Source organism: Micrasema longulum, unplaced genomic scaffold (genome assembly GCF_059751315.1).
Source record: "Micrasema longulum isolate JH-2025_06_02 unplaced genomic scaffold, ASM5975131v1 h1tg002263l, whole genome shotgun sequence".
Lineage (NCBI taxonomy): Eukaryota > Metazoa > Arthropoda > Insecta > Trichoptera > Brachycentridae > Micrasema > Micrasema longulum.
This window is the reverse complement of record NW_028279421.1, coordinates 254,778-398,956: the sequence shown is the minus strand read 5'-3', so window position 1 is coordinate 398,956 and position 144,179 is coordinate 254,778. Positions and strand designations below refer to the sequence as shown.

General features: G+C 31.8%; 3 protein-coding genes across 4 annotated transcripts in view; 1 reads left to right on the top strand and 2 right to left on the bottom strand.

The window, feature by feature from the left end:
- Positions 1 to 50,646, bottom strand: part of LOC148272641 (putative cytochrome P450 301a1, mitochondrial) — a 55,442-nt gene extending 4,796 nt beyond the window's left edge. The window contains exons 1-9 of one of the 2 annotated variants that reach the window (XM_088239784.1): positions 50,308 to 50,646; positions 29,087 to 29,364; positions 20,974 to 21,139; positions 11,230 to 11,310; positions 8,438 to 8,554; positions 7,120 to 7,196; positions 5,410 to 5,605; positions 730 to 892; positions 1 to 115 (exon numbers count right to left, since the gene is read on the bottom strand). The exon at positions 1 to 115 is cut by the window's left edge and continues 55 nt beyond it. In XM_088239784.1, the coding sequence (XP_088095910.1) occupies positions 1 to 115; positions 730 to 892; positions 5,410 to 5,605; positions 7,120 to 7,196; positions 8,438 to 8,554; positions 11,230 to 11,310; positions 20,974 to 21,139; positions 29,087 to 29,333 (1,162 nt within the window). In that variant the 5' untranslated portion in view covers positions 29,334 to 29,364; positions 50,308 to 50,646. The remainder of the gene's footprint in view (positions 116 to 729; positions 893 to 5,409; positions 5,606 to 7,119; positions 7,197 to 8,437; positions 8,555 to 11,229; positions 11,311 to 20,973; positions 21,140 to 29,086; positions 29,365 to 50,307) is intronic. The other variant, XM_088239785.1, reaches the window with a different exon arrangement.
- A 4,042-nt stretch (positions 50,647 to 54,688) lies between these two features.
- On the top strand, positions 54,689 to 64,992 carry LOC148272640 (cathepsin O-like). The gene is made up of 5 exons (XM_088239783.1): positions 54,689 to 55,032; positions 56,770 to 57,044; positions 57,122 to 57,254; positions 60,772 to 60,968; positions 63,767 to 64,992. Exons 1-5 carry the CDS (start codon positions 54,844 to 54,846, stop codon positions 64,071 to 64,073), a joined length of 1,101 nt encoding a protein of 366 aa, XP_088095909.1. The 5' UTR covers positions 54,689 to 54,843; the 3' UTR covers positions 64,074 to 64,992.
- Positions 64,993 to 72,765: 7,773 nt separating this feature from the next.
- v (Tryptophan 2,3-dioxygenase vermilion) lies at positions 72,766 to 133,036 on the bottom strand. The gene is made up of 9 exons (XM_088239782.1): positions 132,815 to 133,036; positions 111,496 to 111,656; positions 108,685 to 108,818; positions 86,268 to 86,390; positions 82,032 to 82,268; positions 78,221 to 78,339; positions 76,486 to 76,613; positions 75,189 to 75,282; positions 72,766 to 73,707 (listed from the first exon to the last, which is right to left on the bottom strand). Exons 1-9 carry the CDS (start codon positions 132,829 to 132,831, stop codon positions 73,497 to 73,499), a joined length of 1,224 nt encoding a protein of 407 aa, XP_088095908.1. The 5' UTR covers positions 132,832 to 133,036; the 3' UTR covers positions 72,766 to 73,496.
- Between the last annotated feature and the right edge of the window lie 11,143 nt (positions 133,037 to 144,179).

Here is a 144,179-nt window from a genome sequence, read left to right as displayed (position 1 = left end):
CAGTGATTGGCGAATCACTTGTTGGTAGGATTGATTTGATTTCATTGTGCAGCTTTTCCTGTACGTCCTGATGTTGGGCCAGTTGAAAGAGATTTGAAGAAACAGCTGTTGAGACCTGAAAATAAAGAAATATACTTAATTATTTTATATTAAAATCACTAACTTTGTGGTCATTCATTATAATAAATAAAATAAACACTACTTTGTTTTAGCCACTTATTTTTTTTCCCCGACCGGTTTCAAAGCTATACTCGTACAAGCTTCTTTATCACTTCTTTATCAAAGTATACTTAAGTAATGAATCCTTTTATTTTTTGTTTTATCCTATTTTACTAAATACTACATGTGGAACTAATAAATAAGTATTTTGTCTTGTAAGGATGGAAAGCGTAATTTGAGATGGATACGATCTTTAATACTAGGCAGGAGTGGAGTCGGTACTTTGATATGTTTTGCTGAAATGTGAAATTAATTGCAGATTAACTATGTTATACAGTATACAGTTTACAATACGCTTCCTAGTGACATTGATGTGAAATATTTAACTAATTAATTTTCATGCCGTCTCTGACTTTTCTCTCAGCTTTAATTCCAGTAATATAATTAGGACATATTTTTATCATATAATGTATATCCTCTCTACAAATGCCCACTGGGCGTACATATAAATCAAGTAAAAAATATGTAATCTCTATAGATGATCGTTTGAAAGAATAAAAAAAAACTTACAGTGTCGATCCCGACTATGAACATTTCTAGAGCCATGACGACAGCAATGTGAGGATCATTTGTGTTGGTAGCCAACAGTCTCTGTAGTAATGAAAGGTCCCTTTTGGTGTCAGGGTTCTCTTTATTTCGCTTGATTGCGGCTTCTATGTGATGTAGAGATATGCTGTAATAAACCGATTTAAATGCGTTACTATAAATAGAAATAGGTACTAACATATTTGTTAGCCTTTTGAAACGATCGATATATTTCAACTAAGGTGGAGAAGGGAATATGAGACTTATGGTATTTAAAGAGTTTGTTTTTTTTATAGTATTCTATGTAAACATTCTGTTAAGTACTTAATTTATATTTTTTATACTTGCAACTTATATAAGACTTATTTTTATTTTTTTTACATTTATTTATTTGTTCAAAATTACAAAATTTAATATTTATGAACTTATTAAGGCTTTTTAGGCTATGCCCGGGTCAAGCCACAATAAATAACAATAAAAGTACAGAGTAAAATTAATTAGATCAAATTATAATGACATAGAATCACAATCTAGAAAAAAAGGTAAATGAAATAAATAATCAAATTTCAAAGAATACAATGCAAAAAAGATAGTCAGAAATAATTTTTAAAATATAAATTATGCAAATTAAGAATCACACATAATCAAATATACAAAATAGTGGTATCATTAAAATCAACAAAATAATAGTAAAATATAGTAGTATTAAAAATATTAAAAAAATACAAAGAGCATCATTTAAATCAACAGAAAAATAATATATATATATAAAAGCATAATTGAAATGATAATTGAGTTATGTTTTTTAGAAATTCACTCAATTTTAGTAAGAAATATAAGGAATAGGAGCAACAGATCATATGCCAAATAATAGTACGTACTTAATTAAATTATACAAAAATACATAATAAGAAAAACATAAAAATTATCAATATGTATACATTCCGATCCTACCTATATTATTCCTAATTCAAAATTCAAATTTAACTTAGTTATGCAGAAAGCAGCCAGCCATAGAAAAGTGAAGCTGCGATAATAGCTCTTTTGTGAAAAGGGTGAATAACTTAAATCTACACAACAGTTGGAATGTTTTTTACTTTGACAAATATTAAATTATGCATACGTTATTTTTTTTTATAAAATTCAAAAGTCATTTAAATATGTACTTCTACCACTTTTAATGATTTTTTTAATCTGGTTGACCGCAGAACCTAAAATATGTATTTTGCAGAAAACAGCAACATCCAACAATAAATACATCTTTCTAACTTTGAATGTAAAAGGTGACCTCTGTACTAAAACATACTTTTGTATTACATGTATTTTTAAATTAATGAATTTACAAAATTCAAATACTTACTCCACGGCCTCGTATCATTCAGTTAAAACTGCCTTACCATTTTTTCATTCATCATCACAATTCGTAATAAACTTTAATTAAAACAAAAAAAAAAAAAGTTTCTGAAGCCTTATCAACCGTTAAAATCTTTGAAAAAATATTTTCGTTTTGCTGAAACGAGTGTTAACAATTTTTTTTTCTGGAAGCTCTCAAGGGGTCTTCTTCTTCTTCTTCTTCTGCAGCCTTATTCTCTCCACTGCTGGATAAAGGCCTCTTCCAAACGTCTCCATTCCTTCCTATTACCCGCTTTCATAATCCACGTTTTACCGGCAATAGAGGCAATGTCGTCAACCCATCTTTTCTGTGGCCTTCCAACACTTCTTGTGTTTGCCCATGGTCTCCACTTTATTATTCTGGGTGTCCACCTGCCATCATTTTGTCTGCCGAATGCCCTGCCCACTGCCATTTCGATTTCGCTGCACGATCCATGATATCCTATTTCTTCATTTCTTATTCTGTCTCTTAGACATACACCGAGAATCTGTCTTTCCATGGATCGTTACGTGCATTTTAATTTCTGGCTTCTATTTTGTGTTATAGACATGTTTCTAGTCCATATGTTTTCACCGGCAATATGCACGATTTATATACTTGTCTTTTCAAGCATATGGGGACTTGTTTATTTTCAAAAATATATTTCAGTTTGCCGAAAGCAGCCCAACTTAGCCCTTTTCTTCTTGGTAACTCCGCTATCTGGTTATCTTTACCAAGTTTGACTTTGTGTCCTAGATAAATCTCAAGGGGTGGGGAAACAAATTTTTTGAATTTTGAAAAAAAAGTTTAATTTTGTTACTTCAATAACAACCATTCTGTAAAAAAAGTCTTTGTCATTATGGTCAACCCTGCTGACGTACGAAAATAAAAATATATTATTATCACGTCATAATTAATGCCAATATATTTCAAAATTCAATAAAAAAAATTAACTTTAGATATTGCAAACTGTTTACAAATTTAACTGGAGATGCAGGAATACCGATCCCAATTATAATGTCTCCTGCAAAAAGCACCACTTGCTTACTTTAGAAGATCACCGTCTACTATTAGACATGGGGGTGCTTCATGACATACTTAGTGGACGCCTTGATAGTCCGGCTCTTTTGTCGGAGATCATTAAATGACCCCGGCTACCGCACCCGTCACACGTCGAGCTCTCTATTTCATGTGCCAGCAGTTCGCACGAACTATGCCCAGAACTCTCCACTTATACGTTTTGCTCGTGAATACAATTTGAACTTTCCCCTTATTGATCCATTTGATTGTAAAAAAATAATATTTAAAATGCGCGTCTTAAAACATACTTTTTTGTCTTGTACTTAGTTTTAATAATAAAGTCTTATTTTATCTTATTTTATTTTATTTTATCTCTAATTTGTAATATTTAATACATATTTATATTTTCAAAACTTGACACTTGTGCAATATTTACACACATGCCCACCCTTATTCCAATATAACACCCACTCACCCACCCTCTCACTCACTTACACTCACACAAACACACTAGTATGTATTGTACGTGTATTTAATGTATTTCTGTGGATATCTGTCATTGGTTTTATTCTCTGTATATTTTATTTGTTATATTTTTGTTACATGTATTACTGTTAATATCCCCAAAAAAAAATTATATATATATATATTATTATTATTTAAACTATTTGTGTACGAAAAAGCGCCATCTCATAATAAAACTATGAACGTTTTTATTTTTTCAAATACTGTGAAAATGATCGTAGGATTTTCTAAGTCATCACACAAGATTAGTTCTCGTATTTCTCAACAGGTGTCGCTTATAATTCAGTATTTTTCGTTGCATCAAATATTTATGCCCGTAAAATAAAGAACCATTGACCTAAAAAAAGCTTCCTTTGCGCATTGCTAGCCTAAAAATCTGACCTTAATCGTTATGATGTAGGTACCTCCTGTACCCATTTCACAAGTCATTACTGGGACATTAACATACAATAAGATAATATAAAAAGATTTGAGGTTATAACCATTATTAAGGTTATAATATTAAAAAACCAACACATTAAACGTTGAAACCCTTTTATAAATTTCGCCAAAAACAAAATTGAATCCAATATATCGCTAATGTTTTGAGTATGTCTAAATGTTTGTGACAGGCTGGATTTTCTCCCTAGGGAGTTATTTATTTATTTATTTATTTTATCATAAATACAATTTTTCGTTCACTTTGCCCAGCTAACAAGGGTACATACCCCGTTCCAAGCTAGGCAATTGTATTTTAATCCATGATGATGGTTTACAAGTTAATAGAAAGCACAGACTAACAAAATATAAACTTACTCGTAAAAACATTTTGATACATATACATATACATTCACACATACACATGCACACATATGCATACATACACATATATACATAAACACACATACATATACACACATTTATACATACACACACACATGTACATGCACCCATGCGCATACACATACATACATTCATAAAACATTGACAATTTATTTCATATAATGCGAAACTTCATGATTGCCATTTGTATGTATATTTTTAAAAATTATTATTTATTCAGAACTAAATTAGTTGTAACAGTTGTTGTTGAAGAGTGAAGGAAATCGGGATGTTTAAATATAGCAGAATGGTGAATGTTACGCAGTGTGTAAAGTGGCCACTCAAACCAACCAACGACAGCCCTGGAAATGGGTAGTCTTCATTATTCCCTTCTCATATTTTTTCCTCTCTTCTTCTTCTTCTTGCGGTATCTTATCGGGTCCCCCCAATGTTGGCGATCACTACAGCGAAAGCATCTCGGTCCTGCGCTACTCCGGAACCAGGACAACAGCTTGTTGGATGTACTCGTCATGAAAAAGGAAAAGATAACCAGAGTAGTTTTTCGTTGCCTTCTGTGGTGATTTTTTCTGTCGGGATTACTTTTCCTTACCTGGTTGGTTCTGATTCGGAGGCGCCGGAAACTTGCCTTTCATCCTCTCGTTATCTACTGTGATCACATGATCCCATTGCCCAGGGTTCGCGACTTGGACGCTAACGAGTTGGACTGGTCAGAAGTGTTGCCGGTGAAATGCAACTGGGCATTCGCAGCATTAAATATAATCACACCCTCCAGCAAGATGTGACTCACTACGACCCTACTGACTGTTCGAACCTCTCCTCTGTTGCAATAAATTTGAATAAAAAATGGCAGTTCTACAGGGTTTTAAATAACTTCATTAAAAAATCCCTTCTCTTTTTATATTGAAATATCTGGAATTTTTTCAAACCTCCAAATGGAATCCAGCGCACTGATGTACTCCCTCCACGTGGGGGTGCTGAAGAACTTCCAGAAGGGAAACTTGACCTCCAGGATCCTCACGTTTGTGAAGAACTTTGTGACTGCGTGGATCAGCTCCTGCGTGTCCTCGGGACACTTTTTGTCCAAGCAGCCTAACCTGGTGTCCAGGGCTATGTTCGCAATAGCTAGAAAAAATATAAAAATGATTTATTTCCGTTTTCAGTTCAGTACCGTATGTTTCAGTTCAGTTGCATCAAGTTTATTTCAGTTCGGTTTAATTCAGTTTATTTCAATTCGGTTCGATTCAGTTTGAACAAAATTATATAGATAGAATAGGAAACTTCTTGAGAGCGGAACACTTCTCTATGAGTTGAGTTAAGTTTTGTTAAGTTCGGCACGATTAAGTAATGTTCGGTTCAGATCAATCCAATCAAGTTAACTTCGAAATAATTTGTGTAAAATCGCTACATTTATTTTGGATTTAAAAAAATTTAAAACGTATTTTAGTGATTTAACTCAAATTAAATACGTAATTACCAAGTATTAAAAATAAGTTGTGTTGCTTTTTTAAAAAAATTATGTGAACTGGAGGACACAACACAAAAAAATTACAACAATTTAATTAGTCAATAATGTATTCTCCTTCATTCTCTTACAACAAATTTGTCAATAATTCATAGCATCTTCACCGAACACTGCGTAAATATCGCGAGCAGCTTCGTCTCCTTGATTGAACGTGAACAGAAAGAGGAGTCAAAAATGCTCACTTTCGTCTACTTGAAATTCCATTTTGAAGGCTTGTAATCGAATAAAATAATATTTGTAATGTAAAAGTAAACACAATATCTTGTAGAACAGATTTTTTTAGCATGACGTATAACCATAATGGTACTTTTGGCATAAGACCATAATTACTTTCATGCGTCATATTGCAGGACATATAGCGCTCCACGCGGCCGTTTTTAGCACTATTATTTACCAGAACAATTCGGCCAGTTGACATTTCAATTGAACACCTAATATTGACTGAATTAAAAGTGGTACTTTTTATTTATTTTTTAATGAATTTTATATTAAAGTAATGGATAATTTATCTTTATAATATAATATAATGTATCACGAAGTTACATCGTTTGAGTTGATTTCGTGGATGAGAGTTGTTGTATCACACAGAACCACAGAAAAATATCAATTTATAGTATATATCACTTACATTATATTATGTACCTCCTGGTGTTTTTATTAATTTTTATTGAAAAATGCCATTTTTACGTTTATTTTCAATTAAAATTTTACAAAACTTGGTTTGCGGAAACTTTACATTATATTGATTGTAACAAATAATGTTGTATAAAACAAAAAATAAGGTAAGTTTTCTTTTTGTACACCATTTTGTGAAAATAACCTTAATTATATTTTTATGGTATTTGTCACAATTAATATAGTGTAAATTTTTCGCAAACCAAGTTTTGTAAAATTTCCGTTGAAAATAAACCTAAAAATAGCATTTTCGATGAAAAATTATTAAAGCGCCCTCTATGAATAATTAGTTTCGTATTTCCGCCTCAAGTACAATATTTATCAACGCTTAAAATTTGTTTATTGCAAATGTATTTTTCTGGATCAGTTTTGTCTGCCAATAAGGTTTAACATCTAAAAAAATTGTAGGCTTATTAAATAAATAAATAAAATCACATACATTCTAGAGACCATTTGTTGAGTTCATTCATAAAGTCCGCTGGCATTTCTTGATTTTTATCCTTAATAGATCGTGCTCTGGAAAATAAAATATTACTTTTAATATGAAAAAAAAATCTACAATACATTATGGGAATTCATGGTATTTATTTTATCGGGGGGAACAAAAAAGAATAGAGAGGTAGGTAATTATTATTATGTGGGAAAAATAGAACCATAAACTGTGACCATGTGTATAAAAATTTAAAGAATCTTCGTCGGTAACCTGTGATTGAACATGTTTTGACACTAATTTTTGTACGGAAAATTCGGTATAACTTTATATTTAATTGAAGAAAACTCTGTTAAGGCTGTAGTCTTGTAAAACGAACGCAAAATTAGGAAATCTTACAATTTTGCCATTTTAAAACGAATGTTTTTTAAAATTGCGCAATAATAAAAAAATAAAAAAACATAAATTAGATAAAAACAATATTTTTCAAAGGTTGTTAAAAAAATACTTATAAGTTTTATGTAACTAAAATATAATTACTTTCAGACCGGCAGATTACGCCATTTTAAATTTAGACTAAACTTAGGTATCTGAGATCTTAATAAAGACTAAACATTGAACTAATTTTTTTTAAATAATTTGAAAATGATAAATTAAACATGAAATTGGCGGCGGCCAAATGTATTTTTTTTGCTTTTGAAAAGAAATACAAGCATTTTAAATCACATACATTTTTGTGACATTTTCCTTTATTTCTATTTAAAATTATGCCTTCGGTAATACTTCAAAAAAAAAAAAATTTATTGAAAACTTTAGTTGAAACTTTTTTTTATAGAATCGTATTCTCTTTTTTTGGAAAAAAAGATAATTCTGGTTGTAATATTTAATTTATAACAATATCTTGTTAATTTTTTTATGATCTTAATACCTGCCTTTATCGGTATCGGTACTATAGAATATAGAATATTCTATTGACTTTTTTATGACCTTCATTCTTTCGTCATTTTTACCGTCATTTTTTTATAGTTTACATGTAATTAAAATCACCGTTCGCCACTGGTTTGGTTGTATGAATGAATAAATAAATGTTCCCATTAAAATTAGATGAGTTAATAATGAATACAAATTATGAAATTACAACAGGGATGGAGAATATCTTAGAAAGGGAATATGGTAGGCATTTTCAGGGCTCCATCCCTGTTGTAATTTGTTAATCTTAATGACTCCCGAGGGGGTGAAATCCAGTCGTTTGTCTACAAACATTAGGACAAACTCAAATATTGTAATAAATTCAAAATAGATAATTTAATGAGAATTATAGACTCACCTTTCAACCAAAGCTATGGCAGCTTCTTCTATGGCTCCAACATATAGTTTAGCGGTTCGCGGTTGTAACATTGCTTGTTGAACTTTAGTACGAAACGAACTCCAAGTTTCACCTTGGCTGCAAAAAAATACTACAAATTTTACCAATAAAATATTACCTTTTTAATTTGATTTCTTACCATCATAAATTTGATAAAATTACTGCAAATACCTATTTAAATAAATACCCCTGCTGCTAAAACCAACCAATGACGGGTCGTCAGTTCTATTAATGCCTAGACTTATATATTTTCTTTCAGCCTTGACTACATACATAATATTTGGACATACAAAAAAATGATTTTAGCACTTGTACAATTAAGTTAACTTTAACATGATGTCTTAGCACTAGCCAGATGATTCAGGGTTACTACTCCATAAATAAGTGTAGTTTTTATAATAAGTAAAAGAAAAATTTAATTGTAAAAAAAATTTTTTGAGCCCTTAAAAGTTTATTAAAAATATTTTGCAGTTTTTTTTAAATATTATTTTTTATATGGAATGAAATCCAATAACGACTCAAAACTGTATTGTAGGATAAAAGATCTACTATTGAGCTACTTGAAAAAATAACGATAGTAGACTTAATAGTTTGGCTACATTTGGAACATCCAGCCTAAAATCGAATTTTTACTAAAATTTCTTAAAAATACGAATAATTTTTAAACGACGGGATATCGCGAAACATATATGGGCGTTAAATCGAAAGACATTGAAGTGCCCCATCGCTCTGATAGCAATGATCCACCTTCCCAGTTACAGACTGTATATTTTTATTTTCTTAAAGAAACATAAAATACAAAATAAATAACCTTAATTTATTATAGATATTTAATTATCACATATTGTTTAACACGTTACATACGGCCTCTCTCTAAGAAACGAGAAGACTGCTCTTGGTTGTGAAAAGAGTTCGTTTCACATTTTTATTATTTTTAAATCTATGATATTTAAAGTAAAACATCTATCAACTTCGTTGTATGTTATTTAAAAGAAAAATCAATTTAACTTTAAATTAATCTGCTTTTTCAGTTTTCTTTAAAATAACTGCAGGGTAAATCAAGCAAAGAGTGCGCATTAAACTAACTTATTATTTTGGTAAATTTTGTAATAAAAAACTAACCAACAATTATAATCATAACACAAAAATACAACCCTTTCGAAAACGAATGAATGTATGGTTAATAAGTGAACAATAAAAGTATGAAAAAATTGTTTTTTTTGGGTACCCTTTCCTTTTATTCTAGGTCAGAGCACGCAATGATACAACATTAGTTCTTTGCACATAAATCTCTATTAAATGCTCCAAAACTAATGAAGTCAGTGCATTCATCGTCTCACCTTGCTTCACATCTTAAATTGTATGCAACCTACTACCGGTGGCACAACGTAAACGTCTTTGCAAAGAGGGCAAGGGAGAATTTATTTGCTCGTTTGATCAGTTTTCGGTTTCTTCCCTGCTTTCCTTTATTTTGCTAGTAATTTTTCTGTTTTTCCTTTCTTTTTCTTTTTTCAAATTTTTAATTTGAAAATTTATTCGTTAAAAATAAATTTTCAACCCTTACGGATTATTACATTCATTTTACAAAAATAATATATACATTTTTTACTCATACTCTGTTGTTCAAAATAATATTTTTTACATCTTTTGAAAAGTTTGTCTGAGTCTTTTGTTTAGTTTTGTCTGGTAGATTACTTTATTGTATTATTTCAGTCCCTGGTTTATTAGTCTTGACTGTCCTTGTCTTGTTTTAGAAAGTTGCATATGATATTTTTCTGATATTCTCATATTATGTCCATGTTTACTACTTCCTTTTTTGTGTCGTTTTATATACACTTTCTCTAGAGTATGCAAGCGTTTTCTTTGGATGCGTACTCTTAGTTTTGATACCCATTTACAAATAACCATAACCAAAATTATTTATAAAATTACATCCAGTTCCAAAAACAAATTCACTTAGAAAAATCAAATGAAACTAAATAAAATAATCCAGTTGCCATAGTCATGCAGCAGGTTATTTGTTTTAAATGATTTTTAGATCAAAACCACGAATAAATATAAAATTCTTCTTATAAAAAACCAATCCAAGGGGCGATGTAAATGAAATGACGATTGATAGTTTAGGCTATATATAATCTATTAAAATTAAAGCGGTATTAACTTTGGAAACGTGTTTCGAATAAATCGCGATGCATACTCTTTGGCAGTGCGCACTCTTAGCTTGAACGAATTTTAATTTTATGGAAGAGCATTAGTATTGGAAATGAAAATTATCGCATATCTCGATATAGGGAAATATCAAATACTACAAATACCGATAAAAATGTATAAAATGGATTTAGAATAATTAATTGTTTTTTCAAAATAAATATGGATTTTGAGAAGAAATGTTTTCATACATAAATGTAAAAAAGAAATTTTATAAAAATATATTGCTAGAAAAACGCGACATGTTTGGCCTTGGTTGTTGTGACATTAAGATTCGTGCTAATGTTCTGAACAAATTTCAATGGCCAGGAACAAATAAACATGAATCGTGACGTATCAGGGGCGTGGCCAATGGAATGTCAATTTTTGCGGGAATTTAGAATTACAAATTAAAAAATATTTTTAAGCTACTAATAATTAGCAAAAATTATTTTTTTACTGGACAGTATTTCATAGACCGTTATTACTATAACAATGTTTAAAAGAGTTATATTTCCCTATTCTTAAAATTAATTATCATTTGATATAAAAATAAACAAACTTACACGCTAAGAACTCCACCGTATTTTCCGAAGAAGTCTTTTCTCAGCACGTTTTTGTAGTACATCAAAGATGGCATTGAAGGTCTGAAAAGATTTCAAATGAAAAGTTATTGTCTTAGGCGGAACTAATATATTTATATTTAAACAGTATCTACTTTAGAAACTACGCATTATTTTACAGTCCAATACATTTGTCTTATTTAGTACAAAAAGATAAAGAATGTTGTTTTAAAAAGGTGTGTATGTGATACAGTGTGCTTAAAAAAATATTTAAGTTAAATGTTAATAAATATTTGTATATAACCACTTGCTGACTTTTCTATGTACATCGATTTCTAGACGTACACGTCTCTTCGTCATGACACTAATTACACTAACATGCACTCAAAATTATGAGAAATATTATGAGTCAATTGGGATTGGGAAGGGGAACACTATATTATTTTTTTCAAAATTATTTATCGGGGAGAAAAATGAGCGTCAAAATTAAAAACATTTTAAATTCAGACAAGGAATATTTATCCGGACTACCTCAGGGTTCAAATTTTGGGCCCAAAATTATACATAATTTGTGTGTCATTAATAAAAAAAAAATTCAAAATGTTAAAAAAAATAATTTTGCAGACGATACGGCACTTGTGATTTCGGGGGAAAATCCAATAGAAATGCAAGAAAAATTATTGCAAAATTGCAAAATGATTTTAATAAACTTTGAAATCGGGCACATGATTTTGGATTCATTATTAATACAAAAAAAAACAAAATGCTTGTATATTAAATCACCTCACGCTGAAAAATACATACTTCAAAATTTCATTGCCCATAATGTTAACTGTCTATATAATAAAATTCCTTACACTGTAACTGCGATGTTATTCAATTTGAAAGTCAGTATAAATATTTAGGAATATATATAGATGTAAATTTTAAATGGAATTGTCAAATATCTAACCTTTGTGATCGATTGCGGACTCTAGTTATTACTTTTTATACGTTATCTTTTATTCTGCCTAAAAGTACACAGAATGAATTTTTTTTCCTTGGTGGAGGCTATACTAAGATATGGTATCAAAGCATGGGGTCATTCAACAATCAAAAACATAAAAATGATACAGAGTTTACAGTGTTCCATCGTTGAAAAAATAGTCTCTAATGACATATACAAAATAAGGTGTATCAAATGTGTACTATATAAATCTTTAAAGGCGCTGCCGGTTCGAGGAATTCTGTGGCTCTGTATCATTTTGGAACGAAGAAAAAGTGATACATTCAAAAAAAAATCAAAAAAGAACATGGTTATTACACAAGATTCACACAAAATGAAGGTTTAGTGATTCCAAAGACAAGCAACAAATATGGGAAAAGAACTCTAAAATATGTGGTTCCAGTTATGTTCAATTTGTGACCAAACAATCTTAGAAATGGCACTACCAAAAGTGACAAGGGCAAAATAATAGACTGGCTATTCGATCAGGAGTTTATATATTAATAAAATGGAATATTTGCAAATATAGATATATATAAAACAGAAATATAAATATGTAATATTCACATGGATATTTATATGTGTGTATATGTATGTTCATATGTATGTATGTATGTGCATGTGTATATATGTGTATATATGTATGTATGGATATGTATGTGTGCATGTATGGGTATATATTTATATATATAGATATACATATGGATAAAGATGTGGATAAAGATTATAGACTTAGATATAGATATAGATATAGATAAAGATATAGATATGAAATAGGTATAGATATGGATATGAAAATGGAAATAGATATAGATATATAAAGAAATAATGTTTTTAATAAAATTTTTGTGTATATTTTTATCTTATAATTGCGATATCATTTACTTTTTTGTTTTTTTTTTTACATTTTTCCAAATATTATTTGAAACATAAATTATACGTACTTTTCTTTTTCGCTCCTTATATTTAAGCTAGAACTTATTATTATTATACAACTATGTAGTGTTATAATATGTTTTATTGTAAAGGATCTTTACCGACAAGCCATATTTATTGGCTTGGTGAGTCCTGTGACAAAAATAATTTTAAAAAATAATAAAAATTTTAATATTGTATGTAAATAATAAATAAAAATATTAAAAAATGCGAATCCCACTATAAGTGTGTTAGTGTAGTCTTCCTGACGAAGAGACGGACACGTCTAGAAACCGTTAGCGATGGAAAATTTTAAGTTGTTACATACAATTATTTACTAACATTTAGGTAATAAAATGTTTGAATTCAGCAAGGTATCCAAAATTAAATACTTTTATTAAATATAATTCTAATTTCATTTTTTAAATATACAATAGTGTATAATGTGACGCGTTTCATCGTGTTAGGGCAATATCAAACCCTTGTATATTTAAAAAATACTAGTAGAATTAAATCCAATAAAAGTTTTTGATTTTGGATATCTTACCAAATTTTAATATGGAACTTTACCAATACAATATATCAAAATGTTTGACGACAAAATTAATCATTTAAATATTATCCAGTAAAAAAATATTTTTGTTTTTGTGATTTATTATAGAATTAAAAGACGAATGATAGATACTTAAATTCACAAATTTGGAATAACCAGTAACTATGTCAGGGTGTTTGGTAGAAAGTGGAAAAAAAATAGTGGATAGAGTGGGCCATTTGGAAATATTTCGGTATAGTGGCTTATCAATTATCTAAAATTTAAATTTTGTATACTAAGGCCTACCTACCCTAGTTTGGAGAAACATTTTTGTCGAAAATAAAAATACTTTGCTTACATATATGTAAAACATTTAAGTTTGTAAGTGAAAATTCTTGAAGGAAGTTCATTGTAATTTATTATAGAAATAAAAGACGAGTGATACTTTAATCCACAAATTTGGAAAATCCGGTGACCGGTTTTATCGCTTTCGCGACATTTTCGAGACCGGTATCTTTATTAAGGAGTTCAGTGCATTTATACAAAACAGAGGTAAGGATAGAAAATTCAAAAATGTATGAAAGCAAATTAAATTAAAATATCCTTACCTCTGTCTTGTATAATACACTGAACTTCTTAATAAAGATACCAGTCTCGAAGATGTCGCGAAAACGATGAAACCGGTCACTGGATATTCTAAATTTGTGGATTAAAGTATCACTCGTCTTTTATTTCTATAATAAATTACTTATGTGTGTTTTTTCATTTGATTTATGCACCAAATTTTTGCTTTAGTACAAAGGTAACACATTACTAAGCCAAACAACATTTATTTTGAGGTGATAGAAGCATTATAATATAAATATTTTTTAAATATTTATTTAGTTGTAAGTAGTTTATTTCACATTTTTTGAGACAGAAGTCCCAAATAATCCAATTCGGCGGCCTCCGTGGTGTAGTGGTCAAGACGCTTGACTCACGCTCGGAAGGTTCCGGGTTCGATTCCCGGTGAGAACACAAAAATCAAAATGAATTTTTCTCAAGCCTGGGTGTTCTGTGATGTAATTCACCACTGTAATTGGGCCTTCTGGCCTGTAGTGGTGCAAAAATAAATGAAAATGAAATGAAATAATGGGACTTAAAGTGATGTGTTGAGTTGGAATGAGTAATTAGTTGACACAGAAATACGAGTATATCACCAAAAATATTTTATTGGATCAGAAACATAATAATAATATAAATATGTTAAACAGCAAACTCAAACATTCGGAAAATAATCAAGGAGTTTCCCACTCAAATCCCTCCCACTAAGGAAAATCCAGTCTGTAACTTATCTTAAAAATAGATTTTTTCCTTGAGAGCTCAATACGCTCTTTCAATATATTAATCACTCTCGGTGCGATAAAAGAGAGATGTCTCAGCAAAAGACGTACTAGTTTTGGGTATGACATAATTCGTGCTCTAGGAAAACCTCGTACGAACATTTTGATGAAACCTTTCCTTATTGTTTGACCAGAAGTGTGTAAGTGCTTCTTTTAGGTACAGCTGTCTCATATCCAGCACCTTCATGTATTGGAACAACTGTTCTGACGTCTGTTGGAGGGTGCCGGAATATTTTTCACAATAATATTTTCTGTATTAAAGGCAGATAACCAAAATCTGGGAACACGACAGCAAAATCATGAAAAAAAACTTTAAAATAAATTAGCGACATTTGGGGACGATCCACTACAGCAAATTTGTTCCAAATGGACCCCTCTATTTACCATTTTTTTATTCCACTCTCTACCTAACATCTGTGTAATATTACACACTAAAACAACATCATATAAACTCATCCTTCAGGCAAAAATAATTCATTACAATATTTGAGTTTGTCCAAATGTTTGTAGAAAAAAGACGGGATTTCACCCCCTCGGGAGTCATTAAGATTAACAAATTACAACAGGGATGGAGAATACCTTAAATAAGGGAATATGGAAGATTAGGCATTTACAGGGCTTATGACCTGTCATTGGATGGTTTAAGTGGCCACTTTACACAATAAAGGTTTCAGCTCTTTAACTTCTCTAAAATCAACAAATGGAAGAATTGAAGAAATATGGGCGTTCAAACATTGGTAAAATGGTGAATGTTACACAGTGAGTAAAGTGGCCACTTAAACCAGTCAATGACAGGTCATTAGCCCTGTAAATGCCTAGACTTCCGTATTCCCTTATTTAAGGTATTCTCCATCCCTGTTGTAATTTGTTAAAAATAATTTAATTTAATTAAACGTCATCATAGAGATCGTCTCACGTCATTTTTACTAACTTTTTGAAAAATTAAAACGTTTTATATCTCACAACATTATTTTTTGGTATGTGTATTTTTGTACATATACGTTTTATATCTTGTCACATGGTCTGTCATAATAATTGAGTCACATATTACGTATGGCAACATAGGCCATTATATTAGTGCTGATGCTCAATGTGACCTCTTTATTTTATTTCAGCTGCAAATACAAGGTCTAGCGACCGGTTTCAATTTAAATATATAATGACGGACCTAGACGTTGGAGACATAAAAATTTTATTTCGTTATTTAACAATTTTACATCATCCGAAAATTAAATTAGACACATATAAGTCAGGCGCGTTCCGCCCATACATACTGCGGATGCGGCGTATCCCTTGAATATTTGAAAATAATATGTTTTTATTTAAATTAAAAATTACAAAAAAATCCAAAATTACCACAGAAAATCTTGGAGTGCACGCGATTTATGAATTCCAGCAATATTTTTAGTAAACATACCGACATACGTATGAGTGTTTCTTACATTTATTTATTTATTTTATTTGGGAAATCAAAATAGAATCATAAAAATTTATCCATAAATTAGCCACTAATATAATTGTAGACGAAGAACTAAAACGAGTAAAAAATTGTAGTCAACATGGACATAATACGAGAATATCAGACAAATACCATATACAACTTTCTAAAACAAGACAAGGACAATCAAGACCAATGAACCAGGGACTGAAATTATACAATAAACTACCAGACAAAACTAAACAAAAGACTCAGACAAACTTTTCAAAAGATGTAAAAAATATTATCTTGAACAACAGAGTATTAACGAAAAATGTATATATTATTTTATGTAATATGAATGTAATAATCCGTAAAGGTTTATAAATAAATTTTCAAATAAAAAAAAAAACAGTTCTATATACATATTTATAGTTAACAAACAAATATAGTGTCTAAACTCAGAACTAATAACAAATTTCCACAAAGTATACAAAGTTAGTAAAGAAAATATAATATATATCAAATAAATACATATAAGTTTATACATATAAAAATGACATTTTCATGTACTAGTAAATATTTTTCAATAATCAAAGAATTTTTTATTATTTATTTTAAGAACATTAAGTGACTGTGGCGGGATTAGGACAAGAATGCTTGAAGAGAGGATAAGGGGGGAAGGGAGATGTACATATTTATTATTAAAATGTCTACTAAGTTACATAATGCATTTTAAGTGTAAATTTTAAATCTGACAGAGTAATGTTTGTGTAATCTATATCAACGTACTAAATATTAAGGTACTTTAGCCTTGATAGTATTATTTAGATTCGCTGGAATCTGGATACTACCTTTCATTTAGAGTCCAATTACAAATGTTCGAATTTCCGCGCACGCGTATTGAGGTATATTAACGTAAGAGCATCCAACTTGTGTAATGCAAAGAAAAAACGACTCTAATAACAAAATTAAAGAGCATCTTGAGTTTAAGTATTGCCCTGATGTTTACAGCTTCAATTTATAGACGATCAACTATTGATTATTATCATTATGGAAAACTTATGTAGCACCATTTTCGTAATATAATACCTCAAGCGCGCTTTAAAAAAGGGATTCTATGAAACTTTGATTTTAATTTGACTTTAAATCAACGTAAAACTCTTAAAAACTAATTATTTTGTCGTCACATGCTCAAGATTGATTCAAATGATAATTTTATAGCAGCATAAATTTACAAATACTGGTTAAAAGTATCCATTTTATGAAATAAGTATATATCTACTATCTTACCTACTAAAAGTAAGGACGTGATTCTTTTTTGACAGAATCCCTACTGATAATATTCACCGCACGCGCCTGATATATGTCTAGAAGTATACAAATAGAAGAATTCGTGTATCTGGGAAGCATGTTTTCAAAAGTTGGAAAAGTAGAAAAAGATGTTGAAAGGAGAGTGAATGCGGGCAACAAAATGAACGGCGTACTAAGCACAGTAATTGCTAATAAATATATGCCAATCGAAGCTAAACTGGCAGTGCACAACGGAGGTTTAGTCCCAACGCTTGTATAAAGGTGAAACATGGAACTGGCAGAGGAAAGATGAAAGCTGAGTGAACGCGGTTGAAATTCAATCTCTTAGATGAATCCGTGGAAAATCAATGACAGGGTTGCGAATGATGAAATCAGGCGAAAGCATAAATCTGAGTCAGGTATAATTGATAAGATTAAGAAAGGGTCTCTGAGATGGTTTGATCATGTAGAACGAATAGATGACGAAAAACCGGTAAAATAAATATATATAGTGAAAGTGAACGGTAACGGAAGACGAGGACGACCAAGGAAGACGTGGCACGATCAAATAAACCAAAATCTTAAGTCTGGTCATGTCAAAAGCAGGCAAAACCGAAGAGCATGTACGACAAGATGTATGAATATGGAAGAACCTAAAAATGTGTGGCGGTCCATTCTCTCTGCCTATCCTCACGGGGAAAAGGCGTGATGGTAGTAGTAGCATATTTAAACAGAAATGGAAAACCTTAAGAAGGGAATATCGAAAAGACCTATGTATTTTTAAAAATATTTAATATCTACAAAAAACTCTCAATCAGCAAAAGTGCTGGTATGAGGGGATATAATATATAATGGCACTATTTTATCATCATCATCATTCTCTTTCCGCACCTTATGGTGCATAGGGCACTGCATTGGCACACAAATTTTTGTTACACTAAGGTAAGATGATCAGTCCTACGGTTCAGGTGCCAGTCCAGGGACTATGAAATATTGGAGGATAAAACAACCTTTTTGAACCAATATTTCATCTCAACCATGTCGCGAAGCAAACCCGAGGCCGCTTGTATGGTAGGCAAACGCACTGACCACTACACCACGGGGCCGACAAACACTAACACATGGCAGTCTATAAAATAACATCACATTTCACTCTCATATGGATTGTAATGTGCCAGTCCAGGGACTATGAAATATTGGAGGGTAAAAAAACCTTTTTGAATTAATATTTCATCTCAACCATGTCGCGAAGCAAACCCGAGGCCTCTTGTATGGTAGGCAAACGCGCTGACCACTACACCACGGGTCCGACAAACACTAACACATGGCAGTCGATAAAATAACATCACATATCACTTGTCATATGGATTGTAAGAACAGTTTTTTTAAAGTATGTAAATGCTTTACATATCTTTTAAGTCATTAGAAAGTGAACTGTAGAACTTTTTTGCTGTATACACAAAACTGTTTTTAATAGTTAGTTCTAGGTTGATCGTCAGTTAAATTATCTGACGCTCTTGTATTTCATGGATGTATACTGTAGTTCAAATTAAATTTAAAATTAATCTTTATTTTTTTGTTTTTCATCTTAAATATCATCTTTACCTTTTCTGTGTAAATTGATTAATCTAAATTGAGCATTTTTGTTATTTTATATAAATCTACTAGCGGACCCAACAGACGTTGTTCTGCTCGAACGTAGGCTTGCCTGCTATTTCCTTGTAAAATGACTTTTCATTGATAAGTAGGTAGCTAGGTACTTGTTTGTGATTAAATTGCAAAACTAAAAATTGTTGATATTCAAATATCGAATTAATGTAGGTACCTAGGTAGGTACTTGTTTATGGTTGGCCAAAACATATTTTTATTTATTTTTTTAATATGGCATTCTTTTTGCAAACGTCAAACTCCGGTCTTCTCACCAACAAAGGGGTGTACCTTTGTAGGAGTACGATTTTTAAGAATGTATGGAATTTAATATTATTTTAGTATTACCAAAAATCCAGTAAAAAGGAATAAATGGGTGGCAATTATGGGGAATTTAAGGAAAGAATCTGTTTGAGATCCACAAAAAACAAATGCTGTTTGTAAACATTCAAAAACAAGATATTTTATCCACAAAAAGCAACATCTTTCCAATTTTTGTAAATGCATTCTCCTTTTTATCTAAAGCTGTTTTTACTCGGGCTCAAAAAATTTCTCTAAAATTGTTAAATTAGTTTTAAAAATTCTCACTCCGACACAAAGATCAACAGATGGAAGGATTGAAGGAATGTAGATATTAAAACATAGGCAGAATGGTGAATGTTTCACAGTGCGTATTGAGGTCTCCTCAACCAGCCAATGACAGGTCATACGACCTTTAAATGCCTAGACTTCCATATTCCCTTCTCAAAAATATTTTATTTCTCTGTTGCAACAAATTTAGATCTAAATAACTCTCTAGGGAGGAAACCCAGCCTGTTTACGAACATTTGGACCTATCCAAAATATTGTTGATTACACGTTTAGAATTGTCAAGTGCTCCCGGGTGATTTTTCACAAAAATTGCACTATCTTAATCAGCCAAATGTTATTATTTTCAAAAATTATTTTCAAGAAAGGAGTTAAGGACTCGATTTTCCTTAGAGGGAGCGATTTGAGTGGGAAACTCATTGATGAGGTTCCGAATGCTAGAGTTTACTGTTTATCATATTAATGTGCTATATATATGTTTTTTTTAACTATTTTTTAAAATTATTTTTAATGTTTCTAATCCTATATTTGTGGTGATAGACTCATGCGTCTGTGTCATATAATTGCTCGTCCCATCTCAACACAGGACTTTTAGTCCCATGGAGTTGGGATTTATTGTCTCAAATAATGTACAATAAACTTATTTATGTAAATAAATAAATTCTATTTGTTATTAAAAATTGATCGGAACCAGCCTGAACACGATCACAATACTAGAGAAAAGAACAAAATTAGACTTCCATTTAGGAAAAAGGCAAAGTCACAAAATTCAATTTTATTTAAAGCAATTAAAAAGTATTACGAAATGGAAAAAAATATATATGAAGAAAAAAACATATCAAAATTTAAAATAATGGTCAAGACATATGTGATAAACAATTTATAAATTAAATATATTTTCAATGTTATTATTAGAACACACATAACAATATGTATGATATGTGTGCCCTACTTTAAGATTTAAATAAATTAAATTAAATTAAATTACCTATTTGGGTGCTGATCCTCATTTCTGAACACCTTCTGTATATCGTCAGGGTCTGCGATGAACAGGATATCCGGTCTTCCGAGGATTCCTGCTAGCTTCACACAGGGGCCATAGGTATCGTATAAGAATTGGCCTAATTGGTCGAGTCGATCCAAATGAAACTGACCTGTAAAAAGAAACGTTTATTGACGCCGCAAAAAAGTGTCAAAAAGGTGTAACATCGTACAATGCGCATTTGGTAGTGACCGGCCGAAGTTTCGGTTTCAGCCAGTTGCGACCGATAAAACGAGTTTCGGCCGCGGTTGCGGTTACGGCCGAAAACTGGCCAAAACTTGAATCCAGGATGTGTTAGATTACGTTCGGCTGTACTCGGGTGCATATTTTTATTTTATTTATTTATTTATTTAATTTTACAATACGCCCAAGGGGCATTTACAAAAAATATACAGTTAAGTACAAACATAGTGCGTAAAAATTTAAAAGATAAACAATGCTTTTTTGTATACATTTAGAAACAATAAGAAGCATACTGCCATGCAAAATAAAAAGTGAAACTTTACATAGTAAAAAAGAAAAAAATTATTTTAGATGGATATAATAAAAGTAATTGAAATAAAAATCAAATTGTAAATAACTTCTAAAGAATTCAAACAAAAAAATATATACATTTTCATATACTTATAAGTATAAAAAAAAAAATGGTATCAACAAATTTTTGTTTAAAACAAATAATGAAAATTAGTTAACAGTAAGTATATATGTGAAAATAATATAATATACGGTACACAAAAATATTTGATAAATGAATATCAGAAAGAGATAAGATAATAATAATACACATCAAATACAGAGAAAGAATTGTATGAAAAAGAAAGTTTTATTACGACATTAATAATTTGTTTCAAACAGTGCATTTAAGAACGTTTTAAAATTGATAATTGTCGTATTAAAAATGTCTATTGTGACTACTTTAGTTTTTTTGGCTTATGATTTATTGGCCATAGCTTGTAGTTCTAAGATCTTCCGTGTTTATTTTTGTTAAATTCCTTGATAGTTAATAAGTTGAAAATCTTACGGCGTACATTGAAAAATTGTTACATATAAGTTAAATGTATAACAAAACTGTTACCGTTACTGCTTACTGTTTTTTCTTGTTTACCTTCATTATTATTATTTTTGTCGGCCTCGAGGTGTAATGGTCAGTGCATTATCCCACCATGCGGGAGGTCTCGGGTTCGATTCCCGACATGGTTGACGTGAAATATTTATTTAAAGGGGTGTTTTCACACCAGAATATTTCATAGTCCTTGGACTGGTACCTGAAGCTTAAGACTGATCATCTTACAATCGTGTTACAAAAAATGATCAAGATACGTTGCGATTGGTGTACCAATGCAGTGCCCTATGCACCATTAGGTGCGGAAAGGGAATGATGATGATGTTTATTGTTTTTTTTTTTACTTTGAATAACCTTTTCATTGTATTTATATTTTCTAATTTTTTCTAGATTTCTAACTTTTCTAACTAATTTCACATTATTTTTTGCATTTTTGGTGTTTTATTTTTAAGTATGTTGCATGTTTTTTATTGTTTTTGAAAATGCACTTCGGATACGTGGAACAAATCAATATCCAGAGTGATGTTGTTCAGCATAGCGGTAGCCCTTCAAACAGGCAAGGTGGTCCTGTATATCGGAATATGAAACAATCTATGCTGACGCTCTCTTAGGTCTTTATCAGGAACATACAAACCAATGCTCATCATAATCTCAGGATTATCGACCATACCGCGCAACAATCGATAAAAATGTGTACTCAAATACACATTCCTTCTAGTTTCTAAACTTTTGTAGCCAAGCACACCCTGGAGAATTCGGCCGGGTAAAGTCAAGGATAATACCCGCACTCATGTAGAGATATCTCGGAATTTTCTTTGGATTTTCTCTATCACAAGAGAGTATTTCAGTTCATGTGGCCCCCAAATCATCGAGCCACTCTCGAGTCTACTTCGCACCAAGGAGTTGTAAAGAGTTCTCAGTACGCGGGTATTTTCGAAAACTAACATCTTCAATGCAGTACCACTGATTGTCTCTATGTGTTCATAAAATGTCAGGGCGCTCACAAATCTAACGCCCAGATCCTTAACATTTTATGTTCGTGTCAGATTCTGGTCATTCTTTTTGTAGCGAAAACGTTGAGTTTTTTGGGACCTTGTGAAAGACGTGACCAAAGTAATTCTATTGCTATTTACTCATGAAATGTGATCTCACCCTGTTTCTTAAAGATCCCAGCAGTATGCCTATACTTTAAAACGACACACCACGGCATGGTTGAATTCAAATCGAGCGTTGCGTACTGAGCGACGTCTACAAAGAAACTAATGGGTCAAAACGTAAAACCACTATTTTAAGAGTAGTTTAGTCGCGTTCTATTTGATGCGGTTTCTGGACTATTCTTAATTCTATGGAGAACACATAAGAATATGTTTATTTGTGCCCTGTTCCAAGATTAAAACTAAAAACAATATCCGTTCCAATTTTTAAGGTCATCGGTAAAGCTTGCGGCTTTTTCCGATTACCCATGTATTTGGTCTTGGAAATATTTATCATTTTAAATTTAAGCGACTTAAGACCGAAAACGTTTTTGCAAATGTCTCCGGTGTCGCATATTTGAGCCAGGCAATCAAATTCACAAACGAATTGCGTGTAAGATAATAGAAAGAGTGGGATAAACCACTTTTTCTTTTCGTCAACAAAACTCGTTCACTGACCCAAATTTCTCGTAAAAACCACACATTAAATTTTACATTGACGAAGAATGTGTACGCGGAAACATTTTTATGCAGATCAAAATTTACGAAATTAAGAAGTTTAAGATGGTTGAGGATAGGCGGTGACTGGGAATGAGGAAGTTAGTTGTTAATTGAATATTAAACTAAGCCATTTTTTTTAAATATATCTTATTATCAGCGCTTTGTTTTTTTTAATGTTTTGGATTTCTGAAATAACTCCGCGTGTGACGTCAGAGGTTCTTCTGAGAAAAAGTGGTTTATCCCATTCCATTATCTTGCACGCAATTCGTTTGTGGATTTGATTGCCTGACTCAAATGTGCGACACTGGAGACATTTGCAAAAATGTTTTCGTTCTATTAGTTCCCCCGATGGTAAGCAAACCGGATATCCTTCACAGCTCTCATATCATTAGTTGGTTCATGTAAACCAGTGAAGTCGCTCAAAACAATGCGTTTTTATTTTATTTTTAAATATTTTTTTTCATACAATTTCAAGAAACTGCCGCACAATTTAATGCTCTAATTTTTACCGCAATGAGATTTTTTTACCGCAATTTTTAAGAATGTGTACGCGGAAACATTTTTTGCATCCAATTTCCCGAAGGGGTAAAGTTCCTCATTTTGATGAATAGATATTTAAAAACTGTTTTTCTGGTACTTGCAAATGCCTCCTCGATACTGTGCGAAAAAGGCAACCGCGCGTCGGACTGATTTTGCCCAACTAATCGACGTGTCGCTGTTCCGCTTTCCGTATCCTAAAACTGAAAAGATTTTTTTCGTTTTTTTTTTAAAAAGAGTTTCAGAATTAAATTTTCCGTGTTTGTTCTTTTTTAGTTTTTCAAAATTATTTATCATATTTGTACACACCGTACGTACGCACAAAGATAGCAGATGAAACTGAACATTTTTTTGGGTATTTGGATGGTCCTAGATCCTAAAAGAAATAATTTACCAAAAAAGCTGTGTAGTAAATATCCATAGTGTGTAGAAAAGTAACTGCTTTTGTGCCAAAATCCAGGAAGAAAACATGGAAATACGTTTTTGAGAATGGAATATAGAAGTCTTGACATTTACAGGGCTTGAAACTTGTCGTGGCCACATTAGACACTGTGTGACATTCGCCATTCTGCTTTTGTTTAAATATCTACATTCCTTCAATCCTTTCATTTGCTGATCTTTGTGTCGGAGTGAGAATTTTTTTAATAATTTTTAAAAAAAAATTTGAACTCCAGTAAAAACATCTTTCTATTTTAATTAGTATTCATATTTTCTGTTTTTCATTTTATTTCGAATATTTTTTTTATTTTTATCATTTATATTCGAAATTACAAACATCCACATTTCTTCAACTCTTCCATCTGTTGACTTTTGCTACGTAGAAGAGCTGAAACCTTAATTGGTTGGGATAAGATTCATATGGCTGAATTTTAATCCTAATAAGCAGCTAAAACTAGATTTAAAAGAAAATTGCAGGTTTAAAAAATGGAAAAAATGTTTCGAAATTTAATCGTCACTTACGCGTATAACTCAATTTCCATTTTCTGATGTGGTTATTTATGCTAGAGTTTTTTTGTTCTATTGGCACATTTTGCCGACGATTCTGATTGCATTGCAGCTTCCATCATCAGGGTTAAATATGTCATAATTACGGCAAACGCCAATACAATACTGATCCAGAATAACTCATTGCACTTGCGCACCTGAATTGCGCGCCGTGAAAATTTAAGAGATTTATCGCAAATTGTATTCATAAATATTTTTATAATTTACTTACAAAAGCAACATGACTTATTTTTGTACGTATTTGTTTTTCAATTTAACAACTCGTCGGCAAAACTGAAAACATTTATGCCAAATATTGATAGACTTAAATGGAAATGCAAATATCACGACTCAAGTTCATCCCATGTACTTCTAACCATATAATGAAATTAGTATTGAATTAAATAAACAAACAAGTAAGGAAAAAAAGCTTTACCTTAAATTTAAAATATGCTACCATTAAAAATTTTGATCCGATTCCCAATATGATCCGGAGATCCAAACATTATGTGAGACTGAAATAAGCATTATCGACAAAATTAAGAAAGGAGTTCTGCGTTGGTTTGGACATGTAGAGCGAATGGACAGCAAAAGAACGGCTAAAAATATTTACGATGTGAACGTTGAAGGATGCAATAAACGAGGTAGACCGAGAGAGATATGGCTTAACCGAATCCAACACTTGATGGTGGATCGAGGAAGCGAGATATGTATGCAAAGACAGAGTTATGTGACGTTATATCATCTCTGTCTACCCTTACGGGGAAACGGCTCATTGGTTTGTTCGTTCAAAATATTTATTTATTCAACATTTTAAATACATAAACAATGTATATACATATAAGGGCGGGCATATTGCCTTAAGGCAATTTCTTCCTACCTTCCCTTCAGTTTGATAAAATTACAAGTACATGGACATATTTAATCTTACGATACAAAATTCAAAACAAAGATTAACTAAAAAAATAACACTATACTATGAAGAGAGGAGAGGGGATGGGAAGGAAAGAAGGATAATGGAAAAACTTAAATATTTACATACTGACATTTCAATATTGATTTAAATGTAAATAAAGAAGGGTCTCTAACATTAGTGGGTAGATTATTCCACAATAGAGCAGCTACTACTGTGAAAGAGGAGGTAAGACAATTAGAGCGATGAAAGGGTATTAAAAGGGTTCTCTCATTACAAGAACGAAGAGATAGTCCCGTGTTGTGATAGAGGTTGGAAGAACTCCCTCAGATAAACAGGCGAAGTTGGATTATTTAAAATATTGTGAAGAAGTGATAAAATGCGAATGTTTCTTTTATGCCTGATACTTAGCCAGTGTAGTTGCGTGCGATATCCAGTTATGTGGTCGTATTTGCGATATGTATTTAAAAATAAATCTTCGTTGCCACGATGTTACAGCACCGTTTGCAGAGAGATTTTTTAGCACAGTCTTTTAAGATATAACCAAGAGTAAATAATAAACAAAAATAAAATACTCGTACATTACTCTTTGGAGTCTATTGCATGTTTATGACTAGACACGCTTCTTTGATTTACCTAATTATATCATATCTAATACCTAATAAAAGTTTTCTAAAACATTTCCATAATAGCCTTCAGTTTACCTACTTACGCATCGTTGAGCAGCAAACGAACAAAGAAAAGTAAACAAAGAAAAGTAAATAATTTATTCCTTTGAATACAAAATACTTATTTTTATATATTTTTTTATTTGTTTGTTTTTTTCTACAGTACTAGCGAACCCGACAAACGTTGTCCTGCCCGAACGTTGGCTTGCCTGCTATTTATTACATTTGAAAAAGACTTTTCAATGATAAGTAGGTACCTAGGTACTTGTTTGTGATTAAATTCCAAAACTAAAAATTGTTCATATTTAAATATTTAATTTAAGTAGGTACCTAGATACTTTTTTTATGGTTGAATTCCAAAATGACGTTTGCAAAAAAAAATGCTACATTTGAAAATGAATTATTTTTAATTTCTGAAATTCATTTATAAACAAATACCTAGGCACCTACTAACCGATGAAAAGTAATACCATCTTTTTATTTTTTTAATTATTTTTTCTTGTATATATTGTATTATGTATATATCATTTTGAATTCATTTCCATACATTGTATTATGATTATTTTGTAATTTTTCACGCCCTTTTAATTTGCAGTGTATCATAATTTCTATTCTGCTTTTGTAAATAATGTTACAGTTTAAAATATTTTTTAAAAATATATGGTTATTTGCATGTCCCTAAAAGAACTCCTTAAGAATATTATATAAAATTATGTAAAATGCGTTTTCTAATTAAATTTTTAAAATATTTTTTTTTTATACGCTTGGCTTGAAAAACATATTTAAAAGGGTGTCTTTATACCAAAATATTTCATATTCCCCTGGACTGGCACCTGAAGCTTAAGACTGCTCATCTTACCCTCATGTAACAAAAATTATCAAAATACGCTGCGATTCGCGTACCAATGCGGTGCCCTATTATCCGGTGCTGAAAGGGAATGATGGGGATGATGCCTAATTGATTACTATTTGTATTCCAATATAATGGGTTAATTAAAAAAACCTGATTTGAAAAAGATTAAAGTTGTAAAATATGACTTGTTTTGTTCGTTTGTAATTTACGATTTCGATTTTAAAACGCACTTGCCTATCAAAAAACAATGCAACCGTTTATAACAGCAATGGATGCAATAAATGCACGCAAGAATCAGTGCACGTCGAGAGAAAATTTGTGATTATTTACCCACGGTACACGGTGCATTGCACTTATTAATTATTAGAAAATTACACCTGATTATGCATTGCATTTTTTTGCACGTGAATGTAAAGCAATTTAACCGTTTTACTTTCTCCTTAGTACCAATGAGGAAGTTCTGTGGTTTTAAAAAAAAAACATTTGTTAATACACCATAAAAATAAGTTTTTTTTTTTAATACAGTATTAACCGGATTTTGTTTTATGAAATATTTCCGTGTGATACGTCAGAGGTTCTCTTCCGCTTATTTTCGATCAGTTTTGCCCATTGGTCCGTTTTCGACAAGCAAACCAGAAATCTTCCGTACCTCTCTTATCATTGGTGCATGCATATAAACCAGTGACGTCGTTCAAAGTAGTCCGATTTTATTCATAAATTATAAAAATTTTTACTTTTTTAAGAAATTTTGGCCTACAATTTAATGCTCTAATTTTTACCGCTCTCATGAAAACATTTTTTGTATCCTATTTTCCGTAGTTTACAAACAAAACAAACAAACCATCACGCCGTTTCCCCGTAGGGATAGACAGAAAGGACAGAACGCCATATCACTCTGTCTTTGCATACAGACCTCGCTTCCTCTACATTCATACATCTTTCATGCACGCAAGCCGATTATTCCTACTCTTGACATGTCCATCTTCAAGTATTAAAGGAACGTTACATGTATTTTTTTAAAAATATATTAAGCCAAATATGTTAATATTATATTTTTTTGTAAAAAACAGATTTACCTTTTATGTTCATAAAATAAAATAAAACTTTACCGTATAATTTAATGCTATAATTTTTACCGCACGTAAGCAAATATTGTTTGTATCCAATTTCCCGTAGGGATGATGTTCCTCATGGTCTATCGGTAACTTTATAAAAATAAAATTAAATGAAAATAAAACAGCATAGAATAAATTATATTAAAGTAATGTGCCTCGAAAAATATACAATCATATTTGTAATGAATTTGATTGTTGAATTTTGTTAAAATTAGTTTATGATATCACATACCCAAAAACGGAAGAAATCTCCAATTATTTCCTATGAGTGGAAGAGGTCTTGGTCCAGGCACTTTGTCATAAGTTTTTGCACACTTCCACTCCTTATCCTCGGCAATTCTGATATCCTGGTAGTCAGGATCTAGCAGGAAGGTGGCTTGAGGAGCAGCGCTAGACTTCTGCCTGATGAAGGAGATGGCCTTCGGATGCTGTTCATCCAGAAGCCGGCAGAATCGTGATGTCAACTTTGCTACCGCCATTTTGTTGTCATTCGTACTTCAAAACGGAGATCTGGAAAAATATATCAATAATTTGTATATTTCGGTAGTACTTACTATCAGTTAATATTAATTATTATTTTAAACATAACAACCAAATTCATTAAGGAAAATCGGGAACAAATATTTACATTCAAACCCTTCTCTATCTCCTTTACACTAAAGATATAGAGAACATTATCAAAGAATGTGGATTGTGGTCTCACTGTATAGATGATACCCAGATTTATTTTTATTGCAAACCAGGCGAGAGAAGTGGGTGGCTTCAGCCAGACGACAGAATTAGATCCAGGATACGGCTCTACCCAATGTAGGGAGTACCGCTTTACCCACCGTTAAACTACTGGGAGTTTTACTCAATTCTGACCTATCTCTTGACGCTCAAATTAGTAGAACAATAAGTTCATGCTTCTACCAGCTGAGACAAATTAAATGCATACGCAAAAATTTGCCGGTTGATGCCGCCCGTCAATTAATAAATGCGTTTGTAGTGTCTAGAGTTGATTATTGTAATGGTATCTATGCAGGTCTACCAATGAACAAAATGACTCGCCTACAATCTGTATTGAATGCCGCAGCGAGACTTATTTTCGGAATCTCTAAGTTCAGTCATATCATTCCACTACTTCGGGAACTACACTGGCTACGTTTTCCACAGAGGGTCGAATACAAACTCTGTTGGCTTGCGTATAAGTCACTGCACAACTCTGCTCCGGAATATCTAAGGGAACTATGCATTCCAGATGAACTAGCTGACAGGCGTCTCACGCTTAGATCAGCTACGTCTACGGCGAGAGGAAAAGTTATTATACCTCTACGCAAACAGCGCACTAAATTTAGTGAACGCGCATTTGCGATCGCAGGCCCTATGGCATGGAATGCTCTCCCAGCAAAGGTGCGAGGCTGTGAAAGTGAAGTGATGTTTCGGAGAAAACTTAAAACCCACTTGTTCTCTAAATCATTTGAATAAATCCGTAGCATGTGACAACAAAATAAATTGTTTTAATTAAATTACAAATTTAAAAGCTTCAATAAAATTAATTTAACAATAGAATCACTATGTAAAGCGCCCTCGAGGTATTTTATTACGAAAATGGCGCTGTATAAGTTATCCATAATAATAATAATTTAAATATCCCTTTAACTGTCGCTCTAAACCCCTTCATCAACTCTTTTTTATTTATTTATTCATACAAATACATACATATTACAAATAATAAAAAAAGGATCCTATAAGGCCAAGGGCCCTGTGTTGAGTTGGGATACAACATAATGGAAAATGGAAGCATGTACATAATTAAATAATAGCAAATATATTTTTATTAACATTAACATATATTTCAATAAACATCTGGACAACAGGCTTAGTAGTATATAAATCTATGCAATATCTCGCAGCAGTCTCCTGCAATGGTCTCTTCTCTTAGACAAAATCAAGACTTGTGCACTCTTTCTGAAAATGGCTTTCGTTTTGGAGAACTTAATATGTTCATTCAGGACATTGAACACGCTTGGGGCCACAAAAGAGAAATTCTTCTGAGCAAACTTCGTACGTGTTCTTAGAATTTAATTATTAAAATTACAGGAAACTCGCAGGAGCATTCTGCTGGGATCTACTCTTGTAGCCGCATGACCAGAAATGTGTCAATGACTTTAAAAAACTGTCTAATGTCCAGTACCTTCATTAATTGGAGCAATGTCTCAGATGGAAAACTGGGGGGGGCATCGCAGCATCACTCTTAGTTGATATTTTTGTTCGTTTATTAGGGGGTTCATGATAGACGCAGTGCACCCCCCCAGTGCACATGGTAGGGACAAAGGGAAGTATAAATAAAATAAATAAATCCATCACCCAGTTCAAGCCCCATCATGTTAACAGTGATAGGAAATATTTGTATTTACTCTCTGGAGCACCAGAACGCTCCGTGGTGACCCTCAAGACCGGTCACATGCGGCACACCCAAAAGCAGCAGACTTACCCAAAGACTACTGGGCTCAAATCAACTTCTACCACCACTCATACCTACTCAAATGGTGATTGTGAAAGAATTTTACCTCATCAAGCGAAAGCGATAAATAAGACTTTTATTCAACGCTCGGGGAAGTCTATAGCAAAAGATGTCCACTGACAACAAATGGACAACATCGGCAGAACGGTGAGTGTTACACAGTTAATAAAGTGGCCACTTAAGCCCGTCAATGAGAGTTCATAAGCTCTATAAATGTCTAGACTTCTATTATTCCATAACCAATTTTTTTTTCTTAAAATTTATCATGGTTAAGCGTTTTGTAAAAGAACAAATTGATTACAAAACATTAAACTAATTTTATAAGACATCGACGTAATATCCTACATTATATCAGGTGTTTGCGTTATCTAAAACATTTAAGTTTGTAAGTGAAAATTCTTGATGGAAGTTCATTGTAATTTATTATATAAATAAAACACGAGTGATACTTTAATCCTCATTTTCCTACTTTAAACCTCACATTCCAGGTCACTGGATATTCCAAATTTGTGGATTAAAGTATCACTCGTGTTTTATTTATATAATAAATTATATCAGGTGTATCACAAAAATCCTTTCTAAATTTCAATAATGTTGGCACCAAATTTCGAGGTGAGCAGACCTGATTTTTTTACTTTACGAAATGTTTAATACAAGTTAATCTCCTATACACAATTTTCATATTTATTATCTCAAGAATATCTCTAAATATACCCACAGAAAATAGACAAAAAAACATTATCCTTATCAAAATCTTCATGTGTTTTAGAGTGTAATTCAATAAATTATCTTTTTTTTGCAATCCATTGTTAACACTTTTTATCCCGAAACGATACAAAGTGTTAACTTATTATTACATTATATAACCACGCGCTGCGTACCGGTCCCGTGTTTTCGCGTTTCCAGCTGTCTAAAAAAGTGCATTTTATTGACATCTAGTGACTTTTATTAGTATTTTTTGCTGCTAGTAAACCACGTGAAAACACGGGACCAGGACAGAATGCGTGGTTATTATAATCACGTGTTAACACGGCTCCGGGATACAAAACACAAAATAGGAGTGAGACGCTGTATATGTGCGAACATAGCAATGTGGCTCTCCATAAAGGCCAATGTTGGCAAACTATCATACAAAAATTACTTATTGAATTGTTTCAAATAAATATGAGAAGTTTAAATTGATTTAACATAGTATTTTCATAATTATGACACTTTAAGAAACCCTTCACAAAGCATGAAATTTCACAAAAATGGGACGGGCTCAGGGTAAATTCTATGTGTATTTGGCCGGCGCTCAATGTGTTTAAAATTTATTTATCTATCGTAGCTGCTTCAAATTTAACTTACTCTGTCCCTTTTTAGATATTTTTAAAACAAAATATTGCGAATTAAAAAAAAACTTTTTGAAACACCTATGTTCTGGCCAGTGTTCTGTTAGCCTAAGCCAATTAAAACAATTATACGAGGAAACATATGTTCAAGAAACTGAACAAAAAGAATATAAAACTATGTAGCAAAGACAAACACGGATAATAAAAAAATGGTATACAATATATTCATAAACACGATCGATCAAGAGCATCCCACACTGTTTTAGTGGCGAAGAGATCTATCAACAAAAAGCCGGAAGATCTATCCCAAAAAATTCCGAATTGTATGACAAATTGACTAATCTAAACATTCTGGACATTGGGGTATGAAAATATAAATTGCTCTTGGAAGGTTTGATATATGTCAGATTTTGACTTCTCGTGACAGGGTTAGGAACATGAAAAGAAATTGATTGCAACAGAGATATATATATATATATTTTGAAAATGTTCTGTTCTCAGTTCTACGTTTCTTCAATGAAGACAGATTAAGAGATTGCTCTATTTCAAAATAGAAACAATAACCCCTTAGCAATCCGAGCAACCATGCCACTTTTCTTATAAAACGGTGTTGGACAGACTCGGTATGGTCAATATGATTTTTTTTTTTAATTAATAAATTTCATAAAAGGTACATGTTTTTTTTAAATTCTAGACATATCTACTTTTACACATCTAGTAAATATTATCTCTGTAACTCTGCAAAAAAAGAGACTAACTCTTGTGCTTGGAGAGTGACTTACACTGTTGTAGTTGTTTATTTATAAGAGTTTATATAATTTTAAATATGAGTACATGAGAAAAAAAAGCATAGGATATATAAAGAAAAAACATAAAACAATAATATATTCATACTAATTTAAATTTAATGTAGTTTTTACACGTGCTCTAAAAATTTCTTTAGATTTACTTTAAATTTATTTAATGATATATTATTTTTAATATTTTTTGGTTCACTGGGAAGATTATTGTAATTTTTTACACCTTTGAAGACAAATATATTTTGACCATGACTTGTGAGGGAATTTAGGGAATTTAGGAATTTTAATATTATGTTGGTATCTGAGTGACTTATTCATCTTAAATTCTTTTATTTTTTCTTCTTTATAAATTTGTATAATAGAATTTATTTTATAAAGAGTGTCTCATTATATTGTTAATACCAAGAAGTTTGCGAGTTTTGTTTACAATATTATGAATGTGTTCGGAGTTAATTAGAAAATAATATTTATTTATGAGCAACAGACAGAAAAACATTTTTCATGAATGTGGAAGTCTGTGCATTTGAGGGCCTATGACATGTTACTGGCTGGTTTAAGTGGCCACTTTAAGTACTCTTTAACATTCACCATTCTATTCAGCCTATGTTTACACATCTACTTTCCTCAACTCTTTTATCTGTTGACTTTTGTGAAGTAAAAGAACTAAAACATATTGATAGAGATTTGTCTAGCCAAACTATTTTACCTATTAGACAATGCTTGAAAAAACTTTTCAATTTTAAAATTTCTTATTTAAACCGTTAATTTAATCAATAATATATTTATCACTCTGGTAACCACGAAAAAAAATTTAATTTATAATAAATATTATTAATAATCAAATAAATCTTAGTAACAGTCGCATTTTAAATATGTTCCCTCTCCCTAAGTCCACACACAAACCCCCTCTCTTCTCTACCCCCGTAGCCACGCCCACTCTACCTTCACTGTGAAAAATGTATATATGTTATTTTAGTTTGTAATTAGCCCTGAAAACGGCATAGTATTGCCGAAACTAGTTGGTTTTCAAATTATAAAAAATATAAGTGGTACATAAAAGCAAAAATAATACTTCAAAAAAGATTTGTTTTGCGTTCATAACCTCTTTACTCCCCAATTGACTGTCTATGGATTCACCGGGATTGGATCATTAATAACTTAACCTGCAACAATACATGCATTTAAGCTTATTAAAATATCATTACATAAACTCTTGTTTTTACCCCAGAATACTTATAAAGTCCTTAAAAGGTCTTTCAGACAAAAAAATATTTATAATATCTTTCGTCCTTTCGTTTGACTGAGGATGACGGCTGAACACAATCATTATTTTTGTGGTCTGCCTCGAGGAAGTCCTGTTCTGGGCAGAGCGAAGATCATCAGTTACTGAAGACCCCAGACAACAAGCTTTTCGAGGCTGTCTGGTTCCCTCCTGGCAATGTGTCCAAAATATTATAATATTTCGTTAATTTTAAATTAGGTATTCCAGTTGAACATATTGATTATACATACTTAAATAAATATTTAAATTTACACATATTAGAAACTAGAAGAAAATCAAATGATTTGTTATTTTTATTTAAAATATTAAATTAAATATTATACTGTTCCGAACTGTTGAAACTAATTAACTTTCAAGTGCCCGGCCGGATTACTCGATTTAATAAACTCCTCTATATAAAAGCACCTACCACAAACTACAGTGCACACTCGCTTATAAGGAGAATTCCTGTGTTTGCTAATGAATATGCAAATAATATAGATACATTTAATACAACGTTTTTGAATTTTTAAAAGACAGTATATTAATTTACTATCTCCAAATTTAAATACTTAAATAATACTATGTTGTTTTATATTGTATACCTTTTATTAACTTATATCTGTATTCTTAATTATAATTTTTCTACATTCTTTTAATTTTAAGATTCTTTTAATACAACCGATGAGAAAAATAGAACTTCTGTTCTCTCTACTGGAATAAATGTATGTATGTACTATATGTAAGATAATTTATTATATTTTTTTATTCTTATTACTTCATTTTCAATTTTTTGCTACTTTTGTGTAAAATATATGTCTGTTATTTATATATAAATATATTTAAAACATGTAAAAGCCTGCAAGGCGTATAAATAAATAAATATTCAAAATATTCGTTGTTATAAAAGCAAACAAAAGAATATGTTTAAGGGTGCCCTTTTTTTAGATTCAAAATAAACTAATAAATACTTTTAAAAAATCTTAAGAAATTATTATCTATCACCATCGTATATTATACGCCAAGTAAGTAAAATAGCAATATAGGGCAGGGCATTCCAATAATGAAAAGTGTAATTATATTACTATTACGAATGGTCAAATTACTGTGAAAAAGTTTTTTAAACTTAATTTGTCCAGTGTTCTCTTCAAATAGTTTATAAAAACCCTTGTTTATAGTAAAAATACTCTCTCTCTCAAAGAGCAAACGGGATCAAACCGGTCATAGGTTATTCCAAATGCGTAGATTTAATTAATAATTTAATTAGATTTAGTATTTTTTTATTTCTATGATAAATAGAGAAAATCTTTTTATTTGTTATGCAGAAAACGCAATGGAACGACAAAAAATGTTTTTCCTATTTTTGGTATTTTTTCCTCAACAACTGGGATAAACAAATATTATGTATATCATTATCCAAAAACTGCAAATCATTCAAGTCATTCATAATTAAAATATTTATAATTATTGTCGGGATTTTTTCTCAATAATTATAATATATTTTTCCATCATTGAACTAGTTGGTTTCCTAGACGAAATAATTCAGTCGGATAAATCTCATCCACATTAATAAAGATTTCAGCTGTTTTATTTTCAAAAAGTCAACACATTATAAATTCATATTCTATTGTTAATGATGATATTTTTAACATATTTTATAAAGGTCGTCTGAATGTTTTGTTTAGTTTTGTCTTTTAGTTTATTGTGTAATCTCAATCCCAGGTTTATAAGTGTCGTCTGTCCTTGTCTCGTTTTAGAATGTAGTATATAATATTGTTCTGATATTATCGTATTGTGTCCATGTTTAATACATTTTTTTTCAAGTTTAAGTTCTTCGTCTTCAATAACATCAGTGGTTTATTTATAATTACATTTCAAGGATTTTAGCTGAAAGAGTTTTGTTACATTTAATTGATTAGTTTGTTTGAAGAGTTCTTTAGTTGCTGTTAGATAAGAGAGGTCATATAGGTACTAATCACAGATATATTGTACTTTAGTCCTTAAAATGTAACATAGTTAGAATGACAGTTGTCAGAAAAAGTGACGACATAACTTTGTAGTAACGTCAAAGGAGTTATTTATATTGACACACGAAAAATCATTTGTATCTGGCGTGTTAATTTATTTTTTTAATACAATGCTTGAAACATAAATCAACGTTGATATATAAAATCAGCTTTAAAACTAAAAGAAAATTAAAATAAACTTAATTATTAACGACGTTCTTACAAGGTTACATCATTTTGCAAAAACGTTAGAGACGCGACAAATTGATCAATATAAATTGAACGAATAAAAAAATAATTCATTTGATGTTGTTCATGAAAAAAGTATAAATGTCTAATTTTTTGGTGAATAATTGTGTTAAACACACTATAATAGGCTTGTTTTTGCGTTTTTTATATCAATTTTTGGAAACAGAGGTTCATGATTGCATGAAATAACTGATAAAATCGATTTGATCAGTGATCAGTAATTTCCCATCACTAATGAAATTAGTTTGACAGCTGTCATTCTAATCAAGCAATATTTTAAGGACTAAAGCTGTAAAATTTCATTTTGCTGTCTTTGTAGTCTGTTTATGTCATTTTGATTTCATTTTCCCCATAGTAGTTGCATATAACATATTTTTGTTTTTACATAGGCTTCATACATTATATTTTATTCCGTTTTGGAACAAAATTTATAATTTTAAAAAAACACTCAATAATGTCGCCACTTTGCTGTCCATATCAATTGTATGTGTATTGTTAGAGTCCTAAGTATTAACGGGTATTTCAATTAGTCGTTCATACTTTTGTAGTAGTGCCGCGAACTCCGGATCAGGAGGTTTGAGGTTTGTATACTTGTCTCCCATTTTCTAACAAGTTATGGTTACAAAAATGGAATACTCGTATGTCAAGAATTTACCTTTAAAAAATATATAAAAAGGTTTAAATAAAAATGAATGCTCAAACAAAGACACATACATGATAAATGTTTTGCATTGTGTAAAGTAGCCACTTAAGCCGGTCAATTATTATTTTTCTTATTCAGCCTTTATCTGTCCACTGCTGGATAAAGGCCTCTTCCAAACGTCTCCATTCCTTCCTATTACCCGCTTTCATCTTCCATTTTTTACCGGCCATAGAGGCAATGTCATCGACCCATCTTTTATGTGGCCTACCAACACTTCATGATGGCAAGTGGACACCCATAATTATAAAGTGGAGACCATGAGCAAACAACAGCAAGTCACAAAGCCCTCTGAACCTTCTATATGCTGCTGTAATGTGTGTCAATAATATTTGAGGTTAAATTAGGAATTTTACTGTATTTCAGTTAGCTTTATAATTATTTATTATTTATTTTAATTTATTATGGCTTTTACCATTCTCGGTAATGTTAGCCAGAAACATATAATATATACAAATACTAAATGGGAGCAAAACAATATTACAGAAAACAAGGCAGAAAAATCAGATAAACCTCAAACAACTTTAAAATGCAAAGATCTTAAAATTAAAAAAAACAAGAATTGGAAATAAAACAATAAAACAATAATTGCTTATTTCTTATGATCACTTGCGCATGACAATACCGTTTCAACCCTTTTACATCTGAATAAATTTTCATGTTTTATAATATGTACTGAAGGAATTATTTAGAATTTTTGGTAAAAAATATTACTTAATATTATGATATAATATCAAGTAATATTTGAATGTTTGAGATTACTGTTTACCATATTGATGTGCCATATAAAGATATGTTTTTAAAAATATTTTTTTGCGTTTCTTATCCTAGATTTGTGGTGATATACTCATATGTCATATAATTGCTTGTCCCATCTCAACACGGGATTTTAAGTCTCATGGAGTTGAGACTTATGTCTCAAATAATGTGTAATAAACTACATGTATGTAAATAAATCATTAATAAAATATTTTTCACTACCGAAATTATTTTTCGCAGATTATAGTAAATTAAATCGAAAATTATTTGTTTCCAATATAGTTGACTCCCCTTCGTGCTGCTGCGGATACCCTAACCAATCTTTTGAATACATGCTGTGGTCTTGTTCCTTTCCTCGTCTCTATGATTACCGAATGGAGCTTCTCGCTTTTATCCGTGGCCCTGTTATAGGTCTGCCGGATATACAAATCTGGTGGCTTACAAAAATAATTTCAAGGCTTTTAAAATTTTTTGAAATTATTTCGTCGAATTGATCATGTCCAATCAATTTCATCCTAATCAGTGAAGATTCACTTCACTCTTTTCTTAATCCAATGAAGCACATATTATGTGCTTCTGGATTACATACTTTCTTTCAGCAGAAAAATGCTAAGACTACCAGATTACAGAGAGCTCCTTCGGGCAGCTTTTCTCGTTTGACAACGAGCAAATTTTCCGTGTATGCGGGCACTGCCAAGGAGACTTATGTCCTCCATCAATCCATCTCTAAAACTAAAAAACTTTTTTTTGCAATACCGATAACTAACATGAGCAGAAAAAAATAGAGTAACACCAGTAATTAAAAAATAAACTTGCCGCTCTTTAATTTCGATAGATACGGAAGTTAATACATTTTCAACTTTGTGTGTAACACCTGGGTTGAAAGGGTCAAGGTTCTAACCTGTGTTTAACCAGTAGAAAATTACCGTCTTATTTTAGTGTGGCACCATTAAAAAAATACTCAGTCATGACGCTTTTATTTGTCATGATGATGGGCAGGTATGCTAGGTATGCAGTTAAATACCCACTTCCGATAGGATAAAATTTGCTCTATGGGGTGTTTCCATAAAAACGCGACATGAATTTTTTTTTAAAATTAAAGGTGCGAAAAAATGTTCGGTCGTTTAGTGGTTAAGACGCTCGAATAACGCACGGAAGGTTCCGGGTCCGATTCCCGGTTAGAACACAGAAATTTAAATGTGATTTTACTGTAATAGGGAAATATCACATACTACGAATACCGATAAAAGTATATGAAATGGATTTAGAATAAATTATTGTATTTTCAAAATCAATATAGATATTGTGGAGAAATGTTTTCATACAAAAATGTAAAAAAGAAATTTAATAAAAATACGTTGCAAGAAAAACGCGACGTGTTTTTTTTTTTCATAGTTCATATTCCAAGTTTCATTCATTTTACCAAAATAACATTACACAAGTAACAAAATATTGGTACATCATATCAAACCAGGAACCCTTGAGCAATAGTTCGACATTATTAAGGTATAATCACAATACTAGAGAAAAGAACAAAATTAGACTTCTATTTAGGAAAAAGGCAAAGTCACAAAATTCAATTTTATTTAAAGCAATTAAAAAGTATTACGAAATGGAAGAAAATATTTATGAAGAAAAAAACATATCGAAATTTAAAATAATGGTCAAGACATATGTGATAAACAATTTATAAATTAAATATATTTGCAATGTTATTATTAGAACACACATAACAATATGTATGATATGTGTGCCCTACTTTAAGATTTAAATAAAAAAATATATATAAAAAAAAAAATTTAAACAAAAATTTAAAAAAATATTCTCCAATAGCAAGAGTATCTGCCTCTCACAGTTTCACTCATGTGAAAGATGTCAATCTCCAAAGTGATAATGTCCAGCTGCCTGACAGCTCTTCCAATCGGCATAACCAGAGGCAGGTTGGTTCTGGAAGCCGGGAGGTAAAACAGTCTGTGCTGACGCTGTAGGAGATAACCATCAGAAACATAAAAATTGATTCTCTCCAAAATGGCTGAGTTCAAAATAGAACCTCTTATCAGTCTGGAAAAATTGGTCAGTGTGAACCCATCCCTTCTAAGATACAAGCATGCCCATGAGGAATGCAATAAGATAGAGCCACGGATAACCACTGAATCACTGAATCCGGGCGGATGAAGACTACAGTTCTGTGTGTAAAATAGAACCAGAACCCTGGAACTATGTTTGAATGCCTTATGCGCCATATGCGGACTGCGGTTAAAAATTATGTGTCAAGAATTAATCAATTGACCTTCGATTTCCACGTGAGATTAAATATTTTAGAAAATGTAAATTTCGTCATTTCAAAACAGGTTTTTTGTTTAAATAATGTACTAATAGAAGATTTTGAATGTATTATTTACTTTTTATTATTTAAGTACTCATAAAACAAACTAACTTGACAAATACTTATCATTTTAAAATTGTCTCTGGAACTGATTAAATTAAAGAAATACATTGTCACTCCAAAACATTTTTTTTTCTTATGTTATTTTACCTTGTATTCATAACATATTACAACAGAGATGAAGAACATTAAAGAGGAGGTAATATAGAAGTCTAGGCATTTACGGGGCTTATGACCAGTCATTGGCTGGTTCACGTGGAAACTTTACACACTGTGCAACATTCATTATTCTGCCTTTATTTTAACATCTGTGTACGGGGATTAAATTACTGAGATAGCAGTTCGCCCCGTAGCAGATACAGTTTGTACTGAAAGAAATCATACAAAAAAACGGACCTTTCGCAAATATTTGCGTGGGACAGATAAGCTTGCACAACCTCTTACTAAAAGAATAATAATATTGACATCCTGCAAACGTCAATCAATTATTCTTATGGAAGTTAATACCTAAAAACATAAATTTAATACCAAACTTTTTTGTTTTCGGAAGATTTAATAATTTTATAATAGCCTTTTTTAAACTTCTTTTAAATTTGCTTATTGACAAAGCTCAAATATTAATAGGTGTTTTGTTGTAAAGGCTTATACAGATGCCTTGAAAATAATTTATTTATCTTTTTAAAATTACACTCGTTTATAGATTCATAAACTCATGAAGGCTTTTTTAGGCTGTGCCCGGGTTAAGCCAAAATAATTAGCAGGAATAAAAAATACATAAATAAGTTACATTAAAACAACACGTGATGCCTTAGAATAATACCAATCCAGAAAAATAAAGTATAACTAATAAAGAATAAAACAATGAAAAATAACATTCCAAAGAAGATAACATTAAAAAAATAATCAGATATAAATATTAAAATGTAAATTTTGCAACTTTAGATAATGCATAATTACAAATATTTTGTAGCGTAGTAGTGGAAAACCTAGTTTATCTTCATTTCTAGTGCCAATTCTATGAAAATCTTAATGTTTTTAAAGTCGTAAATAAATTTGTTATTTTCGTATTATTCATTTTAATCTTTTAGTACAAAGAATAAATTACTCTGTGGACTTATTGCTAAAAGCAATATCTTCCAGCCAACCAAAAAACAAACTTGTTAAAAGAAGATTTGGAAAAATATATTTACTAAAAATCGAAAATATATAATAATATATAAAATCGGGTTGTGGTCCTGTGGCTAGTGTCTCGGACTCACGGACCAAAGGTCCGTAGTTCGAATCCTACTCTACCCCAATTTGATTCCCATTTTCTAATAGTGAGCTATTTACAACTCGTTGAAAATGGCCCTCAAAATTAAATATTTGGGTAAATCATAAGAAAGCAAATATTATTTTTCTTTAAAAAGATTTATACATGAAAAAAACAAATTAATTAAAAATAACGGCTTTTTTAATGGCGAGATAAGGCTCGCTCATAGAAGCCTTAATAAAAGTACATTATGTCATACATATGAAAGGATGAGAAATGTGGAATCAGATAATGAGTTTGAAAGGATAGAGAAGAGGAACTAAGGAAAGAACAGGAATAATATATATATTTTTCAAAAAAGTAAAATAAAGGGAGGTCAAGATTCTTAAATTACGTTTACCTTGACCGTCATATTTTTTTACAGTTTTCCAATTTATTTATTTTTTAATATAAATTAGCTGGATGTCAATATTTTTTAAATCTTTAAAATTCACGTAAGTGTTAATAAATAAATCAACAAGTGAACACTAAAATAAATAAAAATCTCGCAAGTAAAACTCGGAAAATGATGCTATTTTTCTTAAGACGATTATACAAGTCTTATCTTATTTGTTGTGCAATATAATGTTTGCCTTTAGTGCTATTTACGTGAAATTCAAACACTTGTTTTTATTGTAAAAATACCTGCAAAGGTGAAATCGGAGTGAGCAAATTTGGGCGCAAACCGGTTTACATAAAAGCCTTTGGCAAATCAGGTTCTTCGAAAAAATAAGCTTGAAAACACATTATGAACCTGCTTATAGACGTGTGACAAAATTATAAATATGTATTGTGTATATCTGGACTTCGAGCACGTGTGGCATCGCCAAATCAAAATGGCCAATCTTTTCCTTATTTCATATTTATACGTACTTAATTACGTTGTATAGTTTTTTTATTATATACATTAAATTATACATTTATACTAATTTGTTTCGACTATCTAACTAGGGTTATTTACCCCATTTTAAGCCATTCAAATTTTAAAAATAAAAAACAGTAATCAATACATAAAAAAATAAATGAAGGTAGTAGACATTATTTTTATTCTTATTTTTAGTGGTGAGGTTCAGTACTATGCAAGCTCCTGACGTCACTGCGACCTGTTAAGATCTATTGTGACGGGTCCCCGTGAATAGTTCTCGCCATCCAAGCCCAGGGCTGGTATTCCGAACGCGTTTACAGCGCGCTATAATCCGTATTTAGTACGTAAAAACGCGCTATACCGCGCTATAATTTTGTTTGGAATACCAGCCCAGGTCTATAAAGACCCTGGCTACTGTGTGGAAGGCGAGAGTTTACATTTCGCTAAATCTCCCCCTCCAAGCCCAGATCTGTAAAGTGTCGAGCTATTAGGTAGGGGCCGAGCTCTAACATCATCAGGTTTAACCTGTGGTCCCCGAGAATGAGACTCATTTTATGATATAAAGCATCACATTCACATAGAATGTATTTAGGTGTTTCCTCATCTGCCGTAGCCATAGTGAAAAACATATTGAAATAAATTGAAAAAACATTGTCAAAAAAGCAGTCAAAATATAGTAAAAAATAAAGTCAAAAGTGTAGTCAAAAATGTAGTAAAAAATATAATATAACACATATTCAGTAACCCAGTAAAATACATAGTAAAAAAAATACGTAGTAAAAAAAATACGTAGTAAAAAACATAGTAAAAGACATGGCAAAAAACATGTTTTAAAAAACATAGTAAAATACACGGTAAAAAGTAAAACCATAAAAAAACACCGTAAAAGATGTGATTAATAAAAAAACAGAGTAAAAGTAATGACGATCTTCAATCAATCGATAAAAAACGTTATATGTAAAATATATATATAATTTATATATCGTTTTATTACTGCATCATAGTTTTAGGAATTAACAGGCAAAATAAGCGATTGGATTAAAGGTCCATTTAATTGTGCAAGAGGACGAACTCATATCGCCAGTAGGGCAGAATAAAAGTCCGAAGTGCTGAATTTACAACACATGTAAATTTTAATCGCTTTGCAATCCGAACTTTTTGCGTAGATATTTTTTGTATAAAAATAAATATTTGCGTTCTTATAATATTCAAACATTTCAAATTATAAGGCTATTTTCAATTAAATGTAAATAACGCACTATTAATTATTATTATAAGTAGAAAAATTAAATCGTTGTAGAATTTGAGTTGTGATTAGACGGGGAATCGAACCTTGGACCTATGATCCGTGAGTCGGCGACCAGCCATTCAGTTAAATGCGGACATTTATCTTTAACTATTTTACGGCGACACATATAAATTAAATAACGGTTCATACGTAATACCTACAGCTGTTATTCAATACACGCAACATATTTCTGTCTCTATCATTTTACAAGAATTATCGATTATCAAACTTTATTTATTCGTGACGAATCACAGAGAGATTAATAATATTTTTCTTTATGGAGAAGAAAGTAACCTCAAATAACACTTTATTACCGACCTCTCACGAATTTACCGAAATTAGCACGAGTCGATTGATATCAATAAAATAAATATTCGAAACAAATTAAATAAATATAAAACAACTTTGTTTCTAACCACTTATTTTTTTTCTTTTTCTGCCGACTGGTTTCAAAGCTACACATCAAGGTATACTTAACTAATCTATACATTTTTTGGTGTAAGTCTTTATAGATATAAAACATCACTAAGATAGACCGGATCTTGTCTTGAGGTAGTAATTTTTCTTTTTTTTGTCCTAGCTTTTATTTTATTTTGCTGTATTTTATTTTATTTTGCTGTATTTTATTTTATTAGTGCCTGTATTTATTATAAAAAATTGTATTTACCATAATTAGAATGGACTGCATAAGTTCTTCAAATAAATAAAGAAGCTTGTGTAGCTTTGAAACTGGTCGGTAGAAGAAAAAAAAAAGTGGTTAAAAACAAAAGTATTTTATATTTGTTTTATTATGATGAATAACCACAAAGGTAATGCTTCAAATATACATTTTATATTCGAAACAAAACTTGATTCTCAAAACATATTCCTTTAAGATTACGAAAAAATATTTTGAGTTTTTTAAACAAGAAAAATTCATATTTGCGTTTTTATTATTTACCCGAATATTTTAATTTTGGGGGGCATTTTGATCAATGAGTTGTAAATAACTCACTATTGACAAATGGGCACCAGGTCGTAGAAGAGCGGGGTGCGAACCTCGGACCTCTGATTCAGGAGTCCGTGACACCAGCCACGGGACCGCAACCCGGTTCATTTTTCTATTCATATTCACCCGTAAAATATTGCTCCTGTCGGTTACGATGTTTTGGCGATCATGACTAGATATGTTTTCGATTTTAATAGTAATAAGCAGTAAACTAAATAAATATTTTAAAAAAATAGTTTGTATTACTCGGAAAAAGACGCTGTACGTTATTGTGATTATTTTCAAATGTTTAAGAGAATATGCGATAGGTATAAGAACATTGTTTTTCTCACTCCCTCGTAGATACCTCCCCGGTACTGTGCGAAAAAGACAACTTCACGTCGTGTCGGACTAAATATCCCTAACTAAAATAGACAAAATCGACGTTTCGTAGTACTGTTTTCCGCTCCCCAAAACTGAACCGATTTTATTGTATTGTATAAAATCTAAAGAGTTTCAAAAAGAAATTTTCAAAACCAGTTTTTATAATTATTATTTATTTACCGTACATCTGAAGAAGGCAGATAAAACTGGGTGTTTTTAAGGGTTCTCCCATAAGAAACAATTTATCAAAAAAACATACAGGGACACGCTAATGATAAATGTCTGAAGTACGTAAAAAAATCATTGCTCTAGTGCCTTTATCCAGGGAGAAAATACAGGAATACGTCCGTATGAAGAAAAGTCAGACCGCGTTTCCTCTCAATGATTTCGTAATTGAGGACCGTTTTTTCAAAACTCGATATTCGCTGAAACACTATTTTTCCGAAGCGGGTTTTTGTGATTAGCGTAAAATCGCGTGAACAATTTTTGTTTTAAAAACCTTACAACGTACTCCTTACAACTAAACTTGGAAGTAATCTAATTTATATATTATTAGTTAATTATTTTCTTGTAATTAACACTTAATATAAATTATTGAAATTGGGGACATACTCGTACACGATAAAATATCGTATTTTTAAAAAACGATCGTTATTTTTTTAAGGTGGTTTTTAGCGTGTTTTGGCAAGTTTTCTTCGAGCAATTGATGCGTTTTGATACTGGCTTTAAGTGAAATATTAAAAATAAATAAAAAAATCGCCATGCGGGTGAATATCGTGTTTCGAAAAAAACGATCCTCAATTGTGTTAAAATCAGTGAACGTTTGCATAAATACGATTTTTGCCTTTAATTAGATGAAACAAGATGAGTAAAGGAAGAGTATTCTTTCTAAGAACATTTGGAGGAACATTAGTGCAGAGCTTGGATAGTAATTCAAGACAGTCAATTGAACCAAAGTGCATCGTGAATTGATCTTACTGAAGGGTTGAATCTACAGAGATTAGGATAAACCCAAAATATTATTGATGGGTTAAATCTGCAGAGATTACGACAAGCTCAAAATTTTATTGAAAATTACTGTATTTGGCGAAGACATTATAGTAAAGAGATCCGTCGATAAAACTGTTACTGACTACTGAGTACACAATAACAGCTTTACAGAGGCGAATTGTCAAAATAAGAGATTATGCACAGCTTACGATTATACTTTCGATAATAATATTTTACAGTAAATATTTTTATGGAAAAATAATTGTTATTTATTATAAATGACTACCACCGATGACTATACCTTCCTACAAAAAAAATCTATGAAGTACGCCCAGCGCCCAGCCCGTTCTCAGTGAACGATGAAACTAGCCGATTACCTCAGCTTATTTCTCCACACAAAAAAATACATTATATTTTACATCTTTAACCCACGTCAGCTTTTTTAGTACTAAAACAAGCTACAGATTACAAATATTATTTAAAAATTCTCTATTTGAAAACTAGTATTTCGAACATTAATTCCGAATTACTATTTTTCTTTTATAGAATACCATTGATATATTATGTATCACATAGGACATGTGGCGTTTGCAGTAGCTGTTTTTGGCATTATTCATTTTAAAAGGAAACGGCCAGTGCTCAGTGTTGATAGTTACTGCTGAATGTCATTGTGGTATTTGTTAACAAACTTTAGTACAAGTTTTGTATTGAAATAGTCATGTGTGTTGTATCGCGTGGATAATGATAACTGTTGTTTGAGTTGATTTTTACAGAACCACGGAAAAAATAGTTATCTATAATTATATAACTTTCAAATTAATGATCATTTTTTGGAAATTACCTGTAAAATCAACCACGGCTCGCCACTGCAGTTTTATCACCTCGAGAAGTCATGAAATTATTGTCACAACAAGGAAATAACTTTGACTTAAAGCCTTGATTTAAAAAGGACAGTGAAAGTACTCCCTCCACAAACCTGAAAATTTGTTTTAAAGTCCGTGGGTCTTCGAATAGCCTTATTAATTTTCAATTACAATTTCATAATCTGCAATTTCAATTTATTGAATTTAATTCTAGAGCTTTCATTGACCCTTTCACTGTCAGCTTGACCAACTATATGAAGGGCTTATGTCGGATATTGTCATTCTTCCTCATGAACAAATTTCAATTACAATCACTGAATAAAAAAACAGTGAAAGTAATTCCTCCACATACCGAAACCTTTTAAAAAGACCGTGGGTCTTCCCATCGATTTCACTTTTGCAAAAAAGCAATGTTTTTTGTCAATAAACGCGTTACTTTTTTCAAATTTCAAATATCGCGATTTTCATTAAATTTATATCTACTATTTTCGCTGTGAGTTTGGCAATATATACAGGGTGTTCATTAAACCCAGTCACATCCGAAACCACGATCATCAGTATGAGCAAGAAGACATATTGGCACTTGAAAATATTTTTTTAGATCGAACAAAATTAAAAAATAAAAAAAAAACAAAAAAAGCAAATGGTTGTTTACTTCTGCAGGGGTGAAACGAGGAAGGGAAAGGGGGGAGTCTGATACTGCGCCGCCCTCCCCTCACTTTTCCCCTGCAGAAGGATTTTTTTTTTTTTTTTCTTTATTCCAAATATTTATTTAAATATGCTAATATGTCTTCTTGCCCATACTGATCATCGTGGTTTCGGATGTGACAGGGTTTAAAGAACACCCTGTTTATATATATTCCTGGATTGGTATTATTCTAATGCATCACATGTCATTTTAATTTAACTTATTTTACTATGTATTTTTTATAGCTGTTAATTGTTTTGGCTTGAAACGAGCACAGCCTAAAAAGCCTTAATAAGCTCATGAATCTGTAAACGAGTGTTTTTTTGAATGGATGAATAAATTACTTTCAAGACAACTGTACACGCCTTTACAATAAAATACCTTATAATATTTGGGCTTTGTCAATAAGCAAATTAAAAAGTTTTGTTGAACACAAGCAGTTTAGAAAAGGCTATTATAAATTATTGAATGCTCGGAAGACAAAATAGCTTGGCAATAAATGTATATTTTTAGGTATTAACTATCATAAGCATAATTGATTGACGTTTGCAGAATATCAATGTTATTATTCGGTCAGTAAGAGGTCGTGCAGGCTTATCTGCCCCACGCAAATAATGCGAAAGGTCTGTCTTTTGTACGGTTTTTTTTGTATTAACTTCATCTGCTTACCCGGGGCGAATTGCTATCCCAGTAATTGCATCCCCGTAAACCAAAACTGTATGAACGGATTGTCAAAAAAATGTTTAAGTCAAAAAAAATTGAGACTACAATTGAATAGTCCGTATGATAGTATTCTAAGTGATAGATTCATCAACTACACTGCCATATAAGACACATTCATATTCTATCACTTCTTCACAATTTTTGGAATAATCCCACTTCACCTGTTTATCTGAGAGAGCTCTTCCAACTTATATCACAACATGGCCCATCTCTTTGTTCTGGTAAAGAGAGAACCCTTTTAATATCCATTAACCGCTACCATTTTTTTACTCCCTCTTTCATAGTAGTAGCTGCTCGATTGTGGAATAATTTTCCCACTAATTTCAAAGACGGGGGCAATTAAATCAAGATTAAAATGTCACTATCTAAATATTTTAGTTTTTCCTTTACACTTTTCCTTTTTTTCCCATCCCCCTCTTCCTTTCATGGTATAGTGTAGATTTTTAGTTCATTTTTGTTTCATATTTTACATAAAATAATAAGATTGTATGTTAATTTACCTCGAATATGTCCATACACTTCTTATTTTCTCAAACTGGACGGTTCGGGTAGGTAGGAAGAAATTCCCATAATAGAATATGTCCGCCTTTATACTCGTAGAGGGCCTTTGTCGGATATTGTCATACATCCACATGACCATATTGCAAACACGAATAATAGTAAAAACTTCATTTTCTTGTATCACAGTAGCCTATGTCCATTATAGAAATTACAAAAATTTAATAACATAGGATTAGATTATTATTTTCATTATTTTTCAATTTCTTAACTCCGACGCCCTTCATACAAGTCATCAAAAAATAAATCCCATAATCACGCATGTAGCACTGCTTATGTAAAGGTTATTAATTGCATCAATTCATTCAAGTCACCGTAAAAAAATTGTTAGTATGTAGGTACTACGTTTGACTATTTCAGCACCAAGGGTTAGCAACACTACTTGATGGAAAAGGACGGTTCAATGTTTAAATATGTTGAAAAATGTTTTTCTTTTTTGCATTATTAAATATTTTTTAAACTAAACTTATTTATGATTTATTTGACAATTGTTAGTGCAGTGTTTGTTACTGTTGTTATATTTATGAAATTTAATTTATTTTCATATATATTTTTATTTTATTTATTTAGTTGTAAAAGTACATATGAATAAAAAATAAGATACGTAAAAAATAAATAAGCCTAATTGATATAAAAACCTCAGCAAGCCACTTCTATGAATAATAAATAAAATGTTTTTTGGACAGTAAAACATAAATACGTACAGTGATAGGCGATTCGCCTGCCATGATTGAGGTTCCAGGTTCGATTCCTGGGAAATATTCGTTTTAAGGGTGGTTCTACATAGCAATATTTCATTTCCCTTAGACTGGCTTCTAAAGCGTTAAACTATCCTTACCTTTGATATGACAAAATAGTCCAGGTACGCTGTAATTAGAGTTTTAACGCAGTGACCTATGCATCACTGGGAGCGAATAGATAAATGATGAAAGTAACAGCTGTTTCGCCAGTTACATCGCAACTCACTCCACAGCGGAAAAGGTGCTCACTTTATCAATATTTTTTTTCGTGAAAACCATAAAAATGCACTTAACTTTCACAATAATACGAATAACTGTATCGTTAAAATAACTTAAATGTATAATTATTTCATTTATTTAAATTTTCTTTGAATTTACCTATTGTTTATACATTGACGCACAGTGATACGATGTGTAACAACGCCGAAGATCGACTGACCGAGAAAATTGTAAGAATTCCGTCGAGAGCGGCCCTCTAAAACGACAGTTGAAAATATGGTCCACGGATAAAATTCACGCTGTCCAAAAAGTGGGAAATTTTCTAATTAATAGACTCACTTATTCATTCAGCAGTTATTAATTGTAAAGATTGCAAAAAATCCATCTGCAAACAGTTATGTAACGTCGTGTTACATTGTTTTAAAATATATTTATTGAAAAACGTTAATGTAACATAATATTATGTGAGTATACACCGGAAGCTTATTTCACACAGTTTTAAAATAACACGCTACAAAAATGAAATTAAAAATCTTTTGAACACAAATGTATCAATGCATAAAACATAATTATACTAGGTTTTCATTTTTAAAATGAGGAAGTTCAGTGCAACGTAAAATTTGATATATTTTTTAAATTTTTAATTTATTCTTTATTTGGATAATCAACAGCTATATTTATCTTATTTATATACAACAAAACAAATTACAAATAAGCCAATTACAGGTTTTCACAAGTTCACAGTAAGTTAAAAAATATTCTCGAACACAAAATGAACAGTAATCTAATGTAAATCAAAAAGAAAAGAAAAAATACTACGAATTATTTTGAAAGCAAACGCCGCACGTCATTATGATTATTTGCAAATAAATCTACGTTTAATGATTTTCTTATTACATGAAAATTATCAAAAGTTCGCCATAAATATTAATTTTGCCTACAATTAGATGAAACAAGAGGAATATGAAGAAGAGGGTTATTCCTTAGAACTTTGGAAGGAAAATTAAGAATTCGCACAGTAGTTCAGGACAGTCAATTGATCCAGAGACAATTTTTAATAGATATTTCATATCAGCTATTTCACGACGTTTTTGCAGCGGTAATAAGTGATGTTTTTTACATATTTAAATATATTGATCGGATTTAAACTCAAGTTTCAACCGGAAACGCGAGTACTTAACGAATTTCTTTTGTATATTTTCAATGCGTGATATCTGTACATTGTACATGAGATTCCATATTTGTGATGCATATTCCAAGTTGCTTCACACCAATGTAAAAAATGTTTTGTTACGTTAAAAAAAATAAGAGTGATATAACTTATTTGTTTAAAGAAAGAAATATTAGCGTTCTTATAATTTACCCAAATATTTAAATTTTTGTTGCAATAGGAATTTGGGGATAGGAAATCAAATTGGAGTAGAGTGGGGTTCGAACCTCCGACCTCTGGCCCGTGAGTCTGCAACACTAGCCACGGGACCACAACCCGATTCATAAATATTAGGTCTTATTGACTATCCAGATTAAAAAACTAGTCTTCAAAAACGATTATACTTATCTAATATCTAACCATATTTACTACATTACTGTAATTTTGTAAAGCTTTTACGGCGCCATTTTTGTAAAAATTACCTCGAGAGCGCCGTACAAAAAATATCCCAGGGCCCCGATTACAATGGGAAGTGAAGATTTATCTTCAATTTTATCTACAAAGTAAAATTAAGTTTTCTATATGAATAGAAAAATATGCATACAATTTTTTTCTTCTGAACATGTTCAATTATAGGTTACCGACGAAGATAATTTGAATGTTCATGCAAATATACTCTACACGAATATCGGTTTTTCTTTACAGACAGTCGAAGATAACTCAGCTTTCCATTGTAATCGGGGCTCAGCGCGCATTGTAGCTACAGAGCGCATAGGCGATTGGGATACTAGTTCCCTGTTTCCAACTATGGTAAATTTTAATCATGTATAGGAGCTAGATTACTTCACGTCTTGCAACTACAGAGCGCATGTTACAGCGCATTTACTTGTTTTAAATGACTTAAAGGCAGCGTTGCCAACTCTACTGATTATTTGGCAGACCTACCGATTTTGGGAGCAATCTACCGAATTCAATGGTTACTCTGCCGATTTTTAAAAATCTTGAACAATGGGCAAGTTTGGACATAATAATACCCACCCCTTCCGGTTTTTAAAACTATTTTTGATCTGCGAAACTGTGTCGGAAAAGGCAGTTTTAAGAGTAGTGCGGCAAAACTGCGGCTACCCCCCGCTCCCAGAAAACAACGTGAAACTAGAGTGTGTGGAAAAATAGCAGCCCCCCAGGTAGCGTGGCTCGTGACAAGTAAGTTTAAATATTTTTTGTGAAACTGTTCCAGGTGATAACGAATTTACCGAAATCTACGTATTTATTTTTCTGAATCTACCGATTTTAGCTTGATGGAAGCTGGCAACGCTGCTAAGTGATGACAGGAGCTTGATTTACAATACGTCCTGCAGCTACAGAGCGCACGGACGTTTAGAAAATCACACCCTATTTTCAGCTGGAATTTAAGTTTGAAATAATTTTATGGTAAATTTAATTATTAATTAATTAATTGAATTTGATTATTTTTTTTTTTTGTTTGCTAAAAAAATACATTGCTCAAAGATGTAGGTTTGACAAGTGTGAAATTTCTTAATTGGCATATTTTAGCATAATCTGCACCTATAAATAATTAATTCTTGAAAGAGATTGAGGATGCTGGGTCTATCGCATAATTTTCCGAAATGGCGATGGTTTTCTAGCGTCATTGGAAAGAGTTTGAATTATTTTATCTAAAAATATAATGTTTGTATACAATATTACGTCGGTCGACGTGCAATACCGCCAATCCACCAAATCAACTTTTTCCGGGAGACAGAAAAGACTGTTCTTAAAATCAAATCTAACATGTTATTTACTCCGATACGCGGTACTGTTTTTCTTCAGAAAGCTCGCCTCCTATTGGTCACACGCGTATCGTATGATTAGGGAACATCCAATAAGAGTTGAAAATATAATTGTTGTAAAAATTTTACATTAGCGGTAATGCATGCCGACCGACGAGTTAAGGAATTACTAATCGTTAAAAAAAACTACAAGTCTAAATAAAGTACCTTGCATTACATTACAAAAAATATTATATCTATGGTTACCTAAAAAGCACTAGGTATGTAGTGAGTCTCTGCTGGTGGGTAGGTACCTAGTGTACCTAACTAGGTACCAATGCCAACAATAAATTCATGCTCTGCTCCGTAAAAAAACTCAAAACAAAACAGCACAATCATAATTACAATGACGTCATGCAATCAATTATCTCTCTCTAAAATCGTAGTATCTTTTTTACTTTGGTAGCTTAGTAGGTAGGTAGAAAATAGTTTTATGAGAACGTGCGCAGCCAAGTACTCGGATACAGTCCATTAAAACCTTTGATAACCTCTGCTTTATGTGTGGGTAACAATAAGTTTTCATGTAAATCATTCTAGTGTACCTACAAACACCAACAAAATTGGTATGCTCACTTGGTTCACCGACAGGAACTAACACATAAACATGAGGCTATTAAATATTCGAACGCACTGTAAGTACCTATAAATATCTAATAAGTACGTAAATAAATTGAAAGAAAATCTCTTTGAGATTTTAGAATTTTCTGTTTTCTATTTAAATGTATATTTGTCCTCAGGGATGCGTAAGGCTAATAAACTATTCATGTAATTGAATACCAATGCGAATAGAAAAGAGGTAGCAATGTAGCTAAAACGTTTTTTTCTGTAAAAGACAATAAAGTTTTTTTGTGTTTTGACACAATAAGATCTATGCAATAAGAATTAAGAATATGTTTTTTGCCAGTTTCAAGTTATTACGTATTATATCCATTATCTATGGTTTTAAGTTTTAATTATTTTTTAAATTGGTATTTCTTATTTTCATTAATCGTATACAACGCGATAAAGAAGAATATGTTTATGTGTGCCCTACTTCAATGTTCAATATTCAAAATAAATAATAAAAATAATAACGTGAAATGGCGCTTATATTTTAAATCCATTCTGATTTGAAATTTTGGTTTTTGAAGACTGAGAAATTGCCGCCATTTTTCTTATGAATACTAGGGTTTTGGCCATCTTTTGACTAAATGCAGCACTAAAAACTAAAATTATCAAGAAAAGTTTAACAAAATGTGAAACGATATTCCACAATTTTAGCAGATGTCAGTTTAGCTTATTGTAAAACTTTATTATTATTGTGACGAGTTTCGTATTTGTGTTTTCGTTTCGAGTTTTTATCACCTGTCAGTGTCATGTGTCAGTTGATTGGATAAAAAAATACTATCATTGTTATGTCAAGTTTATTTTAAGTTTACTGTGAAGAATTGCGCACCATGCCGTCTTGGAAAACTATTTGTAACTGGACAGGACTTATTTTCTTGTTGTTTCTTGGTATACCCATCAAGATAAACAGTCCTGATTCTGTGGACATCAAACAACAATTTGATTCATTTATAATACATTTTAACAAATCCTATGCCAACGGATCTGAAGAATACAATCGAAGATATAAAATTTTTAAGGTAATTATTTGCAGATATTTTTATCATCATTTTTATGTTAAAACATTTTCAATTACCACATGAATTTTACTGTGAACCTTGCCCATAAGTTTATCAATTAACTATAAACGAATAATATATTTTATCGAAACTGTAAACAATGGTTTATTTTAGTGTTTGCATGAAATCTTATGTATCATGTTTTATTTCAAACAATTTAAACATATCACAAGAGTGTTAACCTTCTTTTAAAATTGACTTTGCTAAATATATTCTGAGACAACCTTTGTCAAATTGTCAATCATGCCTATGAGTTGTGTTAAATTATTTGATAATATAACCAAACGTGACACGTTTATTTATTTTTAAAAATACATTAGTAACAATAGTATTTGCACAACGTTTTAAGGATAAGTAATTTTAATAATCTTAGTTTCCTCACAGTGAAAATGGTCAAATTTCTATAATGCAAGTATCAAACCAACTTCCATTCTAATAAGGCAGTGTGTTTTTAACAAAATTATGTTTAAAATCATGTAATTCGTCCATTTTATGTATAATTTGTGAAATTCTGCTACTTCACCACAAATAAAGAAGAAACCGCCAACGCAATACAAGTAAATTGATTAACTATCATTATTTTTTTCAGTACTTATCCCAGTAAATAATTTGCAATGTATTTATTTAAAATCAAGTGAGGGTTATCACTAGAGCCCTTACACGGCACTGCAGATTCAACAAACACCTTGCTAGAATGAACCTTTCCGAAACTTCTAGATATAGCTTCTGCAGTGCAGATAAGGAAACACCCATACGCATTCTATGTGAATGTGATGCTTTACATCTTATGATGTCTCGTCCTCGGGGGACCACTGGTTAAACCTGAGGATGTTAAAGAGCTCGCCCCTTACCTAATAGCCTGATACTTTACGGATCTGGAAACGGCCACATCGAGCACCACACGTCCTTTCATATGTCAACTGTAACATATCAAAGAAAAATAGTCCTAAGGAAATAATGTTCGAAATACTAATCTTCAAATAATATCTGTAATCTGCAAACTTACTTAAGAAGGAAATAACAGCAACTGGGTTTTAAGAATTTAAATACAGCATACATTTTTGTATGAAGAAATAAGCTGAAGTAATCAGCTAATTTCTTCGTTCAATGGGAACAGGCTGGGAGCTGTAAGCACTGTTTATATTTATTTTTAAAGGAAGATGTAAACGATGACGCTGATTTATAATAAACAACAATTATTATTTTTATTTTCCCATAAACATAACTACTTTAAAACATTATTATCGATAGTCAAACATAATGGTAAGCTGCACATAATCGCTAATATGAAAGATTCGCCCCTGATATCCTTGCTCAAATAAACCTCAATGTACCTCGCCATGATTTGTGTTTCAACGCTGTCTTTGCTGTAGGAAATTTTAGAACCAGCGTTGGATTCCTTTCACCTCTGCCAGGATTCTCAGAACAGTTAACGAAATCTCCCTTAATAGTGTTCCTACGAGAAAGACAATCATTAAAGAAGCGAACGGAGTTATCACTCCTAGTTTAAAGATGACACACTTGCCATGTCTGCCTAGACCCTTGACCATGCCATTACCATGCCTACTGTAATTTTAAATTGTTTCTAAGATTGTTTAGGTTAAGTTCAATCAACTGTCGACTGGCTTACAAAAATATTGAAAAAACCCTCACCAATGTACAAAATTTATGTCTTCAGTATGCATTTGAATTTTTCAGGACTCTGTTGCAAGAATCAACCAGCTCAACGCAGCTAGGAAAGATAACCATACTGCCATATATGGAGTGACTCGATTCTCCGACCTTACAGAAGAAGAATTTCTGGCAAATTTAGACACCGTTAAACGACTATCCAAAAACCACCAACGGAAAGTGAAAACAGATCACAACTTAACGATCTTAGAGTCGATTAATCCAAAATACTACGATCAGAATCCAATGACTAGATTGCGGGCTGAAATGGATAAGCTAGGCCTACCGCTGAAACTTGACTGGTGAGTTATGAAACTGAACCTACCTCTCATTATCCTGCTACTCGAATTTCCTAATTATTATTATAAATATTTTCTAGGCGAGATCAAGGTGTTATCAGTGGCGTGGAAGATCAGGGATTGTGTGGAGCTTGTTGGGCGTACAGCACAGTACAAGTGGCTGAAGCTATGTCTGCCATGAAAACTGGAAATCTTTCCACTCTCAGTGTGCAAGTATGTTTAGTGAATTCCATATTGTTTATTGTTTCAGCATTTACTTAGTAGAAAAACATTTTGAATTTATTTAAAATAAAACGCTTAGTAATTTTTACCACATAGGAGTTTAATACATAATAACACTACTAGTTTCAGGTATTCTGAATTACTCTGGGTGTAAATATAAACTAAACTAAAATATATACACAGATTAGTACTTAGGTACTGATAGGGTCGGTTGGAAGGAGCAAGGCAGTGCGAGCTGGAGGGGGTGGGGTTTTCCTAATTATGGGGAATATTGATAGCAGGGGTGACGAATTTTGGAATATAGTACAGGTCGTTTTGCGCCGGTTCGATTTATGCCGATTTACAATTACGAGGGTTGGTGCCGGCGTGGGTTCCCCGGCTCAGCCGACACCAGGCAACAGTAGGCGCCGCGACTCTAATAGCAGACACACTTTTACACAAATATTTGTATGCTATGATTCCGAAAGAAAGGAAGCAACAATCAAAGCAAATGAAATTGAATGCTTTTTTCAAAAAAGTGAAAGAATTTAATTTAGTACCGAAAAACTGGTGAGCTAATATTTATTGTAAAAAAAAAACATTATTTATATCAACAGATTATTATTTATTTTGTAAACAAATTTAAACTGTATTATTAAATACATTTTTAATTTATTTTGAATAAATATAGGATATGACATGTATTAAATAAGCATGTTAGATTGTTCTTAGAATTTCGACACGGAACCTTACCTTATATCTTCCATTGTATTTGTGTTCATTTTACGCCGGTGTCTCTCGGAACAGAACCCTGGCCTAAAACGACGTTCACCTGTACTATTAATTAAAGTTTTCTCTATATTTGAAATTTTTTTTATTTCAATATTTTCTAAGTTATTCATTATATTACCTTTATTTTCTGTCACAAATGGCATACGCATTCATGCTTATGAGTCACGCTTTTGAGCGTGACAGAGATAACTATAGCTTTGTTGGTTGCTAATGCTATTATTTAAAAATATATACAGGTTGCTCCTGCGTTTATCCGAACCAATCAGTAATCCGCCGTTGATCAACCGATGCAAAATTTTATGTTTTTTTATTTTTTGTGATCCATGTTCTATTTATTGTTTTATTTATTGTTCGGTGGTTTAGTTAGAGTTTAGAATAAACTGTAATATGATCACTGATTTATAAATACTTTGTCATTTAATCTACTCACGTCTGTTGTATTTTTTTCCTTAAAAATATTATATTTACTTTCATGTATTATTACTTTGTTTTCTAACTGCATATCTCTGATGACTTCTTTGCTGTAATTCTTTTCTTGCAAATACGTATTTACACATAAATAAAATAACTTTTTTTATTTTTCATTAAGCTAACAGAGTTTGTATTCTACCCTCTGTGGAAAAATAAGTCTTGCTGCGGCATTCAATACAGACGGTAGGCGGGTCATTTTATTCATAGATAGACCTGCGTTGACACCATTACAATAATCGACTCTAGACACTACAAATGCATTTATTAATTGGCGGGCGGCATCAACTGGCAAATATTTGCGTATGCATTTTGTCTGTCTCAGCTGGCTTATCGTTCTACTAATTTGAGCGTCAAGAGAAAGGTCAGAATTGCTCATACTCTGTTTTGACACACCCAGAAGACGTACAAATGCAAGTCAAAATTCACTCATTATTAGGGCAATTCACTTGCTGAATACGGTTATGCGAATGATATGGATCTATTTTTCTGTACATATTGACAGTTTAGCAGCTATCTGCTTTCTATTCATTAACTTCTAATTTCTGTCTACAGTCTGCATTACGTAATGGGTTAAACAGCCCGTAAAGTAATGCAGACTACAATTTGTCAAATAAATAAATAAATTAAATATAAAATTTACTCTAATAAAAAGTTATAAACCCATTGTTTTTTTTTCATATACAAAACCCTCTAATCTCTAATCCAACAGAAATTTAAATGAAGATAAATTTAAGATAAATTTTTAAAACAACATCCTATATCAAAAGTGTTTTCCCTCTCTGTAGCAACAAATTTAAATATTATATTTAAGTTAAAACCACATCACACTAATTCCTATGTAAATGTACTTGCAATATCTATATAATTTAACTTAATTATGATTGCAGGTATGTATTATAGTTGATATCTTAAAGCAGTGGTGGCCATCATTTTATATACCATGCGCCAATCTTTTCACATACAAGGTCAGATGTGCCATACAACTCGAACTTTTTTTACCTTCTTACGTTCACATTTGGGGTTGTAAAATAGAGATAGGATTAGGAACTGCTTCGCTTATGATAGGAAAATAAATACCTCAATCACGGAATTCAATTAATTATTTTACGTCATGGCGCTTGTTTTAAAATAATAGCCACAAATATGCAATGCGCCACCTGTGATTGTTCAATGCGCCACGTTTGTAGCATGCGCTACGGTTTGGCCACTACTGTCTTAGAGTAATAATAAGCCACTGGCTAATAAAGTCGCTCATACGAACAAAAACCATTCCATATTTATCAACCACGAAGTTAGCTACAGATTACAGCAACACAACGGGCCATAGGTACTCAGGTCGAAAATCGTAAGCGCAAACCGAAACCGTCCTAAAACCAACATTCCATGTTCTTGTTCTATGCAATAAAGCTATAGGGCTTCTCTTTAAGCGAGAGCGAATTATTTTCCATGTCCGCTCCTTAGTTGGAGCACATGGTGTCCACAAAGATCCTCCTAGCATCTCTGTCGGCTGCCAGCAAGAGCACAAGAGTGCATCCTCCCAAGTCAGGTTCGCGTCCCGTAGTTCTGACACAAACTGCCGGCGAACAGTCAGCAGTGGACGTCCAGGACATCGAGAACCTGATGCCTTGTAAAGTAGGCAAGTGTGGTTAAGGCTCTCAGGAGGCATCCGCAGCACATGGCCAAGCCAACCGTATCACCTCTGCTTGACGACTCCGCAATAGATTTTGTGAGTTTTGTAAATGCACTAGTCACCGATCTGTATATAGGCGTTTCATCATCTGCACTGCAGAACCTACATGTAGAAGTTTCCAAAAGGTTTATTCTAGCAAGGCGTTCATTTAATCTCCGGTACCCTGTAAGGGCTTTAGTGATAACCCTCCCTTGATTTCAGCTGAGTTTCATTGAAACCTTTACGAATATCCATTCATTAGTTCCTTCACATGGTAATGACCACGTGTTTTTTGCCAGGGCATTATGCTCTGCTTCCGGGCCCACAACCTAAGTTCATTACGAGGAGCACATTTGGGCACAGTAGAGCTCTGGGCCTATTGGGGCTGTCTCAGCTCCCAGCCCCGCCAATTACCGTCGATGTTTGAGTGTTGAAGTACCCAAATCAATGAAATACTGTTACACTAGGGCCTGTAAGCATTTTAAAGTTGATTTTGAATTCTAAACCAAGCTCAGGGCTTTCAGAGATGCCTGATTGTCTGAGATTTTTTCATTATTTACTGTGTATAAAATGTTCTATTTATTTTGTATTTTCCAGCAAATGATTGACTGCGCGACGAATGGTAATTTTGGATGCAAGGGAGGTGACATCTGCAGCCTGCTACTGTGGTTAACTACATATAACGTGACTATACATCGCGCCGATGAGTATCCACTCACAAAGAAAACGGACACGTGTCGTTCTGTTGTTACGAACACAACTGGTGTTCGAATCAAAGACTTCACTTGTGGATCGTAAGTTGCACTCCTTCCAAACCTATTTACTAACTAACTAAACTAATTGTTCACAAACGTATTACAAATGCTGCCCACATCAGAAATCTGCAAACATTTAGGATCCAGTAAGAAAATATACATTTCAGATAGATTTCACACTATTATGTCTTACGGCATTTTATTGTGGGGTCGGGCTGCTGATATTTCCGCAGTTTTTGTTTTGCAGCGAGAGATATTTACAACTAACATTTTTGCGATTCTTTAAGAAATCTAGTATAGAGTTAATATTTGAAGCACTAACTTTGTGGTTATCCATTATAATAAAATAAATAAAACAACTTTGTTTTTAACCACTAATTTTTATTTTTCACTGACCGGTTTCAAAGCAAACAAGAAATATTAAAATTAGAAATCTTAGAAATTAAAAAAGCGATTCATAATAAGAAAACAATAATTAATAACCAAATAAACAATATTTCTTTTAGTCCTCTCCTGTCTTACTTCGAAAATAATGATAACAAATTACTACCCGTGTAAGGAAAAAACTACTTGATTTATTGGGTCCACGTGTAGTATTTAGTGAACATGATAGAAATAAAAAAAGGAATCAATTCATTAGTTACGTAAACCTTGACGAAGAAGCTTGTTTGCTTTGAAACCGGTCGGTGAAAAATAAAAATTAGTGGTTAAAAACAAAGTTGTTTTATTTATTTTATATTATTTTTATAATTTATTTTACTTTAAGAAATCTTTGAAAAAAATAAACGTTATGATGGTATATATTCAGTATATTTATGAGAATATTATTTAAGTGCGTAAAAATATATCTCTCTTTCAAAAAAATAGCGACATAATCACAATACTAGAAGTAAAGACAAATTGGTAATCCCGAAATTAAATCTAAGTAAGGTTAGCACATCATTTGTGGGGCACTGCGTACGCTTCTACAATAGAATACCCGACAGTGTCCTAATATTATGACGGACGGTAAATTATTATTTTTTTAAAAGGCGTACTTCTAAAAAAGTCCTATTATGGACTAAATGAGTACATGAAAGATAGCAGTATATGGAACTGACAATATTATTTTATTTGTGTTAATTGATTTGATTATTTTTAGAATGTGTAGTTATTTATTGAAACCTGTCTATCCCTTTGTGTTGTTTTGTTTATTCATTTAAATATTGACTTTCAATAAGCTTGTAAATTATGCCTACATTGAAGAAAAATTAAATAATAAAAATAATATAATAATGATATTTTACGAGAAAATAAAAGATTGATCGAAATTAATTGACTGTGGCAACTTTCATTTGGGTCTGGGCGGATGAATAATACATTTCTGTGTGTGAAATAGAATAGAATAGAAAGACTGCTTTGGGATTGAAATCCTAAATAAGGAAACCGAGTCAAGATAAATCTGCCTCGCTGTGTAGTGGTTGGCGCGTTCATTCTTGAGGTCCTGGGTTCAATTCCTGGTAGTATGGACCTGAAATATTGATTTTTCAGGTTGTTTTAACTGTAATATTTTATTATTCCTAGACTGGCAACCGATGCGTAAGACGGAGATGACCCTTATATGCGTTTTCAAAATACTCAATGCTTTACGTGATGTCCTATCTCTGTTGCAATGATTTTATTTTCTGGGAAATTAGAAAAGGATGATTGTACTGACGATGTGTATTTGATTGATCACAAATTGACAATACTGCAGTTAGAGGGTACAATGAAAGCTTTTAAAGTTTCTTTGTTTTGTTAATTTCTGCGGTTTGATTGTAAAGAAATATTACATTTTTGCTTGATAATTTAAAAAAAATTGATTGTGAATATGCGAAACTGGAGAAAGACACAAATCTTAAAGAACAGTTTTGAGAACGGGGTGGGTGCTTTCATTGTAATTTCTTTTCATGTTCCCAACAGTGTCACCAGAAATCAAAATCTGCTATTTATCAAATTTTGTTTCAATCAAGTCAATTTTTGTTTTTATGCCCCAATGTCCAGAATGTGTAGATTAGTAAAATCGTCACATAACTTGGAATTCTTTGGAATAGATCTTCTGGCCTCTCGTCGATCTCTGTGGGATCCATGTGTGGGATTAAGATAAATTGGCATGGGTTATCTCGAAGTCTTATATGTTGATCGTGTTTATGAATATATTGCATACCATTATTTTACTTCCCTTGTTTGTCTTTGCTACATGGTTTTATGTTCTTTTGTTCAGTTTCTTGTACATATGTTTCTTCATATAACTGTTGTGATTGGTTTAGGCCGTATGTATAATAAAAAAACACTCCGCGACTCGAACTTAACATACAACATAACTCCAAATCTTTATTCAGAACAGCCGCAAACAAAATTAAAATTGCTGTGATGATCGCAAACTTCCGCCATGGATGTCATCGTAAGAAGGTTATGTTAGTCATTTATATTTACGCCTAATGGGCATTTTAAGGACATATGTATACATAGAAAATTATTTTAAAAGAAACAGAAAGACACAATGGTATAAAGTGGTACTTGGTGGGAGTGGAAGCGGGAGAGAGGTGTTTATAATCTAATTTGATTCAGTGATCGTATGAAAGAAGACAACTTGTTATCAGAAAAATCAAGACTGGTATGTTTGTTGGCAGACCTAAAAATTCTGGGCGTAGGGAAATGAAAACCATAGTTAGTTCTATGGTTATCGGTATGAAAGAGTAAGTTTTGTCTGAGGTTTCTAGTTGGGATGTTAATTATATTGAGCTCAGTAGTTTAGGCGCATCAAAGAGTATATATAGAGCGATTTTATATTCATATTGTGTATTGTTTTTTTGCAGTCTTCTAGGGAAAGAAGATAGCATCGTAAAATGGCTAGCTATCACCGGCCCTGTGGCCGTTGCTGTAAACGGCCTTTCTTGGCAGAACTATCTCGGGGGAGTTATACAATTTCACTGTCCAGAAGACGCCATGTCCCTTAACCACGCCGTTCAGCTGGTCGGGTACGACCTCACAGCCAATATTCCGTACTACATTGCCAAGAACTCGTGGGGAGAAAAGTTCGGCCTGGACGGATATCTCCACCTAACGATTGGGGAAAATATTTGTGGACTTGCGAACGAAGTATCGATGTTACATGTGTTTTGAATGTTAACAGTTTATTATTCGCATTTCTGTGCCATTTGTAAGAAATGATCAAATACTTTTAGATCAATATTTCTGTCTTGGATCCAAAAGGGCCGATGTCAGATTTTATTATTATTATATTTGGAAAATTTATACAGCGCCATTTTTGTGAAAATCACCTCATGGGTGCTGTACAATAAATAAATATCCCAGCACGTCTTGCAGCTACAGAACGCAGAGACAGTTAGAAATCTAGGCCTTATAATAATAATTATTATTTGCTGGATCATCATCTGTATCTCATATCTTTGAATATATTTAGATGTATCTTTTGTTTGTAAATACGAGTCTTGTCAAAATAAATTGCCAGAAATTTGAGGTATGTGCGAAATTGCAATATTAGTGATTAGTGGCTTCAAAAGCACTGAAATATATCCCATCGAATCTATTGTTAAGGTTTAATAATGTCGACTGAAAGTTAAAATGGTGTTTGGACTTATTAGAAAAATAATTAATTATATTATTACTATCAGTGTTTTATCTATCCATATTGACGGTTAAAAGGCTAAATGACTGATACAATACTATGATATAATGAGGAAGTTCAGCAATTTTTTAATTAGTTATTTATAGACTATTAAAAGCCGAAAAAAAAATTTTTTAATTTTTATGTAGCGTATTATCTGTGCCATGAATTTTTAAAGTTTTGTATTTCAGAAATTGAGGTAAAATTCCTCAATAATTACAGTTTGAGTAGGTATGAGTGGTGGCAAAAGTTGATTTGCAACCAGTGGTCTTTGTGTAAGTCTGCTGCTTTTGGGTGCGCTGCCGGTGACTGGCCTTGAGTGTCATCTGGGGGCGTTCTGGTGCTCCAGAGAGTAGTAACTAACATTTCCTATCACTGTCGACATAAAGGGGATTGAACTGGGTGAAAGATTTATTTATTTATTTTATTTATACTTCCCCTTGCCCCTACCTTGTAGACGATGAGGGGGTTTTTAGAGTGACAATGTAAGTGACACTGAAAGTTATAAATGTAAATATTTGTTCGCACTTTTCCTTACTGAATTTGGTTGGTAGAGGAAGAAATATAATCAATTCGTAATTGCTTGCTTTTATGAGTGGATCCGAAGAAAGACATTTAGTCTTTAAAACGGATTCGGATATGTGGTGGATGCTTTCAATGACCGTTAGGATCCCCCTACACGTCAGATGCGCCAACTTTGGAACAAAAATTTTCCCGCGGCCTCAGGAACCATTGTAACCTTGTTTTGTAGCACCCCTTTCTTGATTTTGTCAATAATGCTTGTCTCAGCCTTACACAGCGCACGGATCTCGACATTTGTGCACCTATCGTACATCGTTTTACCACACATTCGCCTGAGAGATCGCATTTCGACAGCATTCAACCAACTTGCATAATTATTTTTCCTGAACGTTGACTACTCAAAGCATAAATGAACAACTTTGTGCCTATTAAACTTTGGTTTTAATAAAATAAGAATGCACATTTGTGTCATATTTTTAGTGGCACATCAGTACAAGATGGTCTCAATAATATAAGCAGACCTCAGAGTAGGTTATTAATCTAAGAAGTTGACTCATTGCTGTCCCATCTTTCATTATTCAAGTAGTATATCTGAAATATTTCTGTTATTTGTACAAATTACTCCAGTTTCATTACACAGATGAGATGATCTGTAAATATTGACCGATTTCACAAAATATGAGTTGTCACTAAACAATTGGGTTCATAATTTTTAAAAAATGCGCTCCTGAAAAGTTACATTTTTATATCCGCACATCAAAGATTTGTTATTCTGTGAAATTATCTGGAAATGTATGGGTGAAAAATACTATTTATTTGAACATAAAATGGAAAAAAATGTGAAGACTGTTTCAGTAATATTAATTAGAATAAATGTATTTAATCATTTTCTTTATTGTGATTTCTAATTGTATGTATTTTAAATTAATATTCTGTAAGATCATGTACTTTAATATAAGCCGATTTAAGACATTCCAATATTTTAAAATTTTATTAACATCTTGCAATGTTCATTGATTTTTTTATTTTATTTTTATTTGTTAGTAGACTATCAAACCAAGCCTAGTTTTGTAATTTTGAAACTACTCTCTCCGTGATGTCACGAGTTTAAGTCGGTGAGTTTTATCCTCTGTTTAAATTACGCCCAAAGAAACATCTCTTTTCTATTCCTTAACCTCTTCTCTTTTCTTCTCTTAATTCCCTTTTCCCATTGAAGACAAGTATCGATATTTATTAATCCATATGCACATATTATTAATTTTATTTATGTTTGTACTATTATTTTATTTTTTCTCGCATACGTTTAAAAACTAAATTGATATAAATAACGCCTTTTATTTTATTGGGTGGTTGGAAGAAATTCCCACTTGGCAATAAACCTACCAATGTACAAAAATGCATGAACAAAAAGTTTCCAAACAAGGTATCTTTATATACATAATTCTTCTGTACGTGTGATGTCACTGAACTCCTAAACGGCTTAACCGATTTACATGCGGTTTTCAGAGAAATGTAGATCTTTGCACTGCGTGTGCTCGTAGGTAGTAGTTCGTAGTAGAGAATGCATATGCAAAAAAATGGAAGGATGATGTTTTTTTGTGACATTATTAACTGACATTCCATACATTTTTGAAAATCGCATTAATGAATAAAGTGCACCCCGGTTTGTTTTCTTCATTTAATAGGGCCTTCTACCAAAACATGATAACCTCGGCCAAAAAAAATTACATTAATTTACAATAAACATAATAACAACACGAATAACAATATGGACACAAACAATAGACAGGTGAAAAGAGCTGAGTTTGAGATTCACAAAAAGAATTCTGTATTCAAAAATTAATTATTTTAAGTTTTGGAATTCAACCATAAACAAGTACCTAGGTACTTCTTATCAATTAAAAGTCGTATTCCAAGGTAATAGCAGGTAAACCAGCGTTCGGGCAGGGCAACGTCTGCCGGGTCCACTAGTTATGAATAAATTATACCAAGATGACTTAAACAGACAATGAAAATAAAAAAAATCAGAGAACAAAGTTATTGTGTCATTTTATTACTATTTAAGGAATACTTTCAAACCATTGCTCAATATTTGACAAAATTGTTATCATGTTTATTTGTTATGAATAAATGTATTTTTAAGCATAAAATTATATTTTATTTAAATAACATCATAAAAATATTGGTTCTGTCCAGTTTTGAATAAAAATAATATGAATTTTATATTTGAAGCACTATAGTCCTTAAAATATAGCTCGATTAGAATGACAGTTGTGCAAGTGACGACATAACTTTGTAGTAACGTCTAAGGAGTGATTTATATTGACACACGAAAAATCATTAGTATCTGGTGTGTTAATTTATTTTTTTAATACAATGCTTGACATATAAATCAACATAAATTTATTAAATCAGCTATAAAACTTTTAAAAAAAACTAAAATAAACCTAATTATTAACGACGTTCTTACAAGGTTACATCATTTTGCAAAAATGTTATAGATGGGACAAATCGATCAATGTAAAATGATCGAATAAAAAAATAATTTATTTCATGTTAATCATGAAAAAAGTATAAATGTCTTATTTTTTGGTGAATAATTGTCTTAAACACACTAGGCTTGTTTTTGCATTTTTATATCCATTTTTGGAAACAGGGTTTCATGTTTGCATAAAAGAACTGATAAAATCGATTTGATTGGTACATGATCAGTGATTGGTAATTTCCCATCACTATTGACATTAGTTTGACATCTGTCATTTTAATCAAGCTATATTTTATAACTATTGCTTTGTAGTTTTTTATTATAATAAAATAAATCAAAACAACTTTGTTTTTAGCCGGCCTCGTGGCGTAATGGTCAGCGCGTTTGCCTTGCATGCGAGAGGTCTCGGGTTCGATTCCCGATATGGTTGATATGAAATATTTATTTAAAAGGGTGTTTTCACACCAGAATATTTCAAAGTCCCTGGACTGGTACCCGAAGCGTAAGACTGATCATCTTACCTTTATGTAACAAACATGATCAAGATAAGCTGCGAGTTGTGTACCAATGCAGTGCCCTATGCACCATTAGCTGGTGAAAGGGAATGATGATGATTGTTTTTAACCACTTATTTTTTTTAACGTACCACTAAAACTTGGCAGGAAAGAATAACAAGATAAGTACAAAACTTATAATTAGAAATCAAACACTGATTTGAGTCTACTGAACAAGTAAGTAAGTAAGTTTGTTCAGTAGACTCAAATCAGTGTTTGATTTCTAATTATAAGTTTAAATATGGAGTTCTACAAAATAAACACCAAATCAATCAATAAGATAAGTACAACTTATTTATTTATAATATTAAACTTATCATAAAACATAACAAAATGTTAATCTTAAAGTTATACATTAATGTAATTTTTTCTCTCATATCTCTTGATTGCACAAGCTATTTTTCTTATTGGTAAAAAAGGTAAGAATTAGGGTAGTGGATTTACGAAGTAAGTCACATTTTGCAGCATAAAACGTGGTTTAAACGCCGTTCAAAACTTTATACAAAGCAACAATCATGCATTGTCATTCAAATTATTCTTGAAAATAATATGCATCATCATCATCAGCCGTCTCTTGTCCAATGTTGAACATAGGCCTCCCCCTTTAGTCTCCTATCATTATGGGGGGTTATTTTGGACGGCCACAATTAAGTAGCTCCATACCACGCTGTCCAGACAGGTTGGTATGGGAGATTTTTCGGATCTCTCATAATCTCATAATATGCATGTATTGTCCAAACTATGTTCTTTAATTTCTTGAAACCCAGATCATCATCAACACTCCTTTGTTGGTCACTAATTTAAAATCATATAGATGGTCGCTTTGGATCTGTGAGATTCATTTTACCGAATCAATTTATTCATTAAAGATACCTAAAAAATATAGAAACATAAAAAATAGAAACATTTTTTATCTTATTTTCATATTTATCGAAAAAAAATAACATTCTCGATTTGCGATAGAAAAGAAAGGCCCCGTCGACCCAAGCAGTCTAGAAATACAACAAAAATAACACTGACATGCTGGATCTATCGGATTCGATGTGACCTTTGGAGTGTTAAACATTTAATCTACATTTTACTAAAATATTTATTGCATCCATAGAATTAAGAATAGTCCAGAAGGAGCGTAGGATCATATTTGAATACATCTGACTGTGTCCAAAAAACCGCCCACTTTAACCTCGTGCATGCGCGAAGTCTCCGCGTAATGTTGCCAGATCGCGAAAAATATAATCATAACGCAAATGTAAGAAACAAATGTAAATATGGGCAGAATGGTGAATGTTTCACAGTGTGTAAAGTGGCCACTTAAACCAGCAATTGACAGGTCATAAGCCCTGTAGATGCCTAGACTTCTATATTACCTTCTCTTAAATGTTCTTCATCTCTGTTGATTTCGTCCGATATTGATTGATACAACAGTAGATAAGGAAACGGTAATTTAATTAATGAACTTCGAACTTGAAAAATAAAACAAATTCTATTTTGCATAAAACAAATATTTTTATGTCATGTTAAATAATATTTGATGTTTTAAAGATAATGTCGGTCAAATATCCACCATGGCGTTGTTTAATCTGAGAGGTCCAATTTTCATTAGTTATCTCATTAGATGAGCAAAGAGCGTAAAAAATTTGACAACCCTGGCAACACTAACAAAATATTCATTTTGTTTTCTTTGTCAATCTGACAGATGGAAAAATAATTCAATTTTTAAATAATGCATTTGCTACTTACACATGAAATGTGATCCCGTCCTGTTTCTTTAAGATCCCAACAGTATTTCTACAGTTTAAAACGGACACCACACGGCATAGTTAAATTCAAATCGGGAATTGCGTACTGAGCGACGTCTACAAAGAAACTAATGGGTCAAAACGTAAAACAACTCCTTTAAGAGTAGTTTAGTCGCCTTCTGTTTGATGCGCGTATGCGGCTTCTGGACTATTCTTAATTCTATGATTGCATGTTTATAAATACTGAAATAATGTTTTCAATGCTAAAGTTATTTCATAATGAGAAGTTGAGTGGTTTTTTTTATTATTTGTGAAATAGACTTTTAATAGCAAAACTTAAAAAATAAAAATAATATGTAGCGTATTATCGTCACTATGATTTTTTTAAGTTTCCTTCTTTTGAAATTACTCCGCCCATGACGTGACAAGTTCTGATTGGTGAGTGCTGCTGATATTTGAAAGTAGAGCCCCATAGTGTAAAAATACATTAAACGTTGAAAAAAAGGGCTACCGGAAATCTATCACAACACATAGAAATGCTGTAATTTATTGATTGATTCTTAATAATTTGTGACGTAGTTCAAAGTAGTTCATTTTTATTAAAACAATTTTTATGATAATTTTAATACATTTTTGAGAAACTTCGTAGTACAATTAAATGCTCTAATTTTTAGCGCGTGTAAGAAAACGTTTTTTGTATCCAAATTCCCATAGCACTGAACTTCCTTATTCGTGTTGATTATTAAAAATATAACGAAAGTTTATTTTTTGTTACCTTTCTTCATTTCGTACATTGTCCATATTTACTTTTTTTTGTAAATTTATTTCAACGGATGATCACAATAAACTAGTCATTAAAAGAAAAAACCTTTATTATTTTTTGAGACAGCAAAACCCATCTGTATTCAAAAATATCATTCTTTATATTGAAGATTATTTAGGGACCGTATTAATCTATTTATTTATAAATAAAGAGTAGGTACTCGTACACATAAAATATAAATGTATAATTGACACCGTTTCTGCTTACTTAATCAAAACTGAACACATTTTTTTTTAAATACCTAAATGAAACTTAAATATAACTATTTCTAAAATATATTATTTATATTGAAATATAGTGGCATAGAATCAGCCATCAAGACAGGGGTCGTAGCACAGGTAATATAAGTAGTTTACAACAAAATAATATATTATCAATCTTAATTAAACTTATTTATAATTTAAATTATGGTTTCTCATCAATGGCCATTTTTGTATTTAACAAACCTTCCAGACAATTTTAAGGATAACGTTTTAAAGAGCAGAAGCTATCTCGTAATTATGGCAGTTCTAAATGTTTTTTTTCATTATTTTTTATTTGAAATTTATTTATTAACCCTCACGGATTATTACACTCATTTTTCAAAAATAATATTTATTTAACTCTGTTGTTGATAATTATATTTTTTACGCCTTTTGAAAAGTTTGTCTTTTGTTTAGTTTTGTCTGGGTAGTTTATTGTATAATTTTTATTAGTCTCGATTGTCCTTATCTTGTTTTGGAATGTTGTTTGTGATATTGTTCTGATATTCTTGTATTATGTATCTTGTACTTGTATTACATTTTTTTCAAGTTTTAGTTCTTTGTCTACAATGATATCAGAGGCTAACTTATGAATAAATTTTAAAGATTGTAGTTGAAAAGGTTCATTAACATTAATTTGTTTAGTTTTTTAAAAGAGTTCTTTAGTTGGTATTAGATAAGGGAGGTCATAAACTGGCTTCAATATTTTATTTTACTGTCATTGTAGTCTGTTTATGTCATTTTGGTTTCCTGTTCCCCCTGGTTGTTGCATATAACATATTTTAGATTTGACAAGAGGCAAAATTAGCAGTTCACAATGGAGTCCTGGTCCCGACCCTGATGTATGGGAGCGAAGTATGGACTTGGAAAACAGGGATGAAAAAAGGCTAAATGCTGTCGAAACGCGATCTCTCAGGCTAATGTGTGGTAAAACTATGTACGATATATGCACAAATGTTGAAATCCATACATTATGTAAGGCTGGGGATAAGCATTATCGACAAAATCCAGAAAGGAGCTCTGCGCTGGTTTGGACGTGTAGAGCGAATGGACAGCGAAAGAAAGGCTAAGAATATTTACAATGAGAATGTTGATGGATGCAGATGTAGGGGAAGACCGAGAAAGACATGGCATGCCCAAATCCAACAAATACTTGAAGATGGACCTGTGAATAGTCGGAATAATCGGCGCGCGTACATGAGAAAATGTATGTATGTAGAGGAAGCGAGATATGTATGCAAAGATAGAGTGATGTGGCGTTCTATCATCTCTGCCTACCCTTACGAGCAAACGGCGAGATGGTTTGTTGTTTGTGACAGGTTTCATACATAAGATTTTTTTCTGTTTTCGGGAAGAAAGTTTTTGATCTTTTAAAAAAGACTCGATAATGTTGCTATTTTGCTAATCAAATTATTGATGTGAGCTGTCCATGTCAATTGTCTGTCTATTGTATTTTATAGATAACTTCTATTTAAAATAATCAAAATAATAAAATACAATTCAATGTTGTATGTTTATGAAATTGAGATTAACCTATGGTTTACAGTGAGGCGATATTAACTTGTTGATAAAGTCAATTTAAATTTCTTAAAATATATATATATATAGAATTATAATGTAAATTGTAAAACCTTAAACCTGCCTTCATTGATCATATCGTCTGCTTAGAGGTAAAACTCATTATTTGCATAAATCATGTTTGTGAGATAATGAGGTTCAAATTTTTTTTTACATGTTCTAAAATATTTTACTTATTTTTTGACGAATTAAACATTTTTTTTTTAGCAAGTAGGGTAATAATTTGTCTTTAGATCTTTGTTAATTTTTCTTTATTTTAGTTTTGTTTTTGCTTTAAAATTGAAAAATTGCAATCAATGAATTTTACCTGTCAGGAAAAAAGTGACAATTGTCAATTAATGATATTAATTATCGAATGGCCAATGACCCACTAGATGGCCCATCCCTGTAGCTTTCTCTTTCTATCGCGCTGATATTTGAGAGAAAGCGATATCCCCCGCCTGTTCCCACTTACCCCCCCAACCGAAAGATGGCTTTTGTCAGGAGGAAGCAATAGATACATCTTAAACCATTGACAAGTAAAATTCATTAAGTCATTTAGTGACTTTTACCTGCAAAATTTACATCAATTTCAACAACAAGTAAAAATCATATTAATTTTACTTTCCACAAAAATTCAAAATAATGTAATTAATTATTTTTGTGTGATTTTATTTTATTGTACGGCCACTTAAGGCAGATAATGACTTTTAAATATCATACCTGAATGTAGATAATGAATTTTGTACACTTAACTCATTTTTGCTCAATATTGGAAATAATGAGTTTTACTTCTAAGCAGACGATATGGTATAGCGGGAAAAAACGTATAGTTTTAAGTTTACTGTATCAACAAATATTGGTCATAGTTTAATAGTAGAGGTCAGGATAAAAAAATATTTATATTTTTACATGCCTTCAATTGTATGGATAATGGCCATTGATTTACATTTGTAAAACTAAAATATTTCTAATTCTGACAGTAGCTTGAGGATATCACATGGATGTCTGTATAGAACTTTCAATCTCTTTATTGTGTCCGTTGTGGTTCAATCCGTTTTGGTTCTGCTGGTTGTTTGTACGGTCTCGTGATCCCCAAGTTAGGCTGAGGCAGTGCCTCATGCTCTTGTCCAATGGAGGAATCAAATACCGGGGAATCAGAAACGTTGACAGGTTAAACAGATCGATGAACACCTTGTAGCGATCACTGCAAAAGCATCAATGTAATAAACAGTTGATAATAAAGACAAAATTGAATATAATCAAACATTGATATGATAAAGCGGAATCCGTTTATTGTAATCATAACCTATAAACTTTTAATAACAATTACACTTTTAAAATAATAATAAGTAATAAGCGAAGGATTAAAAAGAATATAATAATGTAACCTTTGTTTTCACACAAAACAGCATAATATTATTATATATACTTATATATATATTTTTTTTAAAACATGAAATCGTTTTATTATATTCATTGATTATATATTATTTTTTGGTTGATCCTGTGTAAGTTGGATTCATTCCGACGTTTTGGCTACCGTTCAGAGTAAACTATTATGTAGTGCAGTGGCGTGCCGTGATTTATTTTATAGGTAATCTACAAAAAATGTTCATTAATTTGTACCTACATATAAGTACATAATATGTAAGTCTCGTCATGGTTCTATGGTTCTGTGAAAATCAACTCAAACAGCAATTAACACTAAGGCTGTAGTCTGGTAAAACGCACGCAAAATGAGGAAATCATACGATTTTGCCATTTTAAAACGAATGTTTTTTTTAATCGCGCAATAATAAAAAAATAAAACAACCTAAATTAAATAATAACAATAATTTTTGAAGGTATTTCTGTTAAAAAATATATTTAAAAGTTTTTATGTAACTAAAATATTACTACTTTTAGACCGGCAGATTACGCTATTTCAAATTTAGACTAAACTTAGGTATCTGGTATATCAACAAAGACTAAGTATCGAACTTAAACTTGTTGAAATAATTTGAAGATAATAAATTGAATATGAAAGTGGCCGGAGCAAAATTTCATTTTTTTGTTTTTGAAAAGAATAACAAGCATTTTAAAACACATACATTTTTGTGACATTTCCTTTGTTTCTACGTAAAATTATGCCTTTGATTATACTTAAAAAAATATATATGTGAAGAATTTTAGTTGAAAACTTTTTTTATAGAATTGTATTATCTTTTTTTAAAAACGAAGATAATTCTGGTTGTTATATTCAATTTATAACAATATCTTATTAACGTTTTTATGACCTTCATACCGCGCTTATCGGTACTGGTAAAGCATTTGCCACGATATTCTTGTTTATAGTCAGTAGGGCCGTGGAAGATTTTTGTAAGTTAAGACTGTTGCGGCATTGCGCATGTTTAAATCGGGACACTGTAGGTTTTTTTCGGGACAGAGGGCTTAAATAACAGTGACAGTCCCAATGTATCAGGGCGGATGGCAACTGGCGACCCTATCTGAGGGGCATGTCTAATTCAATGCTTTTGATTTTGTTAGTAAAAGTGGGTTGATTGCGAACTATTCACCATAATTTCACACTTATTAATCTTGACTTAGGATGTACAAGTTAATGTAACTCCATGATGATGTGATACTTTGTTTATAAATTTAAATTATAATTTTGATAAGGGAGCAACAAAAAATTTAAATACAAACCTTAAAGTGGAACGCAAGTACTGATATCCCGACGAGCCACCAGTTCCCAATTGCTGTGACCCGATCATTCTTTGCACCATTATAACGTGGTTATCTGTAAGACAAAAATACTTTATTTTGTCGTGACACAATACATGTGTGGGGTTTATAGTCCATAATCGATGACACACACGTGCCAAAATATTTCACCTGATATTTCAGCAATATTTCGATGCTCTATTGAGCAACGACCGATGAAGCGGTGTCATCATTTTCCATAGAATCCAATAAAACAAATTATGCAACTCTAACAGTATTGCACAGAAATACGAGAGCATCGTTCTGCAGTACATTAACACCGCCCCTACCATCAGCGATGGTAGTGGGTGTGGAGGTGAAATACGGCGACGTATAGATATTGCCAAAAGTGCTATAAGTCGGCTGGTGAAGATTTGGAAGAATCGCAGTATAACCATTAACACCAAAAAGAGACTGGTGAAGGCCTTGGTTTTCTCAGTGTTAGACTACGTACGGTGGGGAGTATTGGACTCTGAGGGAATCTGAAAAGAAAAAAATCGAAGCTTTCGGAATGTGGTGTTGGTGACTAATGCTGCGGATCCCGTGGACAGCCAGACGTACTGATGCATCTATACTCCAGGAACTGGACATAGGAGAAAGACTAACATCCATGTGCGAGAAAAGAATCCTGCATTTCTTTGGACATATTTCCTGGGAACTCTGGTTGGAAGAAAACTTTTCTCCTGGGAAGTCACGTGCACGTCAACCGACAAGATGGAGCGGCATAGTCACTGAATTATCAGAAGCATCACTGACAAATGCCTATAGAAGAGCACAAGACCGTTCCAAATGGAGGAAGACTGTCCACATACGAGCCATGTCTAGAGTCAGGCGTAATCACCATCCTCAGACATGAGGTACGGATTGAAGAGAAAGAGAGACCATCAAGATATGAACAACAAAGGAACGCGGTCCATAAAAAATACCACAGGGCGCAGTCAACGCCCAGTTCAGTCGACCAGTTAAGTTCAGTCAGTCCAGTTCAACGCAGTCACACAGTTCCAGCATGTAGTTCAAGTGCAGTCTCTTCAACCCATCACTCGCCCAACACAATTCACTATTTATTCACCATGTAATAAATATGCATTTAACAGCAACCTCGTGTCTTCTGTCAATCTCTAACTGGGGTAGAAGCTCCGACCCTCAACAACCAAAATCCTACACATGTGTTGCACCCTTTTACATTGCGCCCCATGTGTTGAGTTTTTATTTAGGTGTCTTTAAAAAAAAAAGTACTTACATCTCCATTTTGTAATCAGGGAATCAATATCCATCAAAAGCATTAGAATTTGATGCGGTTGAGAAAACCTGGGTTCATCTCTGTAGAATGTTATCATAATGGCACCTTGAAGAGCTTGGTGAGTGAATCTGTAATAGTAATGTTATATGTATTGATACATTTTTTTTCAACTATTTAAGTAACTTTGAATGCCCACTAAAAGCACATTTTTTTATCCTCAGAGATGTTTCTTCAGACGTGATTTAAACAGAGACACTGTAGTACCTAATATCTTTAAAAGTGGATGGGAGATGAATCCACTGTCGCGCAGGATGGATACTATATGAGTTAGAAAAGAAAGAGGAACAAGGAAATGTCACTTGTTTTTACATTTTAAAAGTAATAAAGGTCTATGAAATACTGTCCAGTAAAAAAAATTATTTTTGTTAATCATTAGTAGCATAAAACATATTTTTAAATGTGTAATTTTGAATTCCCGCAAAAATGGTCATTCCATTGGCCACGCCCCTTGAAACTTGTTGAAATTTGTTGAGAACATTATCACGAATCTTGACGTCAAAAAACCAAGGCTAAACACGTCGCGTTTTTCTTGCAACGTATTTTTATTAAATTTATTTTTTACATTTATGTATGAAAACATTTCTCTACAATTTCCATACTGATTTTGAAGATACAATTAATTATTCTAAATCCATTTCATATATTTTTATCGGTATTCGTAATATGTGATATTTCCCTATTAGAGTTATGCATTGAAATCATTTTAATATCGTTGGGTAATTAGTGTAATTACAACAACTTCAACTTCAAAATTAGCATTTTTGAGTTACCCACTATAGTTCCTTAAATATAGCTGATTAGAATGACCATTGTCAGCAAAAGTGACGACATAACTTTGTAGTAACGTCTAAGGAGTGATTTATATTGACACACGAAAAATCATTCGTATCTGGCATGTCAATTTATATTTTTAATACAATGCTTGACATATAAATCAACATCAATACATAAAATCAGCTTTAAAACAAAAAAAAAACTTAAATAAACCTAATTATTAACGACGTTCCTACAAGATTACATCATTTTGCAATAATGTTAAATATGGAACAAATTCATCAATGTAAATCGATCGAATAAAAAAATAATTCATTTGATGTTGTTCATGAAAAAAAGTATAAATGTCTTATTTTTTGGTGAATAATTGTCTTAAACACACTTCAATAGGCTTGTTTTTGCGTTTTTATATCAATTTTTGGAAACAGAGTTTCATTTTTACATGAAAAAACTGATAAAATCGATTTAATAGGTACATACATAGTCAGTGATCGGTACTTTCCCATCACTAGTGACATGAGTTTGGCAGTTGTCATTTTAATCATGCTATATTTTAAGGACTATAGGTAACTTTAAATTTAGCATTTTTGAGTTACCCACTAAAAACAAACATTTGTTGCATTCATAGAGAAGGATAAAAAAAATATGTATTTAGTGGGCTTTTTAAAGTACCTAGTTATAGTTATTACCCCGTGATATGATTTTTATGAATCGTGATTTGCCTTCTTGTGGCATTCATGGAGGAAGATACAAATATGTGTTTTTAGTGGGTAACTCAAAAATGCTGATTTTGACGTTACCTAGTTGTAATATTTACCCAATCAATTTTATTATTAAATACAATGTTATCAAAGTTGTATTAACTTAAAAACGATAAATAAAACAATATTGTTTACAAAACCTTCTTTCTCCGCGAGATACTAGAGCTTCGTGAGCCTCCGGTTCGAAAATGGATCTGTACACTTCTTTTTTGTTCTCAACGTCCAACATAATGTTTTTAGTTACTTCAATGGATTCACCCTGGAAACAAACACCGTCAATTAAAAATATTACAGTAGGGCCTCGACAATCCAGACAGGCAAAAAACAGGACCTTGGCGGATTATCAAGGCGTTCAGATTGTGGTCTGCATTACTTTAATGGTAGTAAAATATGTGCGTTTGACTTTAGAAATTTCTTTAATTATCAAAAGACAATATATGCGTAGTTTTCACGGTTGCTGTTATCAATATGTATATTTTTTGGGTGATTCCATGCAAGTTAGATTCGTTCCGACGATTCGGAAACCATTGCGGAAGCCATCTTCAAGGTAAACTGAGTGTAAAAAAGTTTGTAGAAAAAATATGAGTTTACGTACTAGTAATTCGCACCGTGTCGCAGTCGGCAGCAGGCACATTCCGTGTTATTTTTGTAGTGTGTAGTGCCGTCGTCTTTAATACTAATAGTAATATACACTTCAAGGGCGCTTATTTTTTTTATTATTAAATTTATTGTACAATATAAGTATACATATTTGATAACAGGGAACTAGCGAATAGAAAATGAAAACGGAGCGTTCTCTGTTTAGGATAGTCTCCATCTAATATGGCTCAGCCTGTTCTAAGATGGAGATTTTTTATTTTTTAAAGTTCAAGTAGTTCTATACTTACATAAAAAATAAAAATAACAATTGGTATACTTAAACTTACATTCTAACTAAAGTAAAGCGACATATTATATTATATTTTCTGATATTAAATTGAAGGTATGATAAACTAAAGAAGTGAGATTTTAGTTGGGATCTGAACTGTCAATGATTCGTAAGTTTGAAGGCAATCGGTTCCAGGCAGAGGGGCCGGCAACGGCAAAAGCACGATCTCCGAATGTAGTGTTTGGGGAGCGCCGGATTTCGACATGTTTTTCTCTCCCTGAACTTTGTTCATGTTATTTGGGTGTGTATTTTAAATGCCTCTTTTATAATTCATGCACTGTAATTTCTAGGTTTATGGAAATCTTTGGTTCGAAAGCGAAAAGATGTCTTGTGTCGTTATCGACGACTGCCTTTATAGGCAATTGAAATACACCCAAATAACATAAACATAGACGACATGCTAAAATTAAACTCAACACGGTTCCCGGCACTACACACTACAAAAATTATACAGAATGTGCCTGCTGCCGACTGCGACACAGTACAAATTGCTAGTATAAAATACTTTTTTTTCTACAAAACACTCAGTTTACCCTGAAGATGGCTCCTGCAATGGTAGCTGAAATGTCAGAACGAATCCAACATACACGGGATCAAAGAACAACCTCGACAACATTAACAATAGTGAAAAATATACATGTAGGAAGGCTGCGCATTTGTAATGAAGCAAAAAAAAAACAAAAAAACTGAAGCGCGGCGCTCGCCGCAGATGAAGTGCCTCCCGCCTCCCCCGCGAATGCTCCCGCCCTATCCGTCCGAATTACCGCGTTCACCGAATAAGGGGGAGTCCGGATTAGCAAGGTTCTGCCATATTTCAATTATTTACTTTGCTAAATTATTTATTTATTCCATTTACATAGAGTGGACTATATCTAAATTATTGCATTAAAATTATTCTACCTACGAGACCATTGTTCCTGTATTAAGGTACAACTTTTACTCTACTTTTACTCTAATACTATTAATCCATATTTTGAAGCTCCACTCTAACCTCCCTAAAGACTGGAGTCTTTAACCAATGTGTCCTAACATACTGGTGGATTTTTCAAAGCTGGCGCGTTCGCAACACTTACACAAACCCATTCGACGCACTTACACAAAGGCATACGCATTATGAAAATAATATCCGTCTCACTCGCGCTCAGACGCGCTTATGAGCGTGACATAGACTAATATTTCTTTGTTAGTTGCTAATGATATGGTAATAAAATATACACAGGATGCTTCTGCGTTCGTCTGAATTTTGCTGAGACTCTTTATAGTCAAAATATAATATTTCATATTCAATGTTTAGCTATGGATTGGTTTATAAATGTATTTGTTCATTTAATCTAATCATGTATAGGTCAATACAAAAACACGTTTTTAATGTACAGAATATTGCTTTAAAAAACCTTAATATTAAATTTTAGTCGAACGTGCTATGTTTTTTAAAATCCCTTTTGGGTTAGAGCAAAACATAAACAGTCAGTTAAGAAAATGTAATATACTTATTTAATAACGTGTTGCTCCCAAAAAAAATTCTGGCGAAAATGGCGGCAGAAAACTAGCCTTTTTATTATTTAGTTCGTTGAAAATGATGAACACAAAATATTAATATAAATTAAAAATGTCCTTGTGTAAAAATGAATTATTATATTACATTTTCTTAACCCATTGTATATTTTTTCATATATACAGCCTCTAATCCAACAGGAATAAAAAAAATAGCACATTTGTTTTAAATTTGTTTATTAACGATGTAGCAAATGTATTCTCCTTCACTCGTTTTTGGCTCTTTGCGGACGACAATAAAATTCTTAAAATAATTCAAAATACAAATGACTGTTTGCTGCTTCAGCTGACTGAAGCAGCAAACAGTCTCTGAATATTGATTCTTTTAATATGTGGTGCAAAGCCAGCTACCTAGAATTAAATATTAAAAAATGTAAAATAATGTATTTTTATAGAATTAAAAAACCTATCTCCTTTGATTACAAAAAAGAAAATATTAATTTAGATGTAGTCAAGTCTATTAAGGACCTCGGAGTTATCGTGGACTGTAAACTTACCTTTAATGAACATATTGAAACTATGATTAACAAGTAACTAAAACTTTTGGGTTTTGTTAGCGGGACATCTAGTGACTTCACGGTTGAAACACTATATTGCTTACTTGTTCGTCCTTTTTTACACTATGCATCCGTGATCTGGTCTCCCTTCTATGTAGGCCGGATAAATCATATCGAATCGGTGCAACATCGTTTGCCAAGAAAAGTAGCATGGCCTTGAGAGGGGAGACTACACTTACAGAGGAATGGAGTCAATGTTAAAAATCTCAAGTGTACAAAAACGTAGAAATAACATTGACTCCATATTTATGTTTAATTTACTGAATGGCTTGATTGACGTACCATCGTTACTGGAACAAGTGGCATTCAATGTTCCAATCCGCCGGTTGCGAAATAATAATGTGCTGTTCCTCGATCAACACAGCGCAAACTATGGTTTGCATGCTCCAATGTCCCGATTGTGTCATGTTGTAAACTCGAGACAAGATCTGGACTTTTTTGGTGTAAGTCTTTATAGATTTAAAAAATCACAAAGATAGGCCGGATCTTGTCTTGAGGTAGTAATTTTTTTTTGTCCTAGCTTTAATTTTATTTAGTTGCATTTTATTTTAATAGTGCTTGTATTTATTATGGGTAGTTGTATCGACCTTCGTTAGAATGGACTGCAGAATTCTGTCAAATAAATAAATTTGATTTAACCTTTTTAAAATCAACATCCTGTAGATTTTAAATGCGTTTGTGTAAATTTTGCGAACGCGTCAGCTCTAGTTTTAAACGACCAGTAGGACGCAGAGAGTACGACTCTGACTAAGCAGCCAGTTGCACAGAAAAGCATGGAATGCGTTATGCTTGGAATAATCGATGGTAATTTCAAAGTTTCGGAACACAAAAGGTTTTTTTGGCTTAATTTAATAGACTATCAACAAATTTTTAAAAAACCACTGAACTTCCTCGTCGGGTCTCTCAACTTACCTCTGCAAGTTCTACTTGATTGGCGATCATCTTATCCACGGCTGTCTTAAACTTGCCCCAGAAGTTGAATCCCTCATTCTCTAATCCCGGAGTCCTCTCCAACCACTTCTGCACCAGGGTGATGAGGGACGGTTCCTTCTCCGACCGTTCTATGGAGCTCATGGCCTCCGGATCTCGCCCGAAGACATTTGAGTAACGTTGGTTATATTTCACACGATGCTCATGCTTCACACCTATCTAAAAACAAAAATCAACAAGAATCACTGCATACATTTTAATTTAAATGTGTTTTTGCATAGGAGCTGGATAATATTTGTACCTTGAAGCTGAAAGGCTGGAAGTCACATTTTTTTGCAAAATTGAGTTATGAATGTAATTTTGTTCGTATATTTAGATTCTATGAATGCCTAAAATATTGGAGTCTCCAGTATACCACTACTGAAATAGTTTGTTCTAAAACACCAGTAGTGCAGTAATAATACTCACGATTTCAACAAAATTCAACGGTTTGCAATTAAAGCAGTGGAAACCGAATAAATTCCACAATTTTTATAACAAACTACCTCTGACACAGCGAGGGATTTTGCGTAAGATTAAGTCTTATTATCATAATCAACCATACTTAACCATCATGTATTTTTTTTACCGTTAATTTCATTATTTTACTTTGCTTTTTTTCATATACTGTTTATTTTCAATTACTGTTTTATTGCTATTGATACCATTTTATTAAATTTATATTTACCTGTTATTTTCATAAGTAATTCATTAATGGCGCATACTTTAATGTTTTTACCTAAAAAAAGTTTAAAAATACATTGTTTTTTACATTACTTTTTATTCTAAAGTTCAAAGAAGAATTAAGACGCGGGCCGAGCGGTTAGAACAAAAAACATTGAAGTCCTATAGTTATTGGATAGTCCTTATTTTAAATGTTTTTTTCTTAAATATTCTTATCAAAAGCCTATAAATTCAAAAAAAACAACAATAAATTGTGTTTTTACTTCGAGAGATACATTTGAAACAGTTTTACAACTTCAAACCTCTCTCGTAAACAATTTCCCAAATGTGACTTCCAGCATTTCAGCTTTAAGGTACAAATATATACATATATATTTTTTAAAATCTTTATTTGGATGAACAACAGCTACATTTATCATAAATATAAAACAAAACAAATTACAAATACGCCAATTACAGTTTTTTTTACAAATAGCATCACAGTAAGTTAAAAAAGGTTCTCGAATATAAAATGAACAGTAATCTAATGTAAATCCAAAAAAAAAGAAAAAATACTACGAATTATTTTGAAAGCAAACGCCGCACGTCATTATGATTATTTGCAAATAAATCTATGTTTAATGATTTTGTCATTACATTAAAATTATTGAAAGTTCGCCATAAATATGAATTTTACCTGTAATTAGATCAAACAAGAGGAATATGAAGAATAGGGTTATTCCTTAGAACTTTGGAAGGAACTAATGTTATAATATAAAAAGTTTGCACAGTAGTTAAGGACAGTCAATTGAACCAGAGGCAATTTTTAATAGATAAATTATATCAGCTTTTTTACGACGTTTTTGCAGAGGTGATGTTTTTTTACATATTTGAAGATATTGATCAGATTTAAACTCAAGTTTCAACCGGAAACACATGTATTTAACGAATTTCTTTTGAATATTTTCAATTCGTGATATCTGCTCATTGTACATGAGATTCCGATATGATATGACTAAGATATTAAGGAACGCAGTGGAATAGATCTACGGATAACTCCAATACTCCCTCACGTAGACACCTCAGAACCCTTTCTGAACCTTCTCCAACACGAGCGAATATCTGACCTCACGTGCACTTCATACCAACGAAGCACTTTTAGGCCTCAAACATCAATTTGTCGCGCCCACCTCGCACTATGGCCATGTGTGGCGTTTTTCATACGTTTTCGTATGTTTGAAATTAACGCGCCCGCTGTCGCCACCGCGTTAGGCCCGCACTATGGACGCGCCCTTAAGCTTGCTACGCATGAACGAGTTGTACAGAACTCTTGGGATTCTCGAAAACTCTGCCCGTTCGGAGAATAAAACCCAGCATCTTCAGTGCAAATTCATGTGTTCTCTCGATGTGAATATGAAAAGTTAATCATTTTAATAAAAAAAATCTACTGAAATTTGTATTACCGCGAAAATCGCTTTACTGAAATTTAATCAACTACCTTTGGTTTAAAATCTTCTCCTTATATTGCTTTTCAAATTTTAAATATTACCTATACCTGTTAATCTTTATTTTTTCTCTGCTGCATTGATATGTTTTTGTACTTTTAAACTACTACTAATTATATTGTATATGTATATAAAATCAATATATCGCTACTACTATGTGTCATTAATTTTGAAGATGTTTTTAAATTGACTTCAATTTATTATCTTATTTAAAGATTCTTTAAAGATTCGTCTCATCGTTTCTTTGAATCCCTTAAAATATGTATGTGTATATTTATGTTTTTCCTTTTAAAAAAAATATGTTATTATTATTTTATTTTATTTTTACATCTGAGCATGTTTTTCATTCTTTATTTTAATTACTTTTACAAATTTTCTTCATTTTTTTACTTCTATTTATGTTTTTTTTTTCCTTCTCTTTTTTGTACTTTTATTTATTATTATTAACCTTACATTTAATTAATAACCTTACATATAATTACTTTATACTCGTAATATGGAAACTTCGCTGGTCCATTAGAGATAAGTCTAACTGTGTAAAATATAAAACTTTGTAACTGTACTGTATGTTTTCTAAAAAAAAGAAAATAATAATAATAATAAAAATAAGCTAATGTTAATAAATTAATCCTATAATAATATTTAATTATGCTTATTGAAGTTAAATTCCTACATAATGCAGAATGTTGAATTTTAAATGCCTGTATCAGACATAATTATTTATATCACAGTAATATACCTTACATGTGAAGTAATCATGTGACATAATGTCATTTATGTTTTTGAGATTACGCGTCATGAACCTAAGGACTCATGTACAATATTTAAACATAACCTCTTTAATAGGCATGACCTCAAAAAAACATTTCGCGATAGGCTAAAATGTCATAGAATTATCAATCATTGTAAAAGGAATGTCATACGCCTCTATTTTATCAATTTTATAAATAAAACTTCTGTTTACCGCTATTTTATCGATTCTTATGTAATATTTGATAATATTTCCATTTACAATTCTCATAGACTCATATTTGTCTATTAAATAGGCCAATATTGCCAATGATTGACATACATTACTTATGTCAAAACATAATTATTCAATCACTCTCAGAAAAAAAATACTTCACTTTGAATTTTAAAGTCCCAAAGAAGTCACAAAATATTTCATTTTATATAAAAGTACTCGACGTTTGCAGATTTTTTAATTATTTTAAACTTAATAAATACGTAAAAAATAGGCTGTTGGAATGAGGAAATTAAGTGGTATTTTTTATTTGTGATCAAACTGAGCCAAAATTAAAAAAATAAAAATAAATATGTATTGTGTCCTATGATTTTTTTAAGTTTTGAAATTACTTCACCTGTGACATCACAAGTTCTCTACGATGAGTTCTGCTGATTGGTGAATTGGCTTTCCGCAAACCGGAAATCTAGATTGATTATCATTATCATCGATTAATTCACAAGAACTCCTGACTTATTAAAACCATTTTTATGAATTTTTCATGCATTTTTGAGACACTTCTTTTTTAAATACAAAAAAACAACATCCTGCCATTTCTTTTGTATATGCATTCTCCTAGAATGCATTCTTCTCGAATACAACCCTGGTAGATCGATAAATATAACATTTATGCTCCTAACTTCGGTTTTACTCGTTAGATTGAAGATTTTAATATTTAGGAACACGCGCATCGCAAAGATCTACATTTCTCTGAAAACCGCGCGTAAATCGATTAAGCCGTAAACGGCTAAACTTCCTAAAGGAAGAGTTTAGTGACATCACACGTACTGAGGAATTATATTTATAAAGATAATCATAGATTGGTTTTATCTAACTGCTTCCGTTGGGCTTTTAATGAACTAAATTTGCGCATGCGCAAACATTCCATTTAGTACTAAGCGCCCGCCTCAATGCAATCTACGGACTTATGCAGTTCATTGCATTGCATTAAAGCATTGGTTCCATCCAATCTAAGGGCGGACCACCGCACATGGTAATGAGTCTTACTTTATTTTCCATCAAGCGAAACTGCAAGCTCTGGAATCCGGAAGCCGGACACAAGTATTCTCGGAAGTCCATAAAGTCCAGGGGAGTCATCGTTTCTAGAATCATCACCTGGTCTACCAGCAACTGAAATCATGTCAAATACAGTCAAACTTTAAATGCATGAAATCAATGCTATGATGATTTTATGTGCCATCAACTGAGGCATACAGATACAAATAAGTTAATAAAATCTCCATAAACAGCACTGTCAATGTGTTCCTACAGCAGCGACGGCTTTCCCATATGTTCATTGGGTCAATGACCCCCCAAATTTTGCTACTAATAAAAAAATATGTGCGTAAAATACATTATAAAGAAAGTATATAACATATAGTAATTAGATTTTATAATATATATTTTTTAAATCATTCATTCAAATATATAAGTACCTATTAATCTTCATATTTTCATACTGGATTGTTTGTAGTAAGAGGCTTAGTTCCTATTCATATCAAATAGGAAAATCTATTTCAACAGAGAGGGAAAACATTTTTGGGTGTGTAAAGTGGCCACTTAAAACCAGCCAATGACAGGTCATAAGCCCTGTAAATGCCTAGACTTCCATATTTCCTTATCAAAGATGTTTTCCCTCTCTGTGGAAATAGATTTGAATATAAACAATTCCCTAGGGAGGAGACCCAGCCAGTCTGCAAGCATTTGGACATAATCAAACATTGTTGAATTACTACCTGGTAAAAGAAGAAGTATAAAAATTGGAAAATTGTTTTCAGGCGTTGCCTAGTAGGTGATTTGGTTCAGCCGGATGAATCTCACCCACGTGATAAAGGTTTCAGCTCTTTTACTTCACAAAAGTCAACAGATGGAAGAGTTAAGGAAATGTGGATGTTCAAACATGGGCAAAATGGTGAATGTTACACAGTGTGTAAAGTGGCCACTTAAAACCAGCCAATGACAGGTCATAAGCCCTGTAAATGCCTAGACTTCCATATTTCCTTCTCAAAAATGTTTTCCCTCTCTGTGGAAATAGATTTGAATATGAACAACTCCCTAGGGAGGAGACCCAGCCAGTCTGCAAGCATTTGGACATAATCAAACATTGTTGAATTACTACCTGGTAAAAGAAGAAGTATAACGTCGTGAAATAGCGGATATAATTTATTTACTTAAAATTGCCTCTGGTTCAATTGACTGTCCTGAACTACTTTGCAAACTTTCTATCAATGTTCCTTCCAAAGTTTTAAGAAATAACCCTCTTCTTCACATACCTCTTGTTTCGTCTAATTATAGGCGAAATTCATATTTATGACGAACTTTTAATAATTTTAATGTAATAAATAAATCATTTAACATATATTTATTTGCAAATAATCTTAATGACGTACGGCGTTTGCTTTCGAAATAACTCTATTCTAGTATTTTTTTCATTTCTTTTAAATTTACATTTAATTACTATTCATTTTATGTTCGAGAATCTTTTTTAACTTACTGTGATGCTACTTGTGAAAACCTGTAATTGGCTTATTTGTTATTTGTTTTGTTATATAAATATGAGATAATTATAGCTGTTGGCTATCCAAATAAATAAAAATAAAATAAAATAAATAAAATAAAAATTGGAAATTTGTTTTCAGGCGTTGCCTAGTAGGTGATTTGGTTCAGCCGGATGAATCTCACCCACGTGGTAAAGGTTTCAGCTCTTTTACTTCACAAAAGTCAACAGATGGAAGAGTGAAGGAAATGTGGATGTTCAAACATGGGCAAAATGGTGAATGTTACACAGTGTATAAAGTGGCCACTAAAAACCAGTCATAAGGCCTGTAAATGCCTAGACTTCCATATTTCCTTCTCAAAGATGTTTTCCCTCTCTGTTGAAATAGATTTGAATATGAACAACTCCCTAGGGAGGAGACCCAGCCAGTCTGCAAGCGTTTGGACATAATCAAACATTGTCAAATAGGAAAGGCTGAAACTTATCGAAAAGCCAAAACACAATAATGTGATCAAGATGCTCTCCTCCAAGACCCTAGAATACCAAAAAAACATCGCAACAGAACTAAGAAAGTCACCTTTCCTTATTCAAAGACATGCAAAGAAATGAACCGGTGTATAACAGACCCAATAAACAAAGCTGTTGGAACAATAACCCCTAAATCAGTTTTTTAAATGACAAATTAACTGACACGACAAAAGTTTACCAAAATATAAAATAATAATTAATTGGAAATGGGAAAAAATTAATAATATAGGATTAAGTTGCACTGGGGGAGGGACACAAGAGAGCGACCCATCTCTCGCTCAACCTTCTAGTCTAATGCAGGCGGGCCTCCTTTGACGACATCAGGCGCTCTCCGGTTCCAGCTACCCGGTGTACCGTTTTTGCGGGAATTCAAAATTACAAATTTAAAATTATATTTTATGTTGCTAATAAATATCAAAATTATTTTTTTGCTGCCCAGTATTTCATAGACCCTTTTAACCATAGAATTAAGAATAGTCCAGAAGGAGCGTAGAATCATATTTGAATACATCGGACTATGTCCAATAATACCCCCACTATGCCGCACTTTCGCCGGGCACATTCGTGATTCCGCCGCGTAATGTTGCACGATAGGAAAAAAAATCATAACACAAACATAAGGTAAAAAAAGGCAATCTGTTAATTACTCTAAAATTTTTTTGTGCACGCGGAAATATTGATTGACACAACAAAGTAGATAAGTAAAGGGTCATTTAATGGGAGTAATTGAATTAATGAACTTTAAACTTAAAATATAAAATAAATTTTATTTGACATAAAATGGATAATTTTATATCATGTTAAATAATGCTTGATGTTTTGAAGATAATGTCAGACAAACGTACACCACAGAGTTGTTTAATCCGAGATCCAATTTTCATTAATTCTTTCATTAGATGAGCAAAGTAGGGTAACACAATTTACTACCCTGGCAACACTAACGAAATTTCCATTTTGTTTCTTTGACAATCTGACAGATGGAAAAATAATTCAATTTTTAAGTAATGCATTTGTTAAATACACATGAAATGCGATTGCATCCTGTTTCTTTAAGATTTTAGCAGTATTTCTACACTTTTAAAGGACACAACACGCATAGTTGAATTCAAATCAGGAGTTGCGTACTGAGCGACGTCTACAAAGAAACTAATAGGTCAAAACGTAAACCTACTCATTTATGAGTAGTTGAGTCGCCTTCTGTTTTTTTTGTTTTCTTTTATTATTTTTTTTAATTATTAATAAAACATTTAATAAAAAAGTTACATATTATACTCCCAGGAGTTATTAGAAACTCATTTGGGACCGTACATAAGAAAAAAAATTTTTTTGACAATACATAATATCATACAAATTAATTCATCCGAAATAAAAAGAAATCATTATTGTATAAGAAACATAAAACACCATATTATTTAAACTACATTAATAATTATCACTTTCTAAAAGATTTAAGAAATATTTTTTTACTGTGACACTTCTGGATTTTTTATAAAGTTTTTCGTGTCTTAGCTCATCAGGCAGTTTATTATATTCGGAATGGCCAATATTTTCCAAGGACCTACTGCCAAACTTTGTTGAGCGAAACTTAGACACATGAAGATTCCCTGAATAACGCGTATTGTAATTATGAATATTATGACGAAATGTGTATTTTAAATTTGAGTGAGCAGAAAAGTTGATGATATTTAAAATAGTATTGGTTATGTCATGCAGTGACAATACCTTGAAAGGAAGTAAGGAAGTTTGATGTGCGTATACATGCGGCTTCTGGAGTATTCTTAATTCTATGCTTTTTACTTTAAAAATGTTTTTAAAAAGGTGATATTTCCTTATTTTTTGGCACCGCGTATCTTTGTAAGTGTGACAGTCAAACGTGTTTTGTGAAATACTGTCGAATAAGCTGTGAATGTAATCAAATTAAACAGAATATCGTTTTAGAAGTGTGACAGGTTTAAGTTCTGGTAAATTAAGTACCCGGCGATTTATTCGGCGGTTTTATGCTTCAGCCAAGAGCGACACTTATGTCGGTGTAATTTGATACCGTATTATACTGAAAAAGTAACGGTACGGTGTTATAAGGATATTGACAAAAAGTATTTTATGTAGGGCAAGAGCCCCGTTTTAACCACTTAAAAAATGTTTTACTTTTAAAATGTCATTATTGATACGATAATGGGTTTAACAGTCTACATTTCGTAATGGGTTAAACAACCCGAAACGACTGCAATGGGGAATTTCATTGCTAAATAAATAATAAATCATTATGTATTTTTATATAATTTAATTTAGTACGTACTATCATTTAACATATGATTTATTGCTCCTATTTCTTACTATAGTATTGAGTGAGTTTCTAGAAAACATATCTCAATTATCATTTCAATTATGTTTTTATATTTATATTCTTTTTCTGTTGATTTCAATGATACTCTTATTTTGTTTTTTTTTAATACTACTATATTTTACTATTATTTTGTTGATTTTAATACTACCATTATTTTGTATATTTGATTATGTGTGATTCTTAATTTGTATAATATTTGTTTTAAAAATTATTTCTGATTATCTTTTTTGCATTGTATTCTTTGGAATTTAATTATTTATTACATTTACATTTTTTCTAGATTGTTATTCTATGTCATTATAATTTGATCTAATTAATTTTACTATGTATTTTTATTGTTATTTATTGTGGCTTGACACGGGCATAGCCTAAAAAGCCTTAATAAGTTCATTAATATTTAAACAAGTGTAGTTTTGAATGAATAAATAAATAAATAAATGGATTTAAAAAATGATTTCTAACACGCAGAAAAAAAAGCGTTTAATTGTACGGCGATGTTTCTCAAAAACGTATGAAAAAAACGAATTACTGTAAAGCGTCACAGGTTCGGGTGAACAATAACCAATCAATTACAGCGTTGTTATATGTTGTGATGGATTTTTGGTTTCCAGGAAGCCATGTTTTTTAACGTTTAGTGTGTTCAGGTACGAGGTTCTCCTTTTAAATGTCAGGGAAATTCGCTAACTTGTGATGCCACGGGTGATGTAATTTTAAAATTACAAAGATTACGAAGATGGCTCTTGCAACGGTAACCGAAACGATGGAACAAACCAACCTAAGCGAGATCACCCAAAAAAAACTATTCATATTGGTTTCAAACTCCACAGAATAAATAGGTCGTACACTCACCTTTGTGTGTAATAAGTGCCGATTATTTTGTTTGTATTATTTTTTAATTTGAATCACCATTTTTAGCGAAGTTTCACCCACTTGTGGCCACGCTAGTTTTGTCCATTATATTATGCAAAGGTTTTCTGTAGCTAAACAAGCCTCAAAATAAAGTTCCCACGCATTTATTGGATAGTCTTCAATTGCTTTCAAATAAAAAAATATAAAGATATGCAAGATATATTTATATCACTCACTAAGGGTCACTTATCGTTTTGCTTAAGAAATTATAAAAAAATAGGATTCTGATTCATATCTTCAAAACAACGAAACTCTGAAACAGTTTGTATTTTGTATATTTTTTTGTACCACAAAAGGCCAGAAAGTCTAATTACAGTGGTGAATTACATGACAGAACACTTAAGCTCGAGCAAAATCACATTTCAATTTTCGTGTCCTCACCGGGATCGAACCCGAAACCCGAATCGAACTCGAAACGTTCCGTGCGTGAGTCAAGTGTCTTAGCATTACACCAACGAGGCCGCGACGACCATCACTTTTCAAAATAGACTACAGATATTTTGTCAAAAAAAAAAACTATAGATTTATCAATAATCTTTAAATTTGTTTCATTTAAACTTTTTTTTATACTTGCAATCATATCGTACTTCTAGATTACCTTCTTTCGGCACAAAGAGGCTAAGGTTACCATATTACAGAAAACCCCTTCAAGAGGCTGTTTTCGTTCGGCAACGAGGAATTTTTCCGTGTATATGGAAACCGCCAAGGAGACTTATGTCCTCGGATGCAGTATGTGGTGGGTACGCTGAATAAAAAAAAATATTTAACCATTGGCAAATATATATATTTTTTCAATGTCTTGTTTTTGGACTTCAAAAGCTCGAGTCCTAACAGTTTAGCCAAAATAAAGTAATATAATAGCAGAAAAATCCTCATTTTTAAATATAAACCTTGTATATTATAAGCAAGGTAAAAAATAATGCTTCCATATTTTTGATTTTTTTTCAAAACTGCGAGTGGCCAAAACCGGGGTAATTATCAAAACAGGGGCTGCTACCCTACATCATTTTGAAATTATTAATCTAGCGGTGTTTAGCCTAGTATTTTTTGGGAATTTTGTGTTTTGAAGTAAAAACGTATTTCGTATTTCTACTTACCGATTGGCCCTTTTCACACATGCCACGCAAATCCACCCGGCGCGGTAATTTTACCGGGTACACCCTACAAAAAGCTGACGTTGTGTCAGCTTTTGTAGGGTGAATTTAATTTTCTCAATTTTTAATTTCCTTTATTTTAATGCCTATAATGTACTTAATCAACAGCTGACATCACTGGAAAAATTCATATTGACTCTTATTTCCATTTTAGTTCTGGTTGCAAATTATGTGGGTATGCATGGTTCAGGTATTGTTACAACTTCAACATCCTTTGATCACCCGCCACAATAAGACCTCGTGTCGTGAATCACACGTTTATTTTGTTGAACGTGTGCCGCATCATAGACTTTGTTTCCACCAATCACCAATGTTGAACTCCAGATTGGGGGCCTGCCTCAATGTTGGTGCTGCTTGCAAGTAACCAGTCGGACCATAGCAATTCCATCAAGAACGAACCAGGTAAGGGGCATCCATTCCTAATCCATATCATTTATTGGGGTTGTGACCGATTGACACTGCATACCGCATATTGAGGATATTAACTTATTTTATTCAAATTAAATACAGTCCACTCCACTAAATAATATCGAAGAAACCCTAGGGCTTCGCCTCCCGTTAGTTTTCGCCCCGCATCAGCGTGGTAATTCGTTTTCCCACCAAGTTCTATATATTATTATTTTCTGTGTGTAATATTTATTTGTTTATTTATTTATTATACGGCAAAAGTGCCTTTTACACTATAAAATAGAACACTATAATGAGTTAGTTAGATATACATGTCTTATATAATATATTATTTTTCTCTTTACTGTGTTACATGTTCTCTCATTATATTTGTGAAAAACTTTACCTGGATGTATATATGTACTATTTTTTTATATTTTGTATTCATATATAACAATTGTTGTTTTTCCTTATTAAATAAAAAAAAAATCAAAAATTTAAATTTAAAAAACAATATTAAAACATGGGTATAAAAAGAAAAATAACTAAAATAAAAATTTATGTATGTATGTATGTCAGCATAAAATAGATATAAAATGAACAAACGCCAAATCATTAGCATAAGTAGCTTTTGCAAATAATTCGTTAATCGTTGCTATAGAACATCATAAAATATTTATAAAGAGATGATTTGAATTCACAGAGACTCGAGTTAAAAATTTCGATATGAGAGGTACATTCGTTTCCTAGTCTGTGTATACGAGGTATTGGTGAGTGACAAAGATAGTTGGTTTGAGAAGGGTGACAATAATATAGACTATTTTGTCTAGTTCTACGTATTGGTATATTAATATTTATTAAATCCAGGAGTTCGCAACAATCGAATTTAGAATTAATGATTTTATATAAAAATATTAGGTCAATTATTTTCTTGCAATCCTCCAGAGTAGGTAAATTCAAAAAGTTGAACAAAGACATGTAGTTGATGTATGTAAAAACAGTTGTTTTTCCCAAATAAATAAGAAAATAATCCAGGGAGAAAATACGGGAATACGTCTCTTGATGTATGAGTACCCATACTTATTTCCACCACTATGTGCTGCGGTGAATTAAGGCATCAAAAACCCAAACATAAAGAAAATGACATTAAATATGAATCACCTAAATTTTAGATCATTATATCATCGTGGTATCACTAGGAATCGATCTCGGGACCCCCGTATATGAAGCAAACGTCTCGGCCTTTGCACAACGAGGGTCGCCAACTGACCTTGCAATTATAGTGAACGACAATATTTTTAATGCGAATCACACAGCTCTATGTAGAGGAATTTAATATTTACCACAGCAAAGTATGCGGTGGCTAGTACAAAGTTCCATGTAACATGAATCCTATTCTATCGTCCTACATTATTTACTTCAAACCACATCCGTAATGGCGCCGCTGATCAAGATACAGTCCATTCAAATCATTAATAAACTGCTTGCGTAACAAATGTTTTCATATGTTATAATAAGATGGGGTGGTTTATATATTTATTTAACACTTTATACATATATACCATTTATATACATATAAGGGCAAGAATATTGCCTTAAAGCGGCATATGACTGTATCAAGCGGTTGAAGCTGTACGGGGCAATATTGGGGATTCCTAAAAAGCTAATGTGACTTACTAAGATGACAATGTCTAAAACACAATGCTCGGTGAAGGTCCAAAACAGAAAATCAGATCCATTCCAGACGTACAACGGTCTAAGGCAAGGTGATGCACTGGCATGCCTGTTGTTTAATATTGCTCTAGATAAATCCATAAGAGATGCAGGAGTAGAAACAACGGGAACTGTTTTAAGAAAGATCACCCAGATATTAGCCTCTGCAGATGACCTAGACTTAATCTCCAGAACTATTCCGGGATTAAAAGATGATTTCTTAAAGCTAGAGATGGCTGCAAGTGACATGGATCTTAAAGTAAATACATTAAAGTCTAAATACATGTTAGCAAGAAAGTCACAAATAAACTATGCACAACAGGCAGTTGACGTTGGGTCACACCACATAGACAATGTCAACTCCTTTAAATGTTTAGGTACTGAAATGACTAATGATAACAATTATAGTAACAAGATTACAGCACGGCTATCGGCAGCAAACAGATGTTATTATGGCTTGTTAAAACTTCTAGGATCCAAATTGCTCCCTAGAAAAATCAAGACCATTATTTACAAAACTCTCCTCAGACCGGTCATTGCACATGGTGCCGAATGCTGGGTATGACCAAAAGAACTGAAAACATGGTATTAGTACTTGAAAGAAAAAGTGTAAAATGGTCACTTAAACAGGCGATTTTGCACAAAATAACCAAAAATCATTAATTTTTATTAAAATATTATGTCCAGCAATAATTTGTGGGGTCAAATAATGTAATTTATAAAATAATAGTTATTTTAATAATAATGACTGAACACAAAACTTATCTTCAAAAACAAAATTATCTTTGTATAAACACATGACTTGAAAATAACAAAATGTACATATTCATGTAGATAGTGAAACTTACTATAAGTTTTTTCGCGTGTTATTCTGACGTCAGGAGCAACATATTTTTAATTAATTTTTATCTTTAGTTTTTTAGCAACATTCTGATAACATTTATTTACGAAATCATCTCTCGGTATGAACTCATGCATTTAGTGTGTTTAATATTATTCATAATTAAACAATATCACAATTTATTTATCCGCGTTTATTGGAGCATTATTATTTTTTGGTGGATAAATAAGCTCTTGTGACTGCGACCTATCGCTAACCTAAAGCAACAGTAAGACATGTATATCTAAGAACGTATTCTGAGATAATCGGACTTTGAGGTGTGCAAAGGTGTGCCTGAATTAAATTATTTGAAGTAGATTATGAGAAGATATATGGGCACTTGTAAAACTGGACACATCAAGCTACAGGTCAACACATCAAACTACAGGTGGCAAGCCTGCCAACACAGAGGCGCAAGACGACGCTAACGACCGGAAACTCAAACCAGACACTCTTCGACCACCATTCATTTTGGTTGCCTTCAAAACGAAACATTGTTAACTACTTAATATTTAATATTCAATATTTTCTAGTCTAAATAGGTACTCCGCATGCATGGGTTTAAAAATCAATATTGCAAAAGCCCATGTACTGTGTAACACTTCATGCCTTGATGCCCAAAATCCCCTGACTGTCAAACCAAATCATCGAAAGGGTCGAGAGTTTAAAATACCTGGGAGCTTTAAAAAAAACTGAGAGTGCGGCTAGGAATAGCAGGTGCCACATTCAACAATATGAAGGCATTTCATAGGCATAATGCCTAGACTTCTATATTCCCTTCTCAAAAATGTTTTCCCCTCTGTTGAAATAAATTTAAAAATGAATAACTCCCTAGGGAGGAAATCCAGCCAGCCTGCAAGCTTTTGGACATACTCAAACATTGTTGAATTACTACCTGGTAAAAGAAGAAGTATAAAAATTGGAAAATTGTTTTCAGGCGTTGCCTAGTAGGTGATTTGGTTCAGCTGGATGAATCTCACCCACGTGATAAAGGTTTCAGCTCTTTTACTTCACAAAAGTCAACAGATGGAAGAGCCGAGGAAATGTGGATGTTCAAACATGGGCAGAATAGTGAATGTTAATCAGTGTGTAAAGTGGCCACTTAAACCAGCCAATGACAGGTCATAAGCCCTGTCAATGCCTAGACTTCCATATTCCCTTCTCAAAAATGTTTTCCTCTCCTAGGGAGGAAATCCAGCCAGTCTGCAAGCTTTTGGACATACTCAAACATTGTTGAATATGAAGGATGTCTGGAGATCAGATATTTACTCAGTGAAAACCAAATGCCAACTTTATAACGCCTGCATAACACCTATTCTCCTCTATGGATGCGAATCGTGGCACCTCACTAGGGCCCAAAACAACAAAATACTGAGTTTTGAGAATAGGTGTCTCAGAAGAATCTTGGGTGTGCGGTGGTTTGACTTTGTGCGGAATGAAGTAATAAGAGAACGGACGCAGCAAACTCCGGTGACAACCAACTTTCATCAAGCGGAGGCAATACGGTTGGCTTAGTCATGTACTGCGGATGCCTCCTGAGTGCCTTAACCACGCTTGCCTACTTTCAAGGCATCAGGTTTTCGACGTCCAAGACGTCCACTGCTGACTGTTCGCAGTTCATGTCAGAACTACGAGGCCCTAACCTGACCTGGGAGAATACATAGGAGCTGCCAGCCGACAGAGATACCTGGAGGGTCTTCGTGGACACCATATGCTCCAACTAGGGAGCGGACATGGAATGATATGATAATATTTAACATTAAATTGTTCAAATTACCACGGCTAGGTTCAAACAGTATTATTAAGTGTTTACTCGTTGTATTTTATTTAAATATATTTTCACATATATGATAATATATTTTTTCCAATCTCATTTTTTATCTATTTTTTTTTATTTCTACATTATTACCAATGTACCGATTGTGTCGCATTGTAAACTCGAGACAAAATCTGGAGTTTTTTGGTCCAAGTCTTTCTAGATTTAGACAACCACTAAGATAATCCAGATCTTGTCTTGAGGTAGTAATTATTATTGAATTATTGTCCCAGCATTAATTTTTTTAATTGTATTTAATCGAAATTGTACCAGCAGATATTATAAAAAAATGTGTTAAGCATTGTTAAATGTCCGCAAATAAATAAAATTTTAGTTTATAGTCAACCAAATAAAGAAGTTTTGTTTATTACTTTTTTAATATAAAAGAAAACTTAATCAAATCTTACTCATTTAAGATAAAGCTTATTATTATTAACGTCTTTTACTAAAGGTGTTTTCGGAGAAAAAATAGCATGTCTAATGTGTCATTTTCCAAACTGAAACGATTATTAGAGGGTAAATAGCCGGCAGCAGAGAAAACCCTTTCAGTTCTAATAAATATATCCACTGTAATTTTTATTCAAATCGTCATGATCGTAGAAAAACAACGCATGAGCTTTCTTCCAACTTTACATGAGATTGGTTTAATATTTTTTTTTACACTTTATGTCACAACTTGACAAGTACAAAAGTAAATATTTTTTTACTTGGGTTAGTTATGAATATTGATCTTTTTTCAAACCCGAAAAAAAACCTTTATATTGTCAAACCTGGAGAGAGCTGACTTAAAGTCCCGTCATTTTATCCCCAAAAACCTCTGCAAAAGAGAGCCGGGAAAACTCCGAGAGTCTTTCTATCTGAAATGACCTCTATGTAAGAGAGTGCCAAAACCGTGACCTCTATGAAAAATTGTTTGGTTTGTAGATGTAGCCGCAGCGTCAATGCTTGTGCACGTGCACTTTACCTAATACATACATATTTGTTTATTTGATTTATTTATAGTTACATATTTATTACAGCAATTTGCATTTAGTTATATACCTATATAACAAGTTTAATGAGTATTAAAAGTACACATACATATTTTTTGTTTTTTCTGGTGAGACATCTAAACTAGGGATAGCTTTGCCATTTTAAGACAGTAAATATATTAACACATTACAACAGAGACGAAGAACATGTGAGAAAAGGTAATATAAAAGTCTAAGCATCTACAGGGCTTATGACCTGTCATTGGCTGGTTTAAGTGGCCACTTTACACACTGTGTAACATTTACCATTCAGCCCATATTTGAACATCTATATTTCTTCAATTCATTCATCTGTTGATGTTTATGAAGTTAAAGAGCTAAAACCTTTATTTCAGTTTCAGTGCTGCAGAGCAGCGTTTATTTTATAATAAAAAAATACGTACAGGAATTTGTTACCCACTAAGTCTAAAGACTTTTCGGTGGGACACATTTTTTTCTTATGACAGGTTTATATTACATTAATTTTGTTTATATTTTACATTTTTTTTTACAAACAGGCATTATAAAGTATCTAGAAAATATTTCTTCAGCTCTTTTTTTTTCATTTGAAGATCTTTCATGTTAATGATGATTTGTGGGAGATCATTGAACAAACTTGGAACAACGAAATTTAATGTTCGCTCTCCAAAGTAATTTGTAATTCGGGAAACAAACAGGAAGCCCTTAGTTTTTAATCTAGTGTTGTGAGTGTGGGAAACTCTTTATTTATATTCCGGATCAACAAAGTAATCTACAATCAATTTGTAGTCACAAAATTGTTTTACCGGCAGGACATTACAGAATTTAAAATATACACCTTCGCCCATATGTTTCGCCTCACGGATTATTCTATCCGGTACAATCCCCCTCAACAGTCTCACCTGAATATCATAAATTTTACCCAGATGAGACTGGAAGGTGAGACCCCAGGCCAAGACACGCACTCCGTAAGATATAATAGATTCAATGAGCGAGGTATATATGTATCTTAACGTTTTGAAAGGGAGTATGCTTTTGATTTCATAAATCACCTTAATCTGTCGCAGATTCCATCAATATGAACACCCCGAAATTTATGCGGGTGAGATTTATCTAATTGAATTATTTTACGAAGTATGAAGAAATATAAATACAGAAAAAAAACTTTTCAGGCGTTGCCTGTGTGTAGGTGAGTCAGGTCAGTAAATATATTTTTTCTAGAATCTGTTTTTTTTTTCATAAACATTATTTTTGTGATAAATATTCATAACGAGCTTAAATTAATACATAATGAAAAATGAAAAAATAGATAAACCGTTACGAATTAAAAAAAAATGTATCGTAATAAATTTGGGAAAGGTTTATTTATATTATGTCATGTACTTTCGTTTTCTTTGTACCTCCTGTTCATATGTACATAGTAGTACATACATAATTGTAAAAGTAAGCCTGGGTATGTTTATAGGCTTATCTAAAACAAAACAACGATATAAGATAGATCTCTTTAGAATATAAAAATGTCCCGGTCAAGGGTCCAGCCCAAGGGGGCTTTCTTTTATCCAGGGTCGACGGTATAAATTTTTCAAGATCGAATGTAAATGTCGCAGTTTTCACACATCTATCGTTGTTTTACGATCCCGATGAAAAGTAGTAACTTGAACACGTATATATGTGGAAATAAGGGATCGAAAAAGTTTTTTTTTTTTTTTTCGAATCTTTTACTAAAAATATTATGTCCGTATATTTTTTATTTTTTTAAAAATTATTTTACATAATATTACAGCAATATACAAGTAATTATTTATACAACAAATTAATTCATTAGTAAAAGTAAGCATACATATTTTTAATTTTTGCTGTTAGTTCATCTAAACTGCCTAACTAGGGATAGCTTCCCCGTTCTAAGGCAGTAAATTATGTATTTTATAATGATATTTAAAAGTATTTACAGTGTTATGATAATGTGTGCTTTTTCAGTCTTAAATGAATATCCAGAGAAAACATAAATAATACCAAAATCTCTATATCCTAAGTCCCAAGTCATTACTAGTAAAACAAGCAACCAGCTTACGTCCTTCTACATCGGACAACAAATTATCTGACTCCTTCCGACCAATATGGATTAAGAATGCAGTCAACACCTTCCTCAGCCTGGCAATCCCACCACATTTCCACGAAACTGGGATAAGGTTATATACCCTCGGGCCTATATAATATTGCTGCCTTTGAGCCAAAAAAGTATCGACTCCTCTCTGTAGAATCAGATCCTTGTTGGAGTGTCTAGTATTATGAACATGACAAACTGTTGCGTATTTTTCCCTGTGAGATGCGTGACCGCCACTGACCTCAATATATACTGTTGACGAATATCCAGCACTTGAAATTCTTTGAAGAGTGAATCACTCGGGTATTGGTATGGTTTTTTTAATACAACTCTTATCACTGATTTTTGAGCTATAGCTGCTGAAGCCACTGTCGTTTTAGTGCAGCTTCCCCAGCCAATCAGACCATAAAAAGTATTGGCTCCTCTCTGTAGAATCAGATTCTTATTGGAGTGTTTAGTATTATGAACATGACAAACGCTTGCGTATTTTATTTTTTATTTGTATCTGTTGTTTCACTGGAGTTTCGTTAACTATAGCCGACTCCGAACCCAGTAAGCGTGACACTAAAACCGAGGAATAATTACTCCAATATGGCCTCCAGTTCTGTTAAAATGGATTTTATTTCATTCTCGGCCTTCACATTCACCGGAAGGTGACAATCGCTGTTTAGTACTAGCCGAGGAAAGCAGATTTTAAATTATTATATCATTCTGTCGGTGTAGACTTAAATATTTAGGTCAACGCCCTGAGTGTACTCGATTGCCTTCAGAAATTCTGAAAAGCTAACCCCTCGTGAATTCATAAGATAGGGGAATAAAATTGTTTTTGAATAAAATTAAAACAAAATTTAATCGTGGAAATAATTTACAAATATCTTTTAATCGACAAATATCTCCTCATTGTTTTTATGTATATTTTATTTTTACTTTTTATGTTTATTAATTTACATATATTTTATTTTTCTTATTAATACTAGTATTTACATGTATCTTTAATTTTATAATTATAAAGGGTATATTCTGTAATTTATTTTTGTTCTTCAATTTTTAATTACTAACGATATATTTTCAAATTTATATTTATGCTAACATATTACAACAGATATGAAGAACATTTAAGAGAAGGTAATATAGAAGTCTAGGCATCTACAGGGCTTATGACCTGTTAATGACTGGTTTAAGTGGCCACTTTACACACTGTGCAACATTCACCATTTTTTAAATATTTTTTTTAAAAGAAATATTTGTGTTCTTATGATTTACCCAAATATTTAATTTTGAGGGCCATTTTCAACGAGTTGTAAGTAACTCACTATTAGAAAATGGAATCGAGTTGGGGTAGAGTGGGATTCGAACCACGGACCTTTGGTCTGTGAGTCCGAGACACTAGCCACAGGACCACAACCCGATCTGAACATCTATATTCCTTCAATTCTTTCATCTGTTGATGTTTGTGAAGTTAAAGAGCTTTATTTATGCGGGTGAGATTCATCTAATTGAATTATTTCACCTACATACTAGGCAACGCCTGAAAATGTTATTTTTTCAATTTCTATACTTCTTCATGGACCAGGTAATTTATCAACAATATTTTGAGTTTGTCCAAATTTTTGTAGACAAGGACTGGATTCAACTCCCTGGGGAGCTGTTTATATTAACATATTACAACAGAGATGAAGAACATTAAAGCCATTGACAGGTCATAAGCCCTGTAGATGCCTAGACTTCTATATTAACTTCTCTTAAATGTTCTTCATCTCTGTTGTAATATGTTAATATATTTGTTTTAGTGAAAATAATGACATATTTTGACATAATTCAGGCACTATTACTGAAATTTTGAACAAGAACGTCATAAATCAAACGCTACTGTTTTTTATATTTTTTTATGTACTAAATATTTTTCAAACGGAGAAGAAACTTTCAGGTTTTCCCTAAAAAGATCTGTTGCATAGTAAAAAGTTCAACGAGTGGCTTGATATTTATTTTGAATACATTTTATTATATTTTTAAACTTTATTTACTTGTATATATGACGTTGTTGAAAGGAGTGAGCGATGTATAAGAGCTTGCATGGTTTCGTCAGAACTAGCTGAGTTAAATGTCCAAATAAATAAGTTGCTCAAAAGGATTAATTGCTCGTATGGACAATTGTCTAAAGCTAGGGTTTCCTAGGAGAGCGGCGCCCGTACCTTAACGGCCGTAGTGAAAGATGATGAGGTGGACAGCTGTCGTAACGGTGACTAGAGAGTGGTTTCCTAGGAAAACGATGTTGATAATACCGTTAAAAAATAAAACCACTCTCTAGTCACCACTCCGACGGCTGTCCACCGCATCACCGTTTACTACGGCCGTTAAGATACGGGCACCGCTGTCCTAGGAAACCCTAGCTTAAAACCCACAGCACTAGGAAAATCTTACGTTATAGAAACTGATGGGAAGATATATGCCGCCGGAAATCTAGAACTCTTAAATAAATTAAAGTGGATAAATGTAACAGTACTTTAATTTGATAAATTTATTAATTAAAAATACCTGTGATAAAAAGACATGTTTTAATAAAGAATGTCACCTCATACGTTCAAAGTTTTAGTGAGGTATCATTCAATATTAGATTTGGCTATTTTCTGTGGAATGCATATTTTTGGTTGCGTGGTCAGCCAGACTTTAAAAAATCACAAAAATTCCTATAACACACAATTAAATTATTTTCAAAGTGATTAAAACAAATGAATTAAGGGATTCTTTACAATTTAGTACGCCAATATAAATATAAAATAATATGTTCCATACATAATGACAACATACACCGGAGGTTCACTGGGACTGGCTGACAACAAAAACATTTAAAAAAATCGTAATGATAAATTGTTGACATTTGGGGACGGACACTACATCAAATTTGTTTTTTTTTTGTTTCGCTCTGCCAAACATCGTGTACATATAACCCAAATGGGGTTTTTCAAATTATAAATAAACAAATAAATACAATATTCATAAAAATTAAATAATTCATTTTTTAATTATTTCTTATTTTTCCACATTTGCTCTTAAGTGGAGCATGTAGACAAAACCAGGCACTTTCGGGAAATCCAATCGCAAGTAAGCACTCTCGCTTCTTCCCATCTCAATCCTTGATCCTGACTTTCACCGAATAATTTCCAGGACGACGGAAGCTCGTGAAGAAGAGGAACCTCAGGTTAAAACTTTTATGTAGTAATTTTGAACCCCTTGGTTAAATTTGAACAAGATGCTCGACTTCGAGGCTACAGTCTCAGGTTAAAGAATCCCACATTCAACCTTAATCCACCTACGGCAACGGAAGCATTTCCTGGACAAAAGAGTTCTTGATATTTATAACAAGCTACCACATGAAGTCTAGTCCCTTTTTGGAGACTACGCTCAATGCGTAGTCTCCAAAATGGACTAGACTTCTTTTGGATTAGTGAAAATCCACAGAAAACTAACAATCATTAAAATCGATTTACCTAAACAAATTAGCTTTAAGCTGCTCGGTTAAAACTGTGTTATAAATATTTCAATATTTATATTCATTGTTAAAGGAAGTTAAAAAAACATTTCCGAAACTCATAGATGTAGGTTCTGCAGTGCAGATGAGGAAACACTTCTATGTGAATGTGATGCTTTACATCACAAAAGAAGCCTCATCCTCAGGGAACCACTGGTTAAACCTGCGGATGTTAAAGAGCTCGCCTCCTACGTAATAGATAGGCTTGGAGAAGGAGATTTAGCGAAATATAAACTCTCGCCTTCAACACAGTATCCAGGCTCTTTATAGACCTGGACTTGGGAGAACTATTCACAGGAACCCATCATAATAGATCTTCACAGGTTGCAGTGACGTCAGGAGCTTGCATAGCACCAGCTTCCATTACTAAGAATCAGGGACGAAGGACCATATGAAGCAAGTGAGGCTGAGCCTCACAGAGAAATCATTGCTATTCACCAGCACCCAATGTGTATTTTAATTCGCATTGTATCAACATATTATAAAGATAAAAAACTAGCGACCAATATAAAAATGCTCAAAGATGCCTACGAACATGGCCCGATTTACTGTAGGTACCAACTTAACATTTACGCATATTAGACTTATCCTTAAAATCTGAGCTTCACTAGAAATTTGGTATCAAAGACGCCACTGCGAAGAAAAAGAATAAAGGAAGTTCCAGGGATAAAGGAACAACTGGAGAGGAAGAAAGCGAAATTAAACATTGTCAGCTCTGGAGTTTCAATTCACGAATATCCTCATTCACAAATTACTCTTAAAACAAACGAGAAAGCTATTAGGGTCAATATCATAACTATTCGCCGTTCGATCTCTTACGTATAATATTCCTAGTAAAGAAATATAATATACAGGTACTGTATCTATACTGTATATCAGTCGCTAGTAACAGAACAGAAGCCGTACTGTAGGTACTACCAACAACTCTCGTACCTATTTCCTACTACAAGGCCCGTAGTAATATGATACCGTTTCCGAGACATTAATTCAAAACCTTTTTCATACATTATTGACGTCACTAGACACGTGGCTTACGTATTCCTGGCAATATATAGTTTATAATACAATCTCATCAGACTTCAAACACCCGAAAAGCTTTTGGATAATAAACTGAAATTTTACTCAAATGAAAACAATGTATAGTACTTAAATTAATGAATAGATCGATGTATGAATGTATTCGTTTTTGTACTTAAAAACATGATATTTGAAGAGCTAAAGAAAACCACACATGACAGAGGAGATATAGAGCTTTGCTGCAAACCAATACAGAGGATTGAAACTAGAGAAAAAGACATGATGTATCCAGTCAAACGATCTGTGTCAAACTTTCTTTCAAGTTCTAGGCGCCAGCCGTTTCAATGCAACGATTTTTTACAACTCATTCAAAAATAATTTGAAAAGTAGCTATTCTTCATTCGTATTTTTAATGCAATTATACGCAGCCGATGTCACTCCATCCAATAAGATTTAATTCCTCTTTTTCAAGGCATCGCTAAAACTTCCTGGAAAGATAATTTGAAATAGATATATCTTATAATCATATTTATAAATATATCATTCCAAAATAATATTTTCACACTTTTCGCAAGTTGATACTTTGATATTGTGGGTAATCCAAAATATTGGTTTCTTTAAATAACTATTAATGATACCAGTTCTGTAACAAGATTAAAAAATAATTCTTTGTTCAATGCCACCAAATCATGAAACCCGCGTGAAAAGTAAATGAATAAAAACCAAGCCCAAGTTACTAACAAGCCTCTCTCAAGGGCTCAAAAAATTATTTGAATTTATCGCTCTTTTCATGTATTTTAGGCTAAGTTGTTCCACTACTGAATACAGGCGTTCCTCAGGGAACTTTATTTTGTCCTATACTATTTTTATTTACTGTATATACATATTTTTAGGTCGATATCATTTTTGTTAGATGTTCCAATAGAGATAGAGAAGAGAACATTTAAGTGTAGGTATTTAAATGGCTTATCTGGCATCAAATGGTTCAAGTGATCACTTGCAACGCTTTGTAACTATTACGATTCTGCTCATGTTTTGAGATCTGTGTTTCTTAATTTTTGTAAAACTAATTCTTTTCATAGGTCAATTGGTGTCCGGGAGGATTAGGAATACATTACTGTGTGTGAAATACAACCAGAATCCTGGACGAGTGCTTTCAAATCAATGGCTAATCTTAGGTAAAAAAATAAGTCCGTCTCGTGGTGTTATAATTGGCACGTTCGCGTACTATGCCTGAGGTCCCGGGTTTGATTCCTGACGACACGAGATATTGATTAGAGAAGCGGTTCTTCATTGCAATATTTTAAATTCCTGGCCTGGCACCTGAAGCGAAACGCTGATCACCTGACCTTCATATACACTGCATTTAGTGTACCAATGGAGCGCCCTTTGCATTATTGGGTGTGTACAGAGGTATGATGATGAATACATCATGTATCTTAATAAAATCGTTTAAACTTTATTTGCGCTTAAAAATTGAAACCATTTAAAATATTGTTGATTGCTCATTTTTTCGACAATGAAAAATAATTAATCATAACAATTTATGGTAGTCGATTTCATGTTTTCCACCCCTTTGAGTTGTACGCCTTGTTATATTGTACCAGCAATAATGTAAACTCCGTCAATTTCCCGCCCTGCTACATGACGACTTAATCCTTTAAGTTTAAGAGAACTTCGGGGTAGATAAAAGCTACATATTTTAATCCTTAGTGTTTTCAAGCACCTCATTAGAATACATATTTTTTCAAAGTCACATTAAGCCTATATTTTATATAAGGTATAAGAGGTAAATGTATTATTTATTTTTAAATCTGGAAGTAGGACACACATAAACATATTCTTATGTCTGCTCTAAAAATAATAACGTTATATATGCCTACATAAATTTCATTTATAAATAATTTAACACAACAACAACAACAAACCATCACGCCGTTTCCCCGTAGGGGTAGGCAGAGAGGATAGAACGCCATAACACTCTATCTTGGCATACAGACCTCGCTTCCTCTACATTCATACATCTTCTTATGCACGCACGCCGATTATTCCTACTTTTGACGTGTCCATCTTCAAGTATTTGATGGACTTGATCGTGCCATGTCTTTCTCGGTCTTCCTCGTTTTCTGCATCCATCAACATTTGCAAATGTTGATTTAACACGTGTGTTTTATTTATTTATTTATATATACGCTCGATGGGCATTTAAAGGACATATTTATATTTATACATAGAAAATTATTATAAAGGAAAGTAGAAGGACACAATGGTATATAGTAGACTTGGTGGGAGTGGAAGCGGGAGAGAGGTGTTATAATTGAATTTTATTCAGTGATCGTTTGAAAGAAGACAACGTCTTATCAAAGAAATCAACACTGGTATGTTTGTTGGCAGATCTAAAAATTCTGGGCATAGGGGAATGAAAACCATAGTTCGTTCTATGGTTATCGGTATGAAAGAGTATGTTTTGTCTGAGGTTTCTAGCTGGCATATTTAATTTTATTGAGCTCAGTAGTTCAGGCGCATCAAAGAGTGAGTTGAGAATTTTAAATAGGACTAGAAGGTCGCATTTATTTCGACGGTCTTGAAGAGAAGATAGTTTAAGCTAGTTTCTAACTCATTATACGTATATAGGTCTCTGAATAAGCCCAACCTTCAGCCTATCTTTCTCAAAAGTCTATGTTGAACTGATTCAATATTCTTGATGTGAACATCATAATATGGAGACCAGATAACAGAGGAATACTCTAATTTTATTTTAATTTTAATATTTTAACTTAAATTCTGAATTATGATATGATATGAATGAGCCTGTTGTCTAATTTATTACCTCATAATTTTATTAAAATTTGTAACGGTTATTTATTATTTTACATTATATATTAATTTAATCTCCTTTTAGATATCAATTATAAAAAGGGACTAACTAACAAAAAGGATTATAATGTTTTTTTTATGATAAGAATAACAGTTAAAACAATATATATTTATTGTCTTGGTGCCATAGTTAGGCAGTTTAAATGACTCACTAGCAAAAAACAAAAAATATGCATGTTTACTTTTACTACTCATTATATCTATTGTATAAACATGTAACCATAAATAAAACAAACAAATACATTTATAAAATGTGACTAAATAATAGAACATAAAAGTTTTTATTTGTTACAAAATAAATTTCATGAATATAAAAATAACTTAACGTGATATTTCTATAAATTTTAAAACGATTATTTGTAAAAACAACATGGCTGTATGTTATCATTTTGTACCTAAAATTTTATTTTTTTTACAAAAAAAAATCTAATTTTTTGTTTTGTACACCATTTTGTGAAAATGACCCTCAAACTAAATTATATTGCTATGGTATTTGTTACAATCAATATAGTGCAAAGTTTCTGCAAACCAATTATTTAATAAAAATATATAAAAGCGCCATCTAGCTTTCTTATTTTCGTTTAGATTCACCTTAACCCGCATTGCAGGCATCAGAAAGCTCATTAAAATATATCTAAAATTAATTAAAATGCTATCAGTGAAAACATACAAGAATCTTACCTTCAATATGAGAACGATTCGGTTAAGTCTTTTGAGGACTTCCATAGTGTGGCTCTCGTCTAGAACTTCCACATCAAACAAGTCTCTAATGGAGTCCAGTTCAAAGATTATTTGCTTAAACCATAACTCGTACGCTGAAATAATAAAATTTCAATAAGTATCGCAACATGTTTTGCAACTAGGTACATATTTATATTACAGCACGCCTTGCAGCTAGAACTTCTATTCTTGACTCAGACTTGAGACTCTGGAAATTTCGAGAACCTGGAGATATTTTCAATGTCGTGACTCGAGAACTATATACATTTAGTATCGGAATTTCAAGACCAGCAATAATATTCCAAACGCTCTCTAGCGTAGAGAACACATTGCTAGCACGTAATTTACATTCCAATAAAAAATATAACGGTGACAATATCATATTATATAATATAACTAGCGGACCCGACAGACGTTGTCCTGCTCGAACGTTGACTTGCTTGCTATTAGCTTGGAAAAATACTTTTTATTGATAAGTAGGTATCCAAATTTGATCCGATTGAATTCCAAAACCAAAAACTATTAATATTCAAATATTGAATTTATGTAGGTACCTAGATACTTGTTTATGGTTTAATCCCAAAACATAAAATAATTGATTTTCAAATATAAAATTATTTTTTCAAATGTCAAATTCGGCTCTTCTCACCAACAGGGGTGCACTTTATACATGAATTCGATTTTTTTAAATGTATTGAATGACAGTTAATATTATTTTAGTTTTACCGAAAATCCACCAAAATAAATAAATGGGAAGAAATTATAATGATGTTTGTAATCATTCAAAAACAAACTTTTTTAAACACAAGAAAACAACATCCTTCCAATCTTTTTTGTAGATGTATTTTCGTCGAATGCAACCCTGGTAGGTCGATGAAAAAAAAATTATGCTTCTTACTTTTTTTTACAGATTCGATTAAAAATGTTAATATCTACGAACACGCGCAGCGTAAAGATCTACATTTCACTGAAAACCGTACGTAAATCGGTTAAACCGTTTAGAAGTTCAGTGACATCACACGTATAGAGGAATTATATATAAAAAGATAATAAAAATGAAGGAAGAATTTTAAAATCTCAGTGCCTAGCGTAGGCAACAATAATACTTTCATTTCATGATCACATACTGGCCATCAGTGGTAAATCATTGAAGATGTTAGGATTCGTTCTGCGTACTGTCAGGGTTTTTGAAAATACTAGTGTACTGAGAACTCTTTACAACTCCTTGGTGCGAAGTAGACCTTAGAGTGGCTAGATGATTTGGGGGCCACATGAACTAAAATACTCTCCTATGATAGAAAAAATCTAAAAGAAGTTTTTAAGATATCTCTCCATGAGAGAGTGCGGGTATTATCCTTGGCTCTACCTGCCCGAGTTTCTACTGATAATTAAAGTGAATAATCTTATTACGATTGTTTAAAGTATGTTGATGTCATGTTTTGTCATATCATATCACATTTAGTATACAGCGTATTAAGCTCTTAAGAACAAACACTATTTTTAAGAGAGGAGTTAAGTACTGGATTATCCTTAGCGGGGGAGATTTAAGTGGAAAACTCCTTAAAGATTTTACGATGACACATTTTTTTAATTAAATGTAAACCAAATGTTTGAGTTTGCTTTTAACCATATATTTATTGTTTTAAATTATTATGTTCCTGATCCTTTATAATATTTGTGGTGATATACTCGTATGACTGTGTTTTTTAAAAAATATTTATTTTTATTTAAGAAGGTAAAATCCTGGAAGAATGACTAGACAGGTGCCACCGAGTTGTAGCAACAATTCACGGACAGTGTATACTTGTAATGCCGTATTAAACATACTTCATGAGCTCGGCAATAGTTGTTCCCACGTATCTGATATATTTAGTGTAGGGTATTGTTCCTGTAGAACAAGCCTTTTGAACTTTTTCAAAGATGGTGAACGGTAATTATATTTATTTATTCATGCATTTCATAATATATAAAGTTTTTTGTTCACTTTGCCCAGCTGTATGAAACAGTACTTATAATTTTCTTGTTCACTTGAAAGTGTTTTATTATTTAATTTTGTTTTTTACGTTTAAACTTTCTACTGAATATGCGGTATAATATTTAGGTTATTTTTTTTAATATAAATCTTGTATAATTTTCAGGTTTAACTTTTTTTATAAATCTTGGGAAGAAGGAAATTTATGATTAAAAAATATATATATATATTAAGCCAAATATGTTAGCGTTATAAATTTTTGTAAAAGGCAGATTTGCCGTTTATGTTAATAAAATAAATAAACATGAACAGAAAATATAAAAAGAAAAATAATGAAATCCACTAAACCGCGAAACCGGATTGTCAGCAGGTTTCTTATTTAAAAAAAGAAATTAAGTAAATTTAAAAAGTAATATAAATATTATTAAGTACTAAAAGCATAGGATTTTTTTGCACAAAATTTATTTACAAAAAATTAAACAGATGACTGTTAACATAAAATAATAATCGATATAAAGCCTTGTTACATATTAGCCATTTAATATTTTTTTTCTTAAAAGTTTTGTCAACATTTTCTTTTAACTAATAATTTATCTCAACTCTACACTTTTAGTCTCATCGTCCCGTGGAGTTAAAACTTATTTCTCAATAAGTGTGTAATAAACTGTTTATAAGTAAATAAATAAATGTTATGTTTAAGAAAAAAATAGGGAACATATCACCCATGTAAAGAGAGTTTCCAATGTTCCAACTTAGCAGAGTAGTAAATTAGTATTTTTGATTTATTAATCAAAATTTACCTTGATGTGTTACGATGAACAGGTGTTCGTCGTGAACTGGTCTGTTGGACTCCGCTGATAGCATCCTCTGGGCATTAAGAACCTTCCCCAACTGAAGGTATTCTGCGTATAGCATCCCTTTTTCCTTGCCGCCCTCACAGCCGGTGATAATTCTCTCATTTCTGAAAAAAAAAATGATTGCTTATGCACAAAATTCTTAGAAAGGAGACTTTTTTTTTTTCTGTCACTTTTGTCATGTAATGTATTTATTTAGGTTTCTAAAAAAAACTTTAAAAACTAGTTATAACTTACATTATTCTGTACAAAAATGTGTTTTTATTTATTCCAGAAAAATGGCTACATAGTGCAGATTTAATTCTACCATATAAACATAAACATAAAACAAAATTTTATATGTGAAGCACTTATGGTGGTTTAAGCATATGCCGCCATTGCTCGAACAGCGGTGAATGGATCCACCCTGCAGTGGCTTGGAAAAGCGCGTTGTTAGAGCTTTTCAGGCGTTCCCCTTGGCTCCAGGCTCTTTGGCGAAGTAGGGCGGCGAAGGTGTTTACCCGTCTAGCTGTAAACATTTGGTAGCACTGCAGTTCCTAGGCAGTCCGAATATTTGCCTGGATGAATTACTATTTCAATTACTATATTACAAGCTGTTAAATTCAGACGGATCATGTTTCCTATTTTTTTTTCGTATTTTCCATTCTTCATATTATTGAATTATTTGAGCAAAGGTATGCGTCATCTCCCTATTTCTGAAGTTACACGAGTGTTTTGGTTTTAGTTCGTTAATTTTTTTTTGTAGGCATGATATTGTCGAATGACTCACCACATAAAAATTTCCGGTTAAAAATTTATTCTCAACTTGTATAACGAGCATCGTAAGTTTAGTTTTTCGCAGAACCTCATTTGAAAATTTCTTGTTAATTATTTTTCATTACAATCATTCTTTTTGTCTTAGAACACTTAAATGTATATACGCGCAATACTTAAAATGAACGTAGTTATTCACAAAGCATATTATGCCATAGAAAAGTGAAACTGAGATAATAGCACTTTTATGAAAGGAGTGAATAATAATATCTACACAACAGTTGGAATGTTTTTTTACTTTGACAAATGATTATTAATAATAATAATCATGGTTTATTAACAAAAAAATACAATTTCTTTATCTACTACATACATACTTAGGTAATAGATTTCTCTGGATTATGTCTAGTCTGCCTAACTAGGTACAACCTGTTTTAAAGCAGACATTTTTATGCAAAAATAAACAAAAACATGACTACCTACTAGCTACTCGTTAAGATACTATAGAGTTAAACGATATATAAAAGTTATATAATATTCAATTACACCATTTATTATTTAAGAATTTTTTTGAGTAAATTTTTCGATTTTTCTCCACCTAACACCCAGTAGCCAAATTTTACAAAATATACTTTCAACTTTTTTTGCATTTAAAAATATTAAAATCTGTTTAAGCAAAAATGATCCACCTCCATAAATAGGCATATAACTCATAAATTAAATGTTAATTTTGAACAAACGAAACACCATTTGCAAGAGAAATACTATTTTCATCATTAACAATATTTTTTTAAATCAAGTCATTTTCTGTAATTTTATATTAGGGTGATCTTATATTTCCTCAAATATCTCAAAACTGTAATTTGACAGTTGGATCTTTTCTGCATATATACGTCCTTTATAGCATTTATTATTTTAGAATTTTTTTGAGTAAGTTTTCCAATTTTTTTCTACCTAAATCCAGTAACCGTTTTTTACAAATTTATTTAAATGAATCCGGGTCATGGTTTTGCAATGTTCAATGCATACCTAGCTTTTTTTATAATACGAAAAATGTTAAATTATGTATTTGACCAGTTTTAATGATTTTTAAAGTCTGGCTGACCACACAACACACAACCTAAGATCTGCATTTTGCAGAAAACAGTCATCCCTAGTGAAACTCTTTTGTACGAGTATGTTGTGTCATTATGTATTGAAAATGTTATTTTATATTTACAGGTACTAGTATATAATGCAAAAGGGCACTTAAATTACGTGTAAAAAGAATCTAATATTGAATGATACCGCATTCAAACTTTAAATGTACAAGGTGACATTTTATATTAAAACATATATTTTTTTAATGGGTGTTTTTAAATTATTGAATTTATAAAATTAAAAGTCTTATGCATTTATTTACACTGATTTATTTGAGAGAACTAGACTTCTGGAGGCATTAATCTTCCCATCAGCATCTAAACCGTAAAATTTTCTTAGTGCTGTGGGTGTTATCTGCAAATTGAGAAATGTCATTTTTGTGATCAACGCCATTTTCATAAGGTGATTATTACAGTTTCTTGTACAAAACTAGCCTGGTTTTTTACCAGAACATAGAATGGACCTTATTGCACCCGATGAATTGGGTTGTGGTCCTGTGGCTAGTGTTTAGGACTCACGGAACAAAAGTCCGTGGTTCGAATCCCACTGTACCCCAACTCGATTCCCATTTTCTAATAGTGAGTTATTTAAAACTCGTTGAAAATGGCCCTCAAAATTAAATATTTGGGTAAATCATGAGAACGCAAATATTTCTTTTAAAAAAATAAAATAATAATAATGTTCGATACTCTGAAGAAATATCATCGCATGGACAATGGTCATCATTCCTTAATTTATACTTATATAGGTAACTTCTCATAGCTTCGTGTCCAGTAAAAATTTGGGTCGTTTCAAAAGTAGTTTGGTGATGACGACGGAAGTTTGCTGCATCAGCCAGCGTTGGGAAAAACATTTAAATGATTTTACCTAAGAAAGAGTATTAGAATGAAACATTCTGCCGCGGTGCCTTTATGTTTTCAAAAATAATAATTATATTTGTTTACTGTACGTCCGAAGAAGGCGAAAAAAAACTGGTAGCTTTTAAGGGTTTTGGGCATCCAAAACTCCTAGTTCCCACAAAAAACACAGAATTTTGGAAAATAAAATATCAAAGCCAATATGAAAAGGTAACAGACTCCCATCTAGGAAAAATACGAAACCACAAAATTATATTTTATGTTAGGCAGTATAAAAATATTTGCCCTACCTGGAATCGAATCCGGGACCTCGTATAATATACTTCCCCTCCACCCTAATCTAGCTAGTACTTTTATGTGGTCTAATTACATGAATTAAAAATAAATAAAAGTTGATAAACTTTTTAGCTGAAGAAAAATAGCCTTAGCCTCGAAAAGGACAAGAAAAACGGGAACTTTCAGCTTATTGTGACTTGGAACTTATTGTGGAATGAACGAGCTGCGACGCACAGTGTTTCGATTCATAAAAGCTAGACGCTAAAAATTCACTATTGAATTCCTGAACAATTCAATTTATTTATTTTTTATTTTTTCAATTTTATTTATTCATATTTATGTACATAACAAAATGGAATATCTTAATTCGTACATGTAGAAATAATGCAAATAAAAAGGTAAAATTAGGTGTATATAAAATAACACAGAGGTACACATAATATCTCCTCAACTCCGGAAAACCCCCTTATAGACGTGAAAAATGTCATTGTCCAAATTAATATTGTTTAACATAGAGATAGCTCTTCCAACAGGCATAACCATTGGCAGGTTGGTCCTGTATATTGAAATGTGAAACAGTCTATGCTGACGCTGTCTAAGGTAATTATCCGGAACATAAAAGCTAACGCTCCGCATAATTTAGGGGTTGTCAAAAATACCGCGCAGCAATCGAAAGAAATGCGTAGTTAACACTTTGTATCCCGGAGCCGTGTAAACACGTGATTATATAACCACGCGCTGTGTCCCGGTCCCGTGTTTTCACGTGGTTTACCAGCTGTCAAAAAAAGTGCATTTTATTGACATCTAGTGACTTTTATTCGTACTTTTTCGCTGCTGGTAAACCACGTGAAAACATGAGACCGGGACACAGCGGATGGTTATTATAATCACATGTTTACACGGCTCCGGGATACAAAGCACAAAAAAAGAGTGAGGCCCTGGATATGTGAGAACATTGCAATGCGCAATGTGGCTCTTGTCCAATGAAAGACCAATGTCGGCAAAACCATCATACAAAAATTACTTATTTAAATCTGAGAAGTTTCAATTGATTTAACCTAGTATTTTCATAATTATGACACTTTTAAGAAACCCTTCACAAAGCATGAAATTTCACAAAAATGGGCCGGGCACATGGTAAATTCTATGTGTATTCGGCCGGTACTCAAAGTGTTAAATACACATTCCATCTGATCTTTAAACTGCTGTAACCAAGCATATATATATATATAGTTGGATAATTTATAAAGCGCTATTTTTGTGAAAATCACCTCAAGGGCGCTGTACAATTAATAAATATCCCAGTACGTCTTGCAGCTACAGAGCGCATGGACGGTTGGGATTCTAGTTCCTCGTTTTCAATTAAGATCAATCAAAAATTATAATAGATAGGAGCTAGACTACAGGACGTCTTGCAGCTACAGAGCGCATAGACAGTTAGAAATTTAGCCCCCATATACACATTTTAAAAATTGACAAATAAATTTAGTGTATTACAAAATAATAATAATATGAATAGTAAAAAGGAGTAAGATTACAACACGCCTTGCTGCTACTAAGCGCATAGACGATTGGAATTCTAGACCCCGTTTACAAAATTAAGGTATTTTAAAGTTGATATATTAAAGCTAGATAACCAATCATCCCTGGAGGAACTCAGTGGAATAAAGCCATGGATAATATCCGCACTCCCTCATGTAGAAAAACCGAAGAAATTTCTTTTCAACCGTCTCCACCATAAGAGAGTACTTCAACTCACACGGTCTCCAAATCATCCACCTTAAGTCTACTTCACACCAACGAGTTATAAATCATTTTCAGTACTCGTGTATTACCAAAAACCCCGGCAGCAAAGACGAATCCTAACATCTTCAACGAGCTACAATAAACTGTTTCGATTTGCATTGTGATCGCGAATACGATAAACAACCATCGTGAGAAATTTTTATCACGTCGCTTATTAGCACGGCAAATTCCATAAATCACAACTTATGACACCAAAACAATTATACGCTAAAACAATACTCACTTATATATTAAAAAACTACTCTTACTCAAATGAAAGACATAACCCCCACAATACATCACATACAAATAATATAATCACTAGATCCTCAACACATAGACAACTTAAACAAATACAAACTAATACCACTTTCGGACAAAGGGATTTTGAGTATTATTCAATTAAAATCTATAACGTACTTCCACTTTCTATTTAAGCAATTAGTAATGAGAAAATGTTTAAAAAGGCTATAAAAAAATGGATAGTGGAGCTAGGTAGAAGTAAAATAGATTGTCGCATTCGCCTATACCAATGCTGAATCAACTGCTTCACAACTGATAGCTTATGTTAGGTTTTTGTTATTTTCATTGTGTTTTGTAATATAAATAATATAGATGTACATAAATACCTTGTTTTTAAAACTGTCTGAATATTTGTTAATTATGTTTGTTTTTTAAATTAGTCTTCGTTGTTTATTCTCAAATGTAATTTCAAAAAAATAAATTGTTAAGTGTCTTTGGCACGGGAAATCCCAGTGAGGTTACATTATTTTTATTATTAATTATAGTTTGTAAGCGAAAAATATGAATAAATAAATAAATAGCTATTTGTGATTGAGCTACAGGATGAAATACACCGCAAGAGTGGGTTTCGCGACCATTTAGATGTTTTAGCGTCTGGCTCGTATGAATGGAAACACTGTGCGACGTTAACTATAGCCGTGAAGTTCAGGTTCGATGACCGGTCAATACAAGTCTGACACCACACATGTAAAATATAGCGGGTGTAGTATAAACGTGAAGCTAAGTAGACTACCCACACTATCTGCCACTTTCGTGTCAAGGGTAGTTTCTGACGTAATGTAATTCGCAGTTCGCTCCACTGTTTACCCTTGCTAATGCTGCCGCAATAAGAAAATTTAGAATCAAATTATTTTAAAGCTTGAGATTTTAACTATATATTTTTTTGTTTTTTTTACAATATACTTAAGAGGGAGTTGAGTCCAGTCCTTGTATACAAAAATTTGGACAAACTCAAAATATTGTTGATAAATCCACCGGTCCATGAAGAAGTATAGAACTTAAAAAAATAACATTTTCAGGCGTTGCCTAGTATGTAGGTGAAATAATTCAATTAGATGAATCTGACCCGCATAAATAAAGGTTTCAGCCCTTTAACTTCACAAACATCAACAGATGAAAGAATTGAAGGAATATAGATGTTCAAATATTGTTAGCTGGGCAAAGTGAATATGGAATTGTATTTTGATAAAGAGTGTAAATAAATAAATAAAAAAAATATTTTAAAAAATATGGGCAGTATGGTGAATGTTACACAGTGTGTAAAGTGGCCACTTAAACCAGCCATTGACAGGTCATAAGCCCTGTTGATGCCTAGACTTCTATATTACCTTATCTTAAATGTTCTTCATCTCTGTTCTAATATGTAAATATAAACAACTCCCCGGGGAGTTAAGTCCAGTCTTTGTCTACAAAAATTTGGACAAACTCAAAATATTTTTGATAAATCCATCTGGTCCATGAAGAAGTATAGAAATTGAAAAATAACATTTTCAGGCGTTGCCTAGTATGTAGGTGAAATAATTCAATTAGATGAATCTCACCCGCATAAATAAAGGTTTCAGCCCTTTAACTTCACAAACATCAACAGATGAAAGAATAAATATGGGCAGTATGGTGAATGTTACACAGTGGCCACTTAAACCAGCCATTGACAGGTCATAAGCCCTATAGATGCCTAGACTTCCATATTACCTTCTCTTAAATGTTCTTCATCTCTGTTGTACTATGTAAATATACATAAGAGGTAAAACAGAGTATTAAAAAAATAAAGAATAATTACATTGCAATGAAATACATATTAACAGTAAAAATAGTAAACAAAAAAATCCCACAAAGGCATGGCCTGTTCGTGGGTATACAAGAAAATGTTAATTAATTTTTGCTCCTATAATAAATATGCAGTTATAATATTTTTGTGTAACATAAGAAAGAAAAAGTAAAATTACCGTAAAAGATTATATGGGAATTTTTTATAGTAATTAAAAAAGGAAAAAATAAATATAAAAAAAACATATCCTTATTATTAAAGGGCAACAAAATATATCATAGAAAAAAAGAGTTCATATCTTTATTTATATTATCAGTAAAAAAAGAATAAAAAAAATTCCAAATGCAGAATGTACCAGGAATTATAATTACTAGCAGAAAACAGTCGGCTTTTACCGACTGTCACGTGCTGAAAAACTCAGCCCCTCGAGCCTCAATTAATCTGCCCTCCAGACCTCGTTTCATCGAGCCTACGGGTCTCAATTAATTGGCCCTCCGAGCCTCACTTGATCCGCTCTACGGGCCTCAGTTAATTGACCCTCCGAGCCTCATTTGATCCGCTCTACGGGCCTCAGTTAATTGACCCTCCGAGCCTCATTTGATCCGCTCTACGGGCCTCAGTTAATTAGGATCTCGAATGAGAAACAACGTACCTTTGGGTTTTACAATTTGCCTTTTGTTATTCGGAGCAATATAAATGCAATAAAGAAGAATCTGTCACTAAAAATAATGCTTTCAAAACTCCACAACTTATATTCAGATATGTTTATCAAATATCCACACAAAGAATTAGGTTAGTAAGCGATCGGAATATAAAAAATAAAATCTGTTGATATTCATGAAGGTAGTTACTGGACATTACACTTTTTAAAAAAAAAAAAAACATTGACATATTTCTGGTCATGCGGCTACAAGAGTAGATCCCAGCAGAATGCTCGTACGAGGTTTTCCTGTAATTTGAATTATTTAAAACCAAAAACACGTATGACTTTTGCTCAGAGAAATTTATTTTTTGTGGCCCCAAGAGTGTTCAATGTCCTGAAAGCAATTTTCAGAAAGAGTGAACAAGTTTGAGGTAGGTTGAATGCTGTCGAAATGCGATCCCTCAAGCGAAGGTGTGGTAAAACGATGTATGATAGGTGCACAAATGTCGAGATCCGTGAAGTGTGTAAGGCTGAGACATGCATTATCGAAAGAATCAAGAAAGGGGCGCTGCGTTGGTTTGGACATGTAGAGCGAATGGACTGCGAAAGAACGGCTAAAAGTATCTACGATGCAAATGTTGATGGACGCAGAAAACGAGGAAGACCGAGAAAGACATTGCGCGATTAAGTCCATCAAATACTTGAAGATGGACATGTCAAAAGTAGGAATAATCGGCGTGCGTGCATGAGAAGATGTATGAATGTAGAGGAAGCGAGGTCTGTATGCCAAGGTAGAGTGTTATGGCGTTCTATCCTCTCTGCCTACACCTACGGGGAAACGGCGTGATGATTAGTTTAGTTTTTTTTTTTCGTGTACAAGTTTGGATTTTGTCTAAGGGAAGAGACCATTGCAGGAGACTGCTGCGAGATATTGGATAGATTTATATACTATTAAGCCTGTTGTCCAGATGTTTATTAAAATATGTGTTTATGTAAAAAAAAATATGAAAAAAAATTGCTATTATTTAATAATATACATGCTTCCTTTTTCCATTATTTTGTATCCCAACTCAACACAGGGCTCTTTGCCTCATAGAATTAGAGATGCGTTTTTTTTTGTAATACGAGTATATATGTATTTGTATGAATAAATAAATAAATAAAAAATATCTAAATAACACATCAAAAATTTGTTTTTGAATAGGTGTCACCATTGTGGGCAACGATATTTTGCTTGTGACCAATTTAATACATCATAATTTGGTCAATGATTCATTATTTGCTAAACTTACAGTGAAAGGAGCAAGGAAAGCGGTAGAGTTAAATTATAAGTCTAAAATTACTTGATTTTTTAAAAGTTAATATTTTCAAGCGTTGCCTAGTACTTACTATATGTTGGTGAAATAATGTAATCAGATGAATCTCACCCGCATCAATAAAGGTTTCAGCTCTTTAACTTAACAAACATAAACCGATTTATTTATTAAAAGACAACAACAAACATTGTAAAAAAAAAAAAAAAATTTTTAAAAACCAAGATTAAAGACCAATTATATTTTTATATATATAAGTTAGTACAGTGCAAAAAAATAAGAGAATAAGTGTACTCGTGAAAAGCCCCTCCGTATAATTACACTTGTTAAAAAGTATAATATAACCGTAAAAATGAAAAAGAACAAATGAAAAGTTTTTTTTTGTTGACTCTGTCTTAAAAAAATCCTTAGAAAAGATGGAAAAACTAAATGGTAATGATTTTCAAATACAGGCACAATGGCGAATATTACTCAGTGTGTAAAGTGGCTACTTAAACCAGCCAACGACAGATCATAAGCCCAGTAAATGCGTAGTCTGCTAAATACCATTATCTAAAGTGCTCTTCATTTCAGTTGTAATATGTTAACAATTATTTTATTTTTTAAAGAACTATTAGCGTTCTTTTGGTAAGCGTAATCTACTGAAATATTTACATTTTGGTGACCTTTTTAACGAGTTGTAAATAACTCACTATTAGAAAATGGAAATCAAGTTGGGGTAGAGTGGGGTTCGGACCTTGGACCTCTGATCTGTGAGTCCGCAACACTAGCCACGGGACCGCAACCCGATTCAAAAACGATATTGAAAACGAAACATAATTATAATATTGAGGTTTGTAAAGGAGCAATAATTTTACACAAAAACAGGTGACAACTCTATGCAAAACTGATCCCCAGGAGTCATTTTTTTGGACTAAATAATTACTTCAAAATGGCCGAAACAATGAAAAAATGTGTAAAGTGGCCACCGTTTGAAGTGGCCACTTAAACCAGCCAATATCAGGTTATAAATCCTGTAGATCCCTAGACTTCTATATTCCCGTTTCTCTCCATCTCTGTTAGAATATTATGTTTAATAGGGGGTTGAATCCAGTCCTTGTCTTGGTCAAATTTGAATAAACTCAAAATATTGTTTGTATTTTTGTTGTTTAATTTTATTGTTGGTTATTTTATTTAAAAAACAACTTTTTTGTATTGCAATTCCCTCCAAATTTGTACCACAATATTTTGTTCTTTGTTGTTGTTTTTTATGTTTTGTTGTTTTCAAGCTACATATAACATTATTCAAAAGAAAACGTTCAAAAACTGTATTAAATCTATATTTAAAGATCAAAGGGTTAACGTGTTGCGTAATAATAAAAAAAGGGTTTTTACGCCCAGTTTTAACTATTACTAATAAAACTGGGCGTAAAAAAGTATTTGGAAAATTAAATAAAATCGGATTTTTCTTTTCTTGTTATTCCAGTAATATCGGATGGTCGATAGATAATTTATTTATTTTATGTAAATAATCGCTCATAATGTTATAGGTATTTTGCTTATTTAATTATTTGTTCGCATGTTAAAATCTTGACATTTAATCTACGTATAAATCATGGCTAACGAAGTTATAAATAATGTAACGATTGCCTTTTATAAAGGTATTTTTAATAAATTGATTTAATAGGTATGAATAATATATACCTCCTTATTATTAAATTAAAATATTCGAAACCGCAGACATTTTGGGAATCAAACGACGCAAATGTCTAAACGTCTATATTCCCTGCTCAATTTTTTTTAAATTCTCTTTTGGAACAAATTTCAATTTAAAAAACTCCCTAAAGAGTGAAATCCAACCTTGTCTACAAACATTTGGACATACTCAAAGCATTGTTAATTAAACCAACTAATATAAGTAAGTTTAGATTCAGTAATAAAAAAATAATTAAAAAATTGCATTAAAACTAACTGCGATCTAACATGTTCAGTACTTGATACAACAGATGAAATTAAATATTTTGGTATAAACATTAACCAAAACTTAAAATGGAATGACCATATTAGTGAGCTAATTAAACGTACTAGAAAATGTATTTACATATTTATTAGATTAAGGAATATTTTTAAAATAGCTTATTACTCAAATGTACAATCTTTGTAACAATGTGGTATGGTGCATTTGCCAATATATTAAACCCTCTTAAAATAGTACGAAGATTAATTATTAAAGTAATTTTAAAGAAACCCTCAACATTAAATACGGAAATTCTATTTAAAGTTCATACAGTTGACAGTATTTATAAAATAAATTCCACTATACAAATGTATAAAGAAGAAAAAATAAAAGAATTTGAAATGAATAAGTAAGTCACTCAGATACCAAAATAATATTAAAATCCCTAAATTCCACACAAGTCGTGGTCAAAATAGCTTTGTCTTAAAGGTGTAAAAATTACAATAATCTCCCCAATGAACTAAAAACTATTAAAACTCGTATATCAATAAATAAATTCAAAGTAAATTTAAAGAATTTTTTGAACAAGTAACAACTGCATTCAATTTTAATTAGTATGAATGTATTATTATTTTCTGTTCTTTCTTTTGTATCCTATAAGTTTTTATTTTTTTCTCATGTACTCGTATATTCGTCGGCCTCATGGTGTAATCGTTAGCGCGTTTGCCTACCATGCAAGAAGTTTCGGGTTCGATTCCCGACATGGTTGAAATGAGATATTTATTTAAAAGGGTGTTTTCACCCTAAAATATTTCATAGTCCCTGGACTGGTACCTGAAGCGTAAAACTGATCACCTTACCTTTCTGTAACCAAATTGATCGAGATATGCTGCGATTGGTGTACCAATCCAGTGCTCTATGCACCATTAGGTGCGGAAAGGGATTGATGATGATAAGTACAAAAAACCATAGGCAGACTAGATATGATCCAGAGGAATATATTACCTAAGTGTGTATGTGGTAGAGATAAAGATATGGTTATTTTTCTCAATAAACTATATTTTATTTTATTTTATTTTAATAAAATAAACGGCACTTAGTGCCTTTTACATATTAGTTACAAATACAATTAAATATACATACATGTAAGCTTAATTTAAGTAATACAGAGCATTTAAAACAATATTATTAATTTAGAAAGTCTAAGAAATATAAACTATATAAAAGAATAAAATATTACCAGTTGTAGAATTATCGATAAAAAAAAGATAATTTGGCATTAGAAATACTTTGAACCAGTTAAAAAAAAAACAAAGAAGACAATTTTGAACAACATTAAAAAAATATATATATATATATGTATTATTATTGAAAACTAATATTTAGGTAAATAGTATATGTTTATGTAGAAAAATATACAATGATGTAAAAAAAATGATAAAGAGTAATATTTTTTACGTATAAATTAATTAAGAAAAGAAATATTCGTTGGTAAGTTGTTTTTTGAACATGTTTAGAAAAAAAATTGTAAACATTTTCAATTTTTCATATAGAAAACTTAATTTTACTTTGTAGATAAAAGTGAAGATAAATTTTAACTTCCCGTCAGAAAACGTACCCAGGAGCAATCGTTTTCGTAGAAAAAATATGTGATAATAAATGTAAACAATAAACGTCTTGAACAAGAAGAAGAATTTGTGTATCTGGGAAGCATGTTTTCAAGAAATGGAAGAGTAGAAAAAGATGCTGAAAGGAGAATGAATGCGGCTAGCAAAATGAACGGCGCACTAAGCACAGTAATTGCAAATAAAAATATGTCTATCAAAGCTAAACTGGCAGTGCAAAGCGGAGTTTTTGAACTGGCAGAGGAAGGATGAAAACCGAGTAAACGCGGTCTAAATGCGATCTTTTAAACGAATGTGTGGGAAATCAATGTATGAGGTTTGCGAATGACGAAAGCAGGCGAGAGTGTGAATCTGAGTCAGGTATAATTGATAAGATGAATCGGCTGCAACAATTATTTCATGTTGGTATTTCAAGCACGAATAAGAATGCATCTTTGCCCAGAATTTTAAATAATTATAACACGTTTTTTTTGCTGAAATAGATATATATTTCCTCACTTTAAACAAATTTAAAGAAAATGCTAGAACCCTAATTAAAAGTAGTAATTATAATTTAATCTAACTGTACCTACCTAATATTTTGTTTTTTTTGTGCACTTTAATATTGTAATTATTTTCTCTTGTTTGAAAGAAGAAAGAATGGAGGACTGATAGCTCCGTATGGATCCGCCGGCAAAGGGATTTTTAAGTTCGTTTAAACAAAAACTTTTTTTATATTTTTTATTTATTCATTATTGTTGTAATATTTTATTTATTTTTTACGTGTAGGATGATACGGAGTTGCTAGTTCAATGTACGCTTTTTTTCTTCTTTTTTTGACATTGTATTTAGTAATGTATAGAAAACTATAATTGGCCTTTAATTTTGGTTTATACGTAAATATTATTTTTTTTTGTAATGGCTGTTGTTTTCTTTTAATAAATAAATAATTAAATAAGATAAGGAAGGGTATCTGAGATGGTTTTGTCGTGTAGAACGAATGGATGACGAAAGAATGGTAAAACAAGTAAATATGGCGAAAATGAACGGTAACGTGAGACGAGGACGACCAAGAAAGACGTGGCAGGAACAGATAAACCAAAATCTCAAGTCTGGTCATGTCAAAAGCAGGCAGAACAGAAGGGCATGGAAGACAAGATGTATAAATGTATGCCAGGATAGACGTGTGTGGCAGTCCATTCTCTCTGCCTACCCCTACGAGGAAATGGCCTGATGGTATTAGTACTAGTGAATTTACTAGTAATTTGTACCATGTCGCAGTCAGTAGTAGGCACATTCCGTGTCATTTTTGTGCGTGTGCCGGGAACCATGCTGAGTTTAATTTTAGCCCAAAAAACAAACAATTAACAGAAAAAAATAAATGAATGCAATTAAATGAAATGAATAGTTTTGCGAACTCCTTATAATGGGCACACAGTATAACAAGATGTTCATTAAAATGTCAATATTGTCACTCGATTGTATTTTTTTTGTTGATAAATTATAGCAGCGCGGCGGAACTTGACTATTGCGACGCCTTCGACAATAAAGCACGGCAAACGGCGTACTTAGCTGCTGTCAATATTTACGTTTCATGACCGTGCAAACGTCAAAAGTGCCATTACGTAGCCTCTGGTAATGTAAAACTTTTGATGTATTTCCATAATTGTAAACATACAATATTATATTAATTTTATTAATGATATCCTAATTTATGTTAAATTATACAAATAATCGTACACACGACACTTATCAGTTGCATCCTTCGCCTAATAATTGTTTTTTAATTGCATTACATTTAATTTATAAACAAGAAATGTAAATTGATACTGACATATTACAACTGAGATGGAGAACATTTCAGAGGAGGGAGTATTGAAGTCTAGGCATTTACAGAGCTAACGTAATCTCATTAGGTGACCCCTTTAACAGGGGCGAATTATCCATATAAGCGATTATGCGCAGCTTAAAAAAATGTTTTCGTAAATATTTTTTTTTAAATATGTCTTTGCAAAAACGCTAAGCGTCAATTGCGACGTCATGATTCGTGATGATGTTCTATTTAAATGTGACGTGGCCAATGCAGTGAGCCGTTTTCGCGGGAAATTAAGATTATAAATTTAAAAACTGATTAACAACACCGTTTATAGTTATTTCTTTTAATCAATAATTAAAAATTAAATAAACAAACTGTTGTAAGACGTCACTCCCCATTATGTACACAAGAATTGTTTTTTTTTCTTTTACGTAATGGGAAACGTTAATGTAAATATGTTTACTTAAATAATATAAAAATTGTATATAGTAGTAATATTGTTTACTTATATTTGTTATCTAAATAAAAATAAATAAAAAGTATTCTTTATGTTACCATTAAGTATAAAAATTCATAGCCCTTATTAATTTTTAAATGTTTTAAAAAAGTGACCCTATTATATAATAACTTATAGTTTAAATACAAGATATACATATTTATTTTAACTTTGAACATTTCCCTTATTTATTTGACCAATAAGCGCTTTCGCCCCCTAATGGGCATCTTCAGACTGGTCAGCATAAATTCAACTGGTCAACATAAGTTGTGTCCGTTGTTTTCCAAATTTAAACACAAGTCCCTAAAGTAAAACAAAATGGTTGCAGTTGTACATACGTCATTTAAAAGAAAATGCTCTGCTCTACAAGATATTGTGTTTGCTTTTACGTTACATTTATTATTTTATTTTATTACAAGCCTTGAAAATAGAAGGTCAAGTATACGAAAGTGTTTTTTTTTTCAATTTTTATATATCGTATTATCAGAGCTAAGATTGTCAAAAGTTTTGTGACGTCAGAGGTTCGTTTCCGCTTATTCTCATCCAGTTCTTCCCATTGGTCCAGAAACGGCAAGCAGACCGGAAATCTTTTATAGCTCTTATATTATATGAACCAGTAACGTCATTCAAAGTTGTACGTTTTTATTGAAATTGCTTTTATTATTTTTTTCGTACATTTTCAAGAAACTTTGCCGTACAATTTAATGCTCTAATTGTTACCACGCGCAAGAAAACATTTTTGTATCTAATTTCCCGTGGGGGCTGAAGTTCCTCGTTGTGAGGATAAAAGTAGCCGGGGAATGTCGCAATAGACTAAAGATCGTTCTATCAAACACATGCCAATTAGCCGCAGGTTGAGGGAACATATTTCGAACGCTTATGTTTACTCTAGTTATATACATCAATGCAATTATTGCATGTTTGGATTATAAAAACGGACGACATTTTCAAATTACGTTTTTTTTTTAAATTATAAATTTTATATTTGAAGCACTAACGTTGTAGTTATTCATTATAATAAAATAAATAAAACAACTTTGTTTTTAAACACGAATTTATTTATTTATTCCTCCGACTGGTTTTAAAGCAAACAAGCTTCTTCGTCAAGGTTTACGTAACTAATGAATTCTTTCCTATTTTATTTTTATCGTGTTTACTAAACACAACACGTGGAGCCAATAAATCAAGTCTTGTTTTTTTCCTAAAAGGGTGGTAATTTGATATGACTTTTTTTTTAAGCTAGACAGGAGTGGACTAAAAGAAATATTGTTAATTTGTTTATTAATTATTTTTTCTTATTATGAATAGCTTTTTTAATTTCTTAGATTTCTAAGTTGTCTAATTTTAACATTTTATTTTCAACGTGAAGTACTTTTAATCCAGTGTCTTTATTGAAGTTATGATTATTTTCTATCAGATGGTTTGCGAATTCAGAAAAATTATTATTATTTAAGCATCTTTAGTGTTCTTTTACTCTAATATTAAAGTTTATTTGAGTTTTTCCAATGTAGATTAAATCGCAATCATTACAATTTAATTGGTATATCCCAGATTTATTATATTTATGGACTTAGTCTTTGTGATGTTTTAACGATGTTCCTATATTATTAGTTTTGTAGAATGCAGGTTTATTGTTTGATGGTAGGGAATTAGATAGTAAATAAAAAAATAGTGGTTGAAAATAAAGTTGTTTTGTTTGTGTTTAAATTTATTGCAACAGAGAGGGGGAAAAATATTGAGAAGGGAATATAGAAGTCTAGGCATTTACAGGGCTTATGACCTGTCATTGGCTAATTTAAGTGGCCACTTTACACACTGTGTAGCATTTACCATTCTGCCCATGTTTAAACATTCACATTTCCTCAACTCTTCCTCTGTTGACTTTTGTGAAGTAAAGGAGCTGAAACCTTTATAAAGTGGGTGAGATTCATCCGGCTGAACCAAACACGTGGCCACTTAAACCAGGCAATGACAGGACATAAGCCCTGTAAATGCGTAGAGTTCCATATTCCCAAATCAATAATGTTTTCCCTCTATTTTGCAATAAATTTAAATATGAATAACTCCCTAGGGAGGAAATCCAGCCAGTCTGCAAGCATTGGACATAATCAAGCATTGTTGATTTGGTTATTTTATTTTTGTTTTTTTAATTTTAATAATACTTACCATAATCGAGGAGCACAAAATGAATCTCAAGCCATTTTTTGGAATTTTCATTTTTTTCAAGGTATATTTTTTTACATCCTGAATAGGAAATCATCTCTACTCAAAAAATGTTGAAATGGCCATCGTCCCACTTTAACACTAAGGTCCTTATTTCACGATCTATTCTTTCAGTTTTCTCCAATTATTGAACTTAAGGTTATAAAATTTATAAAAAACCCTTGAAAATATACATCGTTTTCAGCACTGTTTTCTAAAGAGATAGAAATAAAAACCAGATTCTCGATCATGGTAGGCGAATGCGCCCACCACTTCACCACAGGACCGATTTGTTACCTGAGAGAAGCAATCGAGTGAAAAACACTCTTTCTAGGTTCTGGTTCTATTTCATACACAAAACTGTATTCTTTATCCGCCTGGATACAGATAACATTTCTTAATAGTATTAATATTTATTTAAAAGAATTTTAAATGCCAATTTTTTTTAATAAATGGTACATTAAAATATAAGTAATAAATCTCTAAATCTAGTTTGTGGTCAAATGTTATCAAATATCGACTTAATTAATTAATGTATAATCATCTCAGACGGAAACATCTACATACAAAAGTGACTTTCTCTTTACACAGCAAATTTAATATTTGGTTCATAATTCTTCTTCTTATCTTTTCTTCTCAGCCCGTTTCTCTCCACTGCTGGAAATAGGTCTCTTCCAAACATTTCCATGTTTTTCTGTCCTGGGCACTCTGTTTCCATCCATGGCCCACGAGTTCGACGACGTCGTCAGTCCATCTCATCTGTGGTCTCCCTACTTTCTTTTTATTTTCATAGTCTCCAATTTAGAATTCTGGGGGTCCACCTATCAACTTCTTGTCTCCCCACATGACCCGCCCACTGCCATTTTTGTCTTTCCACTCTTTTTGCGATATCTGTCACCTTTGTGCGGCGTCTTATCTATTTTGAACACGCCCAACATTTGTCTTTCCATAGACCGCTGAGTCCACTTAATTTTGTGAACACTTATGGCAGTGGGTGACATAGTTTCAAGACCGTATGTTTTCACCGGCGGGACACAAGAGTTGTAGGCTTTGGCCTTCAGATTGTTTGGGATTTCCTTATTTCTGAAAACGTATTTCAGCTTTCCAAAAGCAGCCCAACTTAACCCGATTCGTCTTGGAAGTTCAGCAGTTAGATTAAATTTTCCCAATTTGTTTTTTTGCTCAAAGTAAATTTACTTGTCAACAGCACCAATAGTTTTGTTTCCAGTACATATGTTGCTAGGCGTTGGACTCGATATCTTCGTTTTGTCTTTATTTATTTCCAGGCCAACGTATAATTTCCTATTTCTCTATGATTATTTTACCTTAGTTTCCTGGTTTACCTCATCGTCTTTAAAACGGAGATGATTTAGATACTTACCATCTATTTTTATGCCTTTATTATTCCAATTAAGCGTCTTGGAAAAGTCTTCTAAGGCTAATGCAAAAAGTTTTAGAGATATCGTGTCACCCTGTCTTACACTCTTTTTAATCTTGATTTTCTCCGTTGTTATATTGTGGTTTACTTTTACATGCATGGTAACATTTTCATATACATATTTGATCAACCTCGATCGATTTGCTTCAGAATAATCTGTAAAGGCCTTGTGCATACTAATGTTATTTTATGGGGTTTTCTCTATAAGCACACGTATACGAGTTCGATTTGATCTAAAGTTCCAAACCCCTTACAGAAGCAGCGTGTTCTACAAGTCGGTAGAAGTCAAATTTCAGAGTAATACGGTTTGTCAATATCTTTGTCATTCGTTTGTATAAATAAGGAAGCAAACTGATTGGCCGATAATTTTCTAGATTTTCCTAGTCCTTTTTTTTAAATAACAGTTTCACTTTGTCATTTTTTCAATCATCTGGTATTACTTCTTGTTCTAAGCATTTATTTAACAATAGTTGTATAGCCTTTTTCAATTAATTGGAACCAAATTTCAGCATATCAGTAGTTATCTCGTCATCTACAGGAGCCTTTTTTTATTTCGTTTTGGTCCACTTATGGCATCTCTTCGGATCCCGTATTCAATATGGTATTGTTCTCAGTTTCGGCCTTTCTTAGGCTGGAGGAGTGTAGTTTTTCGTAGAATTCTTTGACTGTTTTGGCTATAGACTTTTTACCTTTTATGATTTTACCATTTTTATTTTTTATCATTGTTATATTCTGTTTTTTATAGCACAAATTAGATTTAAGAACATTCATTTTTTTTTTCATTCGATAGTTTTTGTGATGCAGTTTTTATTGAATCTTCTAAAATCCTTTCTAATTTGTCTTCGAATAGTTTTTAGAGAACCAAAATAATATTTTTCATCCAAGTAACACCACGGACTTAGTAACCCACCAGCTCCTACTTAAAAAAATCTGACCCAATTCTCAAAAAAGTTCGCCGTCTCTTCACTTTCAATGGCGACGTTTCATCGTTATTCTGTTTCCACACTATTTTTTTTTCTGAATAATTTTTAGATATTGCAATAAATATGGCAAAAGGACACTGCAATACAGTATACCTAAAATATTTAACATGTTACCAAACAATATTAAAAATAGTAAGTTAAATACCGGAGTGAGGCCTATGCTCAAATTATAGCTAATGAAAAAAAGTTTTTTGTATTAATGATAGTTTTTAATCTGTATTAATGTAATAGAATATGGTTTGATATATGGAATGTTTTTCAAATAAAATTATGATTATTGAAGGTTAAGTATGAAAAATCGAAGCAACATATAGGAACCTGCTGACGAGTTGTATGCTTACTTTGGCGACTAAGCCCGCCAATTTACAATTTGTATTATGTACAAAAAGTTTAATAAATAAATAATTTTAAAATCCCGAGGGAGTGATATTTTCACGGGATTAAAATTTGCTTGTGACCTTAGAGTATATACATCTTGTGACACTTGTCAGCTCTCCGGCTCTCACTAAAAATCTCGTTAATCGGTTGCTCCGTAGCAACGTGAATTTACCACAAACAAGAAAACAGACGCATTTTTTATTTTTTATTTATTTATTATTATATTATATGAAACAAATGATATATTTATAATATTAGTATGGATACTTTCCCTTTTTACAACGCTCAAAGTGTCGAGGTGTGTGTAGGTAAATGATCCTCGGCACTGTGGTTCGGTTCACTGACTACAAGAGACGTTTCACCAGTTCGACACCTGACACCTCGGGTTCGATTCTAGCCTCGGCACTAAGCCCGTACACCTACCCTTCCTATGCTTCGTGACAATCTATAAACTATTACATTCTAATAAACAATATTCATAATATTATTTATGTTTAAATCTTTAACTTTGTGGTTAATCTTATTTGTATCATTTTGATTGTTATTTTTCAATGTCATTAATTGTAGTGCTTTCACACTTATAGATTACGCAGACAGTCTAAGCTTCAAGTTTATTTCTTTTTTTTAGCACAAAGATGCTAAGGCTACCAGATTACAGAGAGTTCCTTCGGGCAGTTTTTCTCGTTTGGTAACGAGCAAATTTTCCGGGAGTGTGGGCACCGCCAAGGAGACTTATGTCCTCAGATGCGGTGTGCCGTATTTATTTATTTACTTTTTCATTCAAAATTCCATTCGTTTAAATATAAGTGAACTTACTAAGGCTTTTTTGGCTGTGCCCGTGTCAAGCCATAATAATAAAAAATAAAAAATGAATAGTAAAATTAATTAGATTAAAATATAATGACATGTGATGCAATATAATAACAATCTAGAAAAACAAGGTATAAGTAATAAATAATAAAATTCCAAAGAATACAATTCAAAAAAGATAATCAGACATTAATGTTAATTATAAATTGTACTAATTTAGATTCATACATAATCAAATATGCAAAAAAACAGTATCATATGTGGAGGGCAGGCTGTTATTTTTTTATTTAAATATTGTATCATAATATTTATTTGATTATTTTGTTCATTGGGGCCATTATTTAAAACATACATGCTAACGTACTTAAAAATAAAACGCAAATAATCAAATTAATAAATGTACAGAATAAAAAAGTTAAATTATAAAAAAATTAAATAAAGTATATGAACAAAAAATGCAAAAATATAATGAAATTAATTATGTAAGCAACAAAGAAAATTATGGGTGAACTAAAAAAAAAAATTGTGGTTAGTGAATATGTACGTCAACAAATATTCATTTGAAATTGATAAATGAATCAATATATTTATTTAAAACCAAGAGTTTTTAGCTTTTTTACTACACAAAAATCAACACATTAAATAATTATTAAATATTTTAGCTGTGCATCTTGGAAATCGAACCCAGTCCCTCGATCACGGTGCAAAACTCAGTACACCAAAAAAAATAGTACCTACTTCAGAAATATTTTTTAAACTCTTACCTCATTGGGCACGCCATTTTGAAATCCAAATTCTAAAGTGAAAATTCGAATTGTCCGCGCCTTTTAAACCGAATTCGAAGTCAGGGCACTTTTTCTAATTGTTGTCGAGTTGCGTCCGTACGCGTTCGCGATATTAGTTCTGGTAACTTGAGTAATATGTACGTCTGACGAAGCCTTATGCGAGCTCACGTATGCTCGGTACTTGATCCGCTGTAGGACTGAAAATAAAATATAGTGTTATTTATCCACACTAGCTATTTACCGGGATTCGTTTTCTAATCTATATACCCCAGGGGCTCTCAACACTTATTTATTTATTGGCAATTAAATTAGATTTACATTGAATGAGACGTAAATCTCAAATCCATGGGACCACAATCTTGTGCTGGGTTTTTCTTTTGTTTTAAAGTATTTATTATTATGAATACAAAATATAATATAAGAATTACATATTATACTCCTTGGAGTTGTAGAAAATCTCATTTGAGAATGTACATTACATCAGTTCAGAATAGTTATTCGCTACAGCTAGGGAAGCCCTTTCGCTATATTTTTTTTATTTATTTATTGATTTATTTGCTTAACTCTTGTGCGGATGTGATATCACACTATAGTCCTTAAATTTTAAGATGATTAGAATCACAGTTGTCCGAAAAACTGACGACATAACTTTGTAGTGACGTCTAAGGAGTGATTTATATTGACACGAAAAATCATTCGTATTTTGTAAGTTAATCTATTTTTTTAATACAATTCTTGACATATAAATCAACATAAATATATAAAATCGGCTTTAAAACTAAAAAAAAAACTAAAAAAAACCTAATTATTAACGACGTTACAAGGTTACATCATTTTGCAAAAACGTTAGAGATGGGACAAATTGATCAATGTAAATTGAACGAATAAAAAAATAATTCGTTTTTTCTCCAGTCTGAAGATGCCCATTAGAGGATGAAAGCGCTAATTGGTCAAAATAAAACAAATGGAAGTGTACCAAGTATTTTTTAAATTAATAACTTATATGGAAATATAAGTCATTACATCAAATAATTCGTTTGATAATGTTCACGAAAAAAGTATAAATGTCTTATTGTTAGTAAATAATTGTATTCAACACACTATAATAGGCTTTTTTTGCGTTTTTTTATAAATTTTCGGAAACAGAGTTTCATGATTGCATGAAATAATTGATAAAATCGATTTGATCAGTGATGAGTAATTTCCCATCACTAATGAAATTAGGTTGACAGCTGTCATTCTAATAAAGCTATATTTTAAAGACTAAAGTCGACATACGATACAAGACTCATCGAGATATAATATAAAAAGATAACACTCCATACAAATTTGAGCTAAATAGTCGTCCCCAAAGAACAGGGATTAACCAGCGGAGATAGCAAGTATCGTCACGTTGACTTTGACAAGCAAAACAAGTAGTACAGTAAAAAGCACGGACTGTTTACATCCGTCTACTGTAAGTTCTATTCAGCATGTCACTCCCTTCCGCATACGCATCACCGTTTTTTTTTAAATGTCTGAGCTTTAGAATACTCCGTCTTTTGCTTATGGTAACACGATGTTGCATCACCGCGCGCGAAGGGATTATTTACCACAGTCTTTTAAGAGTTAAAGTCAGTTTATTTAACATTATGTGAGACACAAGTCCCAACTCCATGATTTTTTTCATTTGCATTTTCATTTATTTATTCAGATATTTAGAGCATTACAGAAAAAAGACCCAATTCATTATAAATACAATAATAGATCACAAATTAAAGTAGATAGTTATGTTATTAAAATAATAATGTTAGAAGGCTAGGATAACTAAGTTAGAAGGCCCGCTGTCGTGAAATATGTCGACATCCGAGGTGATGCGATTAAGTAGCAAGATTGCTCTACCAGCCGGCATAACCATTGGCAGGTTGGTTCTGCATCGTGGTAGGTAAAACAATCGATGCTGTCTTTGTCGAAGATAGTTATCAGGTACGAACAGACTTGATGATACTTAAAGTCCTGTGTTCAGTTGGGACCAGCAATTAAAGTCCTAAAAATATATCTTGATTAAAATAACAGCTGCCAAACTAATGTCACTAGTGATGGGAAATTGCTGATCACTGATCATGTACCGATCAAATCGATTTTATCAGTTTTTTCGTGCACACATGAAACTCTGTTTTCGAAAATTGATATAAAAACGCAAAAACAAGCCTATTATAGTGTGTTTAAGACAATGATTTACTCTAAAATTAGCCAAAATACTTTTTTTCATGAACAACAACAAATGAATTTTTTTTTATTCGATTCATTTACATTGATCAATCTGTCACAAAGACGTAACCTTGTAAGAACGTCGTTAATAATTAGGTTTATTCTAGTTTTAAAGCTGATTTCATATAATTATGTTGATTTATATGTCACAATATTTCAATATCATTTATGTATAAATCTGTAAATAAATTATCTGTTAGGGCTCTACTTTGGTACAAATTAATTTGTCAAATAAAATAAACACAAGTTGGTATATGATTACCACACCAGGTTTACTAGTATGGCTGAACTAGAGCTAGCTGTTCCCAGATATTGCAGTATACCTAAAATATTTAACATGTTACCAAACAATATTTAAAATACTGAGCTAAATACAGAAGTGAGACGTTTGCTCAAATTATGGTTAATAGAAAAAGGTTTTTTGTATTAGTGATAGTTTTTAATTTTTGATAATGAAATATTTAATGTTTTTCACGTAAAATTATTTTTAATGTAGGTTAAGTGTAAATAATCGATGCAATTTAAAAGAACCTTCTGACGAGTTGTATGTATGCAATTCAGCAGGACTTTAATTTGAGACTATTTTGTAAATATTTTTGAAAAATAAATTTAAAAAAGCATTGTATTAAAAAAAATCATTGACGTGACAGATACGAATAATTTTTGGTGTGTCAATATAAATCACTCCTTTGACGTCACTACAAACTTGTGTCGTTACTTTTGCTGACAACTGTCATTCTAATCAAACTATATTTTAAGGACTATAGTTGACACAAACACAATACTTTATCATCGCAAATAGTATATCGAATCAGAAACACAACAAAAAATTAAACAATAAAAAAACAAATATATGGCACTTCAATATAGTAAACAGTAAACTCAAAATTGCATAGAACAAAAGGGTTCAAAATTTTTGGTTTGGTTTTTGGTTTAACAACAAACGTGTAACAGACACTTTCGGTTTGCGCTTACAATTCTCGACCTGAGTACCTACGGCCCGTTGTATTGCTGAAAACTAAATTACTTAATTAATACTAATTAATACTAAATTATAAAATTATTTATACTAATTAATACTTAATTAATACTAAACTAGGTACTACCAGAATACACACTACATAAACATCACATCTTATACACATCACTCCATACACCTCACTCCACGCACTACATTTCATACTCACAACAATAAAAACACAATCACTAGTAAATTCACACAAAGCACAAATTCTTCTTACATCTTGTTGTACTGTTAGATAGTTGTTTCATATATTGTGTTGTGTACGTAATTGGTGCTGTGTTAGGTTTATTTTTTGTCCGTAACATTGTCTAGATTTATATTAACATAGCACTGTGTGCACAACATTAAATTTAAACAAATAAACAAATAAAACTGTAGCTTACTTCGTGGTTAATAGTCGTAGAATTGTTTTTGTTCGTATGGATGGCTTTATTAGTGGCGTATTAAGATACAATCCAATATAGTAAAAAAACATAATATTTAAAACATAAAACACAGTATTATACACAATACATAGAAATTATATTAGTAACTGTCACTATAAAAAAAGATTCGAGTATTATTTTTAAATTGCTTCACTAACATTTGCTATATTTGTTAAGGAAATTAGTAGTAATACAGAAAATGTAAAATAGTATAAAAGAAAAAAATTAAATAAAACCAATAAAAACCGTCAATGTCAAAGTTTAGTCTTTTTATATATTTATTTATTTGTGTGGTAATACAAATAAGTAAATGAGTGTGTTTGCATGTGAGGTTGCACGAGGGTAGGTGTGTGTGTGTAAGGGTTTGTATTTATGAGTGAAAGTGGGGGTGTGTCTAAGTGAGTATTGCTTATACTTTCTTATTGTTCCAAAAATAAATAATCAAACAATATATTGAGAATGCCTTTCTAAGTAAATAATAATTTTGTTTCATCACATTAATTTGCACAAATAATTTTAACAATTATAAGTATTTATAAATTGATAAGATGGAACATCAATACGATCATAATATTTGCTCTAATATTGTTAAAAACAAATATATTTCCTGTCCCTAAAATTGTTATTTAAATGTAAAAAAAATCATAAACAGATATCCCAATTAAGATGATTGTAGGCATTCAAAAGGCTTATGACTTGTTAACATCATCTTTACACAAGTGCGAGCCGTGATTTATTTTATGGGTAATCTTCAAAAAATGAAAATTAATTTGCACAACATATAAGTACATAATATGTAAGTAATATAATTATAAATGACAATTTTTTCCGTGGTTCTATGAAAATCAACTCCAGCAACAATTATTACTAGCCGCGCGATGTACGTAGCTTTAGATTCTAAACTATTTTAATACAATATTTGTAAAAATTATATATAAAAAAATACTGCAATGACATTCAGTAGATATTTCCATTATGATTTAAATGTCAACACTGAGCACTGACCGATTCCTATTTAAATTAATAATGCCAAAAACGGCCACTGCGAACGCCAGATGTACTATGTGATACATCATTTGTCAACGGTGTCCCATCAAAGAAAAATAGTCCTTCGGAATAAATGTTCGAAATACTAGTTTCCAAATAAAGAATCTTCAAAATGTTTGTAATCTGCAAGCTTGTTTTAGTACTAAAAAAACGCGACTAGGATAAAGACGTAAAATATAGTGTATTTTGTATGGAGAATAAGCTGAGGTAATCGGTTAGTTTCATTGTTCACTGAGAACGGGCTGGGCGCCAGGCGCACTTTACAATTTTTTTTGTAGGTAGATATTTTTTTTATGATTCTAGTTTTAAATATGATTCCAATTCGCTGTATAATTTCAAAAGCAATATAATACATAAGTGGTCTTAGGGTAATATTAGAGTTTTCTTTCAAACCTTTGCCTTAATTCAATGGTTGACCCGACTATCTAGGTTTCTGCACATCTGGATAACGTCTGACATTAATGAATCCGAAAAATTGCAGTTTCTGTGGTAAATAATTTCTTTGAACAATTTTCCAATTTTTAAACTTCTTAGACCAGATAGTTTTATTTATATATAAGGGAAGGGTGTACAAAATGACATAGATTTTTTGTAAAATGAAAAAAAAAAATTGGGAATATATTTGGTAAAAATCTCTTTGGTTCAAAATGTACACTATTTTTTAACATGTAAGCACTGTTGTAGGAAAAAATACGAATCTATCAAATAAAAATACAAAAATAAAAACATACTGCAAAAATCCGTTTTGCCCCACCGGGTGTACAAAACGACATACGATATTGGATGGGATAATTATTCAACACTTTTCAAAAACAGAATTGATAAGTTTTTTATGAATATTAAAGAATTAAAATATTAAATGCACACAAACAAAAATCTTGGTTTTTTTACTTAAACCAGCACATTCTGTATGAGCCCAGTTTCCACAATTTATGCATTTTAACCATGTTTCACCTGGCTTTGATCTCGTATATAACTCATTACAATAAATGCATGAGCAGTCATCTTCATTGTCTGTAAGTAGAAAGTCTTCAGTGTCTGAATCAATAATCAATTTTTTACATATACCTTGTTTACACTTTTCCAGGATATGTTTTTTAGAACCTTTAGCTTTAGCCTCTGATATATTTGGAGTTTTATTCAAATGTCATGTTTTACGCACATAATTGCGAAACATTATTATTCTTCTAAAGAAAAAAAGTATTGAGTGGGGAAAAATGAAATAGTATGTCATTTTACCTTACCAGTACATATGTCGTTTTGCCCCACTACGTAAGTTTTTAAAAACATAAAAAAATATCACATTGCACTTGGCAAATTTTAACAAAATTATAGTTTTTCGTGAAGATTAACAATGACACAACATATCCTTTCAGTTTGTGTTATAGAATAATACAAATAAAATAATGATAATACCTTCGGTGTCCACGCAACAAAAATATTGTTTTATTTCACAAAGTAACCCGCAACACGTCCTCCTCGGGCGGTCGCCCTAAGCGTCCTTAATATTGGTGAGTATTTATGTGTCGTACCAGTGCTCATTCTTGTGCAGGTTCAAACATGACCAAGAGTTTGGTTTCTAAGATATGATTACTATGTCATTTTACCCGCCTATGTCATTTTGTACACCCTTCCCCTAATTGAGTTTATCCGAGATGTGGGAGACGAACAAAAGTTAAGAAAATGATTCAACTTCTAGATATCATGACAATTGATCAAATAATCGAATTCAACGTTGCTAATGAAATAAACAAAATTATTAAAGGAATAGTTCCGAGATATTTTCAAAATAAACTAAAAAATAATGAGTTCTTTCATAGAAACTATGCAACAAGAAGATCTAAAAATATAAGACTGGAAAAGAAATCAAAAGCAAAGTCCCAGAACTGCCTTATGTACAAGAGAATACAATTATTTGAGGAAATGCCAGAAAGCATAAAAAATGAAATAAATGTAAATATATTTAAAATTAAATGTAAAAAGTACATATGTGAAAAATATTAGGGAATATACAGTGTAAATAGTGAATATAATTAATGAAAATGTACATATGAAACAAAGAATATTATAAATTAGGATATTTTTTTTTTTTTGTTTATTTTTCCATACTGTTACATATTATGCATGTATTAAATTACATATTTTATACATTATATTTATTAAACATTAGAAGAGAAAAAGAGAAAAAATACATATTCTAAAAATAAACATAGCCTTAAATTTGGAAAAAATGCCCACAAAGACTTAAACGTCTGAGCGTGGGCCATTCCTTTTTTATTGTTTTTGGTGAATTTTTTGGTATAATATTAAGTGTATAATAGTGATAAATAATGTAAGAATAAGTATAAATGTAATATTGTGTTGTAAATATATATTAGACTATGTTAATCATAGAACTAATTAAAATAAATTTAAAAATAAAAAAAAATGTTTGTAGTCAAAAGATTGCTTTTCACCCCCTCGGTAGACATTAGGATGAACAAATTACAACAAGGATGGAGAATCTCCGGTCTCCGTGGTGAAATGGTCAAGACGCTTGACTCTCACACGGAAGGTTCCGGGTTCGATTCCCGGTGAGAAAAAAATAATTAAATGTGATTTTTCTCAAGTCTGGGTATTCTATGATGTTATTCGCCACTGTAATTGAGCCTCCTGGCCTGTTGTGGTGAAAAAAAAATATCAACTAATTGAAGAATTGAAGAAATATGGATGTTCAAATATTGTCCAAATAGTGAATGTTACAGTGTGTAAAGCGGCCATTTAAACCAGCCAACGACAGGTCATAAACTTTCATATTCCCTTCTTTAAGGTATTCTCCATCCCTGTTGTAATTGGTTGATCAAAATGACTCCCGAGGGAGTGAAATCCAGTATTTAAATACCTTAAAAAAGGGAATATGGAAGTCTAGGCATTTACAAGGCTTATGACCTGTAATTGGCTGGTTTATGTGGCCACTTTATACACTGTGTAACATTCACAATTTTGCCTATGTTTGAACATCTATATTTCTTCAATTATTCCATTTGTTGGTTTTAGTGAAGTTAAAGAGCTAAAACCTTTACTGCTGTGAAGAGATTCATCTGACAGAATTATTTCACAATTATTTCACATGGGAAATAATTCAGTCAGAAGAATTTCTTAACAAAAATAAAGGTTTCAGCTCTTTAACTTCACTAAAATCAACAAATAGAATAATTGAAGAAATATGGATGTTCAAACATGGGCAAAATTATTTTGTTTTTTTTACAATATACATAGTAGGTAAAACAGAGTATTAAAAAAAAGGATAATTACATAGCAATGAAATACAAATTAACAGTAAAAATAGTAAACAAAAAAACCCCACAAAGGCATACAAGAAATGTTAATGAATTTTTGTTCCTATAATAAATATACGGTTATAATATTTTTGTGTAATATAAGAAAGAGAAAAGAAAATATTCTGTAAAAGATTATAACTTTTTTTCTTTTTTTACAGTAATTAAAATTAAAAAAGAAATAAAAAATATTTTTAAAAACATAAAAATTATCCCTATCATTAAAGAGCAACAAAATATATCATAGAAAAAAAAACATATATTTTGTTTGAATCCAGGATAGTGCGTGTTTTTTAAAAGAAGGAAAATTTTGAAAGTTTGGGATCAATGAAATATTATCAGTAAAATTGAATTTAATTAAAATATAAAACAAAATATACAAATACATTTAAGTTTTATCATATAAAAATGTAATTTTCATATAAGATGTAAATATGTATTATTATAATGTCTATTAAGTTACAGAATGCCTTTTTAGTGTCAATTTTAAATCTGACAGAGTGATGTTTGTGCAGTCAATGTCTTTAAATTTTGTATTGCACACCGAAAAAGTCGTACAAAAAAAAAGTATTTTTGACATACGATGTTTTACTTATTGGTAAATGTAACAGGTGGTACCGTCTACAAATCCTGGCTGGTACATGTATTGTTATTAAACTAAGTCATTCTGCACGGTAAAATACTCCTGTCATAATTTTGTGAATATATATTTCCAAAACAGTTGAAGTTTTTGGCAAATATCTCTGTAACTCTTTCAGCAGAGATTTTGCATCTCGTGCCCTTGTGTGACAGTGTGTGTTAATATGTACATGTGTGCATGATAATATGTGATATAAATTTATCGACCAGTAAGCGACGTGCTAATCAAATCATTACTGTGTGGGCTAGTAGCTTCACAGGGCTGGTTCAGGCTATTACAAACGTCATTATAAAAATAAAATAATAGCCGTTGCAACAAAAATACAACGTTTACATATAAACCAAAATTATAGACCAATGAGGAACTGAAGTTCCTCATTGGTCCTACGGGAAATTTGATAAAAAAAATGTTTTCTTGCGCGCGGTGAAAATTAGAGCATTTAAGTTTATTGAAAATCTACGAAATTTAAAAAAAAATTAAAACGGACTATTTTGAACGGCGCGGCGTCACTAGTTCATGTGAATCAACCGATGATAAGAGATTTGTGGAAGATTTCCGGTTTAATTACCTTCAATGGACCAATCGGCAGAACTGACCGAGAAGGAACGGAAGAGAACTTGAGACGTCACACGCGGAGTGATTTCAGAAATGTAAAACTTTAAAAAACCATAGCGCTGATAATACGATACATAAAAATTAATATAAGTTATAAAAAAAGTAACTTTTTTTTTCTTAAATCACTGAATTTCTCATTTTAGTTTTCTATATATTACTAAATACAAACCCAAAAAAGCATACATGTGTAAAGTCACTCCACTTGTTAGAAGAAAACATAAAAATAGTTATAAAATAAACCACAAATATTTATTCATTTATTTATGAATTTATTCAGTCAGTTCAACAATCTAAAACACATTTCATTTCATTTCACAAACACACAAAATATAAAAAGAAAAAGTCTTTTGTTGTTACGCGGTGTTAAGAAAACCTTTTCGTCGATGGATCCGCCCAGAGTGATTCCAAATTAGTGTTTTTTTTTCTATAAAACCAGAGAAAATGAATTTAGTATGAAATTATACAAAAAATATATATATGTCAAGTTGTTAAACAGTTGTACAGTTAGATTAAAACAGTCAAATAAAATAAAAAAAATTGCATGCAATTAAGGCTCTAGAATTTTCTTTATAGTTGTTCATATATAAGAATATCAGAACAATACCACATACAACAAACCAAAACAAGACAAGGACAATCGAGACCAATAAATCGGGGACTGAAATTATACAATAAACTATCAGACAAAACTAAACAAAGGACTCAGTCTAACTTTTTAAAAGTCTTTAAAAATATAATTATCAACAATAGAGTATAAATAATAATCCGTAAGGGTTAATAAATAAATTTAAATATATATATAATTCAATATAGTGCATATAAGGTTTCAATCCTGCGGTGCTTTTTTAAATAGGTCTCGCGGCCGTAGAAAGTACTCTTTTTATATGCAAAATACACGAGATAAAAGCTTTATCTACGGCCACGAGAGCATTTGGAATATCACCCCAAAAACTATGAAATATTGCAGTGTTTAACCACCTTTAAAATCAAAATGTCTGTGTCATATAATTGTTCGTCCCATCTCAACACAGGACTTTTAGTCCCATGGAGTTGGGACTTATTGTCTCAAATAATAAACAATAAACTGATGTGTGTAAATAAATCAATTAATTAAACAAATAAATATAAATTATTATGAAAAAAAAACTTTTTAATCAGTGTTACACAATTTTATTCTTTTACAAGAACACAACTATAGTTTTGGGAGAGCACTCCTCCCATCGACGGGTGAAATAAAACTAATATAATAAACACAGAATATTGTTCACGAAGTCATCGAATCTAAACAAAAAATAAACAGATTGATCAGTGAAACTTAGAGCAGGGGGTTTTTTTTCCTTATCTTACTAAACTAGGCTAAACGAACACCGCCGTTGCCTGATCAATAATAATTACTTGTTTATTTTTATTACCTTATACTTGTTTTTTATTTTTTACTATTATATCAAATTGCATTGTAGTATTGGCAAATACGCATTTCATAGATACATATTTTTATGTCTTATTTTTTCGTGATAATATATGCTTGCTTGTTTATTAATTTAACTTAAAAATGTCTTTCTTGCTTACCGTAACACTTTATTTATTGTTTGCTTTACATAATTTATTTCATAAGATTATATCTTTGCATTTTTTGTTTATAGGCTTACGGTTTTTTCTTGCATACCTTAGTTATTATTGTTTTTTTTTTTACTTTGTAAAACTTTTTATCATATCCTTTTTAACTAATTTCACAATTATTTTCGGTATGTTCTGTTTATTATTTAGTATGTTAGCATGTATTTCATTTTTATTTTTTGTAAATACCTTTTGGGCGTTAATGAACAAAATAAATAAATTAATTAACTGGATTTCAGCTTTTTAACTTCACTAAAATCAACAGATGGAATAATTGAAGAAATATGGATGTTCAAACATAGGCAAAATGGTGAATGTTACACAGTGTGTAAAGTGGCCATTAAAACCAGCCAATGACAGGTCATAAGCCATGTAAATGCCTAGACTTCCATATTCCCTTCTCCAAGGT

Bases quoted from the DNA above. Each gene is read 5' to 3' on its own strand.
- LOC148272640 (XM_088239783.1), top strand. From the start codon at position 54,844: ATGCCGTCTTGGAAAACTATTTGTAACTGGACAGGACTTATTTTCTTG. The intron at 57,045-57,121 runs GTGAGTTATGAA...AATATTTTCTAG, and splicing joins CTACCGCTGAAACTTGACTG to GCGAGATCAAGGTGTTATCA. The intron at 57,255-60,771 runs GTATGTTTAGTG...TGTATTTTCCAG, and splicing joins TTTCCACTCTCAGTGTGCAA to CAAATGATTGACTGCGCGAC.
- v (XM_088239782.1), bottom strand. The intron at 78,340-82,031 runs GTAAGTTGAGAG...GTTTGTTTCCAG, and splicing joins ATCAAGTAGAACTTGCAGAG to GGTGAATCCATTGAAGTAAC. The intron at 76,614-78,220 runs GTTTTGTAAACA...TTACTATTACAG, and splicing joins GTATCTCGCGGAGAAAGAAG to ATTCACTCACCAAGCTCTTC.